The sequence below is a fragment of the Clavelina lepadiformis genome, chromosome 9 (genome assembly GCF_947623445.1).
Source record: "Clavelina lepadiformis chromosome 9, kaClaLepa1.1, whole genome shotgun sequence".
In the NCBI taxonomy this organism is placed as follows: Eukaryota; Metazoa; Chordata; class Ascidiacea; order Aplousobranchia; family Clavelinidae; genus Clavelina; species Clavelina lepadiformis.
The window spans coordinates 9,252,245-9,396,423 of record NC_135248.1 but is presented as its reverse complement, the minus strand read 5'-3'; the positions used below and the strand labels follow the sequence as shown (position 1 = coordinate 9,396,423).

Here is a 144,179-nt window from a genome sequence, read left to right as displayed (position 1 = left end):
CCCCTAATGGCGGACCCATTAAATAAACCTAGCATGTTATAGCGGGTATGCTGAATGAAACAAGAGCAAAAAATGACAAACGGTATAAAAGACTGCGGCAGCACCTTATTAGTATTCTATTTGAATAAGGTAAGTCAATCTAAGCTTTGGCTCTTCTTTTTTCTACAAATCAATCAAGAGCAGTGCGAAACGCTTTACGTCCCGTATGCACCAGCAGTCCTGTCGTGGATCGAACCCCAGTCGTTAAGGATGTCATTGTAAGTATCATCCGCGTCCGCATGTTTCGTTCAGTCCGATGGACAACCTGACGGCTCGACACTTTGCTGCCGGTGACTGTTCCAGACAGCGCTTTGCTTTTCGTGTCGTTCCACCTAGATATTAATTCCCATACCTTCCTCTAATCTCCGTGCCTTCGTCAACTGCAAAGCTTGCCAAAGTCAGTACTGAAGATGACTTTAAAACAAAAGCAAGTTAGTTTGATGTCATTCTACACATGCTCGAGGTAAGTTGAAAGTAGGAGGCTGTGGCTTCATGTTTTCTCAACGAAAAACAGAAACTAAATTGCAGCTGACACAGTTATGGAGTCTGCAGTGTTTTGCTCCCTTAGGAAAGCGCAATAAAAAAAATTATCAAGAAGACGGAAAAGAGCACAATATCTTACGATTCTTCCTTTCACACGTGGTTTACCTTTATGTGGAATATTAGCTTTGTTGGTAATATTGTTATTAAAACCCATTAGCCAGCAAAAGTTCTGTCCCCTAATGGCGGACCCATTAAATATACCTAGCATGTTATAGCGGATATGCTGAATGAGACAAGAGCAAAAAATGACAAACGGTATAAAAGACTGCGGCAGCACCTTATCGGTATTCTATTTGAATAAGGTAAGTCAATCTGAGCTTTGGCTCTTCTTATTTTTACAAATCAATCTAGAGCAGTGCGAAACGTTTTACGTCCCGTATGCACCAGCATTCCTGTCGTAGATCGAACCCCAGTCGCTAAGGATGTCATTGTAAGTATTATCCGCGTCCGCATGTCTCGTTCAGTCCGATGGACAACCTGACGGATCATCACTTTGCTGCCGGTGACTGTTCCGGCCAGCGCTTTGTTTTTCGTGTCGTTCCACCTAGACATTAATTCCCATACCTTCCTCTAAGCTCCGTGCCGTCGTCAACTGTAAAGCTTGCCAAAGTCAGTACTGAAGATGACTTTAAAACAAAAGCAAGTTAGTTTGATGTCATTCTACACATGCTCGAGGTAAGTTGAAAGTAGGAGGCTCTGGCTTCATGTTTTCTCAACGAAAAACAGCAACTAAATTGCAGCTGACACAGTTATGGAGTCTGCAGTGTTTTGCTCCCTTAGGAAAGCGCAATAAAAAAAATTATCAAGACGTCGGAAAAGAGCACAATATCTTACGATTCTTCCTTTCATACGTGGTTTACCATTATGTGGAATATTAGCTTTGATGGTAATATTGTTATTGAAACCCATTAGCCAGCAAAAGTTCTGTCTCCTAGTGGCGGACCTATTAAATAAACCTAGCATGTTATAGCGGGTATGCTGAATGAAACAAGAGCAAAAAATGACAAACGGTAAAAATAACTGCGGCAGCACCTTATCGGTATTCTATTTGAATAAGGTAAGTCAATCTGAGCTTTGGCTCTTTTTATTTCTACAAATCAATCTAGAGCAGTGCGAAACGCTTTACGTCCCGTATGCACCAGCAGTGCCGTCGTGGATCGAACCCCAGTCGTTAAGGATGTCATTGTAAGTATTATCCGCGTCCGCATGTCTCGTTCAGTCCGATGGACAATCTTACGGCTCGTCACTTTGCTGCCGGTGACTGTTCCGGCCAGCGCTTTGCTTTTCGTGTCGTGCAACCTAGATATTAATTCCCATACCTTCCTCTAATCTCCGTGCCGTCGTCAACTGCAAAGCTTGCCAGAGTTAGTACTGAAGATGACTTTAAAACAAAAGCAAGTTAGTTTGATGTCAGTCTACACATGCTCGAGGTAAGTTGAAAGTAGGAGGCTCTGGCTTCATGTTTTCTCAACGAAAAACAAAAAACTAAATTGCAGCTGACACAGTTATGGAGTCTGCAGTGTTTTGCTCCCTTAGGAAAGCGCAATAAAAAAAATTATCAAGACGTCGGAAAAGAGCACAATACCTTACGATTCTTCCTTTCATACGTGGTTTACCATCATGTGGAATATTAGCTTTGTTGGTAATATTGTTATTGAAACCCATTAGCCAGTAAAAGTTCTGTTCCCTAGTGGCGGACCTATTTAATGAACCTAGCATGTTATAGCGGGTATGCTGAATGAAACCAGAGCAAAAAATGACAAACGGTATAAAAGACTGCGGCAGCACCTTATCGGTATTCTATTTGAATAAGGTAAGTCAATCTGAGCTTTGGCTCTTCTTATTTCTACAAATCAATCTAGAGCAGTGCGAAAAGCTTTACGTCCTGTATGCACCAGCAGTCCTGTCGTGGATCGAACCCCAGTCGTTAAGGATGTCATTGTAAGTATTATCCGCGTCCGCATGTCTCGTTCAGTCCGATGGACAACCTGACGGCTCGACACTTTTCTGCCGGTGACTGTTCCGGCCAGCGCCTTGCTTTTCGTGTCGTGCCACCTAGATATTAATTCCCATACCATCCTCTAAGCTCCGTGCCGTCGTCAACTGTAAAGCTTGCCAAAGTCAGTACTGAAGATGACTTTAAAACAAAAGCAAGTTAGTTTGATGTCATTCTACACATGCTCGATGTAAGTTGAAAGTAGGAGGCTCTGGCTTCATGTTTTCTCAACGAAAAACAGCAACTAAATTGCAGCTGACACAGTTATGGAGTCTGCAGTGTTTTGCTCCCTTAGGAAAGCGCAATAAAAAAAATTATCAAGACGTCGGAAAAGAGCACAATATCTTACGATTCTTCCTTTCATACGTGGTTTACCATTATGTGGAATATTAGCTTTGTTGGTAATATTGTTATTGAAACCCATTAGCCAGCAAAAGTTCTGTCCCCTAGTGGCGGACACATTAAATAAACCTAGCATGTTATAGCGGGTATGCTGAATGAAACAAGAGCAAAAAATGACAAACGGTATAAAAGACTGCGGCAGCACCTTATCGGTATTCTATTTGAATAAGGTAAGTCAATCTGAGCTTTGGCTCTTCTTATTTCTACAAATCAATCTAGAGCAGTGCGAAACGCTTTACGTCCCGTATGCACCAGCAGTGCCGTCGTGGATCGAACCCCAGTCGTTAAGGATGTCATTGTAAGTATTATCCGCGTCCGCATGTCTCGTTCAGTCCGATGGACAACCTGACGGATCGTCACTTTGCTGCCGGTGACTGTTCCGGCAAGCGCTTTGCTTTTCGTGTCGTTCCACCTAGATATTAATTCCCATAACTTCCTCTAAGCTCCGTGCCGTCGTCAACTGTAAAGCTTGCCAAAGTCAGTACTGAAGATGACTTTAAAACAAAAACAAGTTAGTTTGATGTCATTCTACACATGCTCGAGGTAAGTTGAAAGTAGGAGGTTGTGGCTTCATGTTTTCTCAACGAAAAACAGAAACTAAATTGCAGCTGACACAGTTATGGAGTCTGCAGTGTTTTGCTCCCTTAGGAAAGCGCAATAAAAAAAATTATCAAGAAGACGGAAAAGAGCACAATATCTTACGATTCTTCCTTTCATACGTGGTTTACCTTTATGTGGAATATTAGCTTTGTTGGTAATATTGTTATTAAAACCCATTAGCCAGCAAAAGTTCTGTCCCCTAATGGCGGACCCATTAAATAAACCTAGCATGTTATAGCGGATATGCTGAATGAGACAAGAGCAAAAAATGACAAACGGTATAAAAGACTGCGGCAGCACCTTATCGGTATTCTATTTGAATAAGGTAAGTCAATCTGAGCTTTGGCTCTTCTTATTTGTACAAATCAATCTAGAGCAGTGCGAAACGTTTTACGTCCCGTATGCACCAGCAGTCCTGTCGTAGATCGAACCCCAGTCGTTAAGGATGTCATTGTAAGTATTATCCGCGTCCGCATGTCTCGTTCAGTCCGATGGACAATCTTACGGATCGTCACTTTGCTGCCGGTGACTGTTCCGGACAGCGCTTTGCTTTTCGTGTCGTTCCACCTAGATATTAATTCCCATACCTTCCTCTAAGCTCCGTGCCGTCGTCAACTGCAAAGCTTGCCAGAGTCAGTACTGAAGATGACTTTAAAACTAAAGCAAGTTAGTTTGATGTCATTCTACACATGCTCGAGGTAAATTGAAAGTAGGAGGCTTTGGCTTCATGTTTTCTCAACGAAAAACAGCAACTAAATTGCAGATGACACAGTTATGGAGTCTGCAGTGTTTTGCTCCCTTAGGAAAGCGCAATAAAAAAAATTATCAAGACGTCGGAAAAGAGCACAATATCTTACGATTCTTCCTTTCATACGTGGTTTACCATTATGTGGAATATTAGCTTTGATGGTAATATTGTTATTGAAACCCATTAGCCAGTAAAACTTTTGTTCCCTAGTGGCGGACCTATTAAATGAACCTAGCATGTTATAGCGGGTATGCTGAATGAAACCAGAGCAAAAAATGACAAACGGTATAAAAGACTGCGGCAGCACCTTATCGGTATTCTATTTGAATAAGGTAAGTCAATCTGAGCTTTGGCTCTTCTTTTTTCTACAAATCAATCTAGAGCAGTGCGAAACGCTTTACGTCCCGTATGCACCAGCAGTGCCGTCGTGGATCGAACCCCAGTCGTTAAGGATGTCATTGTAAGTATTATCCCCGTCCGCATGTCTCGTTCAGTCCGATGGACAACCTGACGGCTCGTCACTTTGCTGCCGGTGACTGTTCTGGCCTGCGCTTTGCTTTTCGTGTCTTTCCACCTAGATATTATTTCCCATACCTTCCTCTAATCTCCGTGCCGTCGTCAACTGCAAAGCTTGCCAAAGTCAGTACTGAAGATGACTTTAAAACAAAAACAAGTTAGTTTGATGACATTCTACACATTCTCGAGGTGAGTTGAAAGTAAGAGGCTCTGGCTTCATGTTTTCTCAACGAAAAACAGCAACTAAATTGCAGCTGACACAGTTATGGAGTCTGCAGTGCTTTGCTCCCTTAGGAAAGCGCAATAAAAAAAACTATCAAGACGTCGGAAAAGAGCACAATATCTTACGATTCTTAATTTCATTGGTGGTTTACCTTTATGTGGAATATTAACTTTGTTGGTAACATTGTCATTAAAACCCATTAGCCAGCAAAAGTGCTGTCCCCTAGTGGCAGTCCCATTAAATAAACCTAGCATGTTATAGCGGGTATGCTGAATGAAACAAGAGCAAAAAATGACAAACGTTATAAAAGACTGCGGCAGCACCTTGTCGGTATTCTATTTGAATAAGGTAAGTCAATCTGAGCTTTGGCTCTTCTTTTTTCTACAAATCAATCTAGAGCAGTGCTAAAAGCTTTACGTCTCGTATGCACCAACAGTCCTGTCATGGATCGATCTCCATTCGTTAAGGATGTCATTGTGAGTATCATCCGCGTCGGGATGTCTCGTTCAGTCCGATGAACCCCCTGACGGCTCGTCACTTTGCTGCCGGTGACTGTTCCGGCCAGCGCTTTGCTTTTCGTGTCTTTCCACCTAGATATTATTTCCCATACCTTCCTCTAAGCCCCGTGCCGTCGTCAACTGCAAAGCTTGCCAAAGTCAGTACTGAAGATGACTTTAAAACAAAAGCAAGTTAGTTTGATGTCATTCTACACATTCTCGAGGTAAGTTGAAAGTAGGAGGCTCTGGCTTCATGTTTTCTCAACGAAAAACAATAACTAAATTGCAGCTGACACAGTTATGGAGTCTGCAGTGTTTTGCTCCCTTAGAAAAGGGCAATAAAAAAAATTATCAAGACGTCGGAAAAGAGCACAATATCTTACGATTCTTCCTTTCATTCGTGGTTTACCTTTATGTGGAATATTAGCATTGTTGGTAATATTGTTATTAAAACCCATTAGCCAGCAAAAGTGCTGTCTCCTAGTAGCAGTCCCATTAAATAAACCTAGCATGTTATAGCGGGTATGCTGAATGAAACAAGAGCAAAAAATGACAAACGGTATAAAAGACTGCGGCAGCACCTTATCGGTATTCTATTTGAATAAGGTAAGTCAATCTGAGCTTTGGCTCTTCTTATTTCTACAAATCAATCTAGAGCAGTGCGAAAAGCTTTACGTCCTGTATGCACCAGCAGTCCTGTCGTGGATCGAACCCCAGTCGTTAAGGATGTCATTGTAAGTATTATCCGCGTCCGCATGTCTCGTTCAGTCCGATGGACAACCTGACGGCTCGACACTTTTCTGCCGGTGACTGTTCCGGCCAGCGCCTTGCTTTTCGTGTCGTGCCACCTAGATATTAATTCCCATACCATCCTCTAAGCTCCGTGCCGTCGTCAACTGTAAAGCTTGCCAAAGTCAGTACTGAAGATGACTTTAAAACAAAAGCAAGTTAGTTTGATGTCATTCTACACATGCTCGATGTAAGTTGAATGTAGGAGGCTCTGGCTTCATGTTTTCTCAACGAAAAACAGCAACTAAATTGCAGCTGACACAGTTATGGAGTCTGCAGTGTTTTGCTCCCTTAGGAAAGCGCAATAAAAAAAATTATCAAGACGTCGGAAAAGAGCACAATATCTTACGATTCTTCCTTTCATACGTGGTTTACCATTATGTGGAATATTAGCTTTGATGGTAATATTGTTATTGAAACTCATTAGCCAGCAAAAGTTCTTTCCCCTAGTGGCGGACCTATTAAATAAACCTAGCATGTTATAGCGGGTATGCTGAATGAAACAAGAGCAAAAAATGACAAACGGTAAAAAAGACTGCGGCAGCACCTTATCGGTATTCTATTTGAATAAGGTAAGTCAATCTGAGCTTTGGCTCTTCTTATTTCTACAAATCAATCTAGAGCAGTGCGAAACGCTTTACGTCCCGTATGCACCAGCAGTGCCGTCGTGGATCGAACCCCAGTCGTTAAGGATGTCATTGTAAGTATTATCCGCGTCCGCATGTCTCGTTCAGTCCGATGGACAATCTTACGGCTCGTCACTTTGCTGCCGGTGACTGTTCCGGACAGCGCTTTGCTTTTCGTGTCGTGCCACCTAGATATTAATTCCCATACCTTCCTCTAAGTTCCGTGCCGTCGTCAACTGTAAAGCTTGCCAGAGTCAGTACTGAAGATGACTTTAAAACAAAAGCAAGTTAGTTTGAAGTCATTCTACACATGCTCGATGTAAGTTGAAAGTAGGAGGCTCTGGCTTCATGTTTTCTCAACGAAAAACAGCAACTAAATTGCAGCGGACACAGTTATGGAGTCTGCAGTGTTTTGCTCCCTTAGGAAAGCGCAATAAAAAAAATTATCAAGACGTCGGAAAAGAGCACAATATCTTACGATTCTTCCTTTCATACGTGGTTTACCATTATGTGGAATATTAGCTTTGATGGTAATATTGTTATTGAAACTCATTAGCCAGCAAAAGTTCTTTCCCCTAGTGGCGGACCTATTAAATAAACCTAGCATGTTATAGCGGGTATGCTGAATGAAACAAGAGCAAAAAATGACAAACGGTATAAAAGACTGCGGCAGCACCTTATCGGTATTCTATTTGAATAAGGTAAGTCAATCTGAGCTTTGGCTCTTCTTATTTGTACAAATGAATCTAGAGCAGTGCGAAACGCTTTACGTCCCGTATGCACCAGCAGTGCCGTCGTGGATCGAACCCCAGTCGTTAAGGATGTCATTGTAAGTATTATCCGCTTCCGCATGTCTCGTTCAGTCCGATGGACAATCTTACGGCTCGTCACTTTGCTGCCGGTGACTGTTCCGGACAGCGCTTTGCTTTTCGTGTCGTGCCACCTAGATATTAATTCCCATAACTTCCTCTAATCTCCGTGCCGTCGTCAACTGCAAAGCTTGCCAGAGTCAGTACTGAAGATGACTTTAAACCTAAAGCAAGTTAGTTTGATGTCATTCTACACATTCTCGAGGTAAATTGAAAGTAGGAGGCTTTGGCTTCATGTTTTCTCAACGAAAAACAGCAACTAAATTGCAGATGACACAGTTATGGAGTCTGCAGTGCTTTGCTCCCTTAGGAAAGCGCAATAAAAAAAACTATCAAGACGTCCGAAAAGAGCACAATATCTTACGATTCTTAATTTCATTGGTGGTTTACCTTTATGTGGAATATTAACTTTGTTGGTAACATTGTTATTAAAACCCATTAGCCAGCAAAAGTGCTGTCCCCTAGTGGCAGTCCCATTAAATAAACCTAGCATGTTATAGCGGGTATGCTGAATGAAACAAGAGCAAAAAATGACAAACGTTATAAAAGACTGCGGCAGCACCTTGTCGGTATTCTATTTGAATAAGGTAAGTCAATCTGATCTTTGGCTCTTCTTTTTTCTACAAATCAATCTAGAGCAGTGCGAAAAGCTTTACGTCTCGTATGCACCAACAGTCCGGTCATGGATCGATCTCCAGTCGTTAAGGATGTCATTGTGAGTATCATCCGCGTCGGGATGTCTCGTTCAGTCCGATGAACCCCCTGAGGGCTCGTCACTTTGCTGCCGGTGACTGTTCCTGCCAGCGCTTTGCTTTTCGTGTCTTTCCACCTAGATATTATTTCCCATACCTTCCTCTAAGCCCCGTGCCGTCGTCAACTGCAAAGCTTGCCAAAGTCAGTACTGAAGATGACTTTAAAACAAAAGCAAGTTAGTTTGATGACATTCTACACATTCTCGAGGTAAGTTGAAAGTAGGAGGCTCTGGCTTCATGTTTTCTCAACGAAAAACAGCAACTAAATTGCAGCTGACACAGTTATGGAGTCTGCAGTGCTTTGCTCCCTTAGAAAAGGGCAATAAAAAAAATTATCAAGACGTCGGAAAAGAGCACAATATCTTACGATTCTTCCTTTCATTCGTGGTTTACCTTTATGTGGAATATTAGCTTTGTTGGTAATATTGTTATTAAAACCCATTTGCCAGCAAAAGTGCTGTCTCCTAATAGCAGTCCCATTAAATAAACCTAGCATGTTATAGCGGGTATGCTGAATGAAACAAGAGCAAAAAATGACAAACGTTATAAAAGGCTGCGGCAGCACCTTGTCGGTATTCTATTTGAGTAAGTTAAGTCAATCTGAGCTTTGCACTTTCTTTTTTCTTCAAATCAATCTAAAGCAGTGGGAAAAGCTTTAATTTTCGTATGCACCAGCAGTCCTGTCGTGTATCGAACCCCAGTCGTTAAGGATGTCATTGTAAGTATCATCCGCGTCCGCATGTCTCGTTCAGTCCGATGGACCCCCTGACGGCTTGTCACTTTGCTGCCGGTGACTGTTCCGGCCAGCGCTTTGCTTTTCGTGTCGTGCCACCTAGATATTAATTCCCATACCTTCCTCTAAGCTCCGTGCCGTCGTCAACTGCAAAGCTTGCCAAAGTCAGTACTGAAGATGACTTTAAAACAAAAGCAAGTTAGTTTGATGACATTCTACACATTCTCGAGGTAAGTTGAAAGTAGGAGGCTCTGGCTTCATGTTTTCTCAACGAAAAACAGCAACTAAATTGCAGCTGACACAGTTATGGAGTCTGCAGTGTTTTGCTCCCTTAGGAAAGCGCAATAAAAAAAATTATCAAGACGTCGGAAAAGAGCACAATATCTTACGATTCTTCCTTTCATACGTGGTTTACCATTATGTGGAATATTAGCTTTGATGGTAATATTGTTATTGAAACTCATTAGCCAGCAAAAGTTCTTTCCCCTAGTGGCGGACCTATTAAATAAACCTAGCATGTTATAGCGGGTATGCTGAATGAAACAAGAGCAAAAAATGACAAACGGTATAAAAGACTGCGGCAGCACCTTATCGGTATTCTATTTGAATAAGGTAAGTCAATCTGAGCTTTGGCTCTTCTTATTTGTACAAATCAATCTAGAGCAGTGCGAAACGCTTTACGTCCCGTATGCACCAGCAGTGCCGTCGTGGATCGAACCCCAGTCGTTAAGGATGTCATTGTAAGTATTATCCGCTTCCGCATGTCTCGTTCAGTCCGATGGACAATCTTACGGCTCGTCACTTTGCTGCCGGTGACTGTTCCGGACAGCGCTTTGCTTTTCGTGTCGTGCCACCTAGATATTAATTCCCATAACTTCCTCTAATCTCCGTGCCGTCGTCAACTGCAAAGCTTGCCAGAGTCAGTACTGAAGATGACTTTAAACCTAAAGCAAGTTAGTTTGATGTCATTCTACACATTCTCGAGGTAAATTGAAAGTAGGAGGCTTTGGCTTCATGTTTTCTCAACGAAAAACAGCAACTAAATTGCAGATGACACAGTTATGGAGTCTGCAGTGTTTTGCTCCCTTAGGAATGCGCAATAAAAAAAATTATCAAGACGTCGGAAAAGAGCACAATATCTTACGATTCTTCCTTTCATACGTGGTTTACCATTATGTGGAATATTAGCTTTGATGGTAATATTGTTATTGAAACCCATTAGCCAGTAAAACTTTTGTTCCCTAGTGGCGGACCTATTAAATGAACCTAGCATGTTATAGCGGGTATGCTGAATGAAACCAGAGCAAAAAATGACAAACGGTATAAAAGACTGCGGCAGCACCTTATCGGTATTCTATTTGAATAAGGTAAGTCAATCTGAGCTTTGGCTCTTCTTTTTTCTACAAATCAATCTAGAGCAGTGCGAAACGCTTTACGTCCCGTATGCACCAGCAGCGCCGTCGTGGATCGAACCCCAGTCGTTAAGGATGTCATTGTAAGTATTATCCCCGTCCGCATGTCTCGTTCAGTCCGATGGACAACCTGACGGCTCGTCACTTTGCTGCCGGTGACTGTTCCGGCCAGCGCTTTGCTTTTCGTGTCTTTCCACCTAGATATTATTTCCCATACTTTCCTCTAAGCTCCGTGCCGTCGTCAACTGCAAAGCTTGCCAAAGTCAGTAGTGAAGATGACTTTAAAACAAAAACAAGTTAGTTTGATGACATTCTACACATTCTCGAGGTGAGTTGAAAGTAAGAGGCTCTGGCTTCATGTTTTCTCAACGAAAAACAGCAACTAAATTGCAGCTGACACAGTTATGGAGTCTGCAGTGCTTTGCTCCCTTAGGAAAGCGCAATAAAAAAAACTATCAAGACGTCCGAAAAGAGCACAATATCTTACGATTCTTAATTTCATTGGTGGTTTACCTTTATGTGGAATATTAACTTTGTTGGTAACATTGTTATTAAAACCCATTAGCCAGCAAAAGTGCTGTCCCCTAGTGGCAGTCCCATTAAATAAACCTAGCATGTTATAGCGGGTATGCTGAATGAAACAAGAGCAAAAAATGACAAACGTTATAAAAGACTGCGGCAGCACCTTGTCGGTATTCTATTTGAATAAGGTAAGTCAATCTGATCTTTGGCTCTTCTTTTTTCTACAAATCAATCTAGAGCAGTGCGAAAAGCTTTACGTCTCGTATGCACCAACAGTCCTGTCATGGATCGATCTCCAGTCGTTAAGGATGTCATTGTGAGTATCATCCGCGTCGGGATGTCTCGTTCAGTCCGATGAACCCCCTGAGGGCTCGTCACTTTGCTGCCGGTGACTGTTCCTGCCAGCGCTTTGCTTTTCGTGTCTTTCCACCTAGATATTATTTCCCATACCTTCCTCTAAGCCCCGTGCCGTCGTCAACTGCAAAGCTTGCCAAAGTCAGTACTGAAGATGACTTTAAAACAAAAGCAAGTTAGTTTGATGACATTCTACACATTCTCGAGGTAAGTTGAAAGTAGGAGGCTCTGGCTTCATGTTTTCTCAACGAAAAACAGCAACTAAATTGCAGCTGACACAGTTATGGAGTCTGCAGTGCTTTGCTCCCTTAGAAAAGGGCAATAAAAAAAATTATCAAGACGTCGGAAAAGAGCACAATATCTTACGATTCTTCCTTTCATTCGTGGTTTACCTTTATGTGGAATATTAGCTTTGTTGGTAATATTGTTATTAAAACCCATTTGCCAGCAAAAGTGCTGTCTCCTAATAGCAGTCCCATTAAATAAACCTAGCATGTTATAGCGGGTATGCTGAATGAAACAAGAGCAAAAAATGACAAACGTTATAAAAGGCTGCGGCAGCACCTTGTCGGTATTCTATTTGAGTAAGTTAAGTCAATCTGAGCTTTGCACTTTCTTTTTTCTTCAAATCAATCTAAAGCAGTGGGAAAAGCTTTAATTTTCGTATGCACCAGCAGTCCTGTCGTGTATCGAACCCCAGTCGTTAAGGATGTCATTGTAAGTATCATCCGCGTCCGCATGTCTCGTTCAGTCCGATGGACCCCCTGACGGCTTGTCACTTTGCTGCCGGTGACTGTTCCGGCCAGCGCTTTGCTTTTCGTGTCGTGCCACCTAGATATTAATTCCCATACCTTCCTCTAAGCTCCGTGCCGTCGTCAACTGCAAAGCTTGCCAAAGTCAGTACTGAAGATGACTTTAAAACAAAAGCAAGTTAGTTTGATGACATTCTACACATTCTCGAGGTAAGTTGAAAGTAGGAGGCTCTGGCTTCATGTTTTCTCAACGAAAAACAGCAACTAAATTGCAGCTGACACAGTTATGGAGTCTGCAGTGTTTTGCTCCCTTAGGAAAGCGCAATAAAAAAAATTATCAAGACGTCGGAAAAGAGCACAATATCTTACGATTCTTCCTTTCATACGTGGTTTACCTTTATGTGGAATATTAGCTTTGTTGGTAATATTGTTATTAAAACCCATTAGCCAGCAAAAGTTCTGTCCCCTAATGGCGGACCCATTAAATAAACCTAGCATGTTATAGCGGGTATGCTGAATGAAACAAGAGCAAAAAATGACAAACGTTATAAAAGACTGCGGCAGCACCTTGTCGGTATTCTATTTGAATAAGGTAAGTCAATCTGAGCTTTGGCTCTTCTTTTTTCTACAAATCAATCTAGAGCAGTGCGAAAAGCTTTACGTCTCGTATGCACCAACAGTCCTGTCATGGATCGATCTCCAGTCGTTAAGGATGTCATTGTGAGTATCATCCGCGTCGGGATGTCTCGTTCAGTCCGATGAACCCCCTGACGGCTCGTCACTTTGCTGCCGGTGACTGTTCCGGCCAGCGCTTTGCTTTTCGTGTCTTTCCACCTAGATATTATTTCCCATACCTTCCTCTAAGCCCCGTGCCGTCGTCAACTGCAAAGCTTGCCAAAGTCAGTACTGAAGATGACTTTAAAACAAAAACAAGTTAGTTTGATGACATTCTACACATTCTCGAGGTAAGTTGAAAGTAGGAGGCTCTGGCTTCATGTTTTCTCAACGAAAAACAGCAACTAAATTGCAGCTGACACAGTTATGGAGTCTGCAGTGTTTTGCTCCCTTAGAAAAGCGCAATAAAAAAAATTATCAAGACGTCGGAAAAGAGCACAATATTTTACGATTCTTCCTTTCATTCGTGGTTTACCTTTATGTGGAATATTAGCATTGTTGATAATATTGTTATTAAAACCCATTAGCCAGCAAAAGTGCTGTCTCCTAGTAGCAGTCCCATTAAATAAACCTAGCATGTTATAGCGGGTATGCTGAATGAAACAGGAGCAAAAAATGACAAACGTTATAAAAGGCTGCGGCAGCACCTTGTCGGTATTCTATTTGAGTAAGGTAAGTCAATCTGAGCTTTGCACTTTCTTATTTCTTCAAATCAATCTAAAGCAGTGGGAAAAGCTTTACGTTTCGTATGCACCAGCAGTCCTGTCGTGTATCGAACCCCAGTCGTTAAGGATGTCATTGTAAGTATCATTCGCGTCCGCATGTCTCGTTCAGTCCGATGGACCCCCTGACGGATTGTCACTTTGCTGCCGGTGACTGTTCCGGCCAGCGCTTTGCTTTTCGTGTCGTGCCACCTAGATATTAATTCCCATACCTTCCTCTAAGCTCCGTGCCGTTGTCAACTGCAAAGCTTGCCAAAGTCAGTACTGAAGATGACTTTAAAACAAAAGCAAGTTAGTTTGATGACATTCTACACATTCTCGAGATAAGTTGAAAGTAGGAGGCTCTGGCTTCATGTTTTCTCAACGAAAAACAGCAACTAAATTGCAGCTGACACAGTTATGGAGTCTGCAGTGTTTTGCTCCCTTAGGAAAGCGCAATAAAAAAAATTATCAAGACGTCGGAAAAGAGCACAATATCTTACGATTCTTCCTTTCATTCGTGGTTTACCTTTATGTGGAATATTAACTTTGTTGGTTATATTGTTATTAAAACCCATTAGCCAGCAAAAGTGCTGTCCTCTAGTGGCAGTCTCATTAAATAAACCTAGCATGTTATAGCGGGTATGCTGAATGAAACAAGAGCAAAAAATGACAAACGTTATAAAAGACTGCGGCAGCACCTTGTCGGTATTCTATTTGAATAAGGTAAGTCAATCTGAGCTTTGGCTCTTCTTTTTTCTACAAATCAATCTAAAGCAGTGCGAAACGCTTTACGTTTCGTATGCACCAACAGTCCTGTCGTGGATCGAACCCCGGTCGTTAAGGATGTCATTGTAAGTATCATCCGCGTCCGCATGTCTCGTTCAGTCCGATGGACCCTCTGACGGCTCGACACTTTACTGCCGGTGACTGTTCCGGCCAGCGCTTTGCTTTTCGTGTCGTGCCACCTAGATATTATTTCCCATACCTTCCTCTAAGCCCCGGGCCGTCGTCAACTGCAAAGCTTGCCAAAGTCAGTACTGAAGATGACTTTAAAACAAAAACAAGTTAGTTTGATGACATTCTACACATTCTCGAGGTAAGTTGAAAGTAGGAGGCTCTGGCTTCATGTTTTCTCAACGAAAAACAGCAAATGAATTGCAGCTGACACAGTTATGGAGTCTGCAGTGTTTTGCTCCCTTAGGAAAGCGCAATAAAAAAAACTATCAAGACGTCCGAAAAGAGCACAATATCTTACGATTCTTCCTTTCATTCGTGGTTTACCTTTATGTGGAATATTAGCTTTGTTGGTAATATTGTTATTAAAACCCATTAGCCAGCAAAAGTTCTGTCCCCTAATGGCGGACCCATTAAATAAACCTAGCATGTTATAGCGGGTATGCTGAATGAAACAAGAGCAAAAAATGACAAACGTTATAAAAGACTGCGGCAGCACCTTGTCGGTATTCTATTTGAATAAGGTAAGTCAATCTGAGCTTTGGCTCTTCTTTTTTCTACAAATGAATCTAGAGCAGTGTGAAAAGCTTTACGTCTCGTATGCACCAACAGTCCTGTCATGGATCGATCTCCAGTCGTTAAGGATGTCATTGTGAGTATCATCCGCGTCGGGATGTCTCGTTCAGTCCGATGAACCCCCTGACGGCTCGTCACTTTGCTGCCGGTGACTGTTCCGGCCAGCGCTTTGCTTTTCGTGTTATTCCACCTAGATATTATTTCCCATACCTTGCTCTAAGCCCCGTGCCGTCGTCAACTGCAAAGCTTGCCAAAGTCAGTACTGAAGATGACTTTAAAACAAAAACAAGTTAGTTTGATGACATTCTACACATTCTCGAGGTAAGTTGAAAGTAGGAGGCTCTGGCTTCATGTTTTCTCAACGAAAAACAGCAACTAAATTGCAGCTGACACAGTTATGGAGTCTGCAGTGTTTTGCTCCCTTAGAAAAGCGCAATAAAAAAAATTATCAAGACGTCGGAAAAGAGCACAATATTTTACGATTCTTCCTTTCATTCGTGGCTTACCTTTATGTGGAATATTAGCTTTGTTGGTAATATTGTTATTAAAACCCATTAGCTAGCAAAAGTTCTGTCCCCTAGTGGCGGTCCCATTAAATAAACCTAGCATGTTATAGCGGGTATACTGAATGAAACAAGAGCAAAAATTGACAAACGGTATAAAAGACTGCGGCAGCACCTTATCGGTATTCTATTTGAATAAGGTAAGTCAATCTGAGCTTTGGCTCTTCTTTTTTCTACAAATCAATCTAGAGCAGTGCGAAAAGCTTTACGTTTCGTATGCACCAGCAGTCCTGTCGTGTATCGAACCCCAGTCGTTAAGGATGTCATTGTAAGTATCATCCGCGTCCGCATGTCTCGTTCAGTCCGATGGACCCCCTGACGGCTTGTCACTTTGCTGCCGGTGACTGTTCCGGCCAGCGCTTTGCTTTTCGTGTCGTGCCACCTAGATATTAATTCCCATACCTTCCTCTAAGCTCCGTGCCGTCGTCAACTGCAAAGCTTGCCAAAGTCAGTACTGAAGATGACTTTAAAACAAAAGCAAGTTAGTTTGATGACATTCTACACATTCTCGAGGTAAGTTGAAAGTAGGAGGCTCTGGCTTCATGTTTTCTCAACGAAAAACAGCAACTAAATTGCAGCTGACACAGTTATGGAGTCTGCAGTGTTTTGCTCCCTTAGGAAAGCGCAATAAAAAAAATTATCAAGACGTCGGAAAAGAGCACAATATCTTACGATTCTTCCTTTCATACGTGGTTTACCTTTATGTGGAATATTAGCTTTGTTGGTAATATTGTTATTAAAACCCATTAGCCAGCAAAAGTTCTGTCCCCTAATGGCGGACCCATTAAATAAACCTAGCATGTTATAGCGGGTATGCTGAATGAAACAAGAGCAAAAAATGACAAACGTTATAAAAGACTGCGGCAGCACCTTGTCGGTATTCTATTTGAATAAGGTAAGTCAATCTGAGCTTTGGCTCTTCTTTTTTCTACAAATCAATCTAGAGCAGTGCGAAAAGCTTTACGTCTCGTATGCACCAACAGTCCTGTCATGGATCGATCTCCAGTCGTTAAGGATGTCATTGTGAGTATCATCCGCGTCGGGATGTCTCGTTCAGTCCGATGAACCCCCTGACGGCTCGTCACTTTGCTGCCGGTGACTGTTCCGGCCAGCGCTTTGCTTTTCGTGTCTTTCCACCTAGATATTATTTCCCATACCTTCCTCTAAGCCCCGTGCCGTCGTCAACTGCAAAGCTTGCCAAAGTCAGTACTGAAGATGACTTTAAAACAAAAACAAGTTAGTTTGATGACATTCTACACATTCTCGAGGTAAGTTGAAAGTAGGAGGCTCTGGCTTCATGTTTTCTCAACGAAAAACAGCAACTAAATTGCAGCTGACACAGTTATGGAGTCTGCAGTGTTTTGCTCACTTAGAAAAGCGCAATAAAAAAAATTATCAAGACGTCGGAAAAGAGCACAATATTTTACGATTCTTCCTTTCATTCGTGGTTTACCTTTATGTGGAATATTAGCATTGTTGATAATATTGTTATTAAAACCCATTAGCCAGCAAAAGTGCTGTCTCCTAGTAGCAGTCCCATTAAATAAACCTAGCATGTTATAGCGGGTATGCTGAATGAAACAGGAGCAAAAAATGACAAACGTTATAAAAGACTGCGGCAGCACCTTGTCGGTATTCTATTTGAATAAGGTAAGTCAATCTGAGCTTTGGCTCTTCTTTTTTCTACAAATCAATCTAAAGCAGTGCGAAACGCTTTACGTCTCGTATGCACCAACAGTCCTGTCGTGGATCGAACCCCAGTCGTTAAGGATGTCATTGTAAGTATCATCCGCGTCCGCATGTCTCGTTCAGTCCGATGGACCCTCTGACGGCTCGACACTTTGCTGCCGGTGACTGTTCCGGCCAGCGCTTTGCTTTTCGTGTCGTGCCACCTAGATATTATTTCCCATACCTTCCTCTAAGTTCCGTGCCGTCGTCAACTGCAAAGCTTGCCAAAGTCAGTACTGAAGATGACTTTAAAACAAAAACAAGTTAGTTTGATGACATTCTACACATTCTCGAGGTAAGTTGAAAGTAGGAGGCTCTGGCTTCATGTTTTCTCAACGAAAAACAGCAAATGAATTGCAGCTGACACAGTTATGGAGTCTGCAGTGTTTTGCTCCCTTAGGAAAGCGCAATAAAAAAAACTATCAAGACGTCCGAAAAGAGCACAATATCTTACGATTCTTCCTTTCATTCGTGGTTTACCTTTATGTGGAATATTAGCTTTGTTGGTAATATTGTTATTAAAACCCATTAGCCAGCAAAAGTTCTGTCCCCTAATGGCGGACCCATTAAATAAACCTAGCATGTTATAGCGGGTATGCTGAATGAAACAAGAGCAAAAAATGACAAACGTTATAAAAGACTGCGGCAGCACCTTGTCGGTATTCTATTTGAATAAGGTAAGTCAATCTGAGCTTTGGCTCTTCTTTTTTCTACAAATCAATCTAGAGCAGTGTGAAAAGCTTTACGTCTCGTATGCACCAACAGTCCTGTCATGGATCGATCTCCAGTCGTTAAGGATGTCATTGTGAGTATCATCCGCGTCGGGATGTCTCGTTCAGTCCGATGAACCCCCTGACGGCTCGTCACTTTGCTGCCGGTGACTGTTCCGGCCAGCGCTTTGCTTTTCGTGTCTTTCCACCTAGATATTGTTTCCCATACCTTCCTCTAAGCCCCGTGCCGTCGTCAACTGCAAAGCTTGCCAAAGTCAGTACTGAAGATGACTTTAAAACAAAAACAAGTTAGTTTGATGACATTCTACACATTCTCGAGGTAAGTTGAAAGTAGGAGGCTCTGGCTTCATGTTTTCTCAACGAAAAACAGCAACTAAATTGCAGCTGACACAGTTATGGAGTCTGCAGTGTTTTGCTCCCTTAGAAAAGCGCAATAAAAAAAATTATCAAGACGTCGGAAAAGAGCACAATATTTTACGATTCTTCCTTTCATTCGTGGTTTACCTTTATGTGGAATATTAGCATTGTTGATAATATTGTTATTAAAACCCATTAGCCAGCAAAAGTGCTGTCTCCTAGTAGCAGTCCCATTAAATAAACCTAGCATGTTATAGCGGGTATACTGAATGAAACAAGAGCAAAAATTGACAAACGGTATAAAAGACTGCGGCAGCACCTTATCGGTATTCTATTTGAATAAGGTAAGTCAATCTGAGCTTTGGCTCTTCTTTTTTCTACAAATCAATCTAGAGCAGTGCGAAAAGCTATACGTCTCGTATGCACCAACAGTCCTGTCATGGATCGATCTCCAGTCGTTAAGGATGTCATTGTGAGTATCATCCGCGTCGGGATGTCTCGTTCAGTCCGATAAACCCCCTGACGGCTCGTCACTTTGCTCCCGGTGACTGTTCCGGCCAGCGCTTTGCTTTTCCGGTCTTTCCACCTAGATATTATTTCCCATACCTTCCTCTAAGCCCCGTGCCGTCGTCAACTGCAAAGCTTGCCAAAGTCAGTACTGAAGATGACTTTAAAACAAAAGCAAGTTAGTTTGATGACATTCTACACATTCTCGAGGTAAGTTGAAAGTAGGAGGCTCTGGCTTCATGTTTTCTCAACGAAAAACAGCAACTAAATTGCAGCTGACACAGTTATGGAGTCTGCAGTGTTTTGCTCCCTTAGGAAAGCGCAATAAAAAAAACTATCAAGACGTCCGAAAAGAGCACAATATCTTACGATTCTTCCTTTCATTCGTGGCTTACCTTTATGTGGAATATTAGCTTTGTTGGTAATATTGTTATTAAAACCCATTAGCTAGCAAAAGTTCTGTCCCCTAGTGGCGGTCCCATTAAATAAACCTAGCATGTTATAGCGGGTATACTGAATGAAACAAGAGCAAAAATTGACAAACGGTATAAAAGACTGCGGCAGCACCTTATCGGTATTCTATTTGAATAAGGTAAGTCAATCTGAGCTTTGGCTCTTCTTTTTTCTACAAATCAATCTAGAGCAGTGCGAAACGCTTTACGTCCCGTATGCACCAGCAGCGCCGTCGTGGATCGAACCCCAGTCGTTAAGGATGTCATTGTAAGTATTATCCCCGTCCGCATGTCTCGTTCAGTCCGATGGACAACCTGACGGCTCGTCACTTTGCTGCCGGTGACTGTTCCGGCCAGCGCTTTGCTTTTCGTGTCTTTCCACCTAGATATTATTTCCCATACTTTCCTCTAAGCTCCGTGCCGTCGTCAACTGCAAAGCTTGCCAAAGTCAGTAGTGAAGATGACTTTAAAACAAAAACAAGTTAGTTTGATGACATTCTACACATTCTCGAGGTGAGTTGAAAGTAAGAGGCTCTGGCTTCATGTTTTCTCAACGAAAAACAGCAACTAAATTGCAGCTGACACAGTTATGGAGTCTGCAGTGCTTTGCTCCCTTAGGAAAGCGCAATAAAAAAAACTATCAAGACGTCCGAAAAGAGCACAATATCTTACGATTCTTAATTTCATTGGTGGTTTACCTTTATGTGGAATATTAACTTTGTTGGTAACATTGTTATTAAAACCCATTAGCCAGCAAAAGTGCTGTCCCCTAGTGGCAGTCCCATTAAATAAACCTAGCATGTTATAGCGGGTATGCTGAATGAAACAAGAGCAAAAAATGACAAACGTTATAAAAGACTGCGGCAGCACCTTGTCGGTATTCTATTTGAATAAGGTAAGTCAATCTGATCTTTGGCTCTTCTTTTTTCTACAAATCAATCTAGAGCAGTGCGAAAAGCTTTACGTCTCGTATGCACCAACAGTCCTGTCATGGATCGATCTCCAGTCGTTAAGGATGTCATTGTGAGTATCATCCGCGTCGGGATGTCTCGTTCAGTCCGATGAACCCCCTGAGGGCTCGTCACTTTGCTGCCGGTGACTGTTCCTGCCAGCGCTTTGCTTTTCGTGTCTTTCCACCTAGATATTATTTCCCATACCTTCCTCTAAGCCCCGTGCCGTCGTCAACTGCAAAGCTTGCCAAAGTCAGTACTGAAGATGACTTTAAAACAAAAGCAAGTTAGTTTGATGACATTCTACACATTCTCGAGGTAAGTTGAAAGTAGGAGGCTCTGGCTTCATGTTTTCTCAACGAAAAACAGCAACTAAATTGCAGCTGACACAGTTATGGAGTCTGCAGTGTTTTGCTCCCTTAGAAAAGCGCAATAAAAAAAATTATCAAGACGTCGGAAAAGAGCACAATATTTTACGATTCTTCCTTTCATTCGTGGTTTACCTTTATGTGGAATATTAGCATTGTTGATAATATTGTTATTAAAACCCATTAGCCAGCAAAAGTGCTGTCTCCTAGTAGCAGTCCCATTAAATAAACCTAGCATGTTATAGCGGGTATGCTGAATGAAACAGGAGCAAAAAATGACAAACGTTATAAAAGGCTGCGGCAGCACCTTGTCGGTATTCTATTTGAGTAAGGTAAGTCAATCTGAGCTTTGCACTTTCTTTTTTCTTCAAATCAATCTAAAGCAGTGGGAAAAGCTTTACGTTTCGTATGCACCAGCAGTCCTGTCGTGTATCGAACCCCAGTCGTTAAGGATGTCATTGTAAGTATCATTCGCGTCCGCATGTCTCGTTCAGTCCGATGGACCCCCTGACGGATTGTCACTTTGCTGCCGGTGACTGTTCCGGCCAGCGCTTTGCTTTTCGTGTCGTGCCACCTAGATATTAATTCCCATACCTTCCTCTAAGCTCCGTGCCGTTGTCAACTGCAAAGCTTGCCAAAGTCAGTACTGAAGATGACTTTAAAACAAAAGCAAGTTAGTTTGATGACATTCTACACATTCTCGAGGTGAGTTGAAAGTAGGAGGCTCTGGCTTCATGTTTTCTCAACGAAAAACAGCAACTAAATTGCAGCTGACACAGTTATGGAGTCTGCAGTGTTTTGCTCCCTTAGGAAAGCGCAATAAAAAAAATTATCAAGACGTCGGAAAAGAGCACAATATCTTACGATTCTTCCTTTCATTCGTGGTTTACCTTTATGTGGAATATTAACTTTGTTGGTTATATTGTTATTAAAACCCATTAGCCAGCAAAAGTGCTGTCCTCTAGTGGCAGTCTCATTAAATAAACCTAGCATGTTATAGCGGGTATGCTGAATGAAACAAGAGCAAAAAATGACAAACGTTATAAAAGACTGCGGCAGCACCTTGTCGGTATTCTATTTGAATAAGGTAAGTCAATCTGAGCTTTGGCTCTTCTTTTTTCTACAAATCAATCTAAAGCAGTGCGAAACGCTTTACGTTTCGTATGCACCAACAGTCCTGTCGTGGATCGAACCCCAGTCGTTAAGGATGTCATTGTAAGTATCATCCGCGTCCGCATGTCTCGTTCAGTCCGATGGACCCTCTGACGGCTCGACACTTTACTGCCGGTGACTGTTCCGGCCAGCGCTTTGCTTTTCGTGTCGTGCCACCTAGATATTATTTCCCATACCTTCCTCTAAGTTCCGGGCCGTCGTCAACTGCAAAGCTTGCCAAAGTCAGTACTGAAGATGACTTTAAAACAAAAACAAGTTAGTTTGATGACATTCTACACATTCTCGAGGTAAGTTGAAAGTAGGAGGCTCTGGCTTCATGTTTTCTCAACGAAAAACAGCAAATGAATTGCAGCTGACACAGTTATGGAGTCTGCAGTGTTTTGCTCCCTTAGGAAAGCGCAATAAAAAAAACTATCAAGACGTCCGAAAAGAGCACAATATCTTACGATTCTTCCTTTCATTCGTGGTTTACCTTTATGTGGAATATTAGCTTTGTTGGTAATATTGTTATTAAAACCCATTAGCCAGCAAAAGTTCTGTCCCCTAATGGCGGACCCATTAAATAAACCTAGCATGTTATAGCGGGTATGCTGAATGAAACAAGAGCAAAAAATGACAAACGTTATAAAAGACTGCGGCAGCACCTTGTCGGTATTCTATTTGAATAAGGTAAGTCAATCTGAGCTTTGGCTCTTCTTTTTTCTACAAATCAATCTAGAGCAGTGTGAAAAGCTTTACGTCTCGTATGCACCAACAGTCCTGTCATGGATCGATTTCCAGTCGTTAAGGATGTCATTGTGAGTATCATCCGCGTCGGGATGTCTCGTTCAGTCCGATGAACCCCCTGACGGCTCGTCACTTTGCTGCCGGTGACTGTTCCGGCCAGCGCTTTGCTTTTCGTGTTATTCCACCTAGATATTATTTCCCATACCTTGCTCTAAGCCCCGTGCCGTCGTCAACTGCAAAGCTTGCCAAAGTCAGTACTGAAGATGACTTTAAAACAAAAACAAGTTAGTTTGATGACATTCTACACATTCTCGAGGTAAGTTGAAAGTAGGAGGCTCTGGCTTCATGTTTTCTCAACGAAAAACAGCAACTAAATTGCAGCTGACACAGTTATGGAGTCTGCAGTGTTTTGCTCCCTTAGAAAAGCGCAATAAAAAAAATTATCAAGACGTCGGAAAAGAGCACAATATTTTACGATTCTTCCTTTCATTCGTGGCTTACCTTTATGTGGAATATTAGCTTTGTTGGTAATATTGTTATTAAAACCCATTAGCTAGCAAAAGTTCTGTCCCCTAGTGGCGGTCCCATTAAATAAACCTAGCATGTTATAGCGGGTATACTGAATGAAACAAGAGCAAAAATTGACAAACGGTATAAAAGACTGCGGCAGCACCTTATCGGTATTCTATTTGAATAAGGTAAGTCAATCTGAGCTTTGGCTCTTCTTTTTTCTACAAATCAATCTAGAGCAGTGCGAAAAGCTTTACGTTTCGTATGCACCAGCAGTCCTGTCGTGTATCGAACCCCAGTCGTTAAGGATGTCATTGTAAGTATCATCCGCGTCCGCATGTCTCGTTCAGTCCGATGGTCCCCCTGACGGCTTGTCACTTTGCTGCCGGTGACTGTTCCGGCCAGCGCTTTGCTTTTCGTGTCGTGCCACCTAGATATTATTTCCCATACCTTGCTCTAAGCCCCGTGCCGTCGTCAACTGCAAAGCTTGCCAAAGTCAGTACTGAAGATGACTTTAAAACAAAAACAAGTTAGTTTGATGACATTCTACACATTCTCGAGGTAAGTTGAAAGTAGGAGGCTCTGGCTTCATGTTTTCTCAACGAAAAACAGCAACTAAATTGCAGCTGACACAGTTATGGAGTCTGCAGTGTTTTGCTCCCTTAGAAAAGCGCAATAAAAAAAATTATCAAGACGTCGGAAAAGAGCACAATATTTTACGATTCTTCCTTTCATTCGTGGCTTACCTTTATGTGGAATATTAGCTTTGTTGGTAATATTGTTATTAAAACCCATTAGCTAGCAAAAGTTCTGTCCCCTAGTGGCGGTCCCATTAAATAAACCTAGCATGTTATAGCGGGTATACTGAATGAAACAAGAGCAAAAATTGACAAACGGTATAAAAGACTGCGGCAGCACCTTATCGGTATTCTATTTGAATAAGGTAAGTCAATCTGAGCTTTGGCTCTTCTTTTTTCTACAAATCAATCTAGAGCAGTGTGAAAAGCTTTACGTCTCGTATGCACCAACAGTCCTGTCATGGATCGATCTCCAGTCGTTAAGGATGTCATTGTGAGTATCATCCGCGTCGGGATGTCTCGTTCAGTCCGATGAACCCCCTGACGGCTCGTCACTTTGCTGCCGGTGACTGTTCCGGCCAGCGCTTTGCTTTTCGTGTCTTTCCACCTAGATATTATTTCCCATACCTTCCTCTAAGCCCCGTGCCGTCGTCAACTGCAAAGCTTGCCAAAGTCAGTACTGAAGATGACTTTAAAACAAAAACAAGTTAGTTTGATGACATTCTACACATTCTCGAGGTAAGTTGAAAGTAGGAGGCTCTGGCTTCATGTTTTCTCAACGAAAAACAGCAACTAAATTGCAGCTGACACAGTTATGGAGTCTGCAGTGTTTTGCTCCCTTAGAAAAGCGCAATAAAAAAAATTATCAAGACGTCGGAAAAGAGCACAATATTTTACGATTCTTCCTTTCATTCGTGGTTTACCTTTATGTGGAATATTAGCATTGTTGATAATATTGTTATTAAAACCCATTAGCCAGCAAAAGTGCTGTCTCCTAGTAGCAGTCCCATTAAATAAACCTAGCATGTTATAGCGGGTATGCTGAATGAAACAAGAGCAAAAAATGACAAACGTTATAAAAGGCTGCGGCAGCACCTTGTCGGTATTCTATTTGAGTAAGGTAAGTCAATCTGAGCTTTGCACTTTCTTTTTTCTTCAAATCAATCTAAAGCAGTGGGAAAAGCTTTACGTTTCGTATGCACCAGCAGTCCTGTCGTGTATCGAACCCCAGTCGTTAAGGATGTCATTGTAAGTATCATTCGCGTCCGCATGTCTCGTTCAGTCCGATGGACCCCCTGACGGATTGTCACTTTGCTGCCGGTGACTGTTCCGGCCAGCGCTTTGCTTTTCGTGTCGTGCCACCTAGATATTAATTCCCATACCTTCCTCTAAGCTCCGTGCCGTTGTCAACTGCAAAGCTTGCCAAAGTCAGTACTGAAGATGACTTTAAAACAAAAGCAAGTTAGTTTGATGACATTCTACACATTCTCGAGATAAGTTGAAAGTAGGAGGCTCTGGCTTCATGTTTTCTCAACGAAAAACAGCAACTAAATTGCAGCTGACACAGTTATGGAGTCTGCAGTGTTTTGCTCCCTTAGGAAAGCGCAATAAAAAAAATTATCAAGACGTCGGAAAAGAGCACAATATCTTACGATTCTTCCTTTCATTCGTGGTTTACTTTTATGTGGAATATTAACTTTGTTGGTTATATTGTTATTAAAACCCATTAGCCAGCAAAAGTGCTGTCCTCTAGTGGCAGTCTCATTAAATAAACCTAGCATGTTATAGCGGGTATGCTGAATGAAACAAGAGCAAAAAATGACAAACGTTATAAAAGACTGCGGCAGCACCTTGTCGGTATTCTATTTGAATAAGGTAAGTCAATCTGAGCTTTGGCTCTTCTTTTTTCTACAAATCAATCTAAAGCAGTGCGAAACGCTTTACGTTTCGTATGCACCAACAGTCCTGTCGTGGATCGAACCCCAGTCGTTAAGGATGTCATTGTAAGTATCATCCGCGTCCGCATGTCTCGTTCAGTCCGATGGACCCTCTGACGGCTCGACACTTTACTGCCGGTGACTGTTCCGGCCAGCGCTTTGCTTTTCGTGTCGTGCCACCTAGATATTATTTCCCATACCTTCCTCTAAGTTCCGGGCCGTCGTCAACTGCAAAGCTTGCCAAAGTCAGTACTGAAGATGACTTTAAAACAAAAACAAGTTAGTTTGATGACATTCTACACATTCTCGAGGTAAGTTGAAAGTAGGAGGCTCTGGCTTCATGTTTTCTCAACGAAAAACAGCAAATGAATTGCAGCTGACACAGTTATGGAGTCTGCAGTGTTTTGCTCCCTTAGGAAAGCGCAATAAAAAAAACTATCAAGACGACCGAAAAGAGCACAATATCTTACGATTCTTCCTTTCATTCGTGGTTTACCTTTATGTGGAATATTAGCTTTGTTGGTAATATTGTTATTAAAACCCATTAGCCAGCAAAAGTTCTGTCCCCTAATGGCGGACCCATTAAATAAACCTAGCATGTTATAGCGGGTATGCTGAATGAAACAAGAGCAAAAAATGACAAACGTTATAAAAGACTGCGGCAGCACCTTGTCGGTATTCTATTTGAATAAGGTAAGTCAATCTGAGCTTTGGCTCTTCTTTTTTCTACAAATGAATCTAGAGCAGTGTGAAAAGCTTTACGTCTCGTATGCACCAACAGTCCTGTCATGGATCGATCTCCAGTCGTTAAGGATGTCATTGTGAGTATCATCCGCGTCGGGATGTCTCGTTCAGTCCGATGAACCCCCTGACGGCTCGTCACTTTGCTGCCGGTGACTGTTCCGGCCAGCGCTTTGCTTTTCGTGTTATTCCACCTAGATATTATTTCCCATACCTTGCTCTAAGCCCCGTGCCGTCGTCAACTGCAAAGCTTGCCAAAGTCAGTACTGAAGATGACTTTAAAACAAAAACAAGTTATAAAACAAGTTTAAAAACAAGAAAAGAGCACAATATCTTACGATTCTTCCTTTCATACGTGGTTTACCTTTATGTGGAATATTAGCTTTGTTGGTAATATTGTTATTAAAACCCATTAGCCAGAAAAAGTTCTGTCCCCTAATGGCGGACCCATTAAATAAACCTAGCATGTTATAGCGGGTATGCTGAATGAAACAAGAGCAAAAAATGACAAACGGTATAATAGACTGCGGCAGCACCTTATCGGAATTCTATTTGAATAAGGTAAGTCAATCTGAGCTTTGGCTCTTCTTTATTCTACAAATCAATCTAGAGCAGTGCGAAACGCTTTACGTTCCGTATGCACCAGCAGTCCTGTCGTGGATCGAACCCCAGTCGTTAAGGATGTCATTGTAAGTATCATCCGCGTCCGCATGTCTCGTTCAGTCCGATGGACAACCTGACGGCTCGTCACTTTGCTGCCGGTGACTGTTCCGGACAGCGCTTTGCTTTTCGTGTCGTGCCACCCAGATATTAATTCCCATACCTTCCTCTAATCTCCGTGCCGTCGTCAACTGCAAAGCTTGCCAGAGTCAGTACTGAAGATGACTTTAAAACAAAAGCAAGTTAGTTTGATGTCATTCTACACATGCTCGATGTAAGTTGAATGTAGGAGGATCTGGCTTCATGTTTTCTCAACGAAAAATAGCAACTAAATTGCAGCTGACACAGTTATGGAGTCTGCAGTGTTTTGCTCCCTTAGGAAAGCGCAATAAAAAAAATTATCAAGACGTCGGAAAAGAGCACAATATCTTACGATTCTTCCTTTCATACGTGGTTTACCATTATATGGAATATTAGCTTTGTTGTTAATATTGTTATTGAAACCAATTAGCCAGCAAAAGTTCTGTCCCCTAGTGGCGGACCCATTAAATAAACCTAGCATATTATAGCGGGTATGCTGAATGAAACAAGAGCAAAAAATGATAAACGGTATAAAAGGCTGCGGCAGCACCTTATCGGTATTCTATTTGAATAAGGTAAGTCAATCTGAGCTTTGGCTCTTCTTATTTCTACAAATCAATCTAGAGCAGTGCGAAACGCTTTACGTCCCATATGCACCAGCAGTCCTGTTGTAGATCGAACCCCAGTCGTTAAGGATGTCATTGTAAGTATCATCCGCGTCCGCATGTCTCGTTCAGTCCGATGGACCCCCTGACGGATTGTCACTTTGCTGCCGGTGACTGTTCCGGCCAGCGCTTTGCTTTTCGTGTCGTGCCACCTAGATATTAATTCCCATACCTTCCTCTAAGCTCCGTGCCGTTGTCAACTGCAAAGCTTGCCAAAGTCAGTACTGAAGATGACTTTAAAACAAAAGCAAGTTAGTTTGATGACATTCTACACATTCTCGAGATAAGTTGAAAGTAGGAGGCTCTGGCTTCATGTTTTCTCAACGAAAAACAGCAACTAAATTGCAGCTGACACAGTTATGGAGTCTGCAGTGTTTTGCTCCCTTAGGAAAGCGCAATAAAAAAAATTATCAAGACGTCGGAAAAGAGCACAATATCTTACGATTCTTCCTTTCATTCGTGGTTTACTTTTATGTGGAATATTAACTTTGTTGGTTATATTGTTATTAAAACCCATTAGCCAGCAAAAGTGCTGTCCTCTAGTGGCAGTCTCATTAAATAAACCTAGCATGTTATAGCGGGTATGCTGAATGAAACAAGAGCAAAAAATGACAAACGTTATAAAAGACTGCGGCAGCACCTTGTCGGTATTCTATTTGAATAAGGTAAGTCAATCTGAGCTTTGGCTCTTCTTTTTTCTACAAATCAATCTAAAGCAGTGCGAAACGCTTTACGTTTCGTATGCACCAACAGTCCTGTCGTGGATCGAACCCCAGTCGTTAAGGATGTCATTGTAAGTATCATCCGCGTCCGCATGTCTCGTTCAGTCCGATGGACCCTCTGACGGCTCGACACTTTACTGCCGGTGACTGTTCCGGCCAGCGCTTTGCTTTTCGTGTCGTGCCACCTAGATATTATTTCCCATACCTTCCTCTAAGTTCCGGGCCGTCGTCAACTGCAAAGCTTGCCAAAGTCAGTACTGAAGATGACTTTAAAACAAAAACAAGTTAGTTTGATGACATTCTACACATTCTCGAGGTAAGTTGAAAGTAGGAGGCTCTGGCTTCATGTTTTCTCAACGAAAAACAGCAAATGAATTGCAGCTGACACAGTTATGGAGTCTGCAGTGTTTTGCTCCCTTAGGAAAGCGCAATAAAAAAAACTATCAAGACGACCGAAAAGAGCACAATATCTTACGATTCTTCCTTTCATTCGTGGTTTACCTTTATGTGGAATATTAGCTTTGTTGGTAATATTGTTATTAAAACCCATTAGCCAGCAAAAGTTCTGTCCCCTAATGGCGGACCCATTAAATAAACCTAGCATGTTATAGCGGGTATGCTGAATGAAACAAGAGCAAAAAATGACAAACGTTATAAAAGACTGCGGCAGCACCTTGTCGGTATTCTATTTGAATAAGGTAAGTCAATCTGAGCTTTGGCTCTTCTTTTTTCTACAAATGAATCTAGAGCAGTGTGAAAAGCTTTACGTCTCGTATGCACCAACAGTCCTGTCATGGATCGATCTCCAGTCGTTAAGGATGTCATTGTGAGTATCATCCGCGTCGGGATGTCTCGTTCAGTCCGATGAACCCCCTGACGGCTCGTCACTTTGCTGCCGGTGACTGTTCCGGCCAGCGCTTTGCTTTTCGTGTTATTCCACCTAGATATTATTTCCCATACCTTGCTCTAAGCCCCGTGCCGTCGTCAACTGCAAAGCTTGCCAAAGTCAGTACTGAAGATGACTTTAAAACAAAAACAAGTTATAAAACAAGTTTAAAAACAAGAAAAGAGCACAATATCTTACGATTCTTCCTTTCATACGTGGTTTACCTTTATGTGGAATATTAGCTTTGTTGGTAATATTGTTATTAAAACCCATTAGCCAGAAAAAGTTCTGTCCCCTAATGGCGGACCCATTAAATAAACCTAGCATGTTATAGCGGGTATGCTGAATGAAACAAGAGCAAAAAATGACAAACGGTATAATAGACTGCGGCAGCACCTTATCGGAATTCTATTTGAATAAGGTAAGTCAATCTGAGCTTTGGCTCTTCTTTATTCTACAAATCAATCTAGAGCAGTGCGAAACGCTTTACGTTCCGTATGCACCAGCAGTCCTGTCGTGGATCGAACCCCAGTCGTTAAGGATGTCATTGTAAGTATCATCCGCGTCCGCATGTCTCGTTCAGTCCGATGGACAACCTGACGGCTCGTCACTTTGCTGCCGGTGACTGTTCCGGACAGCGCTTTGCTTTTCGTGTCGTGCCACCCAGATATTAATTCCCATACCTTCCTCTAATCTCCGTGCCGTCGTCAACTGCAAAGCTTGCCAGAGTCAGTACTGAAGATGACTTTAAAACAAAAGCAAGTTAGTTTGATGTCATTCTACACATGCTCGATGTAAGTTGAATGTAGGAGGATCTGGCTTCATGTTTTCTCAACGAAAAATAGCAACTAAATTGCAGCTGACACAGTTATGGAGTCTGCAGTGTTTTGCTCCCTTAGGAAAGCGCAATAAAAAAAATTATCAAGACGTCGGAAAAGAGCACAATATCTTACGATTCTTCCTTTCATACGTGGTTTACCATTATATGGAATATTAGCTTTGTTGTTAATATTGTTATTGAAACCAATTAGCCAGCAAAAGTTCTGTCCCCTAGTGGCGGACCCATTAAATAAACCTAGCATATTATAGCGGGTATGCTGAATGAAACAAGAGCAAAAAATGATAAACGGTATAAAAGGCTGCGGCAGCACCTTATCGGTATTCTATTTGAATAAGGTAAGTCAATCTGAGCTTTGGCTCTTCTTATTTCTACAAATCAATCTAGAGCAGTGCGAAACGCTTTACGTCCCATATGCACCAGCAGTCCTGTTGTAGATCGAACCCCAGTCGTTAAGGATGTCATTGTAAGTATCATCCGCGTCCGCATGTCTCGTTCAGTCCGATTAACAACCTGACGGCTCATCACTTTGCTGCCGGTGACTGTTCCGGCCAGCGCTTTGCCTTTCGTGTCGTTCCACCTAGATATTAATTCCCATACCTTCCTCTAAGCTCCGTGCCGTCGTCAACTGTAAAGCTTGCCTAGGTCAGTACTGAAGATGACTTTAAAACAAAAGCAAGTTAGTTTGATGACATTCTATACATTCTCGAGGTAAGTTTAAAGTAGGAGGCTCTGGCTTCATGTTTTCTCAACGAAAAACAGCAACTAAATTGCAGCTGACACAGTTATGGAGTCTGCAGTGTTTTGCTCCCTTAGGAAAGCGCAATAAAAAAAATTATCAAGACGTCGGAAAAGAGCACAAAATTTTACGATTTTTCCTTTCATACGTGGTTTACCTATATGTGGAATATTAGCTTTGTTGGTAATATTGTTATTAAAACCCATTAGCCAGCAAAAGTCCTGTCCCCTAGTGGCGGACCTTTTAAATAAACCTTGCATGTTATAGCGAGTATGCTGAATGAAACAAGAGCAAATAATGACAAACGGTATAAAAGACTGCGGCAGCACCTTATCGGTATTCTATTTGAATAAGGTAAGTCAATCTGAGCTTTGGCTCTTCTTTATGCAGTTAGGTACGGTTTAAATCAATCAGCTTTAGTTCTTGTTCATTAAAGGCAAAGGTACACTGCAAAGAGTCCTTTTTAGGACTACCTTTCACACAGCTACTGAAAGTATTAGCAGAGCTACACCGCAAGGGGCCCTTTTTAGGGCTAGCTCACAAGGTACTATGGTACTCACGTACGCAGATCGAGTTAAACGACAGGGTATATGGTCTTTTGACATACCCAAAGACTACAACAGAGAAAGAGAAGTTTCCGTCAAGTTTAAAACCGCTCTGAAACGGCAAGATATTTACGAAGTACTAAAAAAGGCGAGAATTCCACTGCTTTCTTTGGAAGATATTGTCCAGCGCCCGGGACAGCAAGTAGAATTGGCTTTCAACAGCAAAAATACAGCCGTGAAAATGGCCCAAGAATTGAGAAGTGTACCAAATGTACAGAGTGTTATAGCCCATGGAGATGAGTTTACCAACATAACCGTCGCGTGGGTTCCAATCAATTTCCCCACGCACGCGATAGATCAATTTGTTGCAAAAATTGGACCATTCAGCAGGGCAAAGATTGGGACCGACAGGCTGCAACAGAAAAAAGATGGCAGAAGAATCTATACCGTCAAAAGAGAAGACCTAATCAAGGCCAGACCACCGTCGTTCATATACTTCGGACACTACAGGTTTTTAATCGAATATGAAGGTCAAGCTAAAACATGTGGTTACTGCTGCGAAACGGGGCATCTAGCCAGAGATTGCGAATACAGAATAAGGAAAGAAAACCTACACTCGGGAACTTTTTCACTAGAACAATCAAGCCACTCAACGACAGATGGAATAAAATTCTCACAAAGCAGAAATTCTGACACTGATACGGAAGAAATCGCCCCAACCCCAGCCGAATCTCTACTGGAAAGATATCGACAGCCACAACATTCGACACCAACGGCAAAGAAACACGATAAAGGTAATGCTATGGCAAAACCAAAAATTGATTATTATGATGAATCTATGATAGAATCAACAGTACCAAAAGGAGACAGTGACACCCCCCAACCGAACCGGGAAACCAATCTCCTAAGAAAAAAGATCACAAAAAGACGAATCCGAACACCAAACAACTCCAGTGATGAAAAACCCCCACACCAAAAGCAAAAAGAAGACGAAGACTACGAAACCAACTCCACAGACTCGGACGACGAATACCCCCTAACACAGAATCCAAAAGAAGATGGATTGGAAGAAGAAAGGACTAACAACGAAAACACCAATAACTACAGTGAACAAATTTACGAAGGTGAGATTGTGTGTTCTTGCAATGAAACTTTAAAGCAACCAGGCTGCAATGAAATTGTTCAGTGTACAAACTGTAGTAAAGTATATTACTTATGTCAGTGTCCGGATAACAATTTAAGAGGCACGCACAGATTTAAACAGCAAACCTGTGAAACCTGTGATTACAAATATGTACCGGATAATTTGAAATTAAACGCAACCGCAAATGTTTGAACAATTTCCTGATCATTCTTTTGGAATGTTAGTGTGTGAAGTTAAAAACCTTAATTACTCTGAATTGCTAAAGCGTGCATTCTCTGATAATGAGATGGAATTTTACGTGTTGAAACTCGCAATCTGCCACCTTTTTTTGATTACTGTAATCAACGGATTGCAAAAGCGTGGGATGCGTGATTGTCTTTTTTGCCACACCTGCGGGGTGGCCTGTTGCAAACGTGGCTGTGAAGAGAGGAATGCTAGCGTGTTTGTTTTCGGCTTTCCAATCTACCATGACTGCATACCTCAGTATTACATCGCTTAATTGTAGAGGCTTAAATAATGCCATAAAACGCCGCGATTTGTTTGAGTGTTTAAAAAATGATAAAGCGCAAGTAATTTTACTGCAAGAAACCAAATGTCCCCCGGAGAAAGAAAACGATTGGCGCAGAGAATGGGGCGATTCAAAAGCGCTTTTTAATTCCGCGCCCAAAAAAAAAATAACAAGTTGGAGGAGTTGCAGTTTTGATCAATCACCCCGCCGTTAGCTTTAAAGAAACAGATTACGACATAGAGGGAAGAATAATTAGCGCGGTTTTATCAATACATAGCCACTTTTTAAAAGTAATAAACATTTACGCACCAAACGTAAATTCCGGGGATATTCGTGAAAACGATAAATTTTTTAAACAAATGTACCAGTATGTCGATGGAAAATTGCCCACAGTCCTAGCCGGTGACTTTAATATTGTCGACGACCTGACTTTAGACAGACATCCTCCCTTTCGAAACCGATATAGGAAAACTGAACTGATGAAACTTTGCGAAACATATGATCTAAAAGACCATTTTAGGGAAATATACGGCCAAAAGCAAATTTATACGTGGCAGAACGGAATTAGTAAATCGCGCCTTGACCGATTTTATCTGTCAAAACATCTCCACGCAACAGAAATTAGCCAGCAAACGTCTCATTTGACAGACCACGAAAAAATAACAATAAACTTAAATGTCGTCGCCCCTCCTCCTAGAGGTATCGGCCTCTGGAAGAATAATACGCAAACTTATGCAGATAAGGAATTTCTCGAAGTTTTAGAATGCAAATGGAAACAATGGTGCACGCTGCAAGAATTTTTATATAAAACTCCCAGTGATTGGTGGACGGACACCAAACGTAGGTTAAAAGCATTAATTGTGGAATTTACAAAAGGCCGACACGCTGAAAGAAAAATGTATGAAGATTACTTAGTGACTAATTTAAAATCCGCACAAAATCGACTCGGTGACAACCCGGCCAACCACTGTAAATACGTTGAAACGAAACGAGAACTAAGAAATTATAGAAAGAAACGAATTTATGAATCGATCTTAAAAAACAGAGAAAGTAAAGAAAAAATTGGCTCACGGGAATTTTTTGCACATTTTAATAAAAAACGTTCACAAACATATATCGAAGAAATATTTGACAAAAACGGCCTGCCCACCAGCGTACCGGGAGAAATGCTACAAACCACTAAAAATTATTATACCAAGTTATACTCGTCAAGAAAAACAGATGTAGAAATGCAAGATTTGTTCATTTCGAGCAATCTGCGCCATATTTCGCACGAAAGTGTTCTAAAATTAGGTTGTGAAATAAGCAACGCCGAAATCCAAAACGTTGTGAAGACTCTTGCAAATGGGAAATCGCCCGGGCCGGACGGACTAAGCGGTGAATTTTATAAAACCTGTTGGAATATAATAGGTGACAAAATGAGCGAAATCTTTAAACACTGGTTTAAAGAGAAAAAAATCCCCAAAGAAATTAAGAAAGGTGCCATCACTCTAATTTATAAAAAAGGCGATGATGCGGACCTAGACAACTACCGACCAATTACCCTGTTAAATTTAGACTACAAAATATATACAAAAATACTGGCAAATAGAATAAGGGAAACTCTCAAAGAAGTGATACACGAGCATCAGTACGCCACAAAAGGTAAACAATTATCAGAAGCCACGATCCTTATAAGAGATTTACATGAAAATGCGAAAAGAAAAATGCAAAACCTGTATTTTTTATCCCTTGATTTTAAAAAAGCCTTTGCTTCAATAGAACATAATTGGTTAATGAGAGTTTTGACTGAAATGCGGTTCTCAGAAACACTATGTGCATGCATAAGAGATCTGTATAGCGACAGCGTCGCGAAAATAATTTTAAACGGACACCTGTCAAAAGATTTTAAATTGAACCGAGGCGTGAGACAAGGAGACCCCTTGAGCCTGCACTTGTTTTTAATAGCGGTGGAGCCTTTAATGTCTAAGCTCAATGAGACTGCACATATCAAAGGTCCTCAGTTAAGCGACAGAAAAGAAGTAAAATGCGTAAATTACGCTGACGACACAACGTTGTGTCTTAAAAACCCTGCTGATATCCATCTCGCGCTCGATTTAGTCGACAGATTTTCAAAGGCATCTGGCTTAACCTTAAACGAAGCTAAAACCAAAGGATTAGCTGTGAATCAACCGATAGACAACCCACTTTTCCCCAAATTATCCTGGACAAACACAAGTATAGAGTTATTGGGATATGAAATCGGAAACGTTATAGAACGCCAACAATGGGAAAACTTAATTCCAAAGGTAAAAGAGCAACTAAAAATTTTGAGCACAAACTATGCCACTTATGAAGCTAAAGCAGTTTTATTAAAATCAAAAATCCTGCCAGTAATTACTCAGGTTGCGAAAACATACCCTCCAGACCAAGATATAATTGGGAAATTAAATAATCATGTTCTGCAATACGTGCAAGGCAAAGAAACAGCTGTTTCTATCGATATTTTACAACGCAATAAGTTAGAAGGCGGCTACCGAATGCCAAACATCCAAGTCTACGCCGATCAGACTTATGTCAAATCGATACAAAAGTATTGCCTCGGTAGAATAATGAACGAACCAATGTCGACACACGATCGATAGGTGGAGTACCAATTAGGACACGTTTTAGCTAATGTACTTGATGTTCAGAAACTAAACAATATCCCGCACATCGCACAACCAAGTCCCTACTATAGGAAAATCCGGAAAATTGTTTGAAAAATACAAATTAAGTAAAGTTGAATTAGCCAGTCCAAAATTAGGAAACACGTACAGCCGAATAATCAAAGAAAGCACTCCAGAAACGCAGTCGAGTGAAAAAAACCGAATTAAATGGGCTAGGATTCACAATCCGCTTTTACCAAATTACTTGAAAACCTTCAATTACAGATGCGCGTGGAATCTACTACCCTTTAGGGGAAAATGCGGTATTTTCCAAATTAACTCGGATACATCGTGCGCATTTTGCGGCATTGGTCCAGATACCGACTACCACACTTTCCGAAAATGCGACAAGATAAAACGACTTTGGGTTACAGTGAAAATGTTTGCGCAAAAATTCGCCAACCTCAACCCGGCTATGACAAAAATCGAAGATTTAGAAAGTTTTAACTTTAAACAGATTGAAAGCGAGGTAACGGACCAGACTTTGAGCGCATTGATCACCATGGTTAAACACCAAATATGGAAAACTAGAAACAAATTTATATATGAGAACCAATCTCCTCCAACCCTTGACAAATTGGTGACAAGCATAGACCGGGCCTTTAAATACAGATTAAATCAAATGGCAGAAGGTGGGAGACTGGAGCTGCGCTTAGAACCCGCTTTTAAATTGAATGATTTGATGCCACCGTAATTTGATAAACTCAATCGTAGTTTAATATGTGTTGTATATTGTCTTTACATCGCTATGTTCGTGTCTTTAAAGTTTTTGCGACTATATATGTGTTGTGTCAAGCATTGCCGCATGGCGCATAGGCAAATGGTGTTTTTCGTGATTGATTGCGATTATGTTGCTATGTGAGATAATAGAAGTGAAGGTGGGTCACCTTTGGTATCAACTTGAAAATCATGAACCGAAAAGTTATACTGTTTAAATAGTTGTTTTTCGTGTGTTTTCATATTTTGTTCCGTGTACTTTTTGTTTTTCTTTTCATTATTTGCGTGTTACGAATTAGCGTGCAAATAAACAAACCATTGGCTCTTCTTTTTTCTACAAATCAATCTAAAGCAGTGCGAAACGTTTTTCGTCCCGTATGCACCAGCAGTGCCGTCGTGGATCGAACCCCAGTCGTTAAGGATGTCATTGTAAGTATCATCCGCGTCCGCATGTCTCGTTCAGTCCGATGTACAACCTGACGGCTCGTCACTTTGCTGCATCTGACTGTTCCGGCCAGCGCTATGCTTTTCGTGTCGTGCCACCTAGATATTATTTCCCATACCTTCCTCTAAGCTCCGTGCCGTCGTCAACTGCAAAGCTTGCCAAAGTCAGTACTGAAGATGACTTTAAAACAAAAGCAAGTTAGTTTGATGTCATTCTACACATGCTCGAGGTAAGTTGAAAGTAGGAGGCTCTGGCTTCATGTTTTCTCAACGAAAAACAGCAACTAAATTGCAGCTGACACAGTTATGGAGTCTACAGTGTTTTGCTCCCTTAGGAGAGGGCAATAAAAAAAAATTATCAAGACGTCGGAAAAGAGCACAATATCTTACGATTCTTCCTTTCATACGTGGTTTACCTTTATGTGGAATATTAGCTTTGTTGGTAATATTGATATTAAAACCCATTAGCCAGCAAAAGTTCTGTCCCCTAGTGGCGGACCCATTAAATAAACCTAGCATGTTATAGCGGGTATGCTGAATGAAACAAGAGCAAATAATGACAAACGGTATAAAAGACTGCAGCAGCACCTTATCGGTATTCTATTTGAATAAGGTAAGTCAATCTGAGCTTTGGCACTTCTTTTTTCTACAAATCAATCTAAAGCAGTGCGAAACGTTTTTTGTCACGTATGCACCAGCAGTGCCGTCGTGGATCGAACCCCAGTCGTTAAGGATGTCATTGTAAGTATCATCCTCGTCCGCATGTCTCGTTCCGTCCGATGGAAACGCTGACGGCTCGTCACTTTGCTGCCGGTGACTGTTCCGGAGAGCGCTTTGCTTTTCGTGTCGTTCCACCTAGATATTAATTCCCATACCTTTCTCTAAGCTCCGTGCCGTCGTCAACTGCAAAGCTTGCCAAAGTCAGTACTGAGAATGACTTTAAAACAAAAGCAAGTTAGTTTGATGTCATTCTACACATGCTCGAGGTAAGTTGAAAGTAGGAGGCTCTGGCTTCATGTTTTCTCAACGAAAAACAGCAACTAAATTGCAGCTGACACAGTTATGGAGTCTGCAGTGTTTTGCTCCCTTAGGAAAGCGCAATAAAAAAAATTATCAAGACGTCGGAAAAGAGCACAATATCTTACGATTCTTCCTTTCATACGTGGTTTACCTTTATGTGGAATATTAGCTTTGTTGGTAATATTGATATTAAAACCCATTAGCTAGCAAAAGTTCTGTCCCCTAGTGGCGGACCCATTAAATAAACCTTGCATGTTATAGCGGGTATGCTGAATGAAACAAGAGCAAAAAATGACAAACGGTATAAAAGACTGCAGCAGCACCTTATCGGTATTCTATTTGAATAAGGTAAGTCAATCTGAGCTTTGGCACTTCTTTTTTCTACAAATCAATCTAAAGCAGTGCGAAACGTTTTTCGTCACGTATGCACCAGCAGTGCCGTCGTGGATCGAACCCCAGTCGTTAAGGATGTCATTGTAAGTATCATCCGCGTCCGCATGTCTCGTTCAGTCCGATGGACCCCCTGACGGCTCGTCACTTTGCTTCTTGTGACTGTTCCGGCCAGCGCTTTGCTTTTTGTGTCGTTCCAACTAGATATTATTTCCGATACCTTCCTCTAAGCTCCGTGCCGTCGTCAACTGTAAAGCTTGCCTAGGTCAGTACTGAAGAGGACTTTAAAACAAAAGCAAGTTAGTTTGATGACATTCTACACATTCTCGAGGTAAGTTTAAAGTAGGAGGCTCTGGCTTCATGTTTTCTCAACGAAAAACAGCAACTAAATTGCAGCTGACACAGTTATGGAGTCTGCAGTGTTTTGCTCCCTTAGGAAAGCGCAATAAAAAAAATTATCAAGACGTCGGAAAAGAGCACAAAATTTTACGATTTTTCCTTTCATACGTGGTTTACCTTTATGTGGAATATTAGCTTTGTTGGTAATATTGTTATTAAAACCCATTAGCCAGCAAAAGTTCTGTCCTATAATGGCGGACCCATTAAATAAACCTAGCATGTTATATCGGGTATGCTGAAAGAAACAAGAGCAAACAATGACAAACGTTATAAAAGACTGCGGCAGCACCTTATCGGTATTCTATTTGAATAAGGTAAGTCAATCTGAGCTTTGGCTCTTCTTTTTTCTACAAATCAATCTAAAGCAGTGCGAAACGTTTTTCGTCCCGTATGCACCAGCAGTGCCGTCGTGGATCGAACCCCAGTCGTTAAGGATGTCATTGTAAGTATCATCCGCGTCCGCATGTCTCGTTCAGTCCGATGTACAACCTGACGGCTCGTCACTTTGCTGCCTATGACTGTTCCGGACAACGCTTTGCTTTTCGTGTCGTGCCACCTAGATATTAATTCCCATACCTTTCTCTAAGCTCCGTGCCGTCGTCAACTGCAAAACTTGCCAAAGTCAGTACTGAAGATGACTTTAAAACAAAAGCAAGTTAGTTTGATGTCATTTTACACATGCTCGAGGTAAGTTGAAAGTAGGAGGCTCTGGCTTCATGTTTTCTCAACGAAAAACAGCAACTAAATTGCAGCTGACACAGTTAAGGGTCTGCAGTGTTTTGCTCCCTTAGGAAAGCGCAATAAAAAAAATTATCAAGACGTCGGAAAAGAGCACAATATCTTACGATTTTTCCTTTCATACGTGGTTTACCTTTATGTGGAATATTAGCTTTGTTGGTAATATTGTTATTAAAACCCATTAGCCAGCAAATGTTCTGTCCCCTAGTGGCGGACTCATTAAATAAACCTAGCATGTTATAGCGGGTATGCTGAATGAAACAAGAGCAAACAATGACAAACGGTATAAAAGACTGCGGCAGCACCTTATCGGTATTCTATTTGAATAAGGTAAGTCAATCTGAGCATTGGCTCTTCTTTTTTCTACAAATTAATCTAAAGCAGTGCGAAACGCTTTACGTCCCGTATGCACCAGCAGTCCTGTTGTGGATCGAACTCCAGTCGTTAAGGATGTCATTGTGAGTATCATCCGCGTCCGCATGTCTCGTTCAGTCCGATGGACCCCCTGGCGGCTCGTGACTTTGCTGCCAGTGACTGTTCCGGCCAGCGCTATGCTTTTCGTGTCGTGCCACCTAGATATTATTTCCCATACCTTCCTCTAAGCTCCGTGCCGTCGTCAACTGCAAAAATTGCCAAAGTCAGTACTGAATATGAGTTTAAAACAAAAGCAAGTTAGTTTGATGTCATTCTACACTGGCTTCATGTTTTCTCAACGAAAAACAGCAACTAAATTGCAGCTGACACAGTTATGGAGTCTGCAGTGTTTTACTCCCTTAGGAAAGCGCAATAAAAAAAATTATCAAGACGTCGGAAAAGAGCACAATATCTTACGACTCTTCCTTTTATACGTGGTTTACCTTTATGTGGAATATTAGCTTTGTTGGTAATATTGTTATTAAAACCCATTAGGCAGCAAAAGTGCTGTCCCATAATGGCGGACCCATTAAATAAACCTAGCATGTTATAGCGGGTATGCTGAAAGAAACAAGAACAAAAAATGACAAACGGTATAAAAGACTGCGGCAGCACCTTATCGGTATTCTATTTGAATAAGGTAAGTCAATCTGAGCATTGGCTCTTCTTTTTTCTACAAATTAATCTAATGCAGTGCGAAACACTTTACGTCCCGTATGCACCAGCAGTCCTGTCGTGGATCGAACTCCAGTCATTAAGGATGTCATTGTGAGTATCATCCGCGTCCGCATGTCTCGTTCAGTCCGATGGACCTCCTAACGGCTCGTCACTTTGCTGCCGGTGACTGTAACGGCCAGCGCTTTGCTTTTCGTGTCGTGCCACTTAGATATTATTTCCCATACCTTCCTCTAAGCTCCGTTCCGTCGTCAACTGGAAAGCTTGCCAAAGTCAGTACTGAAGATGACTTTAAAACAAAAGCAAGTTAGTTTGATGACATTCTACACATTCTCGAGGTAAGTTGAAAGTAGGAGGCTCTGGCTTCATGTTTTCTCAACGAAAAACAGCAACTAAATTGCAGCTGACACAGTTATGGAGTCTGCAGTGTTTTGCTCCCTTAGGAAAGCGCAATAAAAAAAATTATCAAGACGTCGGAAAAGAGCACAATATCTTACGATTCTTCCTTTCATACGTGGTTTACCTTTATGTGGAATATTAGCTTTGTTGGTAATATTGTTATTAAAACCCATTAGCCAGCAAAAGTTCTGTCCCCTAGTGGTGGACCCATTAAATAAACCTAGCATGTTATAGCGGGTATGCTGAATGAAACAAGAGCAAAAAATGACAAACGGTATAAAAGACTGCGGCAGTACCTTATAGGTATTCTATTTGAATAAGGTAAGTCAATCTGAGCTTTGGCTCTTCTTTTTTCTACAAATCAATCTAAAGCAGTGCGAAAAGTTTTTCGTCCCGTATGCACCAGCAGTGCCGTCGTGGATCGAACCCCAGTCGTTAAGGATGTCATTGTGAGTATCATCCGCGTCCGCATGTCTCGTTCAGTCCGATGGACCCCCTGACGGCTCGTGACTTTGCTGCCGGTGACTGTTCTGGACAGCGCTATGCTTTTCGTGTCGTGCCACCTAGATATTTTTTCCCATACCTTCCTCTAAGCTCCGTTCCGTCGTCAACTGGAAAGCTTTCCAAAGTCAATACTGAAGATGACTTTAAAACAAAAGCAAGTTAGTTTGATGACATTCTACACATTCTCGAGGTAAGTTGAAAGTAGGAGGCTCTGGCTTCATGTTTTCTCAACGAAAAACAGCAACTAAATTGCAGCTGACACAGTTATGGAGTCTGCAGTGTTTTGCTCCCTTAGGAAAGCGCAATAAAAAAAATTATCAAGACGTCGGAAAAGAGCACAATATCTTACGATTCTTCCTTTCATACGTGGTTTACCTTTATGTGGAATATTAGCTTTGTTGGTAATATTGTTATTAAAACCCATTAGCCAGCAAAAGTTCTGTCCCCTAGTGGTGGACCCATTAAATAAACCTAGCATGTTATAGCGGGTATGCTGAATGAAACAAGAGCAAAAAATGACAAACGGTATAAAAGACTGCGGCAGTACCTTATAGGTATTCTATTTGAATAAGGTAAGTCAATCTGAGCTTTGGCTCTTCTTTTTTCTACAAATCAATCTAAAGCAGTGCGAAAAGTTTTTCGTTCCGTATGCACCAGCAGTGCCGTCGTGGATCGAACCCCAGTCGTTAAGGATGTCATTGTAAGTATCATCCGCGTTCGCATGTCTCGTTCAGTCCGATGGACCCCTAACGGCTCGTCACTTTGCTGCCGGTGACTGTACCGGCCAGCGCTTTGCTTTTCGTGTCGTGTCACCTAGATATTAATTCCCATACCTTCCTCTAAGCTCCGTTCCGTCGTCAACTGCAAAACTTGCCAAAGTCAGTACTGAATATGAGTTTAAAACAAAAGCAAGTTTGTTTGATGTCATTCTACACATTCTCGAGGTAAGTTGAAAGTAGGAGGCTCTGGCTTCATGTTTTCTCAACGAAAAACAGCAACTAAATTGCAGCTGACACAGTTATGGAGTCTGCAGTGTTTTGCTCCCTTAGGAAAGCGCAATAAAAAAAATTATCAAGACGTCGGAAAAGAGCACAATATCTTACGACTCTTCCTTTTATACGTGGTTTACCTTTATGTGGAATATTAGCTTTGTTGGTAATATTGTTATTAAAACCCATTAGGCAGCAAAAGTGCTGTCCCATAATGGCGGACCCATTAAATAAACCTAGCATGTTATAGCGGGTATGCTGAAAGAAACAAGAACAAAAAATGACAAACGGTATAAAAGACTGCGGCAGCACCTTATCGGTATTCTATTTGAATAAGGTAAGTCAATCTGAGCATTGGCTCTTCTTTTTTCTACAAATTAATCTAAAGCAGTGCGAAACACTTTACGTCCCGTATGCACCAGCAGTCCTGTCTTGGATCGAACTCCAGTCATTAAGGATGTCATTGTGAGTATCATCCGCGTCCGCATGTCTCGTTCAGTCCGATGGACCCCCTGACGGCTCGTGACTTTGCTGCCGGTGACTGTTCCGGACAGCGCTATGCTTTTCGTGTCGTGCCACCTAGATATTATTTCCCATACCTTCCTCTAAGCTCCGTTCCGTCGTCAACTGGAAAGCTTTCCAAAGTCAGTACTGAAGATGACTTTAAAACAAAAGCAAGTTAGTTTGATGACATTCTACACATTCTCGAGGTAAGTTGAAAGTAGGAGGCTCTGGCTTCATGTTTTCTCAACGAAAAACAGCAACTAAATTGCAGCTGACACAGTTATGGAGTCTGCAGTGTTTTGCTCCCTTAGAAAAGCGCAATAAAAAAAATTATCAAGACGTCGGAAAAGAGCACAATATCTTACGATTCTTCCTTTCATACGTGGTTTACCTTTATGTGGAATATTAGCTTTGTTGGTAATAATGTTATTAAAACCCATTAGCCAGCAAAAGTTCTGTCCCCTAGTGGTGGACCCATTAAATAAACCTAGCATGTTATAGCGGTTATGCTGAATGAAACAAGAGCAAAAAATGATAAAGGGTATAAAAGACTGCGGCAGCACCTTATCGGTATTCTATTTGAATAAGGTAAGTCAATCTGAGCTTTGGTTCTTCTATTTTCTACAAATCAATCTAAAGCAGTGCGAAACGCTTTTCGTCCCGTATGCACCAGCAGTGCCGTCGTGGATCGAACCCCAGTCGTTAAGGATGTCATTGTAAGTATCATCCGCTTCCTCATGTCTCGTTCAGTCCGATGGACCTCCTAACGGCTCGTCACTTTGCTGCCGGTGACTGTACCGGCCAGCGCTTTGCTTTTCGTGTCGTGCCACCTAGATATTATTTCCCATACCTTCCTCTAAGCTCCGTTCCGTCGTCAACTGGAAAGCTTTCCAAAGTCAGTACTGAAGATGACTTTAAAACAAAAGCAAGTTAGTTTGATGACATTCTACACATGCTCGAGGTAAGTTGAAAGTAGGAGGCTCTGGCTTCATGTTTTCTCAACGAAAAACAGCAACTAAATTGCAGCTGACACAGTTATGGAGTCTGCAGTGTTTTGCTCCCTTAGGAAAGCGCAATTAAAAAAATTATCAAGACGTCGGAAAAGAGCACAATATCTTACGATTTTTCCTTTCATACGTGGTTTACCTTTATGTGGAATATTAGCTTTGTTGGTAATATTGTTATTAAAACCCATTAGCCAGCAAAAGTTCTGTCCCCTAGTGGTGGACCCATTAAATAAACCTAGCATGTTATAGCGGGTATGCTGAATGAAACAAGAGCAAAAAATGACAAACGGTATAAAAGACTGCGGCAGTACCTTATAGGTATTCTATTTGAATAAGGTAAGTCAATCTGAGCTTTGGCACTTCTTTTTTCTACAAATCAATCTAAAGCAGTGGGAAAAGTTTTTCGTCCCGTATGCACCAGCAGTGCCGTCGTGGATCGAACCCCAGTCGTTAAGGATGTCATTGTGAGTATCATCCGCGTTCGCATGTCTCGTTCAGTCCGATGGACCCCCTGACGGCTCGTCACTTTGCTGCCAGTGACTGTTCTGGACAGCGCTATGCTTTTCGTGTCGTGCCACCTAGATATTATTTCCCATACCTTCCTCTAAGCTCCGTTCCGACGTCAACTGCAAAGCTTTCCAAAGTCAGTACTGAAGATGACTTTAAAACAAAAGCAAGTTAGTTTGATGACATTCTACACATTCTCGAGGTAAGTTGAAAGTAAGAGGCTCTGGCTTCATGTTTACTCAACGAAAAACAGCAACTAAATTGCAGCTGACACAGTTATGGAGTCTGCAGTGTTTTGCTCCCTTAGGAAAGCGCAATAAAAAAAATTATCAAGACGTCGGAAAAGAGCACAATATCTTACGATTCTTCCTTTCATACGTGGTTTACCTTTATGTGGAATATTAGCTTTGTTGGTAATATTGTTATTAAAACCCATTAGCCAGCAAAAGTTCTGTCCCCTAGTGGCAGACCCATTAAATAAACCTAGCATGTTATAGCGGGTATGCTGAATGAAACAAGAGCAAACAATGACAAACGGTATAAAAGCCTACGGGAGCACCTTATCGTTATTTTATTTGAATAAGGTAAGTCAATCTGAGCTTTGGCTCTTCTTTTTTCTACAAATCAATCTAAAGCAGTGCGAAACGCTTTACGTCCCGTATGCACCAGCAGTCCTGTCGTGGATCGAACCCCAGTCGTTAAGGATGTCATTGTAAGTATCATCCGCGTCCGCATGTCTCGTTCAGTCCGATGGACCCCCTGACGGCTCGTCACTTTGCTTCTTGTGACTGTTCCGGCCAGCGCTATGCTTTTCGTGTCGTGCCACCTAGATATTATTTCCCATACCTTCTCTAAGCTCCGTTCCGTCGTCAACTGTAAAGCTTGCCAAAGTCAGTGCTGAAGATGACTTTAAAACAAAAGCAAGTTAGTTTGATGACAATCTACACATTCTCGAGGTAAGTTGAAAGTAGGAGGCTCTGGCTTCATGTTTTCTCAACGAAAAACAGCAACTAAATTGCAGCTGACACAGTTATGGAGTCTACAGTGTTTTGCTCCCTTAGGAAAGGGCAATAAAAAAAAATTATCAAGACGTCGGAAAAGAGCACAATATCTTACGATTCTTCCTTTCATACGTGGTTTACCTTTATGTGGAATATTAGCTTTGTTGGTAATATTGATATTAAAACCCATTAGCCAGCAAAAGTTCTGTCCCCTAGTGGCGGACCCATTATATAAACCTTGCATGTTATAGCGGGTATGCTGAATGAAACAAGAGCAAAAAATGACAAAGGGTATAAAAGACTGCGGCAGCACCTTATCGGTATTCTATTTGAATAAGGTAAATCAATCTGAGCTTTGGCACTTCTTTTTTCTACAAATCAATCTAAAGCAGTGCGAAACGTTTTTCGTCACGTATGCACCAGCAGTGCCGTCGTGGATCGAACCCCAGTCGTTAAGGATGTCATTGTAAGTATCATCCTCGTCCGCATGTCTCGTTCCGTCCGATGGAAACGCTGACGGCTCGTCACTTTGCTGCCGGTGACTGTTCGGGAGAGCGCTTTGCTTTTCGTGTCGTTCCACCTAGATATTAATTCCCATACCTTTCTCTAAGCTCCGTGCCGTCGTCAACTGCAAAGCTTGCCAAAGTCAGTACTGAGGATGACTTTAAAACAAAAGCAAGTTAGTTTGATGTCATTCTACACATGCTCGAGGTAAGTTGAAAGTAGGAGGCTCTGGCTTCATGTTTTCTCAACGAAAAACAGCAACTAAATTGCAGCTGACATAGTTATGGAGTCTGCAGTGTTTTGCTCCCTTAGGAAAGCGCAATAAAAAAAATTATCAAGACGTCGGAAAAGAGCACAATATCTTACGATTCTTCCTTTCATACGTGGTTTACCTTTATGTGGAATATTAGCTTTGTTGGTAATATTGTTATTAAAACCCATTAGCCGGCAAAAGTTCTGTCCCCAAGTGTCGGACTCATTAAATAAACCTAGCATGTTATAGCGAGTATGCTGAAAGAAACAAGAGCAAACAATGACAAACGGTATAAAAGACTGCAGCAGCACCTTATCGGTATTCTATTTGAATAAGGTAAGTCAATCTGAGCTTTGGCTCTTCTTTTTTCTACAAATCAATATAAAGCAGTGCGAAACGCTTTTCGTCCCGTATGCACCAGCAGTGGCGTCGTGGATCGAACCCCAATCGTTAAAGATGTCATTGTAAGTATCATCCGCGTCCGCATGTCTCGTTCAATACGATGGACCCCCTGACGGCTCGTCACTTTGCTACCGGTGACTGTTCCGGCCAGCGCTATGCTTTTCGTGTCGTGCCACCTAGATATTATTTCCTATACCTTCCTCTAAGCTCCGTGCCGTCGTCAACTGTAAAGCTTGCCTAGGTCAGTACTGAAGATGACTTTAAAACAAAAGCAAGTTAGTTTGATGTCATTTTACACATGCTCGAGGTAAGTTGAAAGTAGGAGGCTCTGGCTTCATGTTTTCTCATCGAAAAACAGCAACTAAATTGCAGCTGACACAGTTATGGAGTCTGCAGTGTTTTGCTCCCTTAGGAAAGCGCAATAAAAAAAATTATCAAGACGTAGGAAAAGAGCACAATATCTTACGATTCTTCCTTTCATACGTGGTTTACCTTTATGTGGAATATTAGCTTTGTTGGTAATATTGTTATTAAAACCCATTAGCCAGCAAAAGTTCTGTCCTATAATGGCGGACCCATTAAATAAACCTAGCATGTTATATCGGGTATGCTGAAAGAAACAAGAGCAAACAATGACAAACGGTATAAAAGACTGCGGCAGCACCTTATCGGTATTCTATTTGAATAAGGTAAGTCAATCTGAGCTTTGGCTCTTCTTTTTTCTACAAATCAATCTAAAGCAGTGCGAAACGCTTTTCGTCCCGTATGCACCAGCAGTGCCGTCGTGGATCGAACCCCAGTCGTTAAGGATGTCATTGTAAGTATCATCCGCGTCCGCATGTCTCGTTCAGTCCGATGTACAACCTGACGGCTCGTCACTTTGCTGCCTATGACTGTTCCGGACAGCGCTTTGCTTTTCGTGTCGTGCCACCTAGATATTAATTCCCATACCTTTCTCTAAGCTCCGTGCCGTCGTCAACTGCAAAACTTGCCAAAGTCAGTACTGAAGATGACTTTAAAACAAAAGCAAGTTAGTTTGATGTCATTTTACACATGCTCGAGGTAAGTTGAAAGTAGGAGGCTCTGGCTTCATGTTTTCTCAACGAAAAACAGCAACTAAATTGCAGCTGACACAGTTATGGAGTCTGCAGTGTTTTGCTCCCTTAGGAAAGCGCAATAAAAAAAATTATCAAGACGTCGGAAAAGAGCACAATATCTTACGATTCTTCCTTTCATACGTGGTTTACCTTTATGTGGAATATTAGCTTTGTTGGTAATATTGTTATTAAAACCCATTAGCCGGCAAAAGTTCTGTCCCCAAGTGTCGGACTCATTAAATAAACCTAGCATGTTATAGCGAGTATGCTGAAAGAAACAAGAGCAAACAATGACAAACGGTATAAAAGACTGCAGCAGCACCTTATCGGTATTCCATTTGAATAAGGTAAGTCAATCTGAGCTTTGGCTCTTCTTATTTCTACAAAGAAATCTAAAGCAGTGCGAAACAATTTTCGTCCCGTATGCACCAGCAGTCCTGTCGTGGATCGAACCCCAGTCGATAAGGATGTCATTGTAAGTATCATCCGCGTCCGCATGTCTCGTTCAGTCCGATGGACCGTCTGACGGCTCGTCACTTTGCTTCTTGTGACTGTTCCGGCCAGCGCTTTGCTTTTCGTGTCGTTCCAACTAGATATTATTTCCCATACCTTCCTCTAAGCTCCGTGCCGTCGTCAACTGTAAAGCTTGCCTAGGTCAGTACTGAGGATGACTTTAAAACAAAAGCAAGTTAGTTTGATGACATTCTACACATTCTCGAGGTAAGTTTAAAGTAGGAGGCTCTGGCTTCATGTTTTCTCAACGAAAAACAGCAACTAAATTGCAGCTGACACAGTTATGGAGTCTGCAGTGTTTTGCTCCCTTAGGAAAGCGCAATAAAAAAAATTATCAAGACGTCGGAAAAGAGCACAAAATCTTACGATTTTTCCTTTCATACGTGGTTTACCTTTATGTGGAATATTAGCTTTGTTGGTAATATTGTTATTAAAACCCATTAGCCAGCAAAAGTTCTGTCCCCAAATGGCGGACCCATTAAATAAACCTAGCATGTTATAGCGGGTATGCTGAAAGAAACAAGAGCAATAAATGACAAACGGTATAAAAGACTGCGGCAGCACCTTTTCGGTATAATATTTGAATAAGGTAAGTCAATCTGAGCTTTGGCTCTTCTTTTTTCTACAGATCAATCTAAAGCAGTGCGAAACGCTTTTCGTCCCGTATGCACCAGCAGTGCCGTCGTGGATCGAACCCCAGTCGTTAACGATGTCATTGTAAGTATCATCCGCGTCCTCATGTCTCGTTCAGTCCGATGGACCCCCTAACGGCTCTTCACTTTGCTGCCGGTGACTGTACCGGCCAGCGCTTTGCTTTTCGTGTCGTGCCAACTAGATATTATTTCCCATACCTTCCTCTAAGCTCCGTGCCGTCGTCAACTGCAAAGCTTGCCAAAGTCAGTACTGAATATGACTTTAAAACAAAAGCAAGTTAGTTTGATGTCATTTTACACATGCTCGAGGTAAGTTGAAAGTAGGAAGCTCTGGCTTCATGTTTTCTCAACGAAAAACAGCAACTAAATTGCAGCTGACACAGTTATGGATTCTGCAGTGTTTTGCTCCCTTAGGAAAGCGCAATAAAAAAAATTATCAAGACGTCGGAATAGAGCACAATATCTTACGATTCTTCCTTTCATACGTGGTTTACCTTTATGTGGAATATTAGCTTTGTTGGTAATATTGTTATTAAAACCCATTAGCCAGCAAAAGTTCTGTCCCCTAGTGGCGGACTCATTAAATAAACCTAGCATGTTATAGCGGGTATGCTGAAAGAAACAAGAACAAAAAATGACAAACGGTATAAAAGACTGCGGCAGCACCTTATCGGTATTCTATTTGAATAAGGTAAGTCAATCTGAGCTTTGGCACTTCTTTTTTCTACAAATCAATCTAAAGCAGTGCGAAACGCTTTTCGTCACGTATGCACCAGCAGTGCCGTCGTGGATCGAACCCCAATCGTTAAGGATGTCATTGTAAGTATCATCCGCGTCCGCATGTCTCGTTCAATCCGATGGACCCCCTGACGGCTCGTCACTTTGCTGCCGGTGACTGTACCGGCCAGCGCTTTGCTTTTCGTGTCGTGCCACATAGATATTATTTCCCATACCTTCCTCTAAGCTCCGTGCCGTCGTCAACTGCAAAGCTTGCCAAAGTCAGTACTGAAGATGACTTTAAAACAAAAGCAAGTTAGTTTGATGACAATCTACACATTCTCGAGGTAAGTTGAAAGTAGGAGGCTCTAGCTTCATGTTTTCTCAACGAAAAACAGCAACTAAATTGCAGCTGACACAGTTATGGATTCTGCAGTGTTTTGCTCTCTTAGGGATTCGCAATAAAAAAAATTATCAAGACGTCGGAAAAGAGCACAATATCTTACGATTCTTCCTTTCATACGTGGTTTACCTTTATGTGGAATATTAGCTTTGTTGGTAATATTGTTATTAAAACCCATTAGCCAGCAAAAGTTCTGTCCCCAAGTGTCGGACTCATTAAATAAACCTAGCATGTTATAGCGAGTATGCTGAATGAAACAAGAGCAAACAATGACAAACGGTATAAAAGACTGCAGCAGCACCTTATCGGTATTCTATTTGAATAAGGTAAGTCAATCTGAGCTTTGGCTCTTCTTATTTCTACAAATCAATCTAAAGCAGTGCGAAACGCTTTTCGTCCCGTATGCACAAGCAGTGCCGTCGTGGATCGAACCCCAGTCGTTAAGGATGTCATTGTAAGTATCATCCGCGTCCGCATGTCTCGTTCAGTCCGATGGACCCCCTGACGGCTCGTCACTTTGCTTCTTGTGACTGTTCCGGCCAGCGCTATGCTTTTCGTGTCGTGCCACCTAGATATTGTTTCCCATACCTTCCTCTAAGCTCCGTTCCGTCGTCAACTGTAAAGCTTGCCAAAGTCAGTACTGAAGATGACTTTAAAACAAAAGCAAGTTAGTTTGATGACAATCTACACATTCTCGAGGTAAGTTGAAAGTAGGAGGCTCTGGCTTCATGTTTTCTCAACGAAAAACAGCAACTAAATTGCAGCTGACACAGTTATGGAGTCTGCAGTGTTTTGCTCCCTTAGGAAAGCGCAATAAAAAAAATTATCAAGACGTCGGAAAAGAGCACAATATCTTACGATTCTTCCTTTCATACGTGGTTTACCTTTATGTGGAATATTAGCTTTGTTGGTAATATTGTTATTAAAACCCATTAGCCAGCAAAAGTTCTGTCCCCTAGTGGCGGACTCATTAAATAAACCTAGCATGTTATAGCGGGTATGCTGAAAGAAACAAGAACAAAAAATGACAAACGGTATAAAAGACTGCGGCAGCACCTTATCGGTATTCTATTTGAATAAGGTAAGTCAATCTGAGCTTTGGCTCTTCTTTTTTCTACAGATCAATCTAAATCAGTGCGAAACGCTTTTCGTCCCGTATGCACCAGCAGTGCCGTCGTGGATCGAACCCCAGTCGTTAACGATGTCATTGTAAGTATCATCCGCGTCCTCATGTCTCGTTCAGTCCGATGGACCCCCTAACGGCTCGTCACTTTGCTGCCTATGACTGTACCGGCCAACGCTTTGCTTTTCGTGTCGTGCCACCTAGATATTATTTCCCATACCTTCCTCTAAGCTCCGTGCCGTCGTCAACTGCAAAGCTTGCCAAAGTCAGTACTGAATATGACTTTAAAACAAAAGCAAGTTAGTTTGATGTCATTTTACACATGCTCGAGGTAAGTTGAAAGTAGGAGGCTCTGGCTTCATGTTTTCTCAACGAAAAACAGCAACTAAATTGCAGCTGACACAGTTATGGATTCTGCAGTGTTTTGCTCCCTTAGGAAAGCGCAATAAAAAAAGATATCAAGACGTCGGAAAAGAGCACAATATCTTACGATTCTTCCTTTCATACGTGGTTTACCTTTATGTGGAATATTAGCTTTGTTGGTAATATTGTTATTAAAACCCATTAGCCAGCAAAAGTTCTGTCCCCTAGTGGCGGACTCATTAAATAAACCTAGCATGTTATAGCGGGTATGCTGAAAGAAACAAGAACAAAAAATGACAAACGGTATAAAAGACTGCGGCAGCACCTTATCGGTATTCTATTTGAATAAGGTAATTCAATCTGAGCTTTGGCACTTCTTTTTTCTACAAATCAATCTAAAGCAGTGGGAAACGCTTTTCGTCACGTATGCACCAGCAGTGCCGTCGTGGATCGAACCCCAGTCGTTAAGGATGTCATTGTAAGTATCATCCGCGTCCGCATGTCTCGTTCAGTCCGATGTACATCCTGACGGCTCGTCACTTTGCTGCCTATGACTGTTCCGGACAGCGCTTTGCTTTTCGTGTCGTGCCACCTAGATATTAATTCCCATACCTTTCTCTAAGCTCCGTGCCGTCGTCAACTGCAAAACTTGCCAAAGTCAGTACTGAAGATGACTTTAAAACAAAAGCAAGTTAGTTTGATGTCATTCTACACATGCTCGAGGTAAGTTGAAAGTAGGAGGCTCTGGCTTCATGTTTTCTCATCGAAAAACAGCAACTAAATTGCAGCTGACACAGTTATGGAGTCTGCAGTGTTTTGCTCCCTTAGGAAAGCGCAATAAAAAAAATTATCAAGACGTCGGAAAAGAGCACAATATCTTACGATTCTTCCTTTCATACGTGGTTTACCTTTATGTGGAATATTAGCTTTGTTGGTAATATTGTTATTAAAACCCATTAGCCAGCAAAAGTTCTGTCCTATAATGGCGGACCCATTAAATAAACCTAGCATGTTATAGCGGGTATGCTGAAAGAAACAAGAGCAAACAATGACAAACGGTATAAAAGACTGCGGCAGCACCTTATCGGTATTCTATTTGAATAAGGTAAGTCAATCTGAGCTTTGGCTCTTCTTTTTTCTACAAATCAATCTAAAGCAGTGCGAAACGCTTTTCGTCCCGTATGCACCAGCAGTGCCGTCGTGGATCGAACCCCAGTCGTTAACGATGTCATTGTAAGTATCATCCGCGTCCTCATGTCTCGTTCAGTCCGATGGACCCCCTAACGTCTCGTCACTTTGCTGCCGGTGACTGTACCGGCCAGCGCTTTGCTTTTCGTGTCGTGCCACCTAGACATTATTTCCCATACCTTCTTTTAAGCTCCGTACCGTCGTCAACTGCAAAGCTTGCCAAAGTCAGTACTGAATATGACTTTAAAACAAAAGCAAGTTAGTTTGATGACAATCTACACATTCTCGAGGTAAGTTGAAAGTAGGAGGCTCTGGCTTCATGTTTTCTCAACGAAAAACAGCAACTAAATTGCAGCTGACACAGTTATGGAGTCTGCAGTGTTTTGCTCCCTTAGGAAAGCGCAATAAAAAAAATTATCAAGACGTCGGAAAAGAGCACAATATCTTACGATTCTTCCTTTCATACGTGGTTTACCTTTATGTGGAATATTAGCTTTGTTGGTAATATTGTTATTAAAACCCATTAGCCAGCAAAAGTTCTGTCCCCTAATGGCGGACCCACTAAATAAACCTAGCATGTTATAGCGGGTATGCTGAAAGAAACAAGAGCAATAAATGACAAACGGTATAAAAGACTGCGGCAGCACCTTATCGGTATTCTATTTGAATAAGTTAAGTCAATCTGAGCTTTGGCTCTTCTTTTTTCTACAAATCAATCTAAAGCAGTGCGAAACGTTTTTCGTCCCGTATGCACCAGCAGTGCCGTCGTGGATCGAACCCCAGTCGTTAAGGATGTCATTGTAAGTATCATCCGCGTCCGCATGTCTCGTTCAATACGATGGACCCCCTGACGGCTCGTCACTTTGCTGCCGGTGACTGTACCGGCCAGCGCTTTGCTTTTCGTGTCGTGCCACATAGATATTATTTCCCATACCTTCCTCTAAGCTCCGTGCCGTCGTCAACTGCAAAGTTTGCCAAAGTCAGTACTGAAGATGACTTTAAAACAAAAGCAAGTTAGTTTGATGACATTCTACACATTCTCGAGGTAAGTTGAAAGTAGAAGGATCTGGCTTCATGTTTTCTCAACGAAAAACAGCAACTAAATTGCAGCTGACACAGTTATGGAGTCTGCAGTGTTTTGCTCCCTTAGGAAAGCGCAATAAAAAAAATTATCAAGACGTCGGAAAAGAGAACTATATCTTACGATTCTTCCTTTCATACGTGGTTTACCTTTATGTGGAATATTAGCTTTGTTGGTAATATTGTTATTAAAACCCATTAGGCAGCAAAAGTTCTGTCCCCTAGTGGCGGACTCATTAAATAAACCTAGCATGTTATAGCGGGTATGCTGAATGAAACAAGAGCAAATAATGACAAACGGTATAAAAGACTGCGACAGCACCTTATCGGTATTCTATTTGAATAAAGTAAGTCAATCTGAGCTTTGGCTCTTCTTTTTTCTACAAATCAATCTAAAGCAGTGCGAAACGCTTTACGTCCCGTATGCACCAGCAGTTCCGTCGTGGATCGAACCCCAGTCGTTAAGGATGTCATTGTAAGTATCATCCGCGTCCGCATGTCTCGTTCAGTCCGATGGACCCCCTGACGGGTCGTCACTTTGCTACCGGTGACTGTTCCGGCCAGCGCTATGCTTTTCGTGTCGTGCCACCTAGATATTATTTGCCATACCTTCCTTTAAGCTCCGTGCCGTCGTCAACTGTAAAGCTTGCCAAAGTCAGTACTGAAGATGACTTTAAAACAAAAGCAAGTTAGTTTGATGTCATTTTACACATGCTCGAGGTAAGTTGAAAGTAGGAGGCTCTGGCTTCATGTTTTCTTATCGAAAAATAGCAACTAAATTGCAGCTGACACAGTTATGGAGTCTGCAGTGTTTTGCTCCCTTAGGAAAGCGCAATAAAAAAAATTATCAAGACGTCGGAAAAGAGCACAATATCTTACGATTCTTCCTTTCATACGTGGTTTACCTTTATGTGGAATATTAGCTTTGTTGGTAATATTGTTATTAAAACCCATTAGCCAGCAAAAGTTCTGTCCCCTAGTGGCAGACCCATTAAATAAACCTAGCATGTTATAGCGGGTATGCTGAATGAAACAAGAGCAAATAATGACAAACGGTATAAAAGCCTGCGGCAGCACTTTATCGGTATTCTATTTGAATAAGGTAAGTCAATCTGAGCTTTAACTCTTCTTTTTTCTACAAATCAATCTAAAGCAGTGCGAAACGCTTTACGTCCCGTATGCACCAGCAGTCCTGTCGTGGATCGAACCCCAGTCGTTAAGGATGTCATTGTAAGTATCATCCGCATCCGCATGTCTCGTTCAGTCCGATGGACCCCCTGACGGCTCGTCACTTTGCTGCCGGTGACTGTTCCGGACAGCGCTTTGCTTTTCGTGTCGTGCCACCTAGATATTATTTCCCATACCTTCCTCTAAGCTCCGTGCCGTCGTCAACTGCAAAGCTTGCCAAAGTAAGTACTGAAAATGACTTTAAACAAATGCAAGTTAGTTTGATGTCATTTTACACATGCTCGAGGTAAGTTGAAAGTAGGAGGCTCTGGCTTCATGTTTTCTCAACGAAAAACAGCAACTAAATTGCAGCTGACACAGTTATGGAGTCTGCAGTGTTTTTCACCCTGAGGAAAGCGCAATAAAAAAAATTATCAAGACGTCGGAAAAGAGCACAATATCTTACGATTCTTCCTTTCATACGTGGTTTACCTTTATGTGGAATATTAGCTTTGTTGGTAATATTGATATTAAAACCCATTAGCTAGCAAAAGTGCTGTCTCCTAGTGGCGGACCCTTTAAATAAACCTAGCATGTTATAGCGGGTATGCTGAATGAAACAAGATCAAAAAATGACAAACGGTATAAAAGACTGCGGCAGCACCTTATCGGTATTCTATTTGAATAAGGTAAGTCAATCTGAGCTTTGGCTCTTCTTTTTTCTACAAATCAATCTAAAGCAGTGCGAAACGTTTTTCGTCCCGTATGCACCAGCAGTGGCGTCGTGGATCGAACCCCAGTCGTTAAGGATGTCATTGTAAGTATCATCCGCGTTCGCATGTCTCGTTCAGTCCGATGGACCCCCTAACGGCTCGTCACTTTGCTGCCGGTGACTGTACCGGCCAGCGCTTTGCTTTTCGTGTCGTGCCACCTAGATATTATTTCCCATACCTTCCTTTAAGCTCCGTGCCGTCGTCAACTGCAAAGCTTGCCAAAGTAAGTACTGAAGATGACTTTAAAACAAAAGCAAGTTAGTTTGATGACAATCTACACATTCTCGAGGTAAGTTGAAAGTAGAAGGCTCTGGCTTCATGTTTTCTCAACGAAAAACAGCAACTAATTTGCAGCTGACACAGTTATGGAGTCTGCAGTGTTTTGCTCCCTTAGGAATACGCAATAAAAAAAATTATCAAGACGTCGGAAAAGAGCACAATATCTTACGATTCTTCCTTTCATACGTGGTTTACCTTTATATGGAATATTAGCTTTGTTGGTAATATTGTTATTAAAACCCATTAGGCAGCAAAAGTGCTCTCTCCTAGTGACGGACTCATTAAATAAACCTAGCATGTTATAGCGGGTATGCTGAATGAAACAAGAGCAAACAATGACAAACGGTATAAAAGACTGCGGCAGCACCTTATCGGTATTCTATTTGAATAAGGTAAGTCAATCTGAGCTTTGGCTCTTCTTTTTTCTACAAATGAATCTAAAGCAGTGTGAAACGCTTTACGTCCCGTATGCACCAGCAGTGCCGTCGTGGATCGAACCCCAGTCGTTAAGGATATCATTGTAAGTATTATCCGCGTCCGCATGTCTCGTTCAGTCCGATGGACAATCTTACGGCTCGTCACTTTGTTGCCGGTAACTGTTCCGGACAACGCTTTACTTTTCGTGTCGTGCCACCTAGATATTAATTCCCATAACTTCCTCTAATCTCCGTAACATCGTCAACTGCAAAGCTTGCCAAAGTCAGTACTGAATATGACTTTAAAACAAAAGCAAGTTAGTTTGATGTCATTTTACACATGCTCGAGGTAAGTTGAAAGTAGGAGGCTCTGGCTTCATGTTTTCTCAACGAAAAACAGCAACTAAATTGCAGCTGACACAGTTATGGATTCTGCAGTGTTTTGCTCCCTTAGGAAAGCGCAATAAAAAAAGATATCAAGACGTCGGAAAAGAGCACAATATCTTACGATTCTTCCTTTCATACGTGGTTTACCTTTATGTGGAATATTAGCTTTGTTGGTAATATTGTTATTAAAACCCATTAGCCAGCAAAAGTTCTGTCCCCTAGTGGCGGACTCATTAAATAAACCTAGCATGTTATAGCGGGTATGCTGAAAGAAACAAGAACAAAAAATGACAAACGGTATAAAAGACTGCGGCAGCACCTTATCGGTATTCTATTTGAATAAGGTAATTCAATCTGAGCTTTGGCACTTCTTTTTTCTACAAATCAATCTAAAGCAGTGGGAAACGCTTTTCGTCACGTATGCACCAGCAGTGCCGTCGTGGATCGAACCCCAGTCGTTAAGGATGTCATTGTAAGTATCATCCGCGTCCGCATGTCTCGTTCAGTCCGATGTACATCCTGACGGCTCGTCACTTTGCTGCCTATGACTGTTCCGGACAGCGCTTTGCTTTTCGTGTCGTGCCACCTAGATATTAATTCCCATACCTTTCTCTAAGCTCCGTGCCGTCGTCAACTGCAAAACTTGCCAAAGTCAGTACTGAAGATGACTTTAAAACAAAAGCAAGTTAGTTTGATGTCATTCTACACATGCTCGAGGTAAGTTGAAAGTAGGAGGCTCTGGCTTCATGTTTTCTCAACGAAAAACAGCAACTAAATTGCAGCTGACACAGTTATGGAGTCTGCAGTGTTTTGCTCCCTTAGGAAAGCGCAATAAAAAAAATTATCAAGACGTCGGAAAAGAGCACAATATCTTACGATTCTTCCTTTCATACGTGGTTTACCTTTATGTGGAATATTAGCTTTGTTGGTAATATTGTTATTAAAACCCATTAGCCAGCAAAAGTTCTGTCCTATAATGGCGGACCCATTAAATAAACCTAGCATGTTATAGCGGGTATGCTGAAAGAAACAAGAGCAAACAATGACAAACGGTATAAAAGACTGCGGCAGCACCTTATCGGTATTCTATTTGAATAAGGTAAGTCAATCTGAGCTTTGGCTCTTCTTTTTTCTACAAATCAATCTAAAGCAGTGCGAAACGCTTTTCGTCCCGTATGCACCAGCAGTGCCGTCGTGGATCGAACCCCAGTCGTTAACGATGTCATTGTAAGTATCATCCGCGTCCTCATGTCTCGTTCAGTCCGATGGACCCCCTAACGTCTCGTCACTTTGCTGCCGGTGACTGTACCGGCCAGCGCTTTGCTTTTCGTGTCGTGCCACCTAGATATTATTTCCCATACCTTCTTTTAAGCTCCGTACCGTCGTCAACTGCAAAGCTTGCCAAAGTCAGTACTGAATATGACTTTAAAACAAAAGCAAGTTAGTTTGATGACAATCTACACATTCTCGAGGTAAGTTGAAAGTAGGAGGCTCTGGCTTCATGTTTTCTCAACGAAAAACAGCAACTAAATTGCAGCTGACACAGTTATGGAGTCTGCAGTGTTTTGCTCCCTTAGGAAAGCACAATAAAAAAAATTATTAAGACGTCGGAAAAGAGCACAATATCTTACGATTCTTCCTTTCATACGTGGTTTACCTTTATGTGGAATATTAGCTTTGTTGGTAATATTGATATTAAAACCCATTAGCTAGCAAAAGTGCTGTCTCCTAGTGGCGGACCCTTTAAATAAACCTAGCATGTTATAGCGGGTATGCTGAAAGAAACAAGAGCAATAAATGACAAACGGTATAAAAGACTGCGGCAGCACCTTATCGGTATTCTATTTGAATAAGTTAAGTCAATCTGAGCTTTGGCTCTTCTTTTTTCTACAAATCAATCTAAAGCAGTGCGAAACGTTTTTCGTCCCGTATGCACCAGCAGTGCCGTCGTGGATCGAACCCCAGTCGTTAAGGATGTCATTGTAAGTATCATCCGCGTCCGCATGTCTCGTTCAATACGATGGACCCCCTGACGGCTCGTCACTTTGCTGCCGGTGACTGTACCGGCCAGCGCTTTGCTTTTCGTGTCGTGCCACATAGATATTATTTCCCATACCTTCCTCTAAGCTCCGTGCCGTCGTCAACTGCAAAGTTTGCCAAAGTCAGTACTGAAGATGACTTTAAAACAAAAGCAAGTTAGTTTGATGACATTCTACACATTCTCGAGGTAAGTTGAAAGTAGAAGGATCTGGCTTCATGTTTTCTCAACGAAAAACAGCAACTAAATTGCAGCTGACACAGTTATGGAGTCTGCAGTGTTTTGCTCCCTTAGGAAAGCGCAATAAAAAAAATTATCAAGACGTCGGAAAAGAGAACTATATCTTACGATTCTTCCTTTCATACGTGGTTTACCTTTATGTGGAATATTAGCTTTGTTGGTAATATTGTTATTAAAACCCATTAGGCAGCAAAAGTTCTGTCCCCTAGTGGCGGACTCATTAAATAAACCTAGCATGTTATAGCGGGTATGCTGAATGAAACAAGAGCAAATAATGACAAACGGTATAAAAGACTGCGACAGCACCTTATCGGTATTCTATTTGAATAAAGTAAGTCAATCTGAGCTTTGGCTCTTCTTTTTTCTACAAATCAATCTAAAGCAGTGCGAAACGCTTTACGTCCCGTATGCACCAGCAGTTCCGTCGTGGATCGAACCCCAGTCGTTAAGGATGTCATTGTAAGTATCATCCGCGTCCGCATGTCTCGTTCAGTCCGATGGACCCCCTGACGGGTCGTCACTTTGCTACCGGTGACTGTTCCGGCCAGCGCTATGCTTTTCGTGTCGTGCCACCTAGATATTATTTGCCATACCTTCCTTTAAGCTCCGTGCCGTCGTCAACTGTAAAGCTTGCCAAAGTCAGTACTGAAGATGACTTTAAAACAAAAGCAAGTTAGTTTGATGTCATTTTACACATGCTCGAGGTAAGTTGAAAGTAGGAGGCTCTGGCTTCATGTTTTCTTATCGAAAAATAGCAACTAAATTGCAGCTGACACAGTTATGGAGTCTGCAGTGTTTTGCTCCCTTAGGAAAGCGCAATAAAAAAAATTATCAAGACGTCGGAAAAGAGCACAATATCTTACGATTCTTCCTTTCATACGTGGTTTACCTTTATGTGGAATATTAGCTTTGTTGGTAATATTGTTATTAAAACCCATTAGCCAGCAAAAGTTCTGTCCCCTAGTGGCAGACCCATTAAATAAACCTAGCATGTTATAGCGGGTATGCTGAATGAAACAAGAGCAAATAATGACAAACGGTATAAAAGCCTGCGGCAGCACTTTATCGGTATTCTATTTGAATAAGGTAAGTCAATCTGAGCTTTGGCTCTTCTTTTTTCTACAAATCAATCTAAAGCAGTGCGAAACGCTTTACGTCCCGTATGCACCAGCAGTCCTGTCGTGGATCGAACCCCAGTCGTTAAGGATGTCATTGTAAGTATCATCCGCATCCGCATGTCTCGTTCAGTCCGATGGACCCCCTGACGGCTCGTCACTTTGCTGCCGGTGACTGTTCCGGACAGCGCTTTGCTTTTCGTGTCGTGCCACCTAGATATTATTTCCCATACCTTCCTCTAAGCTCCGTGCCGTCGTCAACTGCAAAGCTTGCCAAAGTAAGTACTGAAAATGACTTTAAACAAATGCAAGTTAGTTTGATGTCATTTTACACATGCTCGAGGTAAGTTGAAAGTAGGAGGCTCTGGCTTCATGTTTTCTCAACGAAAAACAGCAACTAAATTGCAGCTGACACAGTTATGGAGTCTGCAGTGTTTTTCACCCTGAGGAAAGCGCAATAAAAAAAATTATCAAGACGTCGGAAAAGAGCACAATATCTTACGATTCTTCCTTTCATACGTGGTTTACCTTTATGTGGAATATTAGCTTTGTTGGTAATATTGATATTAAAACCCATTAGCTAGCAAAAGTGCTGTCTCCTAGTGGCGGACCCTTTAAATAAACCTAGCATGTTATAGCGGGTATGCTGAATGAAACAAGATCAAAAAATGACAAACGGTATAAAAGACTGCGGCAGCACCTTATCGGTATTCTATTTGAATAAGGTAAGTCAATCTGAGCTTTGGCTCTTCTTTTTTCTACAAATCAATCTAAAGCAGTGCGAAACGTTTTTCGTCCCGTATGCACCAGCAGTGGCGTCGTGGATCGAACCCCAGTCGTTAAGGATGTCATTGTAAGTATCATCCGCGTTCGCATGTCTCGTTCAGTCCGATGGACCCCCTAACGGCTCGTCACTTTGCTGCCGGTGACTGTACCGGCCAGCGCTTTGCTTTTCGTGTCGTGCCACCTAGATATTATTTCCCATACCTTCCTTTAAGCTCCGTGCCGTCGTCAACTGCAAAGCTTGCCAAAGTAAGTACTGAAGATGACTTTAAAACAAAAGCAAGTTAGTTTGATGACAATCTACACATTCTCGAGGTAAGTTGAAAGTAGAAGGCTCTGGCTTCATGTTTTCTCAACGAAAAACAGCAACTAAATTGCAGCTGACACAGTTATGGAGTCTGCAGTGTTTTGCTCCCTTAGGAATACGCAATAAAAAAAATTATCAAGACGTCGGAAAAGAGCACAATATCTTACGATTCTTCCTTTCATACGTGGTTTACCTTTATATGGAATATTAGCTTTGTTGGTAATATTGTTATTAAAACCCATTAGGCAGCAAAAGTGCTCTCTCCTAGTGACGGACTCATTAAATAAACCTAGCATGTTATAGCGGGTATGCTGAATGAAACAAGAGCAAACAATGACAAACGGTATAAAAGACTGCGGCAGCACCTTATCGGTATTCTATTTGAATAAGGTAAGTCAATCTGAGCTTTGGCTCTTCTTTTTTCTACAAATGAATCTAAAGCAGTGTGAAACGCTTTACGTCCCGTATGCACCAGCAGTGCCGTCGTGGATCGAACCCCAGTCGTTAAGGATATCATTGTAAGTATTATCCGCGTCCGCATGTCTCGTTCAGTCCGATGGACAATCTTACGGCTCGTCACTTTGTTGCCGGTAACTGTTCCGGACAACGCTTTACTTTTCGTGTCGTGCCACCTAGATATTAATTCCCATAACTTCCTCTAATCTCCGTGCCATCGTCAACTGCAAAGCTTGCCAAAGTCAGTACTGAAGATGACTTTAAAACAAAAGCAAGTTAGTTTGATGTCATTTTACACATGCTCGAGGTAAGTTGAAAGTAGGAGGCTCTGGCTTCATGTTTTCTCAACGAAAAACAGCAACTAAATTGCAGCTGACAAAGTTATGGAGTCTGCAGTGTTTTGCTCCCTTAGGAATACGCAATAAAAAAAATTATCAAGACGTCGGAAAAGAGCACAATATCTTACGATTCTTCCTTTCATACGTGGTTTACCTTTATGTGGAATATTAGCTTTGTTGGTAATATTGTTATTAAAACCCATTAGGCAGCAAAAGTGCTCTCCCCTAGCGGCGGACTCATTAAATAAACCTAGCATGTTATAGCGGGTATGCTGAATGAAACAAGAGCAAACAATGACAAACGGTATAAAAGACTGCGGCAGCACCTTATCGGTATTCTATTTGAATAAGGTAAGTCAATCTGAGCTTTGGCTCTTCTTTTTTCTACAAATCAATCTAAAGCAGTGCGAAACGTTTTTCGTCCCGTATGCACCAGCAGTGGCGTCGTGGATCGAACCCCAGTCGTTAAGGATGTCATTGTAAGTATCATCCGCGTCCTCATGTCTCGTTCAGTCCGATGGACCCCCTAACGGCTCGTCACTTTGCTGCCGGTGACTGTACCGGCCAGCGCTTTGCTTTTCGTGTCGTGCCACCTAGATATTATTTCCCATACCTTCCTTTAAGCTCCTTGCCGTCGTCAACTGCAAAGCTTGCCAAAGTCAGTACTGAAGATGACTTTAAAACAAAAGCAAGTTAGTTTGATGACAATCTACACATTCTCGAGGTAAGTTGAAAGTAGGAGGCTCTGGCTTCATGTTTTCTCAACGAAAAACAGCAACTAAATTGCAGCTGACACAGTTATGGAGTCTGCAGTGTTTTGCTCCCTTAGGAAAGCGCAATAAAAAAAATTATCAAGACGTCGGAAAAGAGCACTATATCTTACGATTCTTCCTTTCATACGTGGTTTACCTTTATGTGGAATAATAGTTTTGTTGGTAATATTGTTATTAAAACCCATTAGCCAGCAAAAGTTCTGTCCCCTAGTGGCGGACCCATTAAATAAACCTAGCATGTTATAGCGGGTATGCTGAATGAAACAAGAGCAAACAATGACAAAGGGTATAAAAGTCTGCGGCAGCACCTTATCGGTATTCTATTTGAATAAGGTAAGTCAATCTGAGCTTTGGCTCTTCTTTTTTCTACAAATCAATCTAAAGCAGTGCGAAACGCTTTACGTCCCGTATGCACCAGCAGTCCTGTCGTGGATCGAACCCCAGTCGTTAAGGATGTCATTGTAAGTATCATCCGCGTCCGCATTTCTCGTTCAGTCCGATGGACCCCCTTACGGCTCGTCACTTTGCTGCCGGTGACTGTACCGACCAGCGCTATGCTTATCGTGTCGTGCCACCTAGATATTATTTCCCATACCTTCCTCTAAGCTCCGTGCCGTTGTCAACTGCAAAGCTTGCCAAAGTCAGTACTGAAGATGACTTTAAAACAAAAGCAAGTTAGTTTGATGACAATCTACACATTTTCGAGGTAAGTTGAAAGTAGGAGGCTCTGGCTTCATGTTTTCTCAACGAAAAATAGCAACTAAATTGCAGCTGACACAGTTATGGAGTCTGCAGTGTTTTGCTCCCTTAGGAAAGCGCAATAAAAAAATTATCAAGACGTCGGAAAAGAGCACAATATCTTACGATTCTTCCTTTCATACGTGGTTTACCTTTATGTGGAATATTAGCTTTGTTGGTAATATTGTTATTAAAACCAATTAGCCAGCAAAAGTGCTGTCCCCTAGTGGCGGACCCATTAAATAACCTAGCATGTTATAGCGGGTATGCTGAATGAAACAAGAGCAAAAAATGACAAAGGGTATAAAACACTGCGGCAGCACCTTATCGGTATTCTATTTGAATAAGGTAAGTCAATCTGAGCTTTGGTTCTTCTATTTTCTACAAATCAATCTAAAGCAGTGCGAAACGTTTTTCGTCCCGTATGCACCAGCAGTGCCGTCGTGGATCGAACCCCAGTCGTTAAGGATGTCATTGTAAGTATCATCCGCGTCCGCATGTCTCGTTCAGTCCGATGGACCCCTAACGGCTCGTCACTTTGCTGCCGGTGACTGTACCGTCCAGCGCTTTGCTTTTCGTGTCGTGCCACCTAGATATTATTTCCCATACCTTCCTCTAAGCTCTGTGCCGTCGTCAACTGCAAAGCTTGCCAAAGTCAGTAATGAAGATGACTTTAAAACAAAAGCAAGTTAGTTTGATGACAATCTACACATTCTCGAGGTAAGTTGAAAGTAGGAGGCTCTGGCTTCATGTTTTCTCAACGAAAAACAGCAACTAAATTACAGCTGACACTGTTATGGAGTCTGCAGTGTTTTGCTCCCTTAGGAAAGCGCAATAAAAAAAATTATCAAGACGTCGGAAAAGAGCACAATATCTTACGATTCTTCCTTTCATACGTGGTGTAGAATGACATCAAACTAACTTGCTTTTGTTTTAAAGTCATCTTCAGTACTGACTTTGGCAAGCTTTACAGTTGTCGACGGCACGGAGCTTAGAGGAAGGTATGGGAGTTAATATCTAGGTGGTACGACACGAAAAGCAAGACGCTGGCCAGAACAGTCACCGGCAGCAAAGTGACGAGCCGCGAGGTGGTTCATCGGACTGAACGAGACATGCGAACGCGGTTGATACTTACAATGACATCCTTAACGACTGGGGTTCGATCCACGACGTCACTGCTGGTGCATACGGGACATAAAGCGTTTCGCAATGCTCTAGAATCATTTGTAGAAAAAAGACAAGGTGCTGCCGCAGTCTTTTATACCGTTTGTCATTTTTAGCTCTTGTTTCATTAAGCATACCCGCTATAACCTGCTAGGATTATTTAATGGGTCCGCCACTATGGGACAGCACTTTTGCTGGCTAATGGGATTTAATAACAATATTACCAACAAAGCTAATATTCCACATAAAGTTAAACCACGTATGAAAGGAAGAATCGTAAGATATTGTGCTCTTTCCCGACGTCTTGATATGTTCTTTTATTGCGCTTTCCTAAGGGAGCAACACATTACAGACTCCATAACTGTGTCAGCTGCAATTTTGTTGCTGTTTTTCGTTGAGAAAACATGAAGCCTGAGCCTCCTACTTTCAACTTACCTCGAGCATGTGTAGAATGACATCAAACTAACTTGCTTTTGTTTTAAAGTCATCTTCAGTACTGACTTTGGCAAGCTTTACAGTTGACGACGGCACGGAGCTTAGAGGAAGGTATGGGAATTAATATCTAGGTGGTACGACACGAAAACCAAAGCGCTGGCCGGAACAGTCACCGTCAGCAAAGTGACGAGCCGTCAGGGGGTCCATCGGACTGAACGAGACATGCGAACGCGGATGATACTTACAATGACATCCTTAACGACTGGGGTTCGATCCACGACGGCACTGCTGGTGCATACAGGACGTAAAGCGTTTCAAACTGCTCTAGATTGATTTGTATAAAAAAGAAGAACCAAAGTTCAGATTGACTTAACTTATTCAAATAGAATACCGACAAGGTGCTGCCGCAGTCTTTTATACCGTTTGTTATTTTTTGCTCTTGTTTCATTCAGCATACCCGCTATAACATGCTAGGTTTATTTAATGGGTCCGCCACTAGGGGACAGCACTTTTGCTGGCTAATGGGTTTAAATAACAATATTACCAACAAAGCTAATATTCCACATAAAGTAAACCACGTATGAAAGGAAGAATCGTAAGATATTGTGCTCTTTTCCGACATCTTGATAATTTTTTTTATTGCGCTTTCCTAAGGGAGTAAAACACTGCAGACTCCATAACTGTGTCAGCTGCAATTTAGTTGCTGTTTTTCGTTGAGAAAACATGAAGCCAGAGCCTCCTACTTTCAACTTACCTCGAGAATGTGTAGAATGTCATCAAACTAACTTGCTTTTGTTTTAAAGTCATCTTCAGTACTGACTTTGGCAAGCTTTGCAGTTGACGACGGCACGGAGCTTAGAGGAAGGTATGGGAAATTATATCTAGGTGGCACGACACGAAAAGCAAAGCGCTGGTCGGAACAGTCACCGGCAGCAAAGTGACGAGCCGTCAGGGGGTCCATCGGACTGAAGGAGACATGCGGACGCGGATGATACTTACAATGACATCTTTAACGACTGGGGTTCGATCCACGACAGCACTGCTGGTGCATACGGGACGTAAAGCGTTTCGCACTGCTCTAGATTGATTTGTAGAAAAAAGAAGAGCCAAAGCTCAGATTGACTTACCTTATTCAAATAGAATACCGACAAGGTGCTGCCGCAGTCTTTTATACCGTTTGTCATTTTTTGCTCTTGTTTCATTCAGCATACCCGCTATAACATGCTAGGTTTATTTAATGGGTCCGCCACTAGGGGACAGCACTTTTGCTGGCTAATGGGTTTTAATAACAATATTACCAACAAAGCTAATATTCCACATAAAGGTAAACCACGTATGAAAGGAAGAATCGTAAGATATTGTACTCTTTTCCGACGTCTTGATAGTTTTTTTTATTGCGCTTTCCTAAGGGAGCAAAACACTGCAGACTCCATAACTGTATCATCTGCAATTTAGTTGCTGTTTTCGTTGAGAAAACATAAAGCCAGAGCCTCCTTCTTTCAACTTACCTCGAGAATGTGTAGAATGTCATCAAACTAACTTGCTTTTGTTTTAAAGTCATCTTCAGTACTGACTTTGGCAACCTTTGCAGTTGACGACGGCACGGAGCTTAGAGGAAGGTATGGGAAATAATAACTAGGTGGCACGACACGAAAAGCAAAGCGCTGGCCAGAACAGTCACAAGCAGCAAAGTGACGAGCCGTCAGGGGGTCAATCGGACTGAACGAGACATGCGGACGCGGATGATACTTACAATGACATCCTTAACGACTGGGGTTCGATCCACGACAGGACTGCTGGTGCATACGGGACGTAAAGCGTTTCGCACTGCTTTAGATTGATTTTTAGAAAAAAGAAGAGCCAAAGCTCAGATTGACTTACCTTATTCAAATAGAATACCGATAAGGTGCTGCCGCAGTCTTTTATACCGTTTATCATTTTTTGCTCTTCTTTCATTCAGCATACCCGCTATAACATGCTAGGTTTATTTAATGAGTCCGCCACTAGGGGACAGAACTTTTGCTGGCTAATGGGTTTTAATAACAATATTACCAACAAAGCTAATATTACACATAAAGGTAAACCACGTATGAAAGGAAGAATCGTAAGATATTGTGCTCTTTTCCGACGTCTTGATAATTTTTTTTATAGCGCTTTCCTAAGGGAGCAAAACACTGCAGACTCCATAACTGTGTCAGCTGCAATTTAGTTGCTGTTTTTCGTGGAGAAAACATGAAGCCAGAGCCTCCTACATTCAACTTACCTCGAGAATGTGTAGAATGTCATCAAACTAACTTGCTTTTGTTTTAAAGTCAACTTCAGTACTGACTTTGGCAAGCTTTGCAGTTGACGACGGCACGGAGCTTAGAGGAAGGTATGGGAATAAATATCTAGGTGGCACGACACGAAAAGCAAAGCGCTGGCCGGAACAGTCAACGGCAGCAAAGTGACGAGCCGTCAGACGGTCCATCGGACTGAACGAGACATGCGGACGCGGATGATACTTACAATGACATCCTTAACGACTGGGGTTCGTTCCACGACAGGACTGCTGGTGCATACGGGACGTAAAGCGTTTCGCACTGCTTTAGATTGATTTTTAGAAGAAATAAGAAGAGCCAAAGCTCAGATTGACTTACCTTATTCAAATAGAATACCGACAAGGTGCTGCCGCAGTCTTTTATACCGTTTGTCATTTTTTGCTCTTGTTTCATTCAGCATACCCGCTATAACATGCTAGGTTTATTTAATGGGACCGCCACTAGGGGACAGCACTTTTGCTGGCTAATGGGTTTTAATAACAATATTACCAACAAAGCTAATATTCAACATAAAGGTAAACTACGTATGAAAGGAAGAATCGTAAGATATTGTACTCTTTTCCGACGTTTTGATAGTTTTTGTTATTGCGCTTTTCTAAGGGAGCAAAACACTGCAGACTCCATAACTGTGTCAGCTGCAATTTAGTTGCTGTTTTTCGTTGAGAAAACATAAAGCCAGAGCCTCCTACTTTCAACTTACCTCGACAATGTGTAGAATGTCATCAAACTAACTTGCTTTTGTTTTAAAGTCATCTTCAGTACTGACTTTGACAACCTTTGCAGTTGACGACGGCACGGAGCTTAGAGGAAGGTATGGGAAATAATATCTAGGTGGCACGACACGAAAAGCAAAGCGCTGGCCAGAACAGTCACCGGCAGCAAAGTGACGAGCCGTCAGGGGGTCAATCGGACTGAACGAGACATGCGGACGCGGATGATACTTACAATGACATCCTTAACGACTGGGGTTCGATCCACGACAGGACTGCTGGTGCCTACGGGACGTAAAGCGTTTCGCACTGCTTTAGATTGATTTGTAGAAAAAAGAAGAGCCAAAGCTCAGATTGACTTACCTTATTCAAATAGAATACCGACAAGGTGCTGCCGCAGTCTTTTATACCGTTTGTCATTTTTTGCTCTTCTTTCATTCAGCATACCCGCTATAACATGCTAGGTTTATTTAATGGGACCGCCACTAGGGGACAGCACTTTTGCTGGCTAATGGGTTTTAATAACAATATTACCAACAAAGCTAATATTCCACATAAAGGTAAACCACGTATGAAAGGAAGAATCGTAAGATATTGTACTCTTTTCCGACGTTTTGATAGTTTTTTTTATTGCGCTTTTCTAAGGGAGCAAAACACTGCAGACTCCATAACTGTGTCAGCTGCAATTTAGTTGCTGTTTTTCGTTGAGAAAACATAAAGCCAGAGCCTCCTACTTTCAACTTACCTCGAGCATGTGTAGAATGACATCAAACTAACTTGCTTTTGTTTTAAAGTCATCTTCAGTACTGACTTTGGCAACCTTTGCAGTTGACGACGGCACGGAGCTTAGAGGAAGGTATGGGAAATAATATCTAGGTGGCACGACACGAAAAGCAAAGCGCTGGCCAGAACAGTCACCGGCAGCAAAGTGACGAGCCGTCAGGGGGTCAATCGGACTGAACGAGACATGCGGACGCGGATGATACTTACAATGACATCCTTAACGACTGGGGTTCGATCCACGACAGGACTGCTGGTGCATACGGGACGTAAAGCGTTTCGCAATGCTTTAGATTGATTTGTAGAAAAAAGAAGAGCCATGGTTTGTTTATTTGCACGCTAATTCGTAACACGCAAATAATGAAAAGAAAAACAAAAAGTACACGGAACAAAATATGAAAACACACGAAAAACAACTATTTAAACAGTATAACTTTTCGGTTCATGATTTTCAAGTTGATACCAAAGGTGACCCACCTTCACTTCTATTATATCACATAGCAACATAATCGCAATCAATCACGAAAAACACCATTTGCCTATGCGCCATGCGGCAATGCTTGACACAACACATATATAGTCGCAAAAACTTTAAAGACACGAACATAGCGATGTAAAGACAATATACAACACATATTAAACTACGATTGAGTTTATCAAATTACGGTGGCATCAAATCATTCAATTTAAAAGCGGGTTCTAAGCGCAGCTCCAGTCTCCCACCTTCTGCCATTTGATTTAATCTGTATTTAAAGGCCCGGTCTATGCTTGTCACCAATTTGTCAAGGGTTGGAGGAGATTTGTTCTCATATATAAATTTGTTTCTAGTTTTCCATATTTGGTGTTTAACCATGGTGATCAATGCGCTCAAAGTCTGGTCCGTTACTTCGCTTTCAATCTGTTTAAAGTTAAAACTTTCTAAATCTTCGATTTTTGTCATAGCCGGGTTGAGGTTGGCGAATTTTTGCGCAAACATTTTGACTGTAACCCAAAGTCGTTTTATCTTGTCGCATTTTCGGAAAGTGTGGTAGTCGGTATCTGGACCAATGCCGCAAAATGCGCACGATGTATCCGAGTTAATTTGGAAAATACCGCATTTTCCCCTAAAGGGTAGTAGATTCCACGCGCATCTGTAATTGAAGGTTTTCAAGTAATTTGGTAAAAGCGGATTGTGAATCCTAGCCCATTTAATTCGGTTTTTTTCACTCGACTGCGTTTCTGGAGTGCTTTCTTTGATTATTCGGCTGTACGTGTTTCCTAATTTTGGACTGGCTAATTCAACTTTACTTAGTTTGTATTTTTCAACAATTTCCCGGATTTTCCTATAGTAGGGACTTGGTTGTGCGATGTGCGGGATATTGTTTAGTTTCTGAACATCAAGTACATTAGCTAAAACGTGTCCTAATTGGTACTCCACATATCGATCGTGTGTCGACATTGGTTCGTTCATTACTCTACCGAGGCAATACTTTTGTATCGATTTGACATAAGTCATATCGGCGTAGACTTGGATGTTTGGCATTCGGTAGCCGCCTTCTAACTTATTGCGTTGTAAAATATCGATAGAAACAGCTGTTTCTTTGCCTTGCACGTATTGCAGAACATGATTATTTAATTTCCCAATTATATCTTGGTCTGGAGGGTATGTTTTCGCAACCTGAGTAATTACTGGCAGGATTTTTGATTTTAATAAAACTGCTTTAGCTTCATAAGTGGCATAGTTTGTGCTCAAAATTTTTAGTTGCTCTTTTACCTTTGGAATTAAGTTTTCCCATTGTTGGCGTTCTATAACGTTTCCGATTTCATATCCCAATAACTCTATACTTGTGTTTGTCCAGGATAATTTGGGGAAAAGTGGGTTGTCTATCGGTTGATTCACAGCTAATCTTTTGGTTTTAGCTTCGTTTAAGGTTAAGCCAGATGCCTTTGAAAATCTGTCGACTAAATCGAGCGCGAGATGGATATCAGCAGGGTTTTTAAGACACAACGTTGTGTCGTCAGCGTAATTTACGCATTTTACTTCTTTTCTGTCGCTTAACTGAGGACCTTTGATATGTGCAGTCTCATTGAGCTTAGACATTAAAGGCTCCACCGCTATTAAAAACAAGTGCAGGCTCAAGGGGTCTCCTTGTCTCACGCCTCGGTTCAATTTAAAATCTTTTGACAGGTGTCCGTTTAAAATTATTTTCGCGACGTTATCGCTATACAGATCTCTTATGCATGCACATAGTGTTTCTGGGAACCGCATTTCAGTCAAAACTCTCATTAACCAATTATGTTCTATTGAATCAAAGGCTTTTTTAAAATCAAGGGATAAAAAATACAGGTTTTGCATTTTTCTTTTCGCATTTTCATGTAAATCTCTTATAAGGATCGTGGCTTCTGATAATTGTTTACCTTTTGTGGCGTACTGATGCTCGTGTATCACTTCTTTGAGAGTTTCCCTTATTCTATTTGCCAGTATTTTTGTATATATTTTGTAGTCTAAATTTAACAGGGTAATTGGTCGGTAGTTGTCTAGGTCCGCATCATCGCCTTTTTTATAAATTAGAGTGATGGCACCTTTCTTAATTTCTTTGGGGATTTTTTTCTCTTTAAACCAGTGTTTAAAGATTTCGCTCATTTTGTCACCTATTATATTCCAACAGGTTTTATAAAATTCACCGCTTAGTCCGTCCGGCCCGGGCGATTTCCCATTTGCAAGAGTCTTCACAACGTTTTGGATTTCGGCGTTGCTTATTTCACAACCTAATTTTAGAACACTTTCGTGCGAAATATGGCGCAGATTGCTCGAAATGAACAAATCTTGCATTTCTACATCTGTTTTTCTTGACGAGTATAACTTGGTATAATAATTTTTAGTGGTTTGTAGCATTTCTCCCGGTACGCTGGTGGGCAAGCCGTTTTTGTCATATATTTCTTCGATATATGTTTGTGAACGTTTTTTATTAAAATGTGCAAAAAATTCCCGTGAGCCAATTTTTTCTTTACTTTCTCTGTTTTTCAAGATCGCTTCATAAATTCGTTTCGTTCTATAATTTCTTAGTTCTCGTTTCGCTTCAACGTATTTACAGTGGTTGGCCGGGTTGTCACCGAGTCGATTTTGTGCGGATTTTAAATTAGTCACTAAGTAATCTTCATACATTTTTCTTTCAGCGTGTTGGCCTTTTGTAAATTCCACAATTAATGCTTTTAACCTACGTTTGGTGTCCGTCCACCAATCACTGGGAGTTTTATATAAAAATTCTTGCAGCGTGCACCATTGTTTCCATTTGCATTCTAAAACTTCGAGAAATTCCTTATCTGCATAAGTTTGCGTATTATTCTTCCAGAGGCCGATACCTCTAGGAGGAGGGGCGGCGACATTTAAGTTTATTGTTATTTTTTCGTGGTCTGTCAAATGAGACGTTTGCTGGTTAATTTCTGTTGCGTGGAGATATTTTGACAGATAAAATCGGTCAAGGCGCGATTTACTAATTCCGTTCTGCCACGTATAAATTTGCTTTTGGCCGTATATTTCCCTAAAATGGTCTTTTAGATCATATGTTTCGCAAAGTTTCATCAGTTCAGTTTTCCTATATCGGTTTCGAAAAGGAGGATGTCTGTCTAAAGTCAGGTCGTCGACAATATTAAAGTCACCGGCTAGGACTGTGGGCAATTTTCCATCGACATACTGGTACATTTGTTTAAAAAATTTATCGTTTTCACGAATATCCCCGGAAGTTACGTTTGGTGCGTAAATGTTTATTACTTTTAAAAGGTGGCTATGTATTGATAAAACCGCGCTAATTATTCTTCCCTCTATGTCGTAATCTGTTTCTTTAAAGCTAACGGCGGGGTGATTGATCAAAACTGCAACTCCCCCAACTTGGTATTTTTTTTTGGGCGCGGAATTAAAAAGCGCTTTTGACTCGCCCCATTCTCTGCGCCAATCGTTTTCTTTCTCCGGGGGACATTTGGTTTCTTGCAGTGAAATTACTTGCGCTTTATCATTTTTTAAACACTAAAACAAATCGCGGCGTTTTATGGCATTATTTAAGCCTCTACAATTAAGCGATGTGATACTGAGGTATGCAGTCATGGGAGATTGGAAAGCCGAAAACAAACACGCTAGCATTCCTCTCTTCACAGCCACGTTTGCAACAGGCCACCCCGCAGGTGTGGCAAAAACGACAATCACGCATCCCACGCTTTTGCAATCCGTTGATTACAGTAATCAAAAAAAGGTGGCAGATTGCGAGTTTCAACACGTAAAATTCCATCTCATTATCAGAGAATGCACGCTTTAGCAATTCAGAGTAATTAAGGTTTTTAACTTCACACACTAACATTCCAAAAGAATGATCAGGAAATTGTTCAAACATTTGCGGTTGCGTTTAATTTCAAATTATCCGGTACATATGTGTAATCACAGGTTTCACAGGTTTGCTGTTTAAATCTGTGCGTGCCTCTTAAATTGTTATCCGGACACTGACATAAGTAATATACTTTACTACAGTTTGTACACTGAACAATTTCATTGCAGCCTGGTTGCTTTAAAGTTTCATTGCAAGAACACACAATCTCACCTTCGTAAATTTGTTCACTGTAGTTATTGGTGTTTTCGTTGTTAGTCCTTTCTTCTTCCAATCCATCTTCTTTTGGATTCTGTGTTAGGGGGTATTCGTCGTCCGAGTCTGTGGAGTTGGTTTCGTAGTCTTCGTCTTCTTTTTGCTTTTGGTGTGGGGGTTTTTCATCACTGGAGTTGTTTGGTGTTCGGATTCGTCTTTTTGTGATCTTTTTTCTTAGGAGATTGGTTTCCCGGTTCGGTTGGGGGGTGTCACTGTCTCCTTTTGGTACTGTTGATTCTATCATAGATTCATCATAATAATCAATTTTTGGTTTTGCCATAGCATTACCTTTATCGTGTTTCTTTGCCGTTGGTGTCGAATGTTGTGGCTGTCGATATCTTTCCAGTAGAGATTCGGCTGGGGTTGGGGCGATTTCTTCCGTATCAGTGTCAGAATGTCTGCTTTGTGAGAATTTTATTCCATCTGTCGTTGAGTGGCTTGATTGTTCTAGTGAAAAAGTTCCCGAGTGTAGGTTTTCTTTCCTTATTCTGTATTCGCAATCTCTGGCTAGATGCCCCGTTTCGCAGCAGTAACCACATGTTTTAGCTTGACCTTCATATTCGATTAAAAACCTGTAGTGTCCGAAGTATATGAACGACGGTGGTCTGGCCTTGATTAGGTCTTCTCTTTTGACGGTATAGATTCTTCTGCCATCTTTTTTCTGTTGCAGCCTGTCGGTCCCAATCTTTGCCCTGCTGAATGGTCCAATTTTTGCAACAAATTGATCTATCGCGTGCGTGGGAAAATTGATTGGAACCCACGCGACGGTTATGTTGGTAAACTCATCTCCATGGGCTATAACACTCTGTACATTTGGTACACTTCTCAATTCTTGGGCCATTTTCACGGCTGTATTTTTGCTGTTGAAAGCCAATTCTACTTGCTGTCCCGGGCGCTGGACAATACCTTCCAAAGACAGCAGTGGAATTCTCGCCTTTTTTAGTACTTCGTAAATATCTTGCCGTTTCAGAGCGGTTTTAAACTTGACGGAAACTTCTCTTTCTCTGTTGTAGTCTTTGGGTAGGTCAAAAGACCATATACCCTGTCGTTTAACTCGATCTGCGTACGTGAGTACCATAGTACCTTGTGAGCTGGCCCTAAAAAGGGCTCCTTGCGGTGTAGCTCTGCTAATACTTTCAGTAGCTGTGTGAAAGGTAGTCCTAAAAAGGACTCTTTGCAGTGTACCTTTGCCTTTAATGAACAAGAACTAAAGCTGATTGATTTAAACCGTACCTAACTGCATAAAGAAGAGCCAAAGCTCAGATTGACTTACCTTATTCAAATAGAATACCGATAAGGTGCTGCCGCAGTCTTTTATACCGTTTGTCATTTTTTGCTCTTGTTTCATTCAACATACCCGCCATAACATGCTATGTTTATTTAATGGGTCCGCCACTAGGAGACAGCAATTTTGCTGGCTAATGGGTTTTAATAACAATATTACCAACAAAGCTAATATTCCACATAAAGCTAAACCACGTATGAAAGGAAGAATCGTAAGATATTGTGCTCTTTTCCGATGTTTTAATAATTTTTTTTATTGCGCTTTCCTAAGGGAGCAAAACACTGCAGACTCCATAACTGTGTCAGCTGCAATTTAGTTGCTGTTTTTCGTTGAGAAAACATGAAGCCAGAGCCTCCTACTTTCAACTTACCTCGAGAATGTGTAGAATGTCATCAAACTAACTTGCTTTTGTTTTAAAGTCATCTTCAGTACTGACTTTGGCAAGCTTTGCAGTTGACGACGGCACGGAACTTAGAGGAAGGTATGGGAAATAATATCTAGTGGGCACGACACGAAAAGCAAAGCGCTGGCCGGAACAGTCACCGGCAGCAAAGTGACGAGCCGTCAGGGGGTCCATCGGACTGAACGAGAAATGCGGACGCGGATGATACTTACAATGACATCCTTAACGACTGGGGTTCGATCCACGACAGGACTGCTGGTGCATACGGGACGTAAAGCGTTTCGCACTGCTTTAGATTGATTTGTAGAAAAAAGAAGAGCCAAAGCTCAGATTGACTTACCTTATTCAAATAGAATACCGACAAGGTGCTGCTGCAGTCTTTTATACCGTTTGTCATTTTTTGCTCTTGTTTCATTCAGCATACCCGCTATAACATGCTAGGTTTATTTAATGGGACCGCCACTAGGGGACAGCACTTTTGCTGGCTAATGGGTTTTAATAACAATATTACCAACAAAGCTAAAATTCCACATAAAGGTAAACCAAGTATGAAAGGAAGAATCGTAAGATATTGTGCTCTTTTCCGACGTCTTGATAATTTTTTTATTGCGCTTTCCTAAGGCAGCAAAACACTGCAGACTCCATAACTGTGTCAGCTGCAATTTAGTTGCTGTTTTTCGTTGAGAAAACATGAAGCCAGATCCTCTTACTTTCAACTTACCTCGAGAATGTGTAGAATGTCATCAAACTAACTTGCTTTTGTTTTAAAGTCATATTCAGTACTGACTTTGGCAACCTTTGCAGTTGACGACGGCACGGAACTTAGAGGAAGGTATGGAAAATAATATCTAGGTGGCACGACACGAAAAGCAAAGCGCTGGCCAGAACAGTCACCGGCAGCAAAGTGACGAGCCGTCAGGGGTTCAATCGGACTGAACGAGACCCGCGGACGCGGATGATACTTACAATGACATCCTTAACGACTGGGGTTCGATTCACGACAGGACTGCTGGTGCATACGGGACGTAAAGCGTTTCGCACTGCTCTAGATTGATTTGTAGAAAAAAGAAGAGCCAAAGCTCAGATTGACTTACCTTATTCAAATAGAATACCGACAAGGTGCTGCCGCAGTCTTTTATACCGTTTATCATTTTTTGCTCTTCTTTCATTCAGCATACCCGCTATAACATGCTAGGTTTATTTAATGAGTCCGCCACTAGGGGACAGAACTTTTGCTGGCTAATGGGTTTTAATAACAATATTACCAACAAAGCTAATATTACACATAAAGGTAAACCACGTATGAAAGGAAGAATCGTAAGATATTGTGCTCTTTTCCGACGTCTTGATAATTTTTTTTATAGCGCTTTCCTAAGGGAGCAAAACACTGCAGACTCCATAACTGTGTCAGCTGCAATTTAGTTGCTGTTTTTCGTGGAGAAAACATGAAGCCAGAGCCTCCTACATTCAACTTACCTCGAGAATGTGTAGAATGTCATCAAACTAACTTGCTTTTGTTTTAAAGTCAACTTCAGTACTGACTTTGGCAAGCTTTGCAGTTGACGACGGCACGGAGCTTAGAGGAAGGTATGGGAATAAATATCTAGGTGGCACGACACGAAAAGCAAAGCGCTGGCCGGAACAGTCAACGGCAGCAAAGTGACGAGCCGTCAGACGGTCCATCGGACTGAACGAGACATGCGGACGCGGATGATACTTACAATGACATCCTTAACGACTGGGGTTCGTTCCACGACAGGACTGCTGATGCATACGGGACGTAAAGCGTTTCGCACTGCTTTAGATTGATTTTTAGAAGAAATAAGAAGAGCCAAAGCTCAGATTGACTTACCTTATTCAAATAGAATACCGACAAGGTGCTGCCGCAGTCTTTTATACCGTTTGTCATTTTTTGCTCTTGTTTCATTCAGCATACCCGCTATAACATGCTAGGTTTATTTAATGGGACCGCCACTAGGGGACAGCACTTTTGCTGGCTAATGGGTTTTAATAACAATATTACCAACAAAGCTAATATTCAACATAAACGTAAACTACGTATGAAAGGAAGAATCGTAAGATATTGTACTCTTTTCCGACGTTTTGATAGTTTTTGTTATTGCGCTTTTCTAAGGGAGCAAAACACTGCAGACTCCATAACTGTGTCAGCTGCAATTTAGTTGCTGTTTTTCGTTGAGAAAACATAAAGCCAGAGCCTCCTACTTTCAACTTACCTCGACAATGTGTAGAATGTCATCAAACTAACTTGCTTTTGTTTTAAAGTCATCTTCAGTACTGACTTTGACAACTTTTGCAGTTGACGACGGCACGGAGCTTAGAGGAAGGTATGGGAAATAATATCTAGGTGGCACGACACGAAAAGCAAAGCGCTGGCCAGAACAGTCACCGGCAGCAAAGTGACGAGCCGTCAGGGGGTCAATCGGACTGAACGAGACATGCGGACGCGGATGATACTTACAATGACATCCTTAACGACTGGGGTTCGATCCACGACAGGACTGCTGGTGCCTACGGGACGTAAAGCGTTTCGCACTGCTTTAGATTGATTTGTAGAAAAAAGAAGAGCCAAAGCTCAGATTGACTTACCTTATTCAAATAGAATACCGACAAGGTGCTGCCGCAGTCTTTTATACCGTTTGTCATTTTTTGCTCTTCTTTCATTCAGCATACCCGCTATAACATGCTAGGTTTATTTAATGGGACCGCCACTAGGGGACAGCACTTTTGCTGGCTAATGGGTTTTAATAACAATATTACCAACAAAGCTAATATTCCACATAAAGGTAAACCACGTATGAAAGGAAGAATCGTAAGATATTGTACTCTTTTCCGACGTTTTGATAGTTTTTTTTATTGCGCTTTTCTAAGGGAGCAAAACACTGCAGACTCCATAACTGTGTCAGCTGCAATTTAGTTGCTGTTTTTCGTTGAGAAAACATAAAGCCAGAGCCTCCTACTTTCAACTTACCTCGAGAATGTGTAGAATGTCATCAAACTAACTTGCTTTTGTTTTAAAGTCATCTTCAGTACTGACTTTGGCAACCTTTGCAGTTGACGACGGCACGGAGCTTAGAGGAAGGTATGGGAAATAATATCTAGGTGGCACGACACGAAAAGCAAAGCGCTGGCCAGAACAGTCACCGGCAGCAAAGTGACGAGCCGTCAGGGGGTCAATCGGACTGAACGAGACATGCGGACGCGGATGATACTTACAATGACATCCTTAACGACTGGGGTTCGATCCACGACAGGACTGCTGGTGCATACGGGACGTAAAGCGTTTCGCAATGCTTTAGATTGATTTGTAGAAAAAAGAAGAGCCATGGTTTGTTTATTTGCACGCTAATTCGTAACACGCAAATAATGAAAAGAAAAACAAAAAGTACACGGAACAAAATATGAAAACACACGAAAAACAACTATTTAAACAGTATAACTTTTCGGTTCATGATTTTCAAGTTGATACCAAAGGTGACCCACCTTCACTTCTATTATATCACATAGCAACATAATCGCAATCAATCACGAAAAACACCATTTGCCTATGCGCCATGCGGCAATGCTTGACACAACACATATATAGTCGCAAAAACTTTAAAGACACGAACATAGCGATGTAAAGACAATATACAACACATATTAAACTACGATTGAGTTTATCAAATTACGGTGGCATCAAATCATTCAATTTAAAAGCGGGTTCTAAGCGCAGCTCCAGTCTCCCACCTTCTGCCATTTGATTTAATCTGTATTTAAAGGCCCGGTCTATGCTTGTCACCAATTTGTCAAGGGTTGGAGGAGATTTGTTCTCATATATAAATTTGTTTCTAGTTTTCCATATTTGGTGTTTAACCATGGTGATCAATGCGCTCAAAGTCTGGTCCGTTACTTCGCTTTCAATCTGTTTAAAGTTAAAACTTTCTAAATCTTCGATTTTTGTCATAGCCGGGTTGAGGTTGGCGAATTTTTGCGCAAACATTTTGACTGTAACCCAAAGTCGTTTTATCTTGTCGCATTTTCGGAAAGTGTGGTAGTCGGTATCTGGACCAATGCCGCAAAATGCGCACGATGTATCCGAGTTAATTTGGAAAATACCGCATTTTCCCCTAAAGGGTAGTAGATTCCACGCGCATCTGTAATTGAAGGTTTTCAAGTAATTTGGTAAAAGCGGATTGTGAATCCTAGCCCATTTAATTCGGTTTTTTTCACTCGACTGCGTTTCTGGAGTGCTTTCTTTGATTATTCGGCTGTACGTGTTTCCTAATTTTGGACTGGCTAATTCAACTTTACTTAGTTTGTATTTTTCAACAATTTCCCGGATTTTCCTATAGTAGGGACTTGGTTGTGCGATGTGCGGGATATTGTTTAGTTTCTGAACATCAAGTACATTAGCTAAAACGTGTCCTAATTGGTACTCCACATATCGATCGTGTGTCGACATTGGTTCGTTCATTACTCTACCGAGGCAATACTTTTGTATCGATTTGACATAAGTCATATCGGCGTAGACTTGGATGTTTGGCATTCGGTAGCCGCCTTCTAACTTGTTGCGTTGTAAAATATCGATAGAAACAGCTGTTTCTTTGCCTTGCACGTATTGCAGAACATGATTATTTAATTTCCCAATTATATCTTGGTCTGGAGGGTATGTTTTCGCAACCTGAGTAATTACTGGCAGGATTTTTGATTTTAATAAAACTGCTTTAGCTTCATAAGTGGCATAGTTTGTGCTCAAAATTTTTAGTTGCTCTTTTACCTTTGGAATTAAGTTTTCCCATTGTTGGCGTTCTATAACGTTTTCGATTTCATATCCCAATAACTCTATACTTGTGTTTGTCCAGGATAATTTGGGGAAAAGTGGGTTGTCTATCGGTTGATTCACAGCTAATCTTTTGGTTTTAGCTTCGTTTAAGGTTAAGCCAGATGCCTTTGAAAATCTGTCGACTAAATCGAGCGCGAGATGGATATCAGCAGGGTTTTTAAGACACAACGTTGTGTCGTCAGCGTAATTTACGCATTTTACTTCTTTTCTGTCGCTTAACTGAGGACCTTTGATATGTGCAGTCTCATTGAGCTTAGACATTAAAGGCTCCACCGCTATTAAAAACAAGTGCAGGCTCAAGGGGTCGGTCTCCTTGTCTCACGCCTCGGTTCAATTTAAAATCTTTTGACAGGTGTCCGTTTAAAATTATTTTCGCGACGTTATCGCTATACAGATCTCTTATGCATGCACATAGTGTTTCTGGGAACCGCATTTCAGTCAAAACTCTCATTAACCAATTATGTTCTATTGAATCAAAGGCTTTTTTAAAATCAAGGGATAAAAAATACAGGTTTTGCATTTTTCTTTTCGCATTTTCATGTAAATCTCTTATAAGGATCGTGGCTTCTGATAATTGTTTACCTTTTGTGGCGTACTGATGCTCGTGTATCACTTCTTTGAGAGTTTCCCTTATTCTATTTGCCAGTATTTTTGTATATATTTTGTAGTCTAAATTTAACAGGGTAATTGGTCGGTAGTTGTCTAGGTCCGCATCATCGCCTTTTTTATAAATTAGAGTGATGGCACCTTTCTTAATTTCTTTGGGGATTTTTTTCTCTTTAAACCAGTGTTTAAAGATTTCGCTCATTTTGTCACCTATTATATTCCAACAGGTTTTATAAAATTCACCGCTTAGTCCGTCCGGCCCGGGCGATTTCCCATTTGCAAGAGTCTTCACAACGTTTTGGATTTCGGCGTTGCTTATTTCACAACCTAATTTTAGAACACTTTCGTGCGAAATATGGCGCAGATTGCTCGAAATGAACAAATCTTGCATTTCTACATCTGTTTTTCTTGACGAGTATAACTTGGTATAATAATTTTTAGTGGTTTGTAGCATTTCTCCCGGTACGCTGGTGGGCAGGCCGTTTTTGTCAAATATTTCTTCGATATATGTTTGTGAACGTTTTTTATTAAAATGTGCAAAAAATTCCCGTGAGCCAATTTTTTCTTTACTTTCTCTGTTTTTTAAGATCGCTTCATAAATTCGTTTCTTTCTATAATTTCTTAGTTCTCGTTTCGCTTCAACGTATTTACAGTGGTTGGCCGGGTTGTCACCGAGTCGATTTTGTGCGGATTTTAAATTAGTCACTAAGTAATCTTCATACATTTTTCTTTCAGCGTGTTGGCCTTTTGTAAATTCCACAATTAATGCTTTTAACCTACGTTTGGTGTCCGTCCACCAATCACTGGGAGTTTTATATAAAAATTCTTGCAGCGTGCACCATTGTTTCTATTTGCATTCTAAAACTTCGAGAAATTCCTTATCTGCATAAGTTTGCGTATTATTCTTCCAGAGGCCGATACCTCTAGGAGGAGGGGCGGCGACATTTAAGTTTATTGTTATTTTTTCGTGGTCTGTCAAATGAGACGTTTGCTGGCTAATTTCTGTTGCGTGGAGATATTTTGACAGATAAAATCGGTTAAGGCGCGATTTACTAATTCCGTTCTGCCACGTATAAATTTGCTTTTGGCCGTATATTTCCCTAAAATGGTCTTTTAGATCATATGTTTCGCAAAGTTTCATCAGTTCAGTTTTCCTATATCGGTTTCGAAAAGGAGGATGTCTGTCTAAAGTCAGGTCGTCGACAATATTAAAGTCACCGGCTAGGACTGTGGGCAATTTTCCATCGACATACTGGTACATTTGTTTAAAAAATTTATCGTTTTCACGAATATCCCCGGAAGTTACGTTTGGTGCGTAAATGTTTATTACTTTTAAAAGGTGGCTATGTATTGATAAAACCGCGCTAATTATTCTTCCCTCTATGTCGTAATCTGTTTCTTTAAAGCTAACGGCGGGGTGATTGATCAAAACTGCAACTCCCCCAACTTGGTATTTTTTTTTGGGCGCGGAATTAAAAAGCGCTTTTGACTCGCCCCATTCTCTGCGCCAATCGTTTTCTTTCTCCGGGGGACATTTGGTTTCTTGCAGTGAAATTACTTGCGCTTTATCATTTTTTAAACACTAAAACAAATCGCGGCGTTTTATGGCATTATTTAAGCCTCTACAATTAAGCGATGTGATACTGAGGTATGCAGTCATGGGAGATTGGAAAGCCGAAAACAAACACGCTAGCATTCCTCTCTTCACAGCCACGTTTGCAACAGGCCACCCCGCAGGTGTGGCAAAAACGACAATCACGCATCCCACGCTTTTGCAATCCGTTGATTACAGTAATCAAAAAAAGGTGGCAGATTGCGAGTTTCAACACGTAAAATTCCATCTCATTATCAGAGAATGCACGCTTTAGCAATTCAGAGTAATTAAGGTTTTTAACTTCACACACTAACATTCCAAAAGAATGATCAGGAAATTGTTCAAACATTTGCGGTTGCGTTTAATTTCAAATTATCCGGTACATATGTGTAATCACAGGTTTCACAGGTTTGCTGTTTAAATCTGTGCGTGCCTCTTAAATTGTTATCCGGACACTGACATAAGTAATATACTTTACTACAGTTTGTACACTGAACAATTTCATTGCAGCCTGGTTGCTTTAAAGTTTCATTGCAAGAACACACAATCTCACCTTCGTAAATTTGTTCACTGTAGTTATTGGTGTTTTCGTTGTTAGTCCTTTCTTCTTCCAATCCATCTTCTTTTGGATTCTGTGTTAGGGGGTATTCGTCGTCCGAGTCTGTGGAGTTGGTTTCGTAGTCTTCGTCTTCTTTTTGCTTTTGGTGTGGGGGTTTTTCATCACTGGAGTTGTTTGGTGTTCGGATTCGTCTTTTTGTGATCTTTTTTCTTAGGAGATTGGTTTCCCGGTTCGGTTGGGGGGTGTCACTGTCTCCTTTTGGTACTGTTGATTCTATCATAGATTCATCATAATAATCAATTTTTGGTTTTGCCATAGCATTACCTTTATCGTGTTTCTTTGCCGTTGGTGTCGAATGTTGTGGCTGTCGATATCTTTCCAGTAGAGATTCGGCTGGGGTTGGGGCGATTTCTTCCGTATCAGTGTCAGAATGTCTGCTTTGTGAGAATTTTATTCCATCTGTCGTTGAGTGGCTTGATTGTTCTAGTGAAAAAGTTCCCGAGTGTAGGTTTACTTTCCTTATTCTGTATTCGCAATCTCTGGCTAGATGCCCCGTTTCGCAGCAGTAACCACATGTTTTAGCTTGACCTTCATATTCGATTAAAAACCTGTAGTGTCCGAAGTATATGAACGACGGTGGTCTGGCCTTGATTAGGTCTTCTCTTTTGACGGTATAGATTCTTCTGCCATCTTTTTTCTGTTGCAGCCTGTCGGTCCCAATCTTTGCCCTGCTGAATGGTCCAATTTTTGCAACAAATTGATCTATCGCGTGCGTGGGAAAATTGATTGGAACCCACGCGACGGTTATGTTGGTAAACTCATCTCCATGGGCTATAACACTCTGTACATTTGGTACACTTCTCAATTCTTGGGCCATTTTCACGGCTGTATTTTTGCTGTTGAAAGCCAATTCTACTTGCTGTCCCGGGCGCTGGACAATACCTTCCAAAGAAAGCAGTGGAATTCTCGCCTTTTTTAGTACTTCGTAAATATCTTGCCGTTTCAGAGCGGTTTTAAACTTGACGGAAACTTCTCTTTCTCGGTTGTAGTCTTTGGGTAGGTCAAAAGACCATATACCCTGTCGTTTAACTCGATCTGCGTACGTGAGTACCATAGTACCTTGTGAGCTGGCCCTAAAAAGGGCTCCTTGCGGTGTAGCTCTGCTAATACTTTCAGTAGCTGTGTGAAGGGTAGTCCTAAAAAGGACTCTTTGCAGTGTAACTTTGCCTTTAATGAACAAGAACTAAAGCTGATTGATTTAAACCGTACCTAACTGCATAAAGAAGAGCCAAAGCTCAGATTGACTTACCTTATTCAAATAGAATACCGACAAGGTGCTGCCGCAGTCTTTTATACCGTTTGTCATTTTTTGCTCTTGTTTCATTCAGCATACCCGCTATAACATGCTAGGTTTATTTAATGAGTCCGCCACTAGGGGACAGAACTTTTCCTGGCTAATGGGTTTTAATAACAATATTACCAACAAAGCTAATATTCCACATAAAGGTAAACCACGTATGAAAGGAAGAATCGTAAGATATTCTGCTCTTTTCCGACGTCTTGATAATTTTTTTTATAGCGCTTTCCTAAGGGAGCAAAACACTGCAGACTCCATAACTGTGTCAGCTGCAATTTAGTTGCTGTTTTTCGTGGAGAAAACATGAAGCCAGAGCCTCCTACTTTCAACTTACCTCGAGAATGTGTAGAATGTCATCAAACCAACTTGCTTTTGTTTTAAAGTCATCTTCAGTACTGACTTTGGCAAGCTTTGCAGTTGACGACGGCAAGAAGCTTAGAGGAAGGTATGGGAAATAACACCTAGGTGGCACGACACGAAAAGCAAAGCGCTGGCCGGAATAGTCACCGGCAGCAAAGTGACGAGCCGTCAGGCGTTCCATCGGACTGAACGAGACATGCGGACACGGATTATACTTACAATGACATCCTTAACGACTGGGGTTCGATCCACGACAGGACTGCTGGTGCATACGGGACGTAAAGCGTTTCGCACTGCTTTAGATTGATTTGTAGAAAAAAGAATAGCCAAAGCTCAGATTGACTTACCTTATTCAAATAGAATACCGATAAGGTGCTGCCGCAGTCTTTTATACCGTTTGTCATTTTTTGCTCTTGTTTCATTCAACATACCCGCTATAACATGCTATGTTTATTTAATGGGTCCGCCACTAGGAGACAGCAATTTTGCTGGCTAATGGGTTTTAATAACAATATTACCAACAAAGCTAATATTCCACATAAAGGTAAACCTCGTATGAAAGGAAGAATCGTAAGATATTGTGCTCTTTTCCGACGTCTTGATAATTTTTTTTATTGCGCTTTCCTAAGGGAGCAACACATTGCCGACTCCATAACTGTGTCAGCTGCAATTTAGTTGCTGTTTTTCGTTGAGAAAACATGAAGCCAGAGTCTTCTACTTTCAACTTACCTCGTGCATGTGAAGAATGACATCAAACTAACTTGCTTTTGTTTTAAAGTCATCTTCAGTACTGACTTTGGCAAGCTTTACAGTTGACGACGGCACGGAACTTAGAGGAAGGTATGGGAAATAATATCTAGGTGGTACGACACGAAAAGCAAAGCGCTGGCCGGAACAGTCACTGGCAGCAAAGTGACGAGCCGTCAGGGGGTCCATCGGACTGAACGAGACATGCGAACGCGGATGATACTTACAATGACAACCTTAACGACTGGGGTTCGATCCACGACGGCACTGCAGGTGCATACGGGACGTAAAGCGTTTCGCACTGCTCTACATTGATTTGTAGAAAAAAGAAGAGCCAAAGCTCAGATTGACTTACCTTATTCAAATAGAATACCGACAAGGTGCTGCCGCAGTCTTTTATACCGTTTGTCATTTTTTGCTCTTGTTTCATTCAGCATACCCGCTATAACATGCTAGGTTTATTTAATGTGTCCGCCACTAGGAGACAGCACTTTTGCTGGCTAATGGGTTTTAATAACAATATTACCAACAAAGCTAATATTCCACATAAAGGTAAACCACGTATGAAAGGAAGAATCGTAAGATATTGTGCTCTTTTCCGACGTCTTGATAATTTTTTTTATTGCGCTTTCCTAAGGGAGCAACACATTGCAGACTCCATAACTGTGTCAGCTGCAATTTAATTGCTGTTTTTCGTTGAGAAAACATGAAGCCAGAGTCTCCTACTTTCAACTTACCTCGAGCATGTGTAGAATAACATCAAACTAACTTGTTTTTGTTTTAAAGTCATCTTCAGTACTGACTTTGGCAAGCTTTACAGTTGACGACGGCACGGAGCTTAGAGGAATGTATGGGAATTAATATCTAGGTGGTACGACACGAAAAGCAAAGCGCTGGCCAGAACAGTCACCGTCAGCAAAGTGACGAGCCGCCAGGTTGTCCATCGGACTGAACGAGACATGCGGACGCGGATTATACTTACAATGACATCCTTAACGACTGGGGTTCGATCCACGACGGCACTTCTGGTGCATACGGGACGTAAAGCGTTTCACACTGCTCTAGATTGATTTGATTTTTTATTGCATGAAGCTAATCATACAAATAAGAAGAACAACAAAACAAAAAATCAAGAAAAAACGCAAATGCTTAAAAATACACACTTTGATAGTACGAAAATTCCAAAGTTGACTTCGATTAACACGACGAAAAGAGTATTTCTCAATAAGAATATCACTGCATCATTTAACAAAAAATTGGCGGACAACAACATGTAAACTTAGTACACTGGATAACTCAATCGAAAATGTGAAAGCGGTCTTTTGCCTTGAGACAGATAATTACATCACGTCCAAGTCATTTTCAAGTTTCCAGAAAACAAGATAACAAACACTACGAGGTGGAAAAGGTTATAAAATTAATAACATATTTGCGAAACATGCTCAAAAACAAATTGCACGACGTGTCTCAACTGGAAGTATGCGCAGGGGTGGGGCCTGGGTTTTGTTTGAGTCGATAGTCTAATGCTCTTTTTATGTTTTTAGTCAAGATGTCTGCGGAAAAAATTTTTTTTTCATATAAGCAGCTGTTTCTAAATTTCCATATTTGGTGTCTAGTTGTTGTTATAATTTCCGTTAGAGTTTTGTCTTGTATTTCGTTAAGGTTCGCATTTATTCTCAGGTTTCCTATGTCAATTATCGGATACGGTGATAAGTCGCAATTTAAGACAGTTTTAACAAAATTTTGCACCTGACGCCATTGATGCGTGATGTGTTTACACTTGTAGAAAAAGTGATCTGGTACATTGGGACCAATTTTGCAAAAGGGGCAACTGGTGTCTGTGTTAGGTGCGTAGGTTCCCACGTTTACGTAGCAGGGTAAGATGTTCCAAACGCACCGATAATTATAATTAAAGGTTCTTAAATAGCTGGGCAAAGAACGCGAGTGTACTCTTTTCCATTGATTAATCATGCTGCTGTTAACTGACTTCTTTTCTGCTATTATGCGGTCATATGCTTTTCTTATTTTACCACCAGCCAACTCGTTTGGCTTTAAGTGGTATTTCTTTATAATTTCTATTATGCTTTCATAAAACGGGGAACGTTTTTGCGCGTGTGGCAGATTGTTTAATCTTATTACTCCCAGAATGTCTGACATCGCAAGGCCAATTTGATATTCTACGTAGCAGTCATGTGTAGAGAGAGGTTCGTTAAATATGCTTGCGCGGCAGTAATTTTTTATTACTCTGACATACATAAGATCAGCGTATATTTCGAAATTGGGGATTCTATGTCCTCCATCAAGCTTCGGTTGCTGCAGTTCGTTAATCGTTATATGAGTGTTGTTGCCAACAACATATCTTGTTATTTGGTCGTTGATTATTTTTATTTCACATCGTGAGGCGGGGTAGGTTTGGGCCGCGAAATTGGTTATTGGTAGAAGCTTAGCTTTTATGAAGGTCTCCTTGGCGTCATAGGAGGCGTACGCTTGATTAATGATTTTTATTTCATCTTTAATTCTGTCAACGGTATTTTTCCAGTATTGTGTTACATTTATGTTACCTATTTTTGCGCCCAGCAGGTCAAGTGATTTATCATTCCATTCTATTTCCGTAAGGGGTTGGGGTGGTATGGGGCTGTTTATCGTTAAGCCACGCGTTTTTTGCTTGTTAAGATTTAGGCCTGATGCCTCAGCAAAATTTTGGATAAGCGCCAGGGCCGCATCGACTGAGTAATGGTCACTAAGTGTCAGGGTGATGTCGTCGGCGTAGGAGACGGTTTTTATTTCTCGTCTTCCCCTTAATTGTAACCCTTTAATTTCGTTTTTAGACTTGATTTTAGCAATTAGGGGCTCGGTTGCGATTAAAAAAAGATATAGGCTCAGAGGGTCCCCTTGTCTGATCCCGCGTTTTAGTTCGAAAGCCGGCGATTGGAATCCATTTACCATTACATTGATTGAAACATTGGTATACATGTTTTTCACTATTTGTAAGAAACTATTTGGGAAACACATTCGGTCTAATACATGTAAAAGCCATTTGTGATCAATGGAATCAAAAGCTTTCTTAAAATCTAGTGAAACTAGGTAGCCCTTTTGTCCTTTATCTAGGTTGTGGTCATAGATAGCACCGTTGCTTCGCCAATGTTCTTTCCTGCGGTGGCGAATTGGGTTTTGTCTATTAAGGACGGTATAAGCTCCTTTATTCTATTTGCCAGAATTTTGGTGTATATTTTGTAGTCTAAATTAAGAAGTGTTATAGGGCGGTAGTTATTTAAGTCAGCGTCGTCGCCTTTTTTATGTATTAAGGTTATAACTCCTTTCTTGATTTCGCCTGGGATATTTTCCTTTTCAAACCAATACTGGAAAACTTCGCGAAGTTCTGTTTTAATAATTGGTAAGCATCGTTTGTAAAACTCTGCGCTGATACCGTCAGGTCCTGGCGATTTCCCATTGGCAAGAGATTTTGCAACGTTATCTATTTCTTCGTCGTTTGGCGTACGCTTTAGGATTTCTACATGTTCCGCGCTTACAGCACAATCCACCTCTTTGAGAAAGGTGGTTTGTGTATGTGTGTTAGTTTCTTTCTCGTTATACAGGTTCGACTAAAAAGATCTTACCGTCTCGAGCATTTCATTGGGATTTGAGGTTGGCAAATGATACTTGCCATATAATTCGTTTATGAAGGTTTTCCTCTGTTGTTTTTTATAGTTCGCAAAAAATTCCCTCGATCCTATCTTACCGCAATCTTTTCTATTTTTGGACATTTTGCTTAAAATGTCCTGTTTCTTGTAGTTGCGCACGTTTTGCTGTCAAATAATCTTCGTAAGTGCATTGATTTGCATTCAAAAGGAGGACTTTTTTTTATATTCATTGGTTAACACTAATTCGGTTCGTTTTAATTTTGAATTTCGTTGCCTAGACCATTTTGAAATTAAATTCTTTAGTCTACTTTTTATTGCTATCCACCATGTGTTGGTGTCCTGATAAATAGTGGTTTTTAACGTTTTCCACTGCAGCCATTTAAGGGTTAGTTCATTCAAAAAAGGTCGTCGCTGTAAATTTGGACATTGTTTTTCCATACTCCCCTCCCTCTTGGTATTGGGGCAGTAATATTTAAGGAAATGGTTACTTTCTGGTGGTCTGATAGGTGCGTCATTTCTTGCTCAAACTCTGTGGCTCTGATATTGCTAGATAAATAAAACCTATCGAGGCGCGATTTTGTTTTACCATCTTGCCACGTGAAGTTTTTTGCGTTGCCATTTAACAATCTGAAATGGTCAGAGAGGCCGTGGATATTGCATAGATTTTCCAATTCGGTTGGTTTTCTACGTGGCCTACTTGGGGGTTCTCTATCAATTACTGGATCATCTACTACATTAAAATCACCTGCCAAAATGGTGGCTTCTTTTCCTACGATATATTGATGGACTGTCTCGAAAAAACGGTCGTTTTCTTTTGTGTCATGTGACCTTACGTTGGGCGCATATGTAACCAAACTTTCTCTACCAGGTAAGCTCCCCGCTTAACGGCTAGTCGAATAGCCAGATTGTCTCATTTCTACAAGTCTTTCTTAGATAAAAACAAACGTCTTCCTTTATTAAAACCAAACGTAGACTAACCCAACTCAACCAAAACACAGAATTAATCTTGGCCACATAGCAAGAAAATAAGCGTGGGACGTTAATTACCAAATAGGTCTGCAGGGGTAGTGCGGTGACGCGGAACGAGAAACAAGCTAAAAAAACCCTGCACGTGTAAATAGTAAAGAAGTGCGACAGTGGGAGAGAAGTTATGAAAACGGACAAGCACACGCAAGTACGCATAAATGAAGTAATGAACAGCATCTATAAAAACGGCTGACACACACACATTGGATTAAATTACTGTATAATATAATGCAGCAGAAAAACAGTGCACGCACACACTAAGGTAAAAACTCCCTAACAGTTTACGGGGTAGTAAATATAAAACAAACACTAAGTAGTTATAAACAGCTTACACCGTAAACTAGTGCTTTACAAACCGGGTGTTACAACGTTAAAATGCAGTGCTTATAAAACAGGCGTGAAAAGATATTCTCGTGACATCCCCCCCAGACCAGTTCTTTTCCGGCCCCGGAAAAAATATTCATTATCCGGGTAAAAACGTGTTTGTCTTCGAGCTCGCCGTGGCGGTAGGTTTCTTTCCGTCATGGCCGAAGTGGTCTCGCTGGGAATGGGGCCGTTCTCTACGAGGGCAGGTTGGCTTGTCTCTATTGTCTCGTTATTGCCCTCCTCTGTGATCCTGAGTTGCCCAACTGCCGAGTCTTCCCGTCCTTGACTACTGGATAATTGCTCAGTCGCGCTCGTATTGATTGATGTAGCCTCGGATTCTCCGGTGGCGGTATCCGTTGAATTTTGTGGTATGAACACCAAACCTTCAAAAGGAGAACAGTGGTTAATGCCATTATCCGGAACATGATCGTACGGGAGTTGATTGTCACGCTTGTCATCACTATGAACCCTTAATTTCATTCTGTTAAAATGAACCGTTTGCTCTTTGCCGGCTTTGTCTTTAATAGTATAAGTGGGATGTCGCGCGTTCACTACCGTGAAGGGGCCCTTGTAAGGAAGATGAAATTTGCGATATTCTCCCTGTGGGACCACTTGGTCTTTCAGCCATACTTCTTTCCCCACTTCAATTGGTAGCCCCCTTTGTCGTTGGTCGTAGAGGTCGGCCATCTTCGTTCGTTGTTTCCGTAGCGTTTCCCGCACCGTCTTTTCTGCAATCTTTAACCGCGTTTGTAAATCCTGAATAACCGACGTTTTTAGCACTCCACCGGTCGGTGTGCCCAATAAATCCGCAGGTAAACGAAGCGTACGACCAGTTAATAAGAAATGCGGCGATACACCTGTGCTGTCGTGGACGCTCGCGTTATAGGCCGCCACGACGGCTGACAAAGCTTGATCCCAACTACGTTGATCCTCCTGTACGTAATTTCGTAACATGGTGATGATAGTCTTGTTGTTTCTTTCAACTCCCCCGTTCCCTTGTGGATGATAACTTGTGGTCCTTGTTTTCGAACAACCCATCAATCGTAATAGTTCTTTGAAGACCTCGCTCTCAAAATTCCCACCCCGGTCGCTGTGGATAACATCTGGTACACCATGAACTGTGAACCATCGGTGGAACAAGACGTCCGCTGTGGTTTTTGCTGTTTGATTGCGCATGGGCCAGGCCCTTACATACTTGGTAAATAAATCGCACGCCACCAAGATGTATTGAAAACCTGATGATGTCATAGGTAGAGGTCCCACGACGTCTATTTCTACTCTCTGCATCGCCCTATCTTCCGTGGACGGAACCAACCTCGCCCTTGGCTCGGCCGGCGGTTTCTTGTTCCTTTGACATACATCGCAGTTTCGGCAATATTTTTCGGTGTCCTGTCTCCAACCAGGCCAATAAAATTTTTCTTCTACTTTGTGGCAAGTTTTCGTCAACCCTAAATGAGCCCCGCCAAGAACGCAATCGTGTAGTGACTGCAACACAGACAAACGCATAGGTTCCGGAGTTATAAGTCGATAACAGTGTGTTCCCGGTAAACTGCGATTACTATTCGCCCAATAAACAGGGCCGTCAAAAGTGTGTAAACTTCCAAATTGGGCCCATAGATGCTTAGTCATTCTTGACAAGTTTTTAACATGTTTGTACGGAGGTCTTTTCCCCAACTGTAGCCATCTCAAAGCGGGGGCAATCTCTGCGTCCTCTTCCTGTAGATTCAGTACTTCATTCGGAAGAAACCCGATGTTGCCTCTAAGATCTATGTTGTTGACTGTTTGCTTGGAATCTTCGAGGCTTGTTGCAACTTGTTGGTCATGCCATTTGTAGGGGAGGTTCACCTGTGTACCTTCGTTAGGGCGTCGACTCAACGCGTCAGCGTTTTTGTGTTTTTGTCCTGGTCGATGGAGTAGCTCAAAATTGTACTCGGCAAGGTGTTCTACCCATCGAGCGCATTGTCCATACAACTCCTTTGACTGCCATAACCAACGCAACGATGCATGGTCCGTCCTCAGCAAAAACTTTTGACCTAGGAGGTGACACCTATTCAATTTTGTTGCCCAGACGACCGCCAGAAGCTCTTTTCGAGTCGTGGAGTAGTTCTTTTCTGCTTTCCCTAGAGATCGGCTACAATACGAGATCACACGCTCTCTGTCATCTATGACTTGTGACAGAACAGCGCCAATTGCGTTATCGGATGCATCGGTGTCGAGAATAAACGGCTTGTTGTAGTTTGGGTATGCCAGCACTGGTGCGGTACACAGCAAACGCTTCAAAGTAGCAAAGGCGTTCTGATGCTCTTCGGTCCACTGAAACTTCTTGTTCTTCTCGGTGAGTTTGTGCAACGGTGAGGCAATTTTGGCATAATTTGGAATAAACTTCCTATAATATGATGTCAGGCCTACAAACTGTCGAACGTGTTTCACGGTGTGAGGTATCGGCCAATTCGCGACTGCCTCTAATTTCTCGGCGTCACACATCACGCCTTCCTTAGAAATTTTATGCCCCAAAAATTTCACCGATTCTTGGAAAAGGGAGCATTTGGACGGTTTCAGTGTTAAACCGGCTTCTTCCAGTCGATTTAGAACGTCGCTTAAACGAGACATGTGTTCCCCGAATGTGCGACCATACACGATCACATCGTCTAAATATGCTAAAGCGCCGCGCCACTCCAATCCATTTAGAACGATGTGCATCAATCGTTGAAATGTAGCCGCCGAATTGCTAAGACCCATCGGCATAACGTTCCATTCATATAACCCCATGTGGGTGGTAAAAGCCGTAACCTCGCGGGACCTGTGATTCATGGGTATTTGCCAATACCCTGAACGCAGATCCAGAGTAGAAAAATAAATGTTACTCGACAATTCGTCCAGGCTCTCGTCGACACGTGGGATTGGGAAACTGTTCTTTTTCATCAGGTCATTTACGCGCCTGTAATCAACACAAAACCTCACCTCGCCCGATTTTTTTCGTACAAGAACAATGGCGCTGGACCAAGGGGATGTGGATGTGCGAACCAAGCCTTGCTTCTCCATTTCCGTGAGGATTTCTTCTACCTTTCGCTTGTCTCGAGGGGGTATTCGGCGATGCGGTTGTCTCACGGGGGCGCTAGTCCCAATATCGACATGGTGTTCTATCAAGTCGGTTTTGCCTAGATCGAATTGACTGGTCGAAAAACACTTCCAATGCTTCGATAATAAATTGAGTACTTCGCGACGTTCACTCTTAGACAGCTTCGTCCCTAAATCTACGCCTTCTTCGATAGCTTGCAAGTGATCACGCTGGGGTTTAAAACGATGTTCTTCTACCGACGCTACGGAACATCTTTGGTCGGAGTTCACAATGCATCGGTTATTATTACAGTCACACGTGGAGTTTAATCTCGAAACTAAAGCGCACGTGCCGGGCTGGTAAACATCACCTCCGCCGAATACAGAGACTGGATGTAGGGTGGCGACCCTGGTTCCGTTGACTAATCTGACTTCGTCATCACTGAAATTAGCCAATCGAATGGGGACCTTTCCGTTCTGAACTTGCGTGAGGTAGTTACCCGCTAGTATCCCATATTTATCATTCAATCGGAGATTACCTTCAACTAGTGCCGGGAACTCAACGTCGGGTATCTTAATCATCGGATCCATACAAAATATGCCAGAAGTACACACCTCAGTGGAAGCGGGGACGATCAGGTCTTCGACGATATAAACCTCGTTTCGTTGTAAGGTCACTCTTCCATCGAGCAGGGGTGTTGACGACGATCCGGCTTCTAGAATTTTGTCCTTGTAGCAGATCCGGCATTGGTGATGCTGGACGAAATCTAACCCAATGATGAAATCTTCCGTGAGTTGATTAACTACGTAGATTTCGCACTCTGTGATCAAACCGGCCACTTGCACTGATAACGTGACAAGGCCTAACACCTGTAGGGCCGTCCCGCTAGCCGTAGTTAACTGTGTATCTAACGTGGGGCCTAGTGTAGTACTCGGATTTTCTGATGAAACTTTATCGAACAAAGTTTTAGACATGAGTGATACGCTGGCTCCCGTGTCTACCAGAGCACAAATGGGCACAGAACACAACATCATATTAACATACTTGCATAACCTTTTCCGGTAATGTTGTTGAGCGGGTGTTGCGGTGGCTGGAGCAGGCGGACAGGATCGATTCCAACTTAACTTTGATCTGTTTACATCACATGCGTTAGTCCGAGGGTTGTGATTCGTAGCTAGGCTTTGACGGTTTAGGCAATCTCGCCTAAATGAATCATATTTAGACGGATTTGCATTTGAACGTGGGTTGTTTAGGACCCCACGTGTTTTATCGGAAGGGGACTTACGGTTTCGGTATCGTTGATTTCTTCCTTCAGACGGACCCGGTGCGCGTGGTTTCCAATGGAGGCGATCCACGTCTCGTTGTAAAGTGTTCATTTGCGTTTTCACTGAAGACACAGTTTCGTCAATACTTGAAATCCGGCCTTGAATATTGTCATTAAACAATTTTATCTCGCCACTTATCTTAGCAAGTTCATTCTTCATCAAAACAGTCGCTTCGTCCTGGCGGCTTTCGTCTCCATGTGAAAGTCGAGCGACAGTGAACACGTCTGAACACGGAGTCTTTTCCGAGACGTCCAGGGCAATGGCTCGGGCGCTGGTAATGAAGAAGTCTCTGCCGATCTCTAGGTCTGCGACTAAGGTTTCCGATATTTTGCGGTTTCTCAAACCCCGGATCAATGCCAAGTAGAGTACCTCATTTTTTACAGGTGCTTGATCTGCACTGGCGTATGCCATGTCACCCTGTTTCCGCAAAGCGTAGACGAATGATCGTGTAGATTCGTCCGGTTTCTGTACCCTATCCAAAAGGCTATTTTTTAATCTGCTGATTTCCGCCTTTGATCGCCCTGCTTCTGAAGCCCTTTCCACCAACTCGTCGAACTCTAAGTCGTAGACGGAGGCATCTTTCCCTTGAATTTCCCAGACAAAGTCCTTATCGAAACTTTCAATGAGGAGGTGTTTCTTAAAATCTTGATTTGCCCTAACGCTGGCGCAGTAAGAGTTAAAAACTTTGAGAAAGTCTTGAAAGTCTTCATTGGACTTATATCTTAGTAGAGGCAACGTCACATTAAAAGCCATACTGGTAAACAATACCTTGATACCTTGATACCTTTTTGACTGCGGGATCCTGGCGCGCTCGCCAATTGTAACCAAACTTTCTCTACCAGGTAAGCTCCCCGCTTAACGGCTAGTCGAATAGCCAGATTGTCTCATTTCTACAAGTCTTTCTTAGATAAAAACAAACGTCTTCCTTTATTAAAACCAAACGTAGACTAACCCAACTCAACCAAAACACAGAATTAATCTTGGCCACATAGCAAGAAAATAAGCGTGGGACGTTAATTACCAAATAGGTCTGCAGGGGTAGTGCGGTGACGCGGAACGAGAAACAAGCTAAAAAAACCCTGCACGTGTAAATAGTAAAGAAGTGCGACAGTGGGAGAGAAGTTATGAAAACGGACAAGCACACGCAAGTACGCATAAATGAAGTAATGAACAGCATCTATAAAAACGGCTGACACACACACATTGGATTAAATTACTGTATAATATAATGCAGCAGAAAAACAGTGCACGCACACACTAAGGTAAAAACTCCCTAACAGTTTACGGGGTAGTAAATATAAAACAAACACTAAGTAGTTATAAACAGCTTACACCGTAAACTAGTGCTTTACAAACCGGGTGTTACAACGTTAAAATGCAGTGCTTATAAAACAGGCGTGAAAAGATATTCTCGTGACACATATACATTTACTATTTTAAAATCTTGATCATACATTGTTACAATTGCAGTGATTAGGCGGCCTTCAAGGTCTCTTTCGATTGTTTTAAAACTTATGGCGTAATGATTAATCAAAATCGCAACACCTTTAGAAGGCAGTTTCTTTTTTGGTGCGGAATTAAAAACAGCTCGATCTGTATGCCATTCGTTTTGCCATTTGGCTTCGTTATGGGGTTCGCATTTAGTCTCTTGTAACAGAAATATGTGGGCCTTATCTTTCTTCAACGTGCTAAAAAGCTCTGCGCGTTTTGCTGCTTTCGTTTAACCCATGGCAATTAAGAGTGCAAATTTTAAGGTAGCAAGTCATTGTTTTACAAGAGATAAGGACTGGTTTGATAAAAAAAACAACGTACGTTCCACTGATAAGGCAAATACCAGAACAGGTATTAACATAATAAACAATATCTAGATTACAGTACACTTTACAAAACCACACATTTTTTGAAAGGGCTATTCTTATGATATATATAAACATTAAAAATTTGTCGAGTTTTGGAAAAGGTGTGTCTGGCACGTATTGATGGTCGAAAACTTTATATTTGTATTGTTTAAGGCTTTCCCTACGTTCTTCATTATTTTGTTTACAGTTACATCTGTAACAGACCATTTTGCAGGTGTGGCAAAAACAATAATCACTTATCTTACGTTTTTGCAAGCAGTTGATTACAGTAATTAAGAAACGGCGGCAGATTGCGAGTTTCAACATGTAAAATTCCATCTCCTTATCAGAGAATGCAGGCCTTAGCAATTTGGAGTAATTAAGTCTTTTAACTTTACACACTAACATTTGAAAAGAATGATCAAGAAATTGTTCAAACATTTGCGGATGCGTTTAATTTCAAATTATCTGGTACATATGTGTAACCACAGGTTTCACAGGTTTGCTGTTTAAATCTGTGCGTGCCTCTTAAATTGTTATCCGAACAATGACATAAGTAGTATATTTTACTACAGTTTGTACACTGAATAATTTCATTGCGGCCTGGTTGCTGTAAAGTTTCATTACAAGAACACATGATCTCACCTTCGTAAATTTGTTCACTGTAGTTATTGGTGTTTTCATTGTAGGTCTTTTCTTCTTCCAATCCATCTTCTTTTGGTCTTTGTGTCAGGGGGTATTCGTCGTCCGAGTCTGTGGAGTTGGTTTCATAGTCTTGGTCTTCTTTTTGCTTTTGGTGTGGAGGTTTTTCATCACTGGAGTTGTTTGGTGTTCGGATTCGTCTTTTTCTGATCTTTTTTCTTAGGAGATTTGTTTCTCGGTTCGATTGTGGAGTGTCACTGTCTCCTTTTGGTACTGTTGTTTCTATTATAGATTCATCATAATAATCAATATTTGGTTTTGCCGTAGCATTACCTTTATCGTGTTGTGTTGCTGTTGGTGTCGAGTGTTGTGGCTGTTGATATCTCCGCAGTAGAGTTTCGGCTGGGGTTGGGTCGAGTTCTTCTGTATCAGCGTTGAATTGTCTGTTTTGTGAGAACTTTATTCCATCGGTCGTTGAATGACTTGATGATTCTAACGAAAAAGTTCCCGCATGTAGGTTTTCTTTCGTTATTCGGTATTCACATTCTCTGGCGAGATGCCCCGTTTCGCAGCAGTAACCACATGTTTTTTCTTGACCCTCGTATTCTATTAAAAACCTGTAGTGTCCGAAGTATATGAAGGACGGTGGTCTGGCCTTAATTAGATCTTCTCTTTTAACTGTGTAGATCCTTCTGCCATCTTTTTTCTGTTGCAGTCTGTCGGTACCGATCTTTGCCTTGCTGAACGGCCCAATTTTTGCAACAAATTGGTGTATCGACTGCGGGGGGAAGTCGATTGGAACCCACGCGACGGTTATGTTGGTGAACTCATCTCCCTGGGCGATAGCACTCTGTACGTTTGGTACATTTCTCAATGCTTGGGCCATTTTCACGGCTGTATTTTTGCTGTTGAAAGTCAATTCAATTTGCTGTCCCGGGCGCTGGACTACACCTTCTAAAGATGACAGTGGAATTTTCGCCTTTCTCAGCATTTCATACATTTGGTTTTAGCTTCGTTTAAGGTTAGGCCAGATGCCTTTGAAAATCTGTCGACCAAATCGAGCGCGAGATGGATATCAGCAGGGTTTTTAAGACACAACGTTGTGTCGTCGGCATAATTTACACATTTTACTTCTTTTCTGTCGCTTAACTGAGGACCTTTGATATATGCAGTCTCATTGAGCTTAGACATTAAAGGCTCTACCGCAATTAGAAACAGGTGTAGACTTAAGGGGTCCCCTTGTCTCACGCCTCGGTTCAATTTAAAATCTTTTGACAGGTGTCCGTTTAAGATTATTTTCGCAACGCTATCGCTATACAAATCTCTTATGCATGCACATAGCATTTCTGGGAACCGCATTTCAGTCAAAACTCTCATTAACCAATTATGTTCTATTGAGTCAAAAGCTTTTTTAAAATCAAGGGATAAAAAGTACAGGCTTTGCATTTTTCTTTTCGCATTTTCATGTAAATCTCTTAAAAGGATCGTGGCTTCTGACAATTGCTTACCTTTTGTGGCGTACTGATGCTCATGTATGACCTCTTTGAGAGTTTCCCTTATTCTATTTGCCAGTATTTTTGTATATATTTTGTAGTCCAAATTTAACAGGGTAATTGGTCGATAATTGTCTAGGTCCGCATCATCGCCTTTTTTATAAATTAGAGTGATGGCGCCTTTCTTAATTTCTTTGGGGATTTTTTTCTCTTTAAACCAGTGTTTAAAGATTTCACTCATTTTGTTACCTATTATATTCCAACAGGTTTTATAAAATTCACCGCTTAGTCCGTCCGGCCCAGGCGTTTTCCCATTTGCAAGAGTCTGCACAACGTTTTGGATTTCGGCGTTACTTATTTCACAATCTAATTTTAGAACACTTTCGGGCGAAATATGGCGCAGATTGCTCGAAATGAACAAATCTTGTATTTCTACATCTGTCTTTCTTGACGAGTATAGCTTGGTATAATAATTTTTAGTGGTCCGCAGCATTTCTCCCGGTACGCTGGTGGGCAAGCCGTTTACGTCATATATTTCTTCGATATATGTTTGTGAACGTTTTTTATTAAAATGCGCAAAAAATTCCCTTGAGCCAATTTTTTCTTTACTTTCTCTGTTTTTTAAGATAGATTCATAAATTCGTTTCTTTCTATAATTTCTTAGTTCTCGTTTCGCTTCAACGTATTTACAGTAGTTTGCCGGGTTGTCACCGAGTCGAATTTGTGCGGATTTAAAATTAGTCATTAAGTGATCTTCATACATTTTTCTTTCAGCGTGTCGACCTTTTGTAAATTCCACAATTAAAGTTTTTAACCTACGTTTCGTGTCTGTCCACCAATCACTGGGGGTTTTATACACATATTCTTGCAGCGTGCACCATTGTTTCCATCTGCATTCTAATACTTCGAGAAATTCCTTATCTGTATAAGTTTGCGTATTATTTTTCCAGAGGCCGATACCTCTAGGGGGAGGAGCGACGACATTTAAGTTTATTGTTATTTTTGTGGTCTGTCAAATGAGACGGTTGCTGGCTAATTTCTGTTGCGTGGAGATATTTTGACAGATAAAATCGGTCAATGCGCGATTTACTAATTCCGTTCTGCCACGTATAAATTTTCTTTTGGCCGTATATTTCCCGAAAATGGTCTTTTAGATCATATGTTTCGCAAAGTTTCATCAGTTCAGTTTTCCTATATCGGTTTCGAAAGGGAGGATATTTGTCTAAAGTCAGGTCGTCGACAATATTAAAGTCACCGGCTAGGACTGTGGGCAATTTTTCATCGACATACTGGTACATTTGTTTAAAAAATCTATCGTTTTCACGAATATCCCCGGAATTTACGTTTGGTGCGTAAATATTTATTACTTTTAAAAGGTGGCTATGTATTGATAAAACCGCACTGATTATTCTACCCTCTAAGTCGTAATCTGCTTCTTTAAAGCTAACGGCGGGATGATTGATCAAAACTGCAACTCCCCCACCCTGGTATGTCTTTTTGGGCGCGGAATTAAAAAGCGCTTTTGACTCGTCCCATTCCCTGCACCAATCATTTTCTTTATCAGGGGGACATTTCGTTTCTTGAAGTAAAATTAATTGCGCTTTATCATTTTTTAAACCCTCAAACAAATCGCGGCGTTTTATGGCATTATTTAAGCCTCTACAATTAAGCGATGTGATACTGAGGTATGCAGTCATGGGAAATTGGAAAATTGAAAATAAATACACTAGCATTTTTTTGTTTACAGTTACGTCTGTAACAGGCCATTTTGCAGGTGCGGCAAAAACGACAATCACTTATCCCACGTTTTTGCAAGCAGTTGATCACAGTAATTAAGAAACGGCAGCAGATTGCGCGTTTCAGCATGTGAAATTCCATCTCCTTATCAGAGAATGCACGCTTTAGCAATTTGGAGTAATTAAGTCTTTTAACTTTACACACTAACATTCCAAAAGAATGATCAAGAAATTGTTCAAACATTTGCGGTTGCGTTTAATTTCAAATTATCTGGTACATATGTGTAACCACAGGTTTCACAGGTTTGCTGTTTAAATCTGTGCGTGCCTCTTAAATTGTTATCCGAACAATGACATAGGCAGTATACTTTACTACAGTTTGTACACTGAATAATTTCATTGCAGCCTGGTTGCTGTAAAGTTTCATTGCAAGAACACACGATCTCACCTTCGTAAATTTGTTCACTGTAGTTATTGGTGTTTTCATTGTAGGTCTTTTCTTCTTCCAATCCATCTTCTTTTGGTCTCTGTGTCAAGGGGTATTCGTCGTCCGAGTCTGTGGAGTTGGTTTCATAGTCTTGGTCTTCTTTTTGCTTTTGGTGTGGAGGTTTTTCATCACTGGAGTTGTTTGGTGTTCGGATTCGTCTTTTGGTGATCTTTTTTCTTAGGAGATTTGTTTCTCGGTTCGATTGTGGGGTGTCACTGTCTCGTTTTGGTGCTGTTGTTTCTATTATAGATTCATCATAATAATCAATATTTGGTTTTGCCATAGCATTACCTTTATCGTGTTGTTTTGCTGTTGGTGTCGAGTGTTGTGGCTGTCGATATCTTTGCCGTAGAGATTCGGCTGGGGTTGGGTCGAGTTCTTCTGTGTCAGTGTCGGAATGTCATTTTTGTGAGAATTTTATTCCATCCGTCGTTGAATGAGTTGATGAATCTAACGAAAAAGTCCCCGAATGTAGGTTTTCTTTCATTATTCTGTATTCACATTCTCTGGCGAGATGCCCTGTTTCGCAGCAGTAGCCACATGTTTTGGCTTGTCCCTCGTATTCTATTAAAAACCTGTAGTGTCCGAAGTATATGAAGGAGGGTGGTCTGGCCTTAATTAGATCTTCTTTTTTAACTGTATAGATCCTTCTGCCATCTTTTTTCTGTTGCAGTCTGTCGGTGCCGATCTTTGCCTTGCTGAACGGTCCAATTTTTGCAACAAATTGATCTATCGACTGCGGGGGGAATTCGATTGGAACCCACGCGACGGTTATGTTGGTGAACTCATCTCCCTGGGCGATAGCACTCTGTACATTTGGTACATTTCTCAATGCTTGGGCCATTTTCACGGCTGTATTTTTGCTGTTAAAGGTCGATTCAACTTGCTGTCCCGGGCGCTGGACTACACCTTCTAAAGATAACAGTGGAATTTTCGCCTTTCTCAGTGTTTCATATATTTCTTGACGTTTTAGAGCGGTATTAAATTTGACGGAAACTTCTCTTTCTCTGTTGTAGTTTTTGGGTAGGTCAAAGGACCATATACCCTGTCTTTTAACTCGATCTGCGTACGTGAGTACCATAATATCTTTTGAGCTAGCCCTAAAGAGGGCTCCTTGCGGTGTAGCTCTGCTAATAGTTTCAGTAACTGTGGGAAGGTAGTCCTAAAAAGGACTCTTTGCAGTGTACCTTTGCCTTTGCTGAAGAAGAACTAACGCTAACTGATCCAACTGAAACTAACTGAGAGAGAAGAGCCAATTGGTTTGTTTATTTGCACGCTAGTTCTTAACACGCAAATAATAAAAAAAACAAACAAAAGGTACACGGAACAAAATATGAGAATACACGAAAAACAACTATTTACACAGTATAGTTTTTCGGTTCATGATTTTCAAATTGATACCAAAGGTGACCCACCTTCACTTCTAATAATCACACATAGCAACATAATCGCAATCAATTACGAAATACACCATTTGTTTATGTGCCATGCGGCAATGCTTGACAAGATATATACATAGTCGAAAAAACTTTAAAGGCACGAACATAGCGATGTAAAGACAATATACAATACAAATTACACTACGATTGAGTTTATACGATTACGGTGGCATTAAATCATTCAGTTTAAAAGCGGGGTCCAAACGCAATTCGAGCCTCCCACCTTCTACCATTTGATTGAATCTGTATTTAAATGCCCGGTCTATGCTTGTCACCAATTTGTCAAGGGTTGGAGGAGATTTGTTCTCATATATAGATTTGTTCCTAATTTTCCATATTTGGTGTTTAACCATGGTGATCAATGTGCTCAAAGTCTGGTCCATTATTTCGTTTTCGATCCGTTTAAAGTTAAAACTTTCCAAGTCCTCGATTTTTGTCATAGTCGGGTTGAGGTTGGCGAATTTTTGCGCAAACGTTTTTACTGTATCCCAAAGTCGCTTTATCTTGTCGCATTTTCGGAAAGTGTGGTAGTCGGTATCTGGACCAATGCCGCAAAATGCGCACGATGTATCAGAGTTTATTTGGAAAAAACCGCATTTTCCCCTAAAGGGTAGTAGATTCCATGCGCATCTGTAGTTGAAGGTTTTCAAATAATTTGGTAAAAACGGGTTATGAATCCTAGCCCATTTAACTCGGTTTTTTTCACTCGACTGCGTTTCTGGAGTGCTTTCTTTGATTATTCGTCTATACGTGTTTCCTAGTTTTGGACTGGCTAATTCAACTTTACTTAGTTTGTATTTTTCAACAATTTCCCGGATTTTCCAATAATAGGGACTTGGTTGTGCGATGTGCGGGATACTGTTTAGTTTCTGGACATCGAGTACATTAGCTAAAACGTGTCCTAATTGGTACTCCACATATCTGTCGTGTGTTGACATTGGCTCGTTCATCACTCTGCCGAGGCAATACTTTTGTATCGATTTGACATAAGTCAGATCGGCGTAGACTTGGATGTTTGGCATTCGGTAGCCACCTTCTAAATTATTGCGTTGTAAAATATCGATAGAAACAGTTGTTTCTTTGCCTTGCACGTACTGCAGAACATGATTATTTAATTTCCCAATTATGTCTTGGTCTGGGGGGTATGTTTTGGCAACCTGAGTAATTACTGGCAGGATTTTTGATTTTAATAAAACTGCTTTAGCTTCATAGGTGGCATAGTTTGTGCTCAAACTTTTTAGTTGCTGTTTTACCTTTGGAATTAAGTTTTCCCATTGTTGGCGTTCTATAACATTTCCGATTTCATATCCCAATAACTCTATACTTGTGTTTGTCCAGGATAGTTTGGGCAAGAGTGGGTTGTCTACCGGCTGATTCACAGCTAATCCTTTGGTTTTAGCTTCGTTTAAGGTTAAGCCAGATGCTTTTGAAAATCTGTCGACTAAATCGAGCGCGAGATGGATATCAGCAGGGTTTTTAAAACACAACGTTGTGTCATCAGCGTAATTTACGCATTTTACTTCTTTTCTGTCGCTTAACTGAGGACCTTTGATATGTGCAGTGTCATTGAGCTTAGACATTAAAGGCTCTACCGCTATTAAAAACAAGTGCAGGCTTAAGGGGTCTCCTTGTCTCACGCCTCGGTTCAATTTAAAATCTTTTGACAGGTGTCCGTTTAAAATTATTTTCGCGACGCTATCGCTATACAGATCTCTTATGCATGCACATAGTGTTTCTGGGAACCGCATTTCAGTCAACACTCTCATTAACCAATTATGTTCTATTGAATCGAAGGCTTTTTTAAAATCAAGGGATAAAAAATACAGGTTTTGCATTTTTCTTTTCGCATTATCATGTAAATCTCTTAAAAGGATCGTGGCTTCTGATAATTGTTTACCTTTTGTGGCGTACTGATGCTCATGTATCACTTCTTTGAGAGTTTCCCTTATTCTATTTGCCAGTATTTTTGTATATATTTTGTAGTCTAAGTTTAACAGGGTAATTGGTCGGTAGTTGTCTAGGTCTGCATCATCGCCTTTTTTATAAATTAGAGTTATGGCACCTTTCTTAATTTCTTTGGGGATTTTTTTCTCTTTAAACCAGTGTTTAAAGATTTCGCTCATTTTGTCACCTATTATATTCCAACAGGTTTTATAAAATTCACCGCTTAGTCCGTCCGGCCCAGGAGATTTCCCATTTGCAAGAGTCTTGACAACGTTTTGGATTTCGGCATTGCTTATTTCACAATCTAATTTTAGAGCACTTTCGTGCGAAATATGGCGCAGATTGCTCGAAATGAAAAAATCTTGTATTTCTACATCTGTTTTTCTTGACGAGTATAACTTGGTATAATAATTTTTTGTGGTTCGTAGCATTTCTCCCGGTACGCTGGTGGGCAAGCCGTTTTTGTCATATATTTCTTCGATATATGTTTGTGAACGTTTTTTATTAAAATGTGCAAAAAATTCCCGTGAGCCAATTTTTTCTTTACTTTCTATGTTTTTTAAGATCGATTCATAAATTCGTTTCTTTCTATAATTTCTTAGTTCTCGTTTCGCTTCAACATATTTACAGTGGTTGGCCGGGTTGTCACCGAGTCGACTTTGTGCGGATTTCAAATTAGTCACTAAGTAATCTTCATACATTTTTCTTTCAGCGTGTCGGCCTTTTGTAAATTCCACAATTAATGCTTTTAACCTACGTTTGGTGTCCGTCCACCAATCACTGGGGGTTTTATATAAAAATTCTTGCAGCGTGCACCATTGTTTCCATTTGCATTCTAAAACTTCGAGGAATTCCTTATCTGCATAAGTTTGCGTATTATTCTTCCAGAGGCCGATACCTCTAGGAGGAGGGGCGGCGACATTTAAGTTTATTGTTATTTTTTCGTGGTCTGTCAAATGAGACGGTTGCTGGCTAATTTCTGTTGCGTGGAGATATTTTGACAGATAAAATCTGTCAAGGCGCGATTTGCTGATTCCGTTCTGCCACGTATAAATTTTCTTTTGGCCGTATATTTCCCGAAAATGATCTTTTAGATCATATGTTTCGCAGAGTTTCATTAGTTCGGTTTTTTTATATCGATTTCGAAGAGGGGATGTTTGTCTAAAGTCCGGTCGTCTACAATATTAAAATCACCGGCTAGGACTGTGGGCAATTTTCCATCGACATACTGGTAAATTTGTTTAAAAAATCTATCGTTTTCACGAATATCTCCGGAATTTACGTTTGGTGCGTAAATATTTATTACTTTTAAAAGGTGGCTATGTATTGATAAAACCGCACTGATTATTCTGCCCTCTACGTCGTAATCTGTTTCTTTAAAGGTAACGGCGGGATGATTGATTAAAATTGCAACTCCCCCATCCTGGTATTTCTTTTTGGGCGCGGAATTAAAAAGCGCTTTTGACTCCCCCCATTCCCTGCACCAATCATTTTCTTTATCAGGGGGACATTTGGTTTCTTGAAGTAAAATTAATTGCGCTTTATCATTTTTTAAACCCTCAAACAAATCGCGGCGCTTTATGGCATTATTTAAGCCTCTGCAATTAAGCGATGTGATATTGAAGTATGCAGTCATGGGAGATTGGAAAATTGAAAACAAACACACTAGCATTCCTCTGTTTACAGCTACGTCTGTAACAGACCATTTTGCAGGTGTGGCAAAAACGATAATCACTTATCCCACGTTTTTGCAAGTCGTTGATTACAGTGATTAAGAAACGGTGGCAGATTGCGAGTTTCAACACGTAAAATTCCATCCCATTATCAGAGAATGCACGCTTTAGCAATTTGGAGTAATTAAGTTTTTTAAAGTTACACACTAACATTCCAAAAGAATGATCAAGAAATTGTTCAAACAGTTGCGGTTGCGTTTAATTTTAAATTATCTGGTACATATGTGTAACCACAGGTTTCACAGGTTTGCTGTTTAAATCTGTGCGTGACTCTTAAATTGTTATCTGAACAATGACATAAGTAGTATAGTTTACTACAGTTTGTACACTGAATAATTTCATTGCGGCCTGGTTGCTGTAACGTTTCATTACAAGAACACACGATCTCACCTTCGTAAATTTGTTCACTGTAGTTATTGGTGTTTTCATTGTAGGACATTTCTTCTTCCAATTCATCTTCTTTTGGTTTTTGTGTCATGGGGTATTCGTCGGTGCTGGACGGGTCTCTATTCCGTTTTCTTTCTTCTTTTTCCAGGTCGGCTTCGCTGATTTCAATGATTGATCCGTCGTAATGATCCACAATCTTTTGTTGCTTAGGTGGTTTAGACTCTGGCAATGGCGACGAATGTCGGTTTTGCTCTACGTTTTTACACAACTTAAAGTTACTTGAAAGTTCTGGATATTCATCTTTCGAAAGATAGTGGTCTTCTCGCTTGGCTGTATTAGATTTATTTGCAGGTGTTTCGCCCGAAGTACGCTGACCTTCCTCAGCTCTTTTCCATGAGTCGTTTACCTCTTCTTGTTTCTTGCCTCTGTGTGGACATTCTTTTACGAGATGTCCAGTCTCTGCACAAAAATAACAAGATTTAACTTGTCCTTCGTATTGTACTGTGAACCGATAAGGACCGAAGTAAATGAAGGGGGGCGGATTGGCTGCTTCTAAGTCTTTTTTTAAAACTTTAAAGATTCTCCGACCATCTTTGAGACCTTTGATACTGTCTCGGCCTCGATACGAGGAGTTAGGTAGGGCCATTTGCTTTAGTGCATTTTCAATGCTATCCTGAGGAAAATCTATTGGGACCCAGCCAACAACCAAATTTGTGTGTGCATCTCCTTGCGCTGTTGCTTGTAAAACACCATCAATTTCGTTTAGCTTTTCAGCCAGTTTTATGGCGACCGACTTGTTCACACAGGTAATTTCGACGTTTCTACCTGGTCTCTGAACTATTCCTTCAATGAAGTAGAATGGGATATTCGTTTCCTTTAAGATATCATAAATTTCAGCCCTTCGTTTGAATTGCGTTAGTTTTATAGAAACTTCTCTCTCTCTGCTGTAGTTCTTGGGTAATTCAAATTTCCAATTGTTGTTCAGACTAACTTTGTCTGCATATGTAAACCTTTTAGAGGAGGTTTGGTCCCCCATGCCGTCTCACGGCAGAGTAACGACCAATTTTTCGCAGAGCTGTAGTTAATTCTTTTCTTGTTGAAATGCTGCAGTTGTTCTGAAGTTCTCCTTGAAAAACACCTCTGACAGGTGCAAAAATAATAACTGAAATATACTACGTGTTGAACGGCAGAAATACTAGCTCAGATTGACAGACCTTATTCAAATAGAAAACCGACAAGGTGCTGCCGCAGTCTTTTATACCGTTTGTCATTTTTTGCTCTTGTTTCATTCAGCATACCCGCTATAACATGCTAGGTCTACTTAATGGGTCCGCCACTAGGGGGCAGCACTTTTGCTGGCTAATGGGCTTTAATAACAATATTACCAACAAAGCTAATATTCCACATAAAGGTAAACCACGTATGAAAGGAAGAATCGTAAGATATTGTGCTCTTTTCCGACGTCTTGATAATTTTATTTATTGCGCTTTCCTAAGGGAGCAAAACACTGCAGGCTCCATAACTGTGTCAGCTGCAATTTAGTTGCTGTTTTTCGTTGAGATAACATGAAGCCAGAGCCTCCTACTTTCAACTTACCTCGAGCATGTGTAGAATGACATCAAACTAACTTGCTTTTGTTTTAAAGTCATCTTCAGTACTGACTTTGGCAAGCTTTGCACTTTACGACGGCACGGAGCTTAGAGGAAGGTATGGGAATTAATATCTAGGTGGTACGACACGAAAACCAAAGCGCTGGCCGGAACAGTCACCGGCAGCAAAGTGACGAGCCGTCAGGTGGTCCATCGGACTGAACGAGACATGCGAACGCGAATAATACTTACAATGACATCCTTAACGACTGGGGTTCGATCTACGACGGCACTACTGGTGCATACGGGACGTAAAGCGTTTCGCACTGCTCTAGATTGATTTGTAGAAAAAAGAAGAGCCAAAGCTCAGATTGACTTACCTTATTCAAATAGAATACCGATGAGGTGCTGCCGCAGTATTTTATACCGTTTGTCTTTTTTTGCTCTTGTTTCATTCAGCATACCCGCTATAACATGCTATGTTTATTTAATGGGTCCGCCATTAGGGTACAGAACATTTGCTGGCTAATGGGTTTTAATAACAATATTACCAACAAAGCTAATATTCCACATAAAGGTAAACCACGTATGAAAGGAAGAATCGTAAGATATTGTGCTCTTTCCCGACGTCTTGATAATTTTTTTTATTGCGCTTTCCTAAGGGAGAAAAACACTGCAGACTCCATAACTGTGTCAGCTGCAATTTAGTTGCTGTTTTTCGTTGAGAAAACATGAAGCCAGAGCCTCCTACTTTCTACTTACCTCAAGAATGTGTAGAATGTCATCAAACTAACTTGCTTTTGTTTTAAAGTCATCTTCAGTACTGACTTTGGCAAGCTTTGCAGTTGACGACGGCACGGAGCTTAGAGGAAGGTATGGGAAATAATATCTAGGTGGCACGACACGAAAAGCAAAGCGCTGGACGGAACAGTCACCGGCAGCAAAGTGACGAGCCGTCAGGGGGTCCATCGGACTGAACGAGACATGCGGACGCGGATGATTCTTACAATGACATCCTTAACGACTGGGGTTCGATCCACGACGGGACTGCTGGTGCATACGGGACGTAAAGCGTTTCGCACTGCTCTAGATTGATTTGTAGAAAAAGAAGAGCCAAAGCTCAGATTGACTTACCTTATTCAAATAGAATACCGATAAGGTGCTGCCGCAGTCTTTTATACCGTTTGTCATTTTTTGCTCTTGTTTCATTCAGCATACTATACCTTAACTATATCACTGCCCAGTCCATTGTTACGGCACATTACAGCCAGGCATCGTACTTTGAAAATTTCGACCTTTTGGCAAAGTCGTTGACAGTGTAGCGTTAACACTTTCAAACTTATTTGTATTTCTGCCAAGACGTATTCTTGACAGAATTGGTTTACTGGGATATTTGACTATTGCCCGCTTATTAGTTAGTTTCGCCTGCTCCGTCAAGCACAAGTTGCATCCTGCGGCTGTTCCAAGTTACTGGCTCTTCTTTACCGTAACAGACAAATCACAACAGCTTGTAGCCTATGGTCACTTTGTAGGCAGCCTGGCATGGCGTCAGCTGTGCCGAGCAGTTTCGCGGTCATTGCATCAATGTCTCTCTCCGTATTTTGATAGGCACTCTTTGTATTCAGCGAAAAGTCTGCTTTGACGCTCCATTGCAAACTTTTGTCGGGATCGCACCGCTACGATTCTCGTCGTGACTCTTGACGGTATTTTTGCAATTTTTTTTTGTTAGACTGTCGCCAATATCTATACGGAAGTTGCTTTCAAATTTTTTTTTTTTTGGTTTGTCGAGCGCTTCCGTAGAGTCCTTGTATAACGAGAAAAAATACGTTGTTTTTTGCGCCATCTAGCGGCAAACGACTTTTTTGCGTTTCGATTAGAGATTCTGCTCTTTAGGATAACGATGATGGCAATCGCACGCATAATGCCTATTTACTGTCCTTAAAGCGAAAAAGAGTTGTGCGTGATAGCCAAGTCAACTTGACAATTTGCCTTTAAAGGGCCTGTAGTACCATTTTGAGCAGTATTAAAACGGCAACACGGCGATTGTGACGAAGGTCGCATGCAAGACGTCACTATAGAAAAAGTATCAATGGTTCCGGTCCAGTGCGCACGTGACCTTAATCTGTGAAGGTTTGCTGTTGTTATGGCGTGTGCGGAGTGTAGGTTCAGGCTAAAGTTGACGTTTTGTGTTGGTTCAAAGATAAGGCTTTTTGACTGATTTTTTGGAAAAATACAAGGAAAAAAGTTGTTAAAAAGTTGAAGCATTTGGTGTGAGAATTCCAGATACGAGAATTTGTTCAAAATACTGCATTAAGTCCTTTTGTCCTACATGGTAAGTTGAAAGTAGGAGGCTGTGGCTTCATGTTTTCTCAACGAAAAACAGCAACTAAATTGCAGCTGACACAGTTATGGAGTCTGCAGTGTTTTGCTCCCTTAGGAAAGCGCAATAAAAAAAATTATCAAGACGTCGGAAAAAAGCACAATATCTTACGATTCTTCCTTTCATACGTGGTTTACCTTTATGTGGAATATTAGCTTTGTTGGTAATATTGTTATTAAAACCCATTAGCCAGCAAAAGTTCTGTCCCCTAATGGCGGACCCATTAAAAAAACCTAGCATGTTATAGCGGGTATGCTGAATGAAACAAAAGCAAAAAATGACAAACGGTATAAAAGACTGCGGCAGCACCTTATCAGTATTCTATTTGAATAAGGTAAGTCAATCTGAGCTTTGGTTCTTCTTTTTTCTATTAATCAATCTAGAGCAGTGCGAAACGCTTTACGTCCCGTATGCACCAGCAGTCCTGTCGTGGATCGAACCCCAGTCGTTAAGGATGTCATTGTAAGTATTATCCGCGTCCGCATGTCTCGTTCAGTCCGATGGACAACCTGACGGCTCGACACTTTTCTGCCGGTGACTGTTCCGGCCAGCGCTTTGCTTTTCGTGTCGTTTCACCTAGATATTAATTCCCATACCTTCCTCTAATCTCCGTGCCTTCGTCAACTGCAAAGCTTGCCAAAGTCAGTACTGAAGATGACTTTAAAACTAAAGCAAGTTAGTTTGATGTCATTCTACACATGCTCGAGGTAAGTTGAAAGTAGGAGGCTGTGGCTTCATGTTTTCTCAACGAAAAACAGCAACTAAATTGCAGCTGACACAGTTATGGAGTCTGCAGTCTTTTGCTCCCTTAGGAAAGCGCAATAAAAAAAATTATTAAGAAGACGGAAAAGAGCACAATATCTTACGATTCTTCCTTTTATACGTTGTTTTCCTTTATGTGGAATATTAGCTTTGTTGGTAATATTGTTATTAAAACCCATTAGCCAGAAAAAGTTCTGTCCCCTAGTGGCGGACCCATTAAATAAACCTAGCATGTTATAGAGGGTATGCTGAATGAAACAAGAGCAAAAAATGACAAACGGTATAAAAGACTGCGGCAGCACCTTATCGGTATTCTATTTGAATAAGGTAAGTCAATCTGAGCTTTGGCTCTTCTTTTTTCTACAAATGAATCTAGAGCAGTGCGAAACGCATTACGTCCCGTATGCACCAGCAGTGCCGTCGTGGATCGAACCCCAGTCGTTAAGGATGTCATTGTAAGTATCATCCGCGTCCGCATGTCTCGTTCAGTCCGATGGACCCCTTGACGGCTCGTCACTTTGCTGCCGGTGACTGTTCCGGCCAGCGCTTTGCCTTTCGTGTCGTGCCACCTAGATATTATTTCCCATAACTTCCTCTAATCTCCGTTCCGTCGTCAACTGCAAAGCTTGCCAGAGTCAGTACTGAAGATGACTTTAAAACAAAAGCAAGTTAGTTTGATGTCATTCTACACATGCTCGATGTAAGTTGAAAGTAGGAGGCTGTGGCTTCATGTTTTCTCAACGAAAAACAGCAACTAAATTGCAGCTGACACAGTTATGGAGTCTGCAGTGTTTTGCTCCCTTAGGAAAGCGCAATAAAAAAAATTATCAAGAAGACGGAAAAGAGCACAATATCTTACGATTCTTCCTTTCATACGTGGTTTACCTTTATGTGGAATATTAGCTTTGTTGGTAATATTGTTATTAAAACCCATTAGCCAGCAAAAGTTCTGTCCCCTAATGGCGGACCCATTAATTAAATCTAGCATGTTATAGCGGGTATGCTGAATGAAACAAGAGCAAAAAATGACAAACGGTATAAAAGACTGCGGCAGCACCTTATCGGTATTCTATTTGAATAAGGTAAGTCAATCTGAGCTTTGGCTCTTCTTTTTTCTACAAATCAATCTAGAGCAGTGCGAAACGCTTTACGTTCCGTTTGCACCAGCAGTCCTGTCGTGGATCGAACCCCAGTCGTTATGGATGTCATTGTAATTATTATCCGCGTCCGCATGTCTCGTTCAGTCCGATGGACAACCTGACGGCTCGTCACTTTGCTGCCGGTGACTGTTCCGGCCAGCGCTTTGCTTTTCGTGTCGTTCCATCTAGATATTAATTCCCATAACTTCCTCTAAGCTCCGTGCCGTCGTCAACTGCAAAGCTTGCCAGAGTCAGTACTGAAGATGACTTTAAAACAAAAGCAAGTTAGTTTGATGTCATTCTACACATGCTCGAGGTAAGTTGAAAGTAGGAGGCTGTGGCTTCATGTTTTCTCAACGAAAAACAGCAACTAAATTGCAGCTGACACAGTTATGGAGTTTGCAGTGTTTTGCTCCCTTAGGAAAGCGCAATAAAAAAAATTATCAAGACGTCGGAAAAGAGCACAATATCTTACGATTCTTCCTTTCATACGTGGTTTACCTTTATGTGGAATATTAGCTTTGTTGGTAATATTGTTATTAAAACACATTAGCCAGCAAAAGTTCTGTCCCCTAATGGCGGACCCATTAAATAAACCTAGCATGTTATAGCGGGTATGCTGAATGAAACAAGAGCAAAAAATGACAAACGGTATAAAAGACTGCGGCAGCACCTTATCAGTATTCTATTTGAATAAGGTAAGTCAATCTGAGTTTTGGCTCTTCTTTTTTCTACAAATCAATCTAGAGCAGTGCGAAACGCTTTACGTCCCGTATGCACCAGCAGTCCTGTCGTGGATCGAACCCCAGTCGTTAAGGATGTCATTGTAAGTATTATCCGCGTCCGCATGTCTCGTTCAGTCCGATGGACAACCTGACGGCTCGTCACTTTGCTGCCGGTGACTGTTCCGGCCAGCGCTTTGCTTTTCGTGTCGTTCCACCTAGATATTAATTCCCATAACTTCCTCTAAGCTCCGTGCCGTCGTCAACTGTAAAGCTTGCCAAAGTCAGTACTGAAGATGACTTTAAAACAAAAGCAAGTTAGTTTGATGTCATTCTACACATGCTCGAGGTAAGTTGAAAGTAGGAGGCTGTGGCTTCATGTTTTCTCAACGAAAAACAGAAACTAAATTGCAGCTGACACAGTTATGGAGTCTGCAGTGTTTTGCTCCCTTAGGAAAGCGCAATAAAAAAAATTATCAAGAAGACGGAAAAGAGCACATTATCTTACGATTCTTCCTTTCATACGTGGTTTACCTTTATGTGGAATATTAGCTTTGTTGGTAATATTTTTATTAAAACCCATTAGCCAGCAAAAGTTCTGTCCCCTAATGGCGGACCCATTAATTAAACCTAGCATGTTATAGCGGGTATGCTGAATGAAACAAGAGCAAAAAATGACAAACGGTATAAAAGACTGCGGCAGCACCTTATCGGTATTCTATTTGAATAAGGTAAGTCAATCTGAGCTTTGGCTCTTCTTTTTTCTACAAATCAATCTAGAGCAGTGCGAAACGCTTTACGTTCCGTTTGCACCAGCAGTCCTGTCGTGGATCGAACCCCAGTCGTTAAGGATGTCATTGTAATTATTATCCGCGTCCGCATGTCTCGTTCAGTCCGATGGACAACCTGACGGATCATCACTTTGCTGCCGGTGACTGTTCCGGCCAGCGCTTTGCTTTTCGTGTCGTTCCACCTAGATATTAATTCCCATAACTTCCTCTAAGCTCCGTGCCGTCGTCAACTGTAAAGCTTGCCAAAGTCAGTACTGAAGATGACTTTAAAACAAAAGCAAGTTAGTTTGATGTCATTCTACACATGCTCGAGGTAAGTTGAAAGTAGGAGGCTCTGGCTTCATGTTTTCTCAACGAAAAACAGCAACTAAATTGCAGCTGACACAGTTATGGAGTCTGCAGTGTTTTGCTCCCATAGGAAAGCGCAATAAAAAAAATTATCAAGACGTCGGAAAAGAGCACTATATCTTACGATTCTTCCTTTCATACGTGGTTTACCTTTATGTGGAATATTAGCTTTGATGGTAATATTGTTATTGAAACCCATTAGCCAGAAAAAGTTCTGTCCCTTGGTGGCGGACCTATTAAATAAACCTAGCATGTTATAGCGGGTATGCTGAATGAAACAAGAGCAATAAATGACAAACGGTATAAAACACTGCGGCAGCACCTTATCGGTATTCTATTTGAATAAGGTAAGTCAATCTGAGCTTTGGCTCTTCTTATTTCTAAATATCAATCTAGAGCAGTGCGAAACGCTTTACGTCCCGTATGCACCAGCAGTCCTGTTGTGGATCGAACCCCAGTCGTTAAGGATGTCATTATAAGTATTATCCGCGTCCGCATGTCTCGTTCAGTCCGATGGACAACCTGACGGCTCGTCACTTTGCTGCCGGTGACTGTTCCGGCCAGCGCTTTGCTTTTCGTGTCGTTCCATCTAGATATTAATTCCCATAACTTCCTCTAAGCTCCGTGCCGTCGTCAACTGCAAAGCTTGCCAGAGTCAGTACTGAAGATGACTTTAAAACAAAAGCAAGTTAGTTTGATGTCATTCTACACATGCTCGAGGTAAGTTGAAAGTAGGAGGCTGTGGCTTCATGTTTTCTCAACGAAAAACAGCAACTAAATTGCAGCTGACACAGTTATGGAGTTTGCAGTGTTTTGCTCCCTTAGGAAAGCGCAATAAAAAAAATTATCAAGACGTCGGAAAAGAGCACAATATCTTACGATTCTTCCTTTCATACGTGGTTTACCTTTATGTGGAATATTAGCTTTGTTGGTAATATTGTTATTAAAACACATTAGCCAGCAAAAGTTCTGTCCCCTAATGGCGGACCCATTAAATAAACCTAGCATGTTATAGCGGGTATGCTGAATGAAACAAGAGCAAAAAATGACAAACGGTATAAAAGACTGCGGCAGCACCTTATCAGTATTCTATTTGAATAAGGTAAGTCAATCTGAGCTTTGGCTCTTCTTTTTTCTACAAATCAATTTAGAGCAGTGCGAAACGCTTTACGTCCCGTATGCACCAGCAGTGCCGTCGTGGATCGAACCCCAGTCGTTAAGGATGTCATTGTAAGTATCATCCGCGTCCGCATGTCTCGTTCAGTCCGATGGACAACCTGACGGCTCGTCACTTTGCTGCCGGTGACTGTTCCGGCCAGCGCTTTGCCTTTCGTGTCGTTCCACCTAGATATTAATTCCCATACCTTCCTCTAAGCTCCGTGTCGTCGTCAACTGCAAAGCTTGCCAGAGTCAGTACTGAAGATGACTTTAGAACAAAAGCAAGTTAGTTTGATATCATTCTACACATGCTCGAGGTAAGTTGAAAGTAGGAGGCTCTGGCTTCATGTTTTATCAACGAAAAACAGCAACTAAATTGCAGCTGACACAGTTATGGAGTCTGCAGTGTTTTGCTCCCTTAGGAATACGCAATAAAAAAAAATATCAAGACGTCGGAAAAGAGCACAAAATCTTACGATTCTTCCTTTCATACGTGGTTTACTTTTATGTGGAATATTAGCTTTGTTGGTAATACTGTTATTAAAACCCATTAGCCAGCAAAAGTTCTGTCCCCTAATGGCGGACCCATTAAATAAACCTAGCATGTTATAGCGGGTATGCTGAATGAAACAAGAGCAAAAAATGACAAACGGTATAAAAGAGTGCGGCAGCACCTTATCGGTATTCTATTTGAATAAGGTAAGTCAATCTGAGCTTTGGCTGTTCTTTTTTCTACAAATCAATCTAGAGCAGTGCGAAACGCTTTACGTCCCGTATGCACCAGCAGTGCCGTCGTGGATCGAACCCCAGTCGTTAAGGATGTCATTGTAAGTATTATTCGCGTTCGCATGTCTCGTTCAGTCCGATGGACCACCTGACGGCTCGTCACTTTGCTGCCGGTGACTGTTCCGGCCAGCGCTTTGCCTTTCGTGTTGTGCCACCTAGATATTATTTCCCATAACTTCCTCTAATCTCCGTGCCGTCGTTAACTGCAAAGCTTGCCAGAGTCAGTACTGAAAATGACTTTAAAACAAAAGCAAGTTAGTTTGATGTCATTCTACACATGCTCGATATAAGTTGAAAGTAGGAGGCTCTGGCTTCATGTTTTCTCAACGAAAAACAGCAACTAAATTGCAGCTGACACAGTTATGGAGTCTGCAGTCTTTTGCTCCCTTAGGAAAGCGCAATAAAAAAAATTATCAAGAAGACGGAAAAGAGCACAATATCTTACGATTCTTCCTTTCATACGTGGTTTACCTTTATGTGGAATATTAGCTTTGTTGGTAATATTGTTATTAAAACCCATTAGCCAGCAAAAGTTTTGTCCAATAATGGCGGACCCATTAAAAAAACCTAGCATGTTATAGCGGGTATGCTGAATGAAACAAGAGCAAAAAATGACAAACGGTATAAAAGACTGCGGCAGCACCTTATCAGTATTCTATTTGAATAAGGTAAGTCAATCTGAGCTTTGGCTCTTCTTTTTTCTACAAATCAATTTAGAGCAGTGCGAAACGCTTTACGTCCCGTATGCACCAGCAGTGCCGTCGTGGATCGAACCCCAGTCGTTAAGGATGTCATTGTAAGTATCATCCGCGTCCGCATGTCTCGTTCAGTCCGATGGACCCCTTGACGGCTCGTCACTTTGCTGCCGGTGACTGTTCCGGCCAGCGCTTTGCTTTTCGTGTCGTGCCACCTAGATATTATTTCCCATAACTTCCTCTAATCTCCGTTCCGTCGTCAACTGCAAAGCTTGCCAGAGTCAGTACTGAAGATGACTTTAAAACAAAAGCAAGTTAGTTTGATGTCATTCTACACATGCTCGATATAAGTTGAAAGTAGGAGGCTCTGGCTTCATGTTTTCTCAACGAAAAACAGCAACTAAATTGCAGCTGACACAGTTATGGAGTCTGCAGTCTTTTGCTCCCTTAGGAAAGCGCAATAAAAAAAATTATCAAGAAGACGGAAAAGAGCACAATATCTTACGATTCTTCCTTTCATACGTGGTTTACCTTTATGTGGAATATTAGCTTTGTTGGTAATATTGTTATTAAAACCCATTAGCCAGCAAAAGTTCTGTCCCCTAATGGCGGACCCATTAATTAAACCTAGCATGTTATAGCGGGTATGCTGAATGAAACAAGAGCAAAAAATGACAAACGGTATAAAAGACTGCGGCAGCACCTTATCGGTATTCTATTTGAATAAGGTAAGTCAATCTGAGCTTTGGCTCTTCTTTTTTCTACAAATCAATCTAGAGCAGTGCGAAACGCTTTACGTTCCGTTTGCACCAGCAGTCCTGTCGTGGATCGAACCCCAGTCGTTAAGGATGTCATTGTAATTATTATCCGCGTCCGCATGTCTCGTTCAGTCCGATGGACAACCTGACGGATCATCACTTTGCTGCCGGTGACTGTTCCGGCCAGCGCTTTGCTTTTCGTGTCGTTCCACCTAGATATTAATTCCCATAACTTCCTCTAAGCTCCGTGCCGTCGTCAACTGTAAAGCTTGCCAAAGTCAGTACTGAAGATGACTTTAAAACAAAAGCAAGTTAGTTTGATGTCATTCTACACATGCTCGAGGTAAGTTGAAAGTAGGAGGCTCTGGCTTCATGTTTTCTCAACGAAAAACAGCAACTAAATTGCAGCTGACACAGTTATGGAGTCTGCAGTCTTTTGCTCCCATAGGAAAGCGCAATAAAAAAAATTATCAAGACGTCGGAAAAGAGCACTATATCTTACGATTCTTCCTTTCATACGTGGTTTACCATTATGTGGAATATTAGCTTTGATGGTAATATTGTTATTGAAACCCATTAGCCAGAAAAAGTTCTGTCCCTTGGTGGCGGACCTATTAAATAAACCTAGCATGTTATAGCGGGTATGCTGAATGAAACAAGAGCAATAAATGACAAACGGTATAAAACACTGCGGCAGCACCTTATCGGTATTCTATTTGAATAAGGTAAGTCAATCTGAGCTTTGGCTCTTCTTATTTCTAAATATCAATCTAGAGCAGTGCGAAACGCTTTACGTCCCGTATGCACCAGCAGTCCTGTTGTGGATCGAACCCCAGTCGTTAAGGATGTCATTGTAAGTATTATCCGCGTCCGCATGTCTCGTTCAGTCCGATGGACAACCTGACGGCTCGTCACTTTGCTGCCGGTGACTGTTCCGGCCAGCGCTTTGCTTTTCGTGTCGTTCCATCTAGATATTAATTCCCATAACTTCCTCTAAGCTCCGTGCCGTCGTCAACTGCAAAGCTTGCCAGAGTCAGTACTGAAGATGACTTTAAAACAAAAGCAAGTTAGTTTGATGTCATTCTACACATGCTCGAGGTAAGTTGAAAGTAGGAGGCTGTGGCTTCATGTTTTCTCAACGAAAAACAGCAACTAAATTGCAGCTGACACAGTTATGGAGTTTGCAGTGTTTTGCTCCCTTAGGAAAGCGCAATAAAAAAAATTATCAAGACGTCGGAAAAGAGCACAATATCTTACGATTCTTCCTTTCATACGTGGTTTACCTTTATGTGGAATATTAGCTTTGTTGGTAATATTGTTATTAAAACACATTAGCCAGCAAAAGTTCTGTCCCCTAATGGCGGACCCATTAAATAAACCTAGCATGTTATAGCGGGTATGCTGAATGAAACAAGAGCAAAAAATGACAAACGGTATAAAAGACTGCGGCAGCACCTTATCAGTATTCTATTTGAATAAGGTAAGTCAATCTGAGCTTTGGCTCTTCTTTTTTCTACAAATCAATTTAGAGCAGTGCGAAACGCTTTACGTCCCGTATGCACCAGCAGTGCCGTCGTGGATCGAACCCCAGTCGTTAAGGATGTCATTGTAAGTATCATCCGCGTCCGCATGTCTCGTTCAGTCCGATGGACAACCTGACGGCTCGTCACTTTGCTGCCGGTGACTGTTCCGGCCAGCGCTTTGCCTTTCGTGTCGTTCCACCTAGATATTAATTCCCATACTTTCCTCTAAGCTCCGTGTCGTCGTCAACTGCAAAGCTTGCCAGAGTCAGTACTGAAGATGACTTTAGAACAAAAGCAAGTTAGTTTGATATCATTCTACACATGCTCGAGGTAAGTTGAAAGTAGGAGGCTCTGGCTTCATGTTTTATCAACGAAAAACAGCAACTAAATTGCAGCTGACACAGTTATGGAGTCTGCAGTGTTTTGCTCTCTTAGGAAAGCGCAATAAAAAAAATTATCAAGACGTCGGAAAAGAGCACAAAATCTTACGATTCTTCCTTTCGTACGTGGTTTACTTTTATGTGGAATATTAGCTTTGTTGGTAATACTGTTATTAAAACCCATTAGCCAGCAAAAGTTCTGTCCCCTAATGGCGGACCCATTAAATAAACCTAGCATGTTATAGCGGGTATGCTGAATGAAACAAGAGCAAAAAATGACAAACGGTATAAAAGACTGCGGCAGCACCTTATCAGTATTCTATTTGAATAAGGTAAGTCAATCTGAGCTTTGGCTGTTCTTTTTTCTACAAATCAATCTAGAGCAGTGCGAAACGCTTTACGTCCCGTATGCACCAGCAGTGCCGTCGTGGATCGAACCCCAGTCGTTAAGGATGTCATTGTAAGTATCATCCGCGTCCGCATGTCTCGTTCAGTCCGATGGACCCCCTGACGGCTCGTCACTTTGCTGCCGGTGACTGTTCCGGCCAGCGCTTTGCCTTTCGTGTTGTGCCACCTAGATATTATTTCCCATAACTTCCTCTAATCTCCGTGCCGTCGTTAACTGTAAAGCTTGCCAAAGTCAGTACTGAAGATGACTTTAAAACAAAAGCAAGTTAGTTTGATGTCATTCTACACATGCTCGAGGTAAGTTGAAAGTAGGAGGCTCTGGCTTCATGTTTTCTCAACGAAAAACAGCAACTAAATTGCAGCTGACACAGTTATGGAGTCTGCAGTCTTTTGCTCCCATAGGAAAGCGCAATAAAAAAAATTATCAAGACGTCGGAAAAGAGCACTATATCTTACGATTCTTCCTTTCATACGTGGTTTACCATTATGTGGAATATTAGCTTTGATGGTAATATTGTTATTGAAACCCATTAGCCAGAAAAAGTTCTGTCCCTTGGTGGCGGACCTATTAAATAAACCTAGCATGTTATAGCGGGTATGCTGAATGAAACAAGAGCAATAAATGACAAACGGTATAAAACACTGCGGCAGCACCTTATCGGTATTCTATTTGAATAAGGTAAGTCAATCTGAGCTTTGGCTCTTCTTATTTCTAAATATCAATCTAGAGCAGTGCGAAACGCTTTACGTCCCGTATGCACCAGCAGTCCTGTTGTGGATCGAACCCCAGTCGTTAAGGATGTCATTGTAAGTATTATCCGCGTCCGCATGTCTCGTTCAGTCCGATGGACAACCTGACGGCTCGTCACTTTGCTGCCGGTGACTGTTCCGGCCAGCGCTTTGCTTTTCGTGTCGTTCCATCTAGATATTAATTCCCATAACTTCCTCTAAGCTCCGTGCCGTCGTCAACTGCAAAGCTTGCCAGAGTCAGTACTGAAGATGACTTTAAAACAAAAGCAAGTTAGTTTGATATCATTCTACACATGCTCGAGGTAAGTTGAAAGTAGGAGGCTCTGGCTTCATGTTTTCTCAACGAAAAACAGCAACTAAATTGCAGCTGACACAGTTATGGAGTCTGCAGTGTTTTGCTCCCTTAGGAAAGCGCAATAAAAAAAATTATCAAGAAGACGGAAAAGAGCACAATATCTTACGATTCTTCCTTTCATACGTGGTTTACCTTTATGTGGAATATTAGCTTTGTTGGTAATATTGTTATTAAAACCCATTAGCCAGCAAAAGTTCTGTCCCCTAGTGGCGGACCCATTAAATAAACCTAGCATATTATAGCGGGTATGCTGAATGAAACAAGAGCAAAAAATGACAAACGGTATAAAAGACTGCGGCAGCACCTTATCGGTATTCTATTTGAATAAGGTAAGTCAATCTGAGCTTTGGCTCTTCTTATTTCTAAAAATCAATCTAGAGCAGTGCGAAACGCTTTACGTCCCGTATGCACCAGCAGTCCTGTCGTGGATCGAACCCCAGTCGTTAAGGATGTCATTGTAAGTATCATCCGCGTCCGCATGTCTCGTTCAGTCCGATGGACCCCTTGACGGCTCGTCACTTTGCTGCCGGTGACTGTTCCGGCCAGCGCTTTGCTTTTCGTGTCGTGCCACCTAGATATTATTTCCCATAACTTCCTCTAATCTCCGTGCCGTCGTCAACTGCAAAGCTTGCCAGAGTCAGTACTGAAGATGACTTTAAAACAAAAGCAAGTTAGTTTGATGTCATTCTACACATGCTCGATGTAAGTTGAAAGTAGGAGGCTCTGGCTTCATGTTTCTCAACGAAAAACAGCAACTAAATTGCAGCTGACACAGTTATGGAGTCTGCAGTGTTTTGCTCCCTTAGGAAAGCGCAATAAAAAAAATTATCAAGACGTCGGAAAAGAGCACAATATCTTACAATTCTTCCTTTCATACGTGGTTTACCTTTATGTGGAATATTAGCTTTGTTGGTAATATTGTTATTGAAACCCATTAGCGAGCAAAAGTTCTGTCCCCTAGTGACGGACCCATTAAATAAACCTAGCATGTTATAGCGGGTATGCTGAATGAAACAAGAGCAAAAAATGACAAACGGTATAAAAGACTGCGTCAGCACCTTATCGGTATTCTATTTGAATAAGGTAAGTCAATCTGAGCTTTGGCTCTTCTTTTTTCTACAAATCAATCTAGAGCAGTGCGAAACGCTTTACGTTCCGTATGCACCAGCAGTCCTGTCGTGGATCGAACCCCAGTCGTTAAGGATGTCATTGTAAGTATTATCCGCGTCCGCATGTCTCGTTCAGTCCGATGGACAACCTGACGGATCATCACTTTGCTGCCGGTGACTGTTCCGGCCAGCGCTTTGCTTTTCGTCTCGTTCCACCTAGATATTAATTCCCATACCTTCCTCTAAGCTCCGTGCCGTCGTCAACTGTAAAGCTTGCCAAAGTCAGTACTGAAGATGACTTTAAAACAAAAGCAAGTTAGTTTGATGTCATTCTACACATGCTCGAGGTAAGTTGAAAGTAGGAGGCTCTGGCTTCATGTTTTCTCAACGAAAAACAGCATCTAAATTGCAGCTGACACAGTTATGGAGTCTGCAGTGTTTTGCTCCCTTAGGAAAGCGCAATAAAAAAAATTATCAAGACGTCGGAAAAGAGCACTATATCTTACGATTCTTCCTTTCATACGTGGTTTACCATTATGTGGAATATTAGCTTTGATGGTAATATTGTTATTGAAACCCATTAGCCAGAAAAAGTTTTTTTCCCCTGGTGGCGGACCCATTAAATAAACCTAGCATGTTATAGCGGGTATGCTGAATGAAACAAGAGCAAAAAATGACAAACGGTATAAAAGACTGCGGCAGCACCTTATCGGTATTCTATTTGAATAAGGTAAGTCAATCTGAGCTTTGGCTCGTCTTATTTCTAAATATCAATCTAGAGCAGTGCGAAACGCTTTACGTCCCGTATGCACCAGCAGTCCTGTCGTAGATCGAACCCCAGTCGTTAAGGATGTCATTGTAAGTATCATCCGCGTCCGCATGTCTCGTTCAATCCGATGGACAACCTGACGGCTCGTCACTTTGCTGCCGGTGACTGTTCCAGACAGCGCTTTGCTTTTCGTGTCGTTCCACCTAGATATTAATTCCCATACCTTCCTCTAATCTCCGTGCCTTCGTCAACTGCAAAGCTTGTCAAAGTCAGTACTGAAGATGACTTTAAAACAAAAGCAAGTTAGTTTGATGTCATTCTACACATGCTCGAGGTAAGTTGAAAGTAGGAGGCTCTGGCTTCATGTTTTCTAAACGAAAAACAGCAACTAAATTGCAGCTGACACAGTTATGGAGTCTGCAGTGTTTTGCTCTCTTAGGAAAGCGCAATAAAAAAAATTATCAAGACGTCGGAAAAGAGCACAATATCTTACGATTCTTCCTTTCGTACGTGGTTTACTTTTATGTGGAATATTAGCTTTGTTGGTAATACTGTTATTAAAACCCATTAGCCAGCAAAAGTTCTGTCCCCTAATGGCGGACCCATTAAATAAACCTAGCATGTTATAGCGGGTATGCTGAATGAAACAAGAGCAAAAAATGACAAACGGTATAAAAGACTGCGGCAGCACCTTATCGGTATTCTATTTGAATAAGGTAAGTCAATCTGAGCTTTGGCTCTTCTTTTTTCTACAAATCAATCTAGAGCAGTGCGAAACGCTTTACGTCCCGTATGCACCAGCAGTGCCGTCGTGGATCGAACCCCAGTCGTTAAGGATGTCATTGTAAGTATTATCCGCGTCCGCATGTCTCGTTCAGTCCGATGGACAACCTGACGGATCATCACTTTGCTGCCGGTGACTGTTCCGGCCAGCGCTTTGCTTTTCGTCTCGTTCCACCTAGATATTAATTCCCATACCTTCCTCTAAGCTCCGTGCCGTCGTCAACTGTAAAGCTTGCCAAAGTCAGTACTGAAGATGACTTTAAAACAAAAGCAAGTTAGTTTGATGTCATTCTACACATGCTCGAGGTAAGTTGAAAGTAGGAGGCTCTGGCTTCATGTTTTCTCAACAAAAAACAGCAACTAAATTGCAGCTGACACAGTTATGGAGTCTGCAGTGTTTTGCTCCCTTAGGAAAGCGCAATAAAAAAAATTATCAAGACGTCGGAAAAGAGCACTATATCTTACGATTCTTCCTTTCATACGTGGTTTACCATTATGTGGAATATTATCTTTGATGGTAATATTGTTATTAAAACCCATTAGCCAGCAAAAGTTCTGTCCAATAATGGCGGACCCATTAAAAAAACCTAGCATGTTATAGCGGGTATGCTGAATGAAACAAGAGCAAAAAATGACAAACGGTATAAAAGACTGCGGCAGCACCTAATCAGTATTCTATTTGAATAAGGTAAGTCAATCTGAGCTTTGGCTCTTCTTTTTTCTACAAATCAATTTAGAGCAGTGCGAAACGCTTTACGTCCCGTATGCACCAGCAGTGCCGTCGTGGATCGAACCCCAGTCGTTAAGGATGTCATTGTAAGTATCATCCGCGTCCGCATGTCTCGTTCAGTCCGATGGACAACCTGACGGCTCGTCACTTTGCTGCCGGTGACTGTTCCGGCCAGCGCTTTGCCTTTCGTGTCGTTCCACATAGATATTAATTCCCATACCTTCCTCTAAGCTCCGTGCCGTCGTCAACTGTAAAGCTTGCCAAAGTCAGTACTGAAGATGACTTTAAAACAAAAGCAAGTTAGTTTGATATCATTCTACACATGCTCGAGGTAAGTTGAAAGTAGGAGGCTCTGGCTTCATGTTTTCTCAACGAAAAACAGCAACTAAATTGCAGCTGACACAGTTATGGCGTCTGCATTGTTTTGCTCCCTTAGGAAAGCGCAATAAAAAAAATTATCAAGAAGACGGAAAAGAGCACAATATCTTACGATTCTTCCTTTCATACGTGGTTTACCTTTATGTGGAATATTAGCTTTGTTGGTAATATTGTTATTAAAACCCATTAGCCAGCAAAAGTTCTGTCCCCTAATGGCGGACCCATTAAATAAACCAAGCATGTTATAGCGGGTATGCTGAATGAAACAAGAGCAAAAAATGACAAACGGTATAAAAGACTGCGGCAGCACCTTATCGGTATTCTATTTGAATAAGGTAAGTCAATCTGAGCTTTGGCTCTTCTTTTTTCTACAAATGAATCTAGAGCAGTGCGAAACGCTTTACGTCCCGTATGCACCAGCAGTGCCGTCGTGGATCGAACACCAGTCGTTAAGGATGTCATTGTAAGTATCATCCGCGTCCGCATGTCTCGTTCAGTCCGATGGACCCCCTGACGGCTCGTCACTTTGCTGCCGGTGACTGTTCCGGCCAGCGCTTTGCCTTTCCTTTTGTGCCACCTAGATATTATTTCCCATAACTTCCTCTAATCTCCGTGCCGTCGTTAACTGCAAAGCTTGCCAGAGTCAGAACTGAAAATGACTTTAAAGCAAAAGCAAGTTAGTTTGATGTCATTCTACACATGCTCGATATAAGTTGAAAGTAGGAGGCTCTGGCTTCATGTTTTCTCAACGAAAAACAGCAACTAAATTGCAGCTGACACAGTTATGGAGTCTGCAGTGTTTTGCTCCCTTAGGAAAGCGCAATAAAAAAAATTATCAAGAAGACGGAAAAGAGCACAATATCTTACGATTCTTCTTTTCATACGTGGTTTACCTTTATGTGGAATATTAGCTTTGTTGGTAATATTGTTATTAAAACCCATTAGCCAGCAAAAGTTCTGTCCAATAATGGCGGACCATTAAAAAAACCTAGCATGTTATAGCGGGTATGCTGAATGAAACAAGAGCAAAAAATGACAAACGGTATAAAAGACTGCGGCAGCACCTTATCAGTATTCTATTTGAATAAGGTAAGTCAATCTGAGCTTTGGTTCTTCTTTTTTCTACAAATCAATTTAGAGCAGTGCGAAACGCTTTACGTCCCGTATGCACCAGCAGTGCCGTCGTGGATCGAACCCCAGTCGTTAAGGATGTCATTGTAAGTATCATCCGCGTCCGCATGTCTCGTTCAGTCCGATGGACAACCTGACGGCTCGTCACTTTGCTGCCGGTGACTGTTCCAGACAGCGCTTTGCTTTTCGTGTCGTTCCACCTAGATATTAATTCCCATACCTTCCTCTAATCTCCGTGCCTTCGTCAACTGCAAAGCTTGCCAGAGTCAGTACTGAAGATGACTTTAAAACAAAAGCAAGTTAGTTTGATGTCATTCTACACATGCTCGAGGTAAGTTGAAAGTAGGAGGCTCTGGCTTCATGTTTTCTAAACGAAAAACAGCAACTAAATTGCAGCTGACACAGTTATGGAGTCTGCAGTGTTTTGCTCCCTTAGGAAAGCGCAATAAAAAAATTATCAAGACGTCGGAAAAAAGCACAATATTTTACGATTCTTCCTTTCATACGTGGTTTACCTTTATGTGGAATATTAGCTTTGTTGGTAATATTGTTATTAAAACCCATTAGCCAGCAAAAGTTCTGTCCCCTAATGGCGGACCCATTAAATAAACCTAGCATGTTATAGCGGGTATGCTGAATGAAACAAGAGCAAAAAATGATAAACGGTATAAAAGACTGCGGCAGCACCTTATCAGTATTCTATTTGAATAAGGTAAGTCAATCTGAGCTTTGGCTCTTCTTTTTTCTACAAATCTATCAAGAGCAGTGCGAAACGCTTTACGTCCCGTATGCACCAGCAGTCCTGTCGTAGATCGAACCCCAGTCGTTAAGGATGTCATTGTAAGTATCATCCGCGTCCGCATGTCTCGTTCAGTCCGATGGACCCCCAGACGGCTCGTCACTTTGCTGCCAGTGACTGTTCCGGCCAGCGCTTTGCCTTTCGTGTCGTGCCACCTAGATATTATTTCCCATAACTTCCTCTAATCTCCGTGCCGTCGTCAACTGCAAAGCTTGCCAGAGTCAGTACTGAAGATGACTTTAAAACAAAAGCAAGTTAGTTTGATGTCATTCTACACATGCTCGATGTAAGTTGAAAGTAGGAGGCTCTGGCTTCATGTTTTCTCAACGAAAAACAGCAACTAAATTGCAGCTGACACAGTTATGGAGTCTGCAGTGTTTTGCTCCCTTAGGAAAGCGCAATAAAAAAAATTATCAAGACGTCGGAAAAGAGCACAATATCTTACAATTCTTCCTTTCATACGTGGTTTACCTTTATGTGGAATATTAGCTTTGTTGGTAATATTGTTATTAAAACCCATTAGCGAGCAAAAGTTCTGTCCCCTAGTGACGGACCCATTAAATAAACCAAGCATGTTATAGCGGGTATGCTGAATAAAACAAGAGCAAAAAATTACAAACGGTATAAAAGACTGCGGCAGCACCTTATCGGTATTCTATTTGATCAAGGTAAGTCAATCTGAGCTTTGGCTCTTCTTTTTTCTACAAATCAATCTAGAGCAGTGCGAAACGCTTTACGTCCCGTATGCACCAGCAGTCCTGTCGTGGATCGAACCCCAGTCGTTAAGAATGTCATTGTAAGTATTATCCGCGTCCGCATGTCTCGTTCAGTCCGATGGACAACCTGACGGATCATCACTTTGCTGCCGGTGACTGTTCCGGCCAGCGCTTTGCTTTTCGTCTCGTTCCACCTAGATATTAATTCCCATACCTTACTCTAAGCTCCGTGCCGTCGTCAACTGTAAAGCTTGCCAAAGTCAGTACTGAAGATGACTTTAAAACAAAAGCAAGTTAGTTTGATGTCATTCTACACATGCTCGAGGTAAGTTGAAAGTAGGAGGCTCTGGCTTCATGTTTTCTCAACGAAAAACAGCAACTAAATTGCAGCTGACACAGTTATGGAGTCTGCAGTGTTTTGCTCCCTTAGGAAAGCGCAATAAAAAAAATTATCAAGACGTCGGAAAAGAGCACTATATCTTACGATTCTTCCTTTCATACGTGGTTTACCATTATGTGGAATATTAGCTTTGATGGTAATATTGTTATTAAAACCCATTAGCCAGCAAAAGTTCTGTCCAATAATGGCGGACCCATTAAAAAAACCTAGCATGTTATAGCGGGTATGCTGAATGAATCAAGAGCAAAAAATGACAAACGGTATAAAAGACTGCGGCAGCACCTAATCGGTATTCTATTTGAATAAGGTAAGTCAATCTGAGCTTTGGCTCTTCTTTTTTCTACAAATCAATTTAGAGCAGTGCGAAACGCTTTACGTCCCGTATGCACCAGCAGTGCCGTCGTGGATCGAACCCCAGTCGTTAAGGATGTCATTGTAAGTATCATCCGCGTCCGCATGTCTCGTTCAGTCCGATGGACAACCTGACGGCTCGTCACTTTGCTGCCGGTGACTGTTCCGGCCAGCGCTTTTCCTTTCGTGTCGTTCCACCTAGATATTAATTCCCATACCTTCCTCTAAGTTCCGTGCCGTCGTCAACTGTAAAGCTTGCCAAAGTCAGTACTGAAGATGACTTTAAAACAAAAGCAAGTTAGTTTGATATCATTCTACACATGCTCGATGTAAGTTGAAAGTAAGAGGCTGTAGCTTCATGTTTTCTCAACGAAAAACAGCAACTAAATTGCAGCTGACACAGTTATGGAGTCTGCAGTGTTTTGCTCCCTTAGGAAAGCGCAATAAAAAAAATTATCAAGACGTCAGAAAAGAGCACAATATCTTACGATTCTTCCTTTCATACGTGGTTTACCTTTATGTGGAATATTAGCTTTGTTGGTAATATTGTTATTGAAACCCATTAGCCAGCAAAAGTTCTGTCCCCTAATGGCGGACCCATTAAATAAACCTAGCATGTTATAGCGGGTATGCTGAATGAAACAAGAGCAAAAAATGACAAACGGTATAAAAGACTGCGGCAGCACCTTGTCGGTATTCTATTTGAATAAGGTAAGTCAATCTGAGCTTTGGCTCTTCTTATTTCTTCTAAAAATCAATCTAAAGCAGTGCGAAACGCTTTACGTCCCGTATGCACCAGCAGTCCTGTCGTAGATCGAACCCCAGTCGTTAAGGATGTCATTGTAAGTATCATCCGCGTCCGCATGTCTCGTTCAGTCCGATGGACCCCCAGACGGCTCGTCACTTTGCTGCCAGTGACTGTTCCGGCCAGCGCTTTGCCTTTCGTGTCGTGCCACTTAGATATTATTTCCCATAACTTCCTCTAATCTCCGTGTCGTCGTCAACTGCAAAGCTTGCCAGAGTCAGTACTGAAGATGACTTTAAAACAAAAGCAAGTTAGTTTGATGTCATTCTACACATGCTCGATGTAAGTTGAAAGTAGGAGGCTCTGGCTTCATGTTTTCTCAACGAAAAACAGCAACTAAATTGCAGCTGACACAGTTATGGAGTCTGCAGTGTTTTGCTCCCTTAGGAAAGCGCAATAAAAAAAATTATCAAGACGTCGGAAAAGAGCACAATATCTTACAATTCTTCCTTTCATACGTGGTTTACCTTTATGTGGAATATTAGCTTTGTTGGTAATATTGTTATTAAAACCCATTAGCGAGCAAAAGTTCTGTCCCCTAGTGACGGACCCATTAAATAAACCTAGCATGTTATAGCGGGTATGCTGAATGAAACAAGAGCAAAAAATGACAAACGGTATAAAAGACTGCGGCAGCACCTTATCGGTATTCTATTTGATCAAGGTAAGTCAATCTGAGCTTTGGCTCTTCTTTTTTCTACAAATCAATCTAGAGCAGTGCGAAACGCTTTACGTCCCGTATGCACCAGCAGTCCTGTTGTGGATCGAACCCCAGTCGTTAAGGATGTCATTGTAAGTATTATCCGCGTCCGCATGTCTCGTTCAGTCCGATGGACAACCTGACGGATCATCACTTTGCTGCCGGTGACTGTTCCGGCCAGCGCTTTGCTTTTCGTCTCGTTCCACCTAGATATTAATTCCAATACCTTCCTCTAAGCTCCGTGCCGTCGTCAACTGTAAAGCTTGCCAAAGTCAGTACTGAAGATGACTTTAAAACAAAAGCAAGTTAGTTTGATGTCATTCTACACATGCTCGAGGTAAGTTGAAAGTAGGAGGCTCTGGCATCATGTTTTCTCAACGAAAAACAGCAACTAAATTGCAGCTGACACAGTTATGGAGTCTGCAGTGTTTTGCTCCCTTAGGAAAGCGCAATAAAAAAAATGATCAAGACGTCGGAAAAGAGCACTATATCTTACGATTTTTCCTTTCATACGTGGTTTACCATTATGTGGAATATTAGCTTTGATGGTAATACTGTTATTAAAACCCATTAGCCAGCAAAAGTTCTGTCCAATAATGGCGGACCCATTAAAAAAACCTAGCATGTTATAGCGGGTATGCTGAATGAAACAAGAGCAAAAAATGACAAACGGTATAAAAGACTGCGGCAGCACCTAATCAGTATTCTATTTGAATAAGGTAAGTCAATCTGAGCTTTGGCTCTTCTTTTTTCTACAAATCAATTTAGAGCAGTGCGAAACGCTTTACGTCCCGTATGCACCAGCAGTGCCGTCGTGGATCGAACCCCAGTCGTTAAGGATGTCATTGTAAGTATCATCCGCGTCCGCATGTCTCGTTCAGTCCGATGGACAACCTGACGGCTCGTCACTTTGCTGCCGGTGACTGTTCCGGCCAGCGCTTTTCCTTTCGTGTCGTTCCACCTAGATATTAATTCCCATACCTTCCTCTAAGCTCCGTGCCGTCGTCAACTGTAAAGCTTGCCAAAGTCAGTACTGAAGATGACTTTAAAACAAAAGCAAGTTAGTTTGATATCATTCTACACATGCTCGAGGTAAGTTGAAAGTAGGAGGCTCTGGCTTCATGTTTTCTCAACGAAAAACAGCAACTAAATTGCAGCTGACACAGTTATGGAGTCTGCATTGTTTTGCTCCCTTAGGAAAGCGCAATAAAAAAAATTATCAAGAAGACGGAAAAGAGCACAATATCTTACGATTCTTCCTTTCATACGTGGTTTACCTTTATGTGGAATATTAGCTTTGTTGGTAATATTGTTATTAAAACCCATTAGCCAGCAAAAGTTCTGTCCCCTAATGGCGGACCCATTAAATAAACCAAGCATGTTATAGCGGGTATGCTGAATGAAACAAGAGCAAAAAATGACAAACGGTATAAAAGACTGCGGCAGCACCTTATCGGTATTCTATTTGAATAAGGTAAGTCAATCTGAGCTTTGGCTCTTCTTTTTTCTACAAATCAATCTAGAGCAGTGCGAAACGCTTTACGTCCCGTATGCAACAGCAGTGCCGTCGTGGATCGAACACCAGTCGTTAAGGATGTCATTGTAAGTATCATCCGCGTCCGCATGTCTCGTTCAGTCCGATGGACCCCCTGACGGCTCGTCACTTTGCTGCCGGTGACTGTTCCGGCCAGCGCTTTGCCTTTCGTTTTGTGCCACCTAGATATTATTTCCCATAACTTCCTCTAATCTCCGTGCCGTCGTTAACTGCAAAGCTTGCCAGAGTCAGTACTGAAAATGACTTTAAAGCAAAAGCAAGTTAGTTTGATGTCATTCTACACATGCTCGATATAAGTTGAAAGTAGGAGGCTCTGGCTTCATGTTTTCTCAACGAAAAACAGCAACTAAATTGCAGCTGACACAGTTATGGAGTCTGCAGTCTTTTGCTCCCTTAGGAAAGCGCAATAAAAAAAATTATCAAGAAGACGGAAAAGAGCACAATATCTTACGATTCTTCCTTTCATACGTGGTTTACCATTATGTGGAATATTAGCTTTGTTGGTAATATTGTTATTGAAACCCATTAGCCAGCAAAAGTTCTGTCCCCTAGTGGCGGACCCATTAAATAAACCTAGCATGTTATAGCGGGTATGCTGAATGAAACAAGAGCAAAAAATGACAAACGGTATAAAAGACTGCGGCAGCACCTTATCAGTATTCTATTTGAATAAGGTAAGTCAATCTGAGCTTTGGCTCTTCTTTTTTCAACAAATCAATTTAGAGCAGTGCGAAACGCTTTACGTCCCGTATGCACCAGCATTGCCGTCGTGGATCGAACCCCAGTCGTTAAGGATGTCATTGTAAGTATCATCCGCGTCCGCATGTCTCGTTCAGTCCGATGGACAACCTGACGGCTCGTCACTTTGCTGCCGGTGACTGTTCCAGACAGCGCTTTGCTTTTCGTGTCGTTCCACCTAGATATTAATTCCCATACCTTCCTCTAATCTCCGTGCCTTCGTCAACTGCAAAGCTTGCCAGAGTCAGTACTGAAGATGACTTTAAAACAAAAGCAAGTTAGTTTGATGTCATTCTACACATGCTCGAGGTAAGTTGAAAGTAGGAGGCTCTGGCTTCATGTTTTCTAAACGAAAAACAGCAACTAAATTGCAGCTGACACAGTTATGGAGTCTGCAGTGTTTTGCTCCCTTAGGAAAGCGCAATAAAAAAAATTATCAAGACGTCGGAAAAAAGCACAATATTTTACCATTCTTCCTTTCATACGTGGTTTACCTTTATGTGGAATATTAGCTTTGTTGGTAATATTGTTATTAAAACCCATTAGCCAGCAAAAGTTCTGTCCCCTAATGGCGGACCCATTAAATAAACCTAGCATGTTATAGCGGGTATGCTGAATGAAACAAGAGCAAAAAATGACAAACGGTATAAAAGACTGCGGAAGCACCTTATCAGTATTCTATTTGAATAAGGTAAGTCAATCTGAGCTTTGGCTCTTCTTATTTCTACAAATCAATCTAGAGCAGTGCGAAACGCTTTACGTCCCGTATGCACCAGCAGTGCCGTCGTGGATCGAACCCCAGTCGTTAAGGATGTCATTGTAAGTATTTTCCCCGTCCGCATGTCTCGTTCAGTCCGATGGACAATCTTACGGCTCGTCACTTTGCTGCCGGTGACTGTTCCGGACAGCGCTTTGCTTTTCGTGTCGTGCCACCTAGATATTAATTCCCATATTTTCCTCTAATCTCCGTGCCGTCGTCAACTGCAAAGCTTGCCAGAGTCAGTACTGAAGATGACTTTAAAACAAAAGCAAGTTAGTTTGATGTCATTCTACACATGCTCGAGGTAAGTTAAAAGTAGGAGGCTGTAGCTTCATGTTTTCTCAACGAAAAACAGCAACTAAATTGCAGCTGACACAGTTATGGAGTCTGCAGTGTTTTGCTCCCTTAGGAAAGCGCAATAAAAAAAATTATCAAGACGTCGGAAAAGAGCACTATATCTTACGATTCTTCCTTTCATACGTGGTTTACCATTATGTGGAATATTAGCTTTGATGGTAATATTGTTATTGAAACCCATTAGCCAGAAAAAGTTCTGTCCCTTGGTGGCGGACCTATTAAATAAACCTAGCATGTTATAGCGGGTATGCTGAATGAAACAAGAGCAATAAATGACAAACGGTATAAAACACTGCGGCAGCACCTTATCGGTATTCTATTTGAATAAGGTAAGTCAATCTGAGCTTTGGCTCTTCTTATTTCTAAATATCAATCTAGAGCAGTGCGAAACGCTTTACGTCCCGTATGCACCAGCAGTCCTGTTGTGGATCGAACCCCAGTCGTTAAGGATGTCATTGTAAGTATTATCCGCGTCCGCATGTCTCGTTCAGTCCGATGGACAACCTGACGGCTCGTCACTTTGCTGCCGGTGACTGTTCCGGCCAGCGCTTTGCTTTTCGTGTCGTTCCATCTAGATATTAATTCCCATAACTTCCTCTAAGCTCCGTGCCGTCGTCAACTGCAAAGCTTGCCAGAGTCAGTACTGAAGATGACTTTAAAACAAAAGCAAGTTAGTTTGATATCATTCTACACATGCTCGAGGTAAGTTGAAAGTAGGAGGCTCTGGCTTCATGTTTTCTCAACGAAAAACAGCAACTAAATTGCAGCTGACACAGTTATGGAGTCTGCAGTGTTTTGCTCCCTTAGGAAAGCGCAATAAAAAAAATTATCAAGAAGACGGAAAAGAGCACAATATCTTACGATTCTTCCTTTCATACGTGGTTTACCTTTATGTGGAATATTAGCTTTGTTGGTAATATTGTTATTAAAACCCATTAGCCAGCAAAAGTTCTGTCCCCTAGTGGCGGACCCATTAAATAAACCTAGCATATTATAGCGGGTATGCTGAATGAAACAAGAGCAAAAAATGACAAACGGTATAAAAGACTGCGGCAGCACCTTATCGGTATTCTATTTGAATAAGGTAAGTCAATCTGAGCTTTGGCTCTTCTTATTTCTAAAAATCAATCTAGAGCAGTGCGAAACGCTTTACGTCCCGTATGCACCAGCAGTCCTGTCGTGGATCGAACCCCAGTCGTTAAGGATGTCATTGTAAGTATCATCCGCGTCCGCATGTCTCGTTCAGTCCGATGGACCCCTTGACGGCTCGTCACTTTGCTGCCGGTGACTGTTCCGGCCAGCGCTTTGCTTTTCGTGTCGTGCCACCTAGATATTATTTCCCATAACTTCCTCTAATCTCCGTGCCGTCGTCAACTGCAAAGCTTGCCAGAGTCAGTACTGAAGATGACTTTAAAACAAAAGCAAGTTAGTTTGATGTCATTCTACACATGCTCGATGTAAGTTGAAAGTAGGAGGCTCTGGCTTCATGTTTCTCAACGAAAAACAGCAACTAAATTGCAGCTGACACAGTTATGGAGTCTGCAGTGTTTTGCTCCCTTAGGAAAGCGCAATAAAAAAAATTATCAAGACGTCGGAAAAGAGCACAATATCTTACAATTCTTCCTTTCATACGTGGTTTACCTTTATGTGGAATATTAGCTTTGTTGGTAATATTGTTATTGAAACCCATTAGCGAGCAAAAGTTCTGTCCCCTAGTGACGGACCCATTAAATAAACCTAGCATGTTATAGCGGGTATGCTGAATGAAACAAGAGCAAAAAATGACAAACGGTATAAAAGACTGCGTCAGCACCTTATCGGTATTCTATTTGAATAAGGTAAGTCAATCTGAGCTTTGGCTCTTCTTTTTTCTACAAATCAATCTAGAGCAGTGCGAAACGCTTTACGTTCCGTATGCACCAGCAGTCCTGTCGTGGATCGAACCCCAGTCGTTAAGGATGTCATTGTAAGTATTATCCGCGTCCGCATGTCTCGTTCAGTCCGATGGACAACCTGACGGATCATCACTTTGCTGCCGGTGACTGTTCCGGCCAGCGCTTTGCTTTTCGTCTCGTTCCACCTAGATATTAATTCCCATACCTTCCTCTAAGCTCCGTGCCGTCGTCAACTGTAAAGCTTGCCAAAGTCAGTACTGAAGATGACTTTAAAACAAAAGCAAGTTAGTTTGATGTCATTCTACACATGCTCGAGGTAAGTTGAAAGTAGGAGGCTCTGGCTTCATGTTTTCTCAACGAAAAACAGCATCTAAATTGCAGCTGACACAGTTATGGAGTCTGCAGTGTTTTGCTCCCTTAGGAAAGCGCAATAAAAAAAATTATCAAGACGTCGGAAAAGAGCACTATATCTTACGATTCTTCCTTTCATACGTGGTTTACCATTATGTGGAATATTAGCTTTGATGGTAATATTGTTATTGAAACCCATTAGCCAGAAAAAGTTTTTTTCCCCTGGTGGCGGACCCATTAAATAAACCTAGCATGTTATAGCGGGTATGCTGAATGAAACAAGAGCAAAAAATGACAAACGGTATAAAAGACTGCGGCAGCACCTTATCGGTATTCTATTTGAATAAGGTAAGTCAATCTGAGCTTTGGCTCGTCTTATTTCTAAATATCAATCTAGAGCAGTGCGAAACGCTTTACGTCCCGTATGCACCAGCAGTCCTGTCGTAGATCGAACCCCAGTCGTTAAGGATGTCATTGTAAGTATCATCCGCGTCCGCATGTCTCGTTCAATCCGATGGACAACCTGACGGCTCGTCACTTTGCTGCCGGTGACTGTTCCAGACAGCGCTTTGCTTTTCGTGTCGTTCCACCTAGATATTAATTCCCATACCTTCCTCTAATCTCCGTGCCTTCGTCAACTGCAAAGCTTGTCAAAGTCAGTACTGAAGATGACTTTAAAACAAAAGCAAGTTAGTTTGATGTCATTCTACACATGCTCGAGGTAAGTTGAAAGTAGGAGGCTCTGGCTTCATGTTTTCTAAACGAAAAACAGCAACTAAATTGCAGCTGACACAGTTATGGAGTCTGCAGTGTTTTGCTCTCTTAGGAAAGCGCAATAAAAAAAATTATCAAGACGTCGGAAAAGAGCACAATATCTTACGATTCTTCCTTTCGTACGTGGTTTACTTTTATGTGGAATATTAGCTTTGTTGGTAATACTGTTATTAAAACCCATTAGCCAGCAAAAGTTCTGTCCCCTAATGGCGGACCCATTAAATAAACCTAGCATGTTATAGCGGGTATGCTGAATGAAACAAGAGCAAAAAATGACAAACGGTATAAAAGACTGCGGCAGCACCTTATCGGTATTCTATTTGAATAAGGTAAGTCAATCTGAGCTTTGGCTCTTCTTTTTTCTACAAATCAATCTAGAGCAGTGCGAAACGCTTTACGTCCCGTATGCACCAGCAGTGCCGTCGTGGATCGAACCCCAGTCGTTAAGGATGTCATTGTAAGTATTATCCGCGTCCGCATGTCTCGTTCAGTCCGATGGACAACCTGACGGATCATCACTTTGCTGCCGGTGACTGTTCCGGCCAGCGCTTTGCTTTTCGTCTCGTTCCACCTAGATATTAATTCCCATACCTTCCTCTAAGCTCCGTGCCGTCGTCAACTGTAAAGCTTGCCAAAGTCAGTACTGAAGATGACTTTAAAACAAAAGCAAGTTAGTTTGATGTCATTCTACACATGCTCGAGGTAAGTTGAAAGTAGGAGGCTCTGGCTTCATGTTTTCTCAACGAAAAACAGCAACTAAATTGCAGCTGACACAGTTATGGAGTCTGCAGTGTTTTGCTCCCTTAGGAAAGCGCAATAAAAAAAATTATCAAGACGTCGGAAAAGAGCACTATATCTTACGATTCTTCCTTTCATACGTGGTTTACCATTATGTGGAATATTATCTTTGATGGTAATATTGTTATTAAAACCCATTAGCCAGCAAAAGTTCTGTCCAATAATGGCGGACCCATTAAAAAAACCTAGCATGTTATAGCGGGTATGCTGAATGAAACAAGAGCAAAAAATGACAAACGGTATAAAAGACTGCGGCAGCACCTAATCAGTATTCTATTTGAATAAGGTAAGTCAATCTGAGCTTTGGCTCTTCTTTTTTCTACAAATCAATTTAGAGCAGTGCGAAACGCTTTACGTCCCGTATGCACCAGCAGTGCCGTCGTGGATCGAACCCCAGTCGTTAAGGATGTCATTGTAAGTATCATCCGCGTCCGCATGTCTCGTTCAGTCCGATGGACAACCTGACGGCTCGTCACTTTGCTGCCGGTGACTGTTCCGGCCAGCGCTTTGCCTTTCGTGTCGTTCCACATAGATATTAATTCCCATACCTTCCTCTAAGCTCCGTGCCGTCGTCAACTGTAAAGCTTGCCAAAGTCAGTACTGAAGATGACTTTAAAACAAAAGCAAGTTAGTTTGATATCATTCTACACATGCTCGAGGTAAGTTGAAAGTAGGAGGCTCTGGCTTCATGTTTTCTCAACGAAAAACAGCAACTAAATTGCAGCTGACACAGTTATGGCGTCTGCATTGTTTTGCTCCCTTAGGAAAGCGCAATAAAAAAAATTATCAAGAAGACGGAAAAGAGCACAATATCTTACGATTCTTCCTTTCATACGTGGTTTACCTTTATGTGGAATATTAGCTTTGTTGGTAATATTGTTATTAAAACCCATTAGCCAGCAAAAGTTCTGTCCCCTAATGGCGGACCCATTAAATAAACCAAGCATGTTATAGCGGGTATGCTGAATGAAACAAGAGCAAAAAATGACAAACGGTATAAAAGACTGCGGCAGCACCTTATCGGTATTCTATTTGAATAAGGTAAGTCAATCTGAGCTTTGGCTCTTCTTTTTTCTACAAATGAATCTAGAGCAGTGCGAAACGCTTTACGTCCCGTATGCACCAGCAGTGCCGTCGTGGATCGAACACCAGTCGTTAAGGATGTCATTGTAAGTATCATCCGCGTCCGCATGTCTCGTTCAGTCCGATGGACCCCCTGACGGCTCGTCACTTTGCTGCCGGTGACTGTTCCGGCCAGCGCTTTGCCTTTCCTTTTGTGCCACCTAGATATTATTTCCCATAACTTCCTCTAATCTCCGTGCCGTCGTTAACTGCAAAGCTTGCCAGAGTCAGAACTGAAAATGACTTTAAAGCAAAAGCAAGTTAGTTTGATGTCATTCTACACATGCTCGATATAAGTTGAAAGTAGGAGGCTCTGGCTTCATGTTTTCTCAACGAAAAACAGCAACTAAATTGCAGCTGACACAGTTATGGAGTCTGCAGTGTTTTGCTCCCTTAGGAAAGCGCAATAAAAAAAATTATCAAGAAGACGGAAAAGAGCACAATATCTTACGATTCTTCTTTTCATACGTGGTTTACCTTTATGTGGAATATTAGCTTTGTTGGTAATATTGTTATTAAAACCCATTAGCCAGCAAAAGTTCTGTCCAATAATGGCGGACCATTAAAAAAACCTAGCATGTTATAGCGGGTATGCTGAATGAAACAAGAGCAAAAAATGACAAACGGTATAAAAGACTGCGGCAGCACCTTATCAGTATTCTATTTGAATAAGGTAAGTCAATCTGAGCTTTGGTTCTTCTTTTTTCTACAAATCAATTTAGAGCAGTGCGAAACGCTTTACGTCCCGTATGCACCAGCAGTGCCGTCGTGGATCGAACCCCAGTCGTTAAGGATGTCATTGTAAGTATCATCCGCGTCCGCATGTCTCGTTCAGTCCGATGGACAACCTGACGGCTCGTCACTTTGCTGCCGGTGACTGTTCCAGACAGCGCTTTGCTTTTCGTGTCGTTCCACCTAGATATTAATTCCCATACCTTCCTCTAATCTCCGTGCCTTCGTCAACTGCAAAGCTTGCCAGAGTCAGTACTGAAGATGACTTTAAAACAAAAGCAAGTTAGTTTGATGTCATTCTACACATGCTCGAGGTAAGTTGAAAGTAGGAGGCTCTGGCTTCATGTTTTCTTAACGAAAAACAGCAACTAAATTGCAGCTGACACAGTTATGGAGTCTGCAGTGTTTTGCTCCCTTAGGAAAGCGCAATAAAAAAATTATCAAGACGTCGGAAAAAAGCACAATATTTTACGATTCTTCCTTTCATACGTGGTTTACCTTTATGTGGAATATTAGCTTTGTTGGTAATATTGTTATTAAAACCCATTAGCCAGCAAAAGTTCTGTCCCCTAATGGCGGACCCATTAAATAAACCTAGCATGTTATAGCGGGTATGCTGAATGAAACAAGAGCAAAAAATGATAAACGGTATAAAAGACTGCGGCAGCACCTTATCAGTATTCTATTTGAATAAGGTAAGTCAATCTGAGCTTTGGCTCTTCTTTTTTCTACAAATCTATCAAGAGCAGTGCGAAACGCTTTACGTCCCGTATGCACCAGCAGTCCTGTCGTAGATCGAACCCCAGTCGTTAAGGATGTCATTGTAAGTATCATCCGCGTCCGCATGTCTCGTTCAGTCCGATGGACCCCCAGACGGCTCGTCACTTTGCTGCCAGTGACTGTTCCGGCCAGCGCTTTGCCTTTCGTGTCGTGCCACCTAGATATTATTTCCCATAACTTCCTCTAATCTCCGTGCCGTCGTCAACTGCAAAGCTTGCCAGAGTCAGTACTGAAGATGACTTTAAAACAAAAGCAAGTTAGTTTGATGTCATTCTACACATGCTCGATGTAAGTTGAAAGTAGGAGGCTCTGGCTTCATGTTTTCTCAACGAAAAACAGCAACTAAATTGCAGCTGACACAGTTATGGAGTCTGCAGTGTTTTGCTCCCTTAGGAAAGCGCAATAAAAAAAATTATCAAGACGTCGGAAAAGAGCACAATATCTTACAATTCTTCCTTTCATACGTGGTTTACCTTTATGTGGAATATTAGCTTTGTTGGTAATATTGTTATTAAAACCCATTAGCGAGCAAAAGTTCTGTCCCCTAGTGACGGACCCATTAAATAAACCAAGCATGTTATAGCGGGTATGCTGAATAAAACAAGAGCAAAAAATTACAAACGGTATAAAAGACTGCGGCAGCACCTTATCGGTATTCTATTTGATCAAGGTAAGTCAATCTGAGCTTTGGCTCTTCTTTTTTCTACAAATCAATCTAGAGCAGTGCGAAACGCTTTACGTCCCGTATGCACCAGCAGTCCTGTCGTGGATCGAACCCCAGTCGTTAAGAATGTCATTGTAAGTATTATCCGCGTCCGCATGTCTCGTTCAGTCCGATGGACAACCTGACGGATCATCACTTTGCTGCCGGTGACTGTTCCGGCCAGCGCTTTGCTTTTCGTCTCGTTCCACCTAGATATTAATTCCCATACCTTACTCTAAGCTCCGTGCCGTCGTCAACTGTAAAGCTTGCCAAAGTCAGTACTGAAGATGACTTTAAAACAAAAGCAAGTTAGTTTGATGTCATTCTACACATGCTCGAGGTAAGTTGAAAGTAGGAGGCTCTGGCTTCATGTTTTCTCAACGAAAAACAGCAACTAAATTGCAGCTGACACAGTTATGGAGTCTGCAGTGTTTTGCTCCCTTAGGAAAGCGCAATAAAAAAAATTATCAAGACGTCGGAAAAGAGCACTATATCTTACGATTCTTCCTTTCATACGTGGTTTACCATTATGTGGAATATTAGCTTTGATGGTAATATTGTTATTAAAACCCATTAGCCAGCAAAAGTTCTGTCCAATAATGGCGGACCCATTAAAAAAACCTAGCATGTTATAGCGGGTATGCTGAATGAATCAAGAGCAAAAAATGACAAACGGTATAAAAGACTGCGGCAGCACCTAATCGGTATTCTATTTGAATAAGGTAAGTCAATCTGAGCTTTGGCTCTTCTTTTTTCTACAAATCAATTTAGAGCAGTGCGAAACGCTTTACGTCCCGTATGCACCAGCAGTGCCGTCGTGGATCGAACCCCAGTCGTTAAGGATGTCATTGTAAGTATCATCCGCGTCCGCATGTCTCGTTCAGTCCGATGGACAACCTGACGGCTCGTCACTTTGCTGCCGGTGACTGTTCCGGCCAGCGCTTTTCCTTTCGTGTCGTTCCACCTAGATATTAATTCCCATACCTTCCTCTAAGTTCCGTGCCGTCGTCAACTGTAAAGCTTGCCAAAGTCAGTACTGAAGATGACTTTAAAACAAAAGCAAGTTAGTTTGATATCATTCTACACATGCTCGATGTAAGTTGAAAGTAGGAGGCTCTGGCTTCATGTTTTCTCAACGAAAAACAGCAACTAAATTGCAGCTGACACAGTTATGGAGTCTGCATTGTTTTGCTCTCTTAGGAAAGCGCAATAAAAAAAATTATCAAGAAGACGGAAAAGAGCACAATATCTTACGATTCTTCCTTTCATACGTGGTTTACCTTTATGTGGAATATTAGCTTTGTTGGTAATATTGTTATTAAAACCCATTAGCCAGCAAAAGTTCTGTCCCCTAATGGCGGACCCATTAAATAAACCTAGCATGTTATAGCGGGTATGCTGAATGAAACAAGAGCAAAAAATGACAAACGGTATAAAAGACTGCGGCAGCACCTTATCAGTATTCTATTTGAATAAGGTAAGTCAATCTGAGCTTTGGCTCTTCTTATTTCTACAAATCAATCTAGAGCAGTGCGAAACGCTTTACGTCCCGTATGCACCAGCAGTGCCGTCGTGGATCGAACCCCAGTCGTTAAGGATGTCATTGTAAGTATTTTCCCCGTCCGCATGTCTCGTTCAGTCCGATGGACAATCTTACGGCTCGTCACTTTGCTGCCGGTGACTGTTCCGAACAGCGCTTTGCTTTTCGTGTCGTGCCACCTAGATATTAATTCCCATAACTTCCTCTAATCTCCGTGCCGTCGTCAACTGCAAAGCTTGCCAGAGTCAGTACTGAAGATGACTTTAAAACAAAAGCAAGTTAGTTTGATGTCATTCTACACATGCTCGAGGTAAGTTGAAAGTAAGAGGCTGTAGCTTCATGTTTTCTCAACGAAAAACAGCAACTAAATTGCAGCTGACACAGTTATGGAGTCTGCAGTGTTTTGCTCCCTTAGGAAAGCGCAATAAAAAAAATTATCAAGACGTCAGAAAAGAGCACAATATCTTACGATTCTTCCTTTCATACGTGGTTTACCTTTATGTGGAATATTAGCTTTGTTGGTAATATTGTTATTGAAACCCATTAGCCAGCAAAAGTTCTGTCCCCTAATGGCGGACCCATTAAATAAACCTAGCATGTTATAGCGGGTATGCTGAATGAAACAAGAGCAAAAAATGATAAACGGTATAAAAGACTGCGGCAGCACCTTATCAGTATTCTATTTGAATAAGGTAAGTCAATCTGAGCTTTGGCTCTTCTTTTTTCTACAAATCTATCAAGAGCAGTGCGAAACGCTTTACGTCCCGTATGCACCAGCAGTCCTGTCGTAGATCGAACCCCAGTCGTTAAGGATGTCATTGTAAGTATCATCCGCGTCCGCATGTCTCGTTCAGTCCGATGGACCCCCAGACGGCTCGTCACTTTGCTGCCAGTGACTGTTCCGGCCAGCGCTTTGCCTTTCGTGTCGTGCCACTTAGATATTATTTCCCATAACTTCCTCTAATCTCCGTGTCGTCGTCAACTGCAAAGCTTGCCAGAGTCAGTACTGAAGATGACTTTAAAACAAAAGCAAGTTAGTTTGATGTCATTCTACACATGCTCGATGTAAGTTGAAAGTAGGAGGCTCTGGCTTCATGTTTTCTCAACGAAAAACAGCAACTAAATTGCAGCTGACACAGTTATGGAGTCTGCAGTGTTTTGCTCCCTTAGGAAAGCGCAATAAAAAAAATTATCAAGACGTCGGAAAAGAGCACAATATCTTACAATTCTTCCTTTCATACGTGGTTTACCTTTATGTGGAATATTATCTTTGATGGTAATATTGTTATTAAAACCCATTAGCCAGCAAAAGTTCTGTCCAATAATGGCGGACCCATTAAAAAAACCTAGCATGTTATAGCGGGTATGCTGAATGAAACAAGAGCAAAAAATGACAAACGGTATAAAAGACTGCGGCAGCACCTAATCAGTATTCTATTTGAATAAGGTAAGTCAATCTGAGCTTTGGCTCTTCTTTTTTCTACAAATCAATTTAGAGCAGTGCGAAACGCTTTACGTCCCGTATGCACCAGCAGTGCCGTCGTGGATCGAACCCCAGTCGTTAAGGATGTCATTGTAAGTATCATCCGCGTCCGCATGTCTCGTTCAGTCCGATGGACAACCTGACGGCTCGTCACTTTGCTGCCGGTGACTGTTCCGGCCAGCGCTTTGCCTTTCGTGTCGTTCCACATAGATATTAATTCCCATACCTTCCTCTAAGCTCCGTGCCGTCGTCAACTGTAAAGCTTGCCAAAGTCAGTACTGAAGATGACTTTAAAACAAAAGCAAGTTAGTTTGATATCATTCTACACATGCTCGAGGTAAGTTGAAAGTAGGAGGCTCTGGCTTCATGTTTTCTCAACGAAAAACAGCAACTAAATTGCAGCTGACACAGTTATGGCGTCTGCATTGTTTTGCTCCCTTAGGAAAGCGCAATAAAAAAAATTATCAAGAAGACGGAAAAGAGCACAATATCTTACGATTCTTCCTTTCATACGTGGTTTACCTTTATGTGGAATATTAGCTTTGTTGGTAATATTGTTATTAAAACCCATTAGCCAGCAAAAGTTCTGTCCCCT

At 41.6% G+C, this 144,179-nt stretch overlaps 4 protein-coding genes across 8 annotated transcripts; 1 reads left to right on the top strand and 3 right to left on the bottom strand.

The window, feature by feature from the left end:
* The first annotated feature begins 35,352 nt into the window (after window positions 1-35,352).
* On the top strand, window positions 35,353-36,015 carry LOC143471371 (uncharacterized). Its single transcript, XM_076969833.1, has one exon. The coding sequence runs from the start codon at window positions 35,353-35,355 to the stop codon at window positions 36,013-36,015; it is 663 nt and encodes a 220-aa protein (XP_076825948.1).
* A 33,948-nt stretch (window positions 36,016-69,963) lies between these two features.
* On the bottom strand, window positions 69,964-71,382 carry LOC143471370 (uncharacterized). Its single transcript, XM_076969832.1, has one exon. It carries the CDS (start codon window positions 71,380-71,382, stop codon window positions 69,964-69,966), a length of 1,419 nt encoding a protein of 472 aa, XP_076825947.1.
* Window positions 71,383-79,285: 7,903 nt separating this feature from the next.
* On the bottom strand, window positions 79,286-80,704 carry LOC143471369 (uncharacterized). The gene has a single exon (XM_076969831.1). The coding sequence runs from the start codon at window positions 80,702-80,704 to the stop codon at window positions 79,286-79,288; it is 1,419 nt and encodes a 472-aa protein (XP_076825946.1).
* Window positions 80,705-90,973: 10,269 nt separating this feature from the next.
* On the bottom strand, window positions 90,974-96,495 carry LOC143471176 (uncharacterized). 5 transcript variants are annotated; one of them, XM_076969562.1, is made up of 3 exons: window positions 94,802-96,495; window positions 94,372-94,523; window positions 90,974-91,082 (listed from the first exon to the last, which is right to left on the bottom strand). In XM_076969562.1, exons 1-2 carry the CDS (start codon window positions 95,833-95,835, stop codon window positions 94,373-94,375), a joined length of 1,185 nt encoding a protein of 394 aa, XP_076825677.1. In that variant the 5' UTR covers window positions 95,836-96,495; the 3' UTR covers window positions 90,974-91,082; window position 94,372. The 5 variants fall into 5 exon arrangements, 2 of the variants coding, with proteins under 2 accessions (XP_076825677.1, XP_076825678.1); XM_076969563.1 differs by having other exon boundaries at window positions 94,811-96,495; XR_013119498.1 differs by lacking the exon at window positions 94,372-94,523 and having other exon boundaries at window positions 91,067-91,082; window positions 94,802-94,888; window positions 95,043-96,495.
* Window positions 96,496-144,179: the final 47,684 nt, after the last annotated feature.

Excerpts from the sequence above, each read along its gene's own strand:
- LOC143471371 (XM_076969833.1), top strand. The coding sequence starts at position 35,353 with ATGTCTAAGCTCAATGAGACTGCACATATCAAAGGTCCTCAGTTAAGC.
- LOC143471370 (XM_076969832.1), bottom strand. The coding sequence starts at position 71,382 with ATGTCTAAGCTCAATGAGACTGCACATATCAAAGGTCCTCAGTTAAGC.
- LOC143471369 (XM_076969831.1), bottom strand. The coding sequence starts at position 80,704 with ATGTCTAAGCTCAATGAGACTGCACATATCAAAGGTCCTCAGTTAAGC.
- LOC143471176 (XM_076969562.1), bottom strand. The coding sequence starts at position 95,835 with ATGGCTTTTAATGTGACGTTGCCTCTACTAAGATATAAGTCCAATGAA. Across the intron at positions 94,524-94,801 it reads TACCGGAAAAGGTTATGCAA|ATTTCGTCCAGCATCACCAA; the intron begins GTATGTTAATAT and ends TCATTGGGTTAG.